The sequence below is a fragment of the Canis lupus genome, chromosome 1 (genome assembly GCF_003254725.2).
Source record: "Canis lupus dingo isolate Sandy chromosome 1, ASM325472v2, whole genome shotgun sequence".
Classification (NCBI taxonomy): Eukaryota; Metazoa; Chordata; class Mammalia; order Carnivora; family Canidae; genus Canis; species Canis lupus.
This window is the reverse complement of record NC_064243.1, coordinates 59,977,169-60,121,347: the sequence shown is the minus strand read 5'-3', so window position 1 is coordinate 60,121,347 and position 144,179 is coordinate 59,977,169.

Genomic DNA, 144,179 nt, shown 5'->3' with positions numbered 1-144,179 from the left:
TAAAAGACTTTATTTATTCATGAGAGACAGAGAGAGAAAGAGAGAGAGAGAGGCAGAGAGAGAAGCAGGCTCCATGCAGGGAGCCTGACGTGGGACGCAATCCCGGGTCTCCAGGATCAGGCCCTGGGCTGAAGGCTGCGCTAAACCGCTGAGCCACCTGGGCTGCCCATAAGGCAGCACTGAGCATTATTTCATATTTGGCTTTTTCACTGTATTAACACTTGTACTGAAGGTGCAAAATCACTGATAGTGTGAGTAAAATTACAGGTGCCTTAGCAGGAATTAGGGCAATAGCACTAAACTGTACTAGCAGTGATCACATTCTTAGATAGATGATAGATGGCATCTATTAAAACCTACATCTAACATCATCCTGAAGCATTGAATGATCTCCCCTAAGATTCACAACAATAGAGGAATGTCTGCTCTCACCTCTCTTATTCATAGTAATGGAAAATCTAGACACTATAATAAGACAAGAAAAAGAAATTGAGACAATGTGGCATTGCTGGAGACACATAGACTAGTGGAAGAGAACACAGAAGCCGGAAATAGACTAGCATAAATATATCTGATTGATTTTTGGCAAGGGTGCAAAGCAATGAAATAGAGGGAAAAAAGTGTTTTCAACAAATGATGCTGGACCATTTAGAGTTAGACATCCAAAGGAGGAGAGAAATAACTTTCACCTAACCTCACAACTTTTGTATAAAATAACTCAAAATGTAAGAGCTAAACCTATAAATCTTGAAGAAAGGATAGGAGAGGGTATTTCTGGGCTTTATTTTTTTATTTATTTAGAATTTCTGGAATTTCTGGATAGGCAAATAGTTCTTAGATTTGACACTAAGAGGACAATGTGTAAAAGGAAAAAATATTAATTGGCTATCATCAAAATTAAAGTCTTTTGATTTGCATATCTCTCCATATGAAGTGGATGAAAAGATAACCTACAAAGTAGGAGAAAGTATTTGCAAACCACATATCCAACAAAGAACTATTACATAGAATATATAAAATTTTCTAATGCTGAATAGTACAAAACATGAAATCTAATTAGAAAATTGAGAAAAGGCTTTAGCAAACATTTCACCATGAAGGATATACAGATGGCAGATAGCATATAAAAAGATGTCCAACATAACTGGTTATGAAAGAAATGTGAATAAAAATTAAAATCAGATACCACTACATGCCTATCTGGCTAAAATAAAATGAAATAGTGATAGCATCAAATTCTGACAAGAATGTGGAGAAACTGGATCATTCATATCTTGAAGGTGGGAATATAAAATGATGTAACCTCACTGGGAAAACTGCTTAATAGTTCTGATTAAAATTAATCATGCAGCAATGATATGACCCAGCAATTGAACCTTTGGACATTTTCCAGAGTAATGAAATCTGATGTTCATACAAAAATTTCTTTTGTTTTCTATGCAAAATTTCTATGCAAATATCCATAAAAGCTTTATTTGTAATAGCCAAAACTGGAAGGAACCCAGCTGTCCTCCAACAGGTGAATAGTTAAACAGTGTTACATATCATGGAATACTGTTCTGCAGTCAAAACTAATGAACTATTAACTCATTCAACAGCTTTGTAGAATCTCTGGGGATTTATGTTGAGCTAAAAGAGATTTCCTAAAGGTGACATACTGTATTCTTTCATTCATATAACATTTTTTAAAGTTATTTTTTTTAATTTACTTAAGTAATCTCTACATCAACATGGGGCTTGAACTCACTACCCCCAAATCAAGAGTCGCATACTCTTCTGACTGAACCAGCCAGGCACCCCTCATTCATATAACATTTTAAAAAGGAGAATAGATTGATGGTTACCAGTGCCAAGGTTATGGGTCTTTGTGGTGATAGAACTGTTCAGATTCTTGACTATATTAGTGCATACAAAAACCTATATATGTAATGAAATTATATAGCATTAAACAAAAGTATACATAACAAAATACAAGTCAAAATGAGAAGTCTTAATAAAATCAGTGGATCGAATCAATGCTGATATCTTAGTTGTGGTGTTATACTATAGTTTTACAAAATGTTGCCTGGGGAAAAAGTGGATAAAATATACAAGGGAACTCTCTGTATCGTTTCTTACAACTATGTATCAATCTACAGTTATTTCAATAAAAATTTCAGTTTTAAAAAGGAATGAAATACTGTGCAACATAGATGAACCTTAAAAACTTTATTCTAAGTGGAAGAAGTCACTAATAAAAAGAGATAGTAGATATATATTTGCCTAATGCTAGGGGAGAGGAAGAAGGAAAAGTGACTGCTAAAGACAGTGTTTTGTTTTCTGGGATGATTAAAATGTTCTAAAGCCAGATTGTAGTAAAAATACTAAAAACCACTGAATTATATACTTTAAGAGAATTTTGTGATAATTATAAATCTCAATAAACCTGTTTTTTTTAAAGATTCAGCGAAAATTATGGTATTTAATTTGGATCAATATTTTTTTTCTCCTCCCAAATGTGTAGAAGTTTTCCAAATCCAGCTGAGATTTTTGCCTACATTTTAACTGACTTTTCACAGTTAAGCATGTGTCTGAACAATCTTTACTGAATGAGCAAACTGAACTGAATAAATCTCTTGGAGTGAATTGTGAAGCCAGTTGCTCAATGTATGAGCAAGTGAAATGGCTTACATATTAACACACTTCAATTCATACCTGTAAGACTGTGCATGTTTTCATCAGTCTGTGGTGGAAGGGATGTTGAGGCTATACTGTTTATTCCTGTCAGCTTTCTTTTAAGGTAGGTTCTTATTGATCTGCTCTTTTGTCAGTCTGACCTTGTTTGTTTCATAGCTCCAGAAATTTCTAAACATTTGTATTTGGTTAGGATCCTTTCCTCTGTTTTCCAAAATATATGTGTTTTCTTATTTCTTAGACATCCAAATGGAAATACTGAGTAGGAAGGTAGATATTGAAGTCTAATCTTGATTTGAGAGTTCTCATGGTATCAGTGGTATTTAGTTGTCCAAAGACTCCTCTCTGGTGTACTCCATTTGTTAAAAGGCCTGGAAGAATGGAGGAAACACTTAAAAGAAGATTGACGACTCACCAGTGAATTAAAGGAAAAACAAACACACTTGGTGTCTTTGAATCAAACTGAAGTTGTTTTCTTCAGAAGTAAGGTGATGATTGTGTCAAATGCCGATGATAGTTTAAAATGAAGATTAGTACACAAATGACCTTCATGTGGGAATTATGGTTAAGAATATGATCGCTGCTAGTACAGTTTAGTGCTATTGCCCTAATTCCTGCTAAGGCACCTGTAATTTTACTCACTATCAGTTATTTTGCACCTTCAGTACAAGCGTTAATACAGTGAAAAAGCCAAATATGAAATAATGCCTGGCACTCTTTAGAAAACCATTTTGACCTCACAATCACCTAAAGGGTATAGACAACTCTGAGGGGTCCTGTAAGTCACAATTTAGAAGCCATTCCCCTGATAATACAGTATTGTATTTACATAGTTTGATAAATGTAACATAAATATTTTCTAAAAGCAAATAACTGTTGACTTTTATGCAGTGAGATTGCTTTTATACCAGTAAAAATGAAGTATAATACATTAGTATTCCTAAACTAAATTGTAAGGACAAGTTTATTTTTTCAACATAAAGTATATCATTCTTTTTAAGGAGGTCAAGTTAATATGGGGAGCAATATCTTAACATTCACTTCTTTATATGCTTTTTGATTCATAGCAACTGCTTATTTTTATATCATTCTTATTTTATTGAAAATTAATGATGGTTTATTCTATTATAAATGAAATAATGTGTAGTAATAATTGCTATTTTAAATTTACCTACTAAATTTTTAAAAACACTATATGACATGTGCCTGAAGAATTTTGAGCAATGACAATTTAGTATAATTTAAATTTAAGCTCAATGTTTCAGATTTTCAGAATTCAATATTATCAATAAGAAATATAAAATTAAAAATAATTTCAGTTTTCAGCTTAACTTTAATTTTGCTTTACATTGGATAATAGACACTTAGTAGCATTTACATAATAATGAGTATCTTAAAGCCCTAATCATCTTAAACTCTAGCTATGGATAATTGATGTATAGATACATCTAATAGATTTATGTGTATTTAAGAAATTTCTAATAAATTAAATAATAATTATATGTTTGAAATCTTATTAAGAATAATTTGTTCGGTTGCTGTGCTCCCGAACTGATTATTTCAAGCAGAGGCAGCTTCTGTTTAGAGGCACAATGAAGCAATCTCCAGCTAGAAAAAGAGCTGTCGCTTATTGGGTTCATGAAGTAGATAGGGAGCCAAAGGATGCTTTCAGGTGGAGATGAAAGTCATAAAGTGTGTGAATTAAAAAGAACAGATTCATTTATCTTTGTCTCTTACACCTGGACAGAATGCTAAGAGCCATCTGTCAAAATCGCATTCAATGCAATAAAAGGCATTTTGTTTAACTGTGAATAAATTAAATGGACCTGGATGGGATTTTAATGGAAATATGTACAGTTGAGATTTCCAAACAATCAAGCTTGGCATTTCCTTCAACAAGCTTTTGATGGGACTCTTTAGAGGGCAATTCTCAAGGAGAATTCCCTCTTCCTCTTTTTTTTTTTTTCTGGCAATAGGGCTATAATTTTTTTCTTTTTAATATTTGATACTTTTTGGATCAGTAGAATATTAGAGAAAGAGTTCCAAACAGTCTAGGAAATTTTGCCTTGGGATGGATAAATAAGTGAAGTGAAAAAATATGATTTTACTTAGAATGCTAAGTGGGTTGTCCCAAAAATCGATGAAAATATTGTAGCTTTTATAGACTAACACATTAAGTAAATAATTCATTCACAGAAGAATATTACTATACAATTTTTAAATTCTTTTTTATTTATTTTTCCTTCCAAAGAATAAGGCACCAAGTTGGGAATTAGGGGAAGAATCATATTTTTTCATATTTTTTAGTCTCTCTTTGTTTTTATTTTTATTTTTTTAATTATTAAGAATGAAATAGATGTATATAGAGTGACAAACATTATAATAACAGAAAGATCTTAAGGAAAACTAAAATACAATTTGTAAATATTATTGGTCTTTGGAAATAGCAATATAATATCTTAAAAGTTAGTTTGTGAAAATCAAAATTGATGTTAAAATGTCCAGTTTCATGTAAGTAGCTGTGACAATCTTCTTGGCAAAGTTGAAAGTATTTCACATAAATAAAACATTTTGGTTAAGTATTTCTTTGAAATACATCAATATTTATAATTTATGTACATTTGGATTCTTCAAAAGAGCTGCTCCCATAATAATGTAATTTGTACCAAAGAAAAACACACAAAGTAGGCAAGTTCAATGTTCAGGATAGTACTGTACTCTGAGATAATTTTTTAAAAATCAATAGAAAAATATAAAATTTATAGAATTAACACCTCTTGTCTCCCTAAGATATCTTCAAACATTAAAAACACATATGTGAGGATTGGGAATCTCCTGAATGTCACAGTAAGGACCTCAATTTTAAAGTGCCAAAATTAAAATCATGCATCACCACACACACAGAATCCCTTGGCAAATAGGTATTTTGGTGCCAGGCATTTAAAGAAACCTCTGCCCAATCATTAACTGATTACTAAACTAATCATGCAGAGACCTTAGTGGCTATTCAGTGTAAGGAATACAGACTTAGCCCAGGAAACTCATAACATTAAAAAAAAAAAAAATGAAACTTGTAAAAAACAGAGAAACATGGCCCATGCATGGGGGTGGCATTGGGGGATGCAGTCAATAGAAACCATTCTTTAGGAGCTCAATTTTAGACCAGTAGACAAAGACTTTGCATCAGCATTACAAATACAGTTTTTAAAAAAAGTCAAAGGAAGTCATGTTTAAAATATTAAGAAAGATATGAGAATGATCTATTATGAAATAGAATGAATTAGTAGATAGTGATAAAAAAGTAATAATGAATGGAAATTCTGTGGTTGGTAAGTAAAATTATTGGAATGAAAATTTCTCTAGAGGGGATCAACAGATATGAATTGGCAGGAGAAAGAATCAATCAGCTTGAAGATAGTTCAATTGAAAATATCCAGCCTGAGAAACAGGAAGAAAAATAATGAAGAAAAATAAAGTGAGACAGCATCATTATACCAACAAATGCATAATAGTAATCTCATAAGGATAAGGAGGAGAGAGAAAAAAGGAAAAAAAAATCTCTTTGCAGAAATAAGTGGCAAAAAATTTTCCAGATTTTATCAAAACAAGAAAACAAGTAACATTAATCTACATTACCCAGCAACTAAATATAAACCAAATATGACCAAATCAAGGAGTACCACATCTAGATACAATATAATCAACCTATTTAAAGAAAAAGAGAACTTTGAAAGGGTAAAGATACAACTAAAATGGCCTAATATTTTATAAATAATATTAGTATATTTTGTAGCACCCTATTTTGATACAGTGGTCTAAATAACTGTCTGAAAAACACTAGTTTAATGACCATGCACACTATAATTTCCCCACTGTATTTTTCTAGCCAGTTTTTCTTTTTGAATTGATAAATTTTTTTGTCTCTCATCTGATCTTTGTGATAATAGAATGAAATTGTTAAAGTGCCTTTGAACTCAACCTATAATAATAATTAGATTTTTTTTCCAACTGAACTTGAACCCTGGGAAGGATATTGTTGTTGTTTTTTTTTTTAAAGACTTTATTTATTTATTCATGAGACACACACACACACACACAGAGGCAGAGACACAGGCAGAGAGAGAAGCAGGCTCCATGCAGGGAGCCCGATGTGGGACTTGATCCCTGGTCTCCAGGATCATGCCCTGGGCCAAAGGCAGACGCTCAACCGCTGAGCCACCCAGGTGTCCCTGGGAAGGATATTGTTTACTAAATTGCTACATTTACTTCTGTGACCCTGTATTTCATTGTCTTCTAATGTGGCAAGTCTTAGTTTTCAATCCTTTGGAGGAATCAAGTGCTTTGAAATAAATTGTTTACTAAGGAAAATCAAAATTCAATTTTAGACATAAAACATAGAAGATTACATAGAGAAAAAAAATCCAAACTTTTAGGTGAACTAGAATATGATAATAAATTAGACAAAAAATTATTAGGAAGTTAGGACAATTTAGAAACAAATTTTAAATTGGTTAAACATAACCATCTCAAATATTTTTTAAGTTTTTATTTAAATTTGTTAGTTAATAACAGTGTAATATTAGTTTCAGGTGCACAATAGTGATTCAACTCTTTTATACAACTCAGTGGTCATCACAACAAATGCAGTCTTTCATCCCTAACATCCATTAAACCCATTTTCCCCCCTCACCTCCCTTCTGGAAACCAACAGTTTGTTCTCTATAGTCAAGAGTCTGTTTCTTGGAACGCCTCTCTTTCTCTTTTTCCCCCCATATCATTTATTTTGTTTCTTAAATTCCACTTACGAGTGAAATTACATGGTATTTTTCTTTTTCTGACTGACTTATTTCACTTAGTGTAATACACTCTAGCTCCATCCACATCATTATAAATGGCAAGATTTCATTTTTTTTTTACAGCTGAGTAATATCCCATTATTTATCTATATCTATCTATCTATCTACCTATAGATATATAGGTATATATATAGATATATACCCCACCTCTTCTTATCCACTCATCAGTCAATGGGCACTTTGGCTTTTTCCATAATTTGGTTATTATAGGTAATGCTGCTATAAACGTCAAGGTGCAATACTTTGAATTAGTATTTTGAATGTATAATTGTCTTAAAGGACTAAACTAAGAACTCTGCTAATAAATTTTCTTGGGGATTCAGGTTTAAATAAAAATCTATTGGGACTCCTGGGTGGCTCAGTGATTGAGCATCTGCCTCCGGCTCACGCTGTGGTCCCAGGGTCCTGGGATGGAGTTGGGCATCAGGCTCCCTCCAGGGAGCCTGCTTCTCCTTCTGCCTATGTTTCTGCCTCTCTTTCTATGTCTCTCATGAATGAATAAATAAAATCTTTTAAAAAATGTATTTCCATTCTAAGATAATTTTCTTTTGTTTTCCTGCGATTGGGATATTTTTGTTTGTCCACAGATATGTCCGGATTGCCATCACAATAATGGTACAGACATTAATAATCATTTTATTTCAGACTAATTCTTCCTGCTATCAATGTTGCCTGTACTATCAAAGTGAAGGTATTTTAACGGAAAAAGAAGCAATGTGACTAAATCTATTTTCAGCCAGTTAACATTAAATTTCTGCTATGGAAATAATTAGTTTTTAGTCATACAGCTTTAAAATTAGAATGAATTAAGAGTCTTAAAGTTAGAATTGGAAAAGTACTATTAAAATACTTTTAAGGAAGTCACTTGTGATGAACATTGGATGCTATATATGTGACGAATCTCTAAATTCTACTCCTGATACCAATGTCACCTTATATGTTAGCTAACTAGAATTTAAATAAAAACTTGAAACAAAAACAAAAATACTTTTAGATCTGTGATCAATTTATATGTCGTGAGAATCCAAAATTCTGTATAAAAAAGTATAAATGCTTCTCTCATTGTTCATTTACTTAGTAGAATGATGTACTCTCTGTTATTAAACAAAAACTGTTTCCGTTATTCTTATTTTTCCTTAGAGAATGTAAACTAGTTTTAATCCCTAAATATCCCTTTATCTCCCTGGTGACTCTTTTATATATGGCTTTGATAGTGGGCTATAGTCATTCTACCCCTGGTATATCACAGGTATTTGCAGATCACTAAAAAGAGCAAGCAGCTCTGACTTCACCAACATCATATCTATAAATGTTACAGAAGATCAGAATTTTATCCAAAAATTTCATTATTGTTTAATTGTAATGTGCTAGAGAGGATGTGGGAGGACAGCTATTTCTTCTCTTTCGTCTACTGGAGGCTTTGTAAAACCTATAAAAGTAAGTGAGATAATTCTAACAATCTAAGAATTTTGCATGACCACATTGGTCTAAGCAATTTAGCTACATACAGTGACAGGGGTAAGAAGACAAGATGCTGCATAAAAGTGCCATGAATTGCTTTCCCTCAATGGCAGAGAGCTGGACCATGAGTGAGAGTGGAAGTTCAAAAGAGTTGTAGGTTTGGGAAGTTAGACATATCAGACGAGAATACAAAAATTCTGAATATATGGGAGGGTGCTGAGGAAAAGAAATATATTTTTTAACTATTTTTTAATTTATTTGAGAGGCAAAGAGAGTCTTAAGCAGACTTTGTGTTGAGCGTGGAGCCTGACACAGGGCTCGATCCCACAACCCTGACATCACAACCTGAGCTGAAACCAAAAGTTAGATGCTTAACCATCTGTGCCAACGAGATTCCCCATATATATTTATATATATATAAATCATATATATAAATTTATTTTTATATATAAATCATACATATACATATGATTTATTTATTTATTTAAGAGAGAGAGAGGATGGGGGCAGGGCAGAATGAGAAGGAGAAAGCAGACTCTTCACTGAGTGCGGAGCCTGATGTAGGGCTCCATTTCAGGACCCTGAGATCATGACCTGAGCTGAAATCAAGAGTAGAATGCTTAACTGACTGAGCCACCCAAGCACCCCAATATATTTTTAATCTTTAGAAAAAGAGACTGTAGGAAATTCTTCATGATCTGCCCAAGAGCCTATTAGTTCTCCTTATGAGAAAAGTGCTAACATTTCAGATATGAATTACACATATACTTAAAATAACATTTCCTGACATGTTTAAGCTAAATAAGAAATTAGCAAAACTATTATAAAATTTCTTTCTGTTAAATTTATTAACAAAGGCCTTTCTCCTGGTAGAGGGGGTATGTGTGAGTCTACCTGAAGCAAGGGTATAAACTAAATTATCCACCTTATCACTCTAGAAAAAAAAATAAGACTATCTAAGCAGAACTGCAAGAGGTTTATTTTTATTTTTATTTTTTAAGAGAGAGGGAAATAGGGAGAGGGGATGTGAGGGAGGGGCAGAGGGAGAGGAGAGAGAGAATCTCAAGCAGGCTCCATGCCCAGTGCAGTGGCCCATTTGGGGCTGGATCTCATGACCCTGAGATCATGACATGAGCAGAAATCAAGAGTTAGACACTTAACCTACTGAGCTACTCAGGAGCCCCAGAACTGTAAGAGGTTTAGAGTAGGGGTTTCAAATTTCTAAATTTGAAATATGTCAGGCATAATTGCCATTCCTATGCTCAAAGCCTTTATTACAAGGTTCATTTGAAAAAATGAATGACTATGGGTGTTTTCATGCAGACTGAGGTATAATTACACCATTTTGATTCTATTTATTCATTGAATGTAAAAAAATGGGGTTATAGAATATGGAAAATAAGAAGAAATGGACATTCCTATTATGCCTGCTTTCACCTGATGGCAAACTGATGAGAAGCAGGATGTATTCATAACTTTTTCACTTTCTGATTTATTTTCAAGGTCACTGTGTCAAAAATGATCTGTTTTATGACTTTTGGGCCTTAAGGATTGGAAATCTTTTTCTATTGTACTACACTCCTATTTTCACACGCTAACGAGGGGCCATTTCACTTCATCTTTTGGATTTACAAAAATTGGAGCATCCCCACCTACACCCAGTGGGATAGTGGTTTCTAAGGAATTAAAAAGGTAAATCATTCCAAGGGTGCCTGAGTAGCTCAGTTGGTTAAGCGACTGATTCCTGATTTTGACTCAAGTCATGATCCTATGGTTGTGAGATCAAGTCGGGCTCCATGCTAGGGAGTCTCCTTGAGATTCTTTCCTTCTCCCTCTGCCCCTCCCCCTTGCACTCTCTCTTTCTCTCTCTCTAAAATAGTAAATAAATAAATCTTTAAAAAATAAAATAAATCTTTAAATATAAATAAATAAATAAATAAATAAATCTATGTAGCTCCAGAAACTTCTCTGTTACCTTGTGATTGTGAAATAGAACAGAAAATTTGAAGCATAGTATTTCTTTCTTCGTGTTATAGGGAAGGAAAAATTCCTCCTCTATCCTTCAAAGTCTTCTAGCTGCACTAAGCAATTTCTATGAAACAGGTGAATAGGAGGAAAAAATAATCAATGCATGCACATGGAGGTCCAATAATGAAATTGTGATCTAAAGAAATGACCAAAGCAGGCTGTTTTTATATTTTTTAGACAGACACAATAAATTTGTGAGAAATTGCCAGGATGAAGAAAACAGATGTTTGGGAGCTATAATTAGTAAGGAGTTCTAAATGAAATTTGGGCAGAGGTAGTGATTAGAAAAAAGTGACCGGGTTTGTTTCCTTAGCTTTCTCAGCTTTAAAGTTCCTGTCTCCAGTGATGAGGATGTCTTTTTACTTCTTAGTACAAGGGAGAGTACATTCCAAATGGGATATTTATTTCCTGATTTCAGAGGGACAGAGGAGGGTCTGAGTGTCCTTTCTCTGGTTGTTTCTTAAGTAATTTCTATTTTAAATAATCAATGTGCCAAAGTGGCACATTTTGGGGTGGTCTGCCCTTGGTTCCTATACTAAACTTTCTTCTCTAAAGAATAAGTTCAGGACCAATGTCATTGTCCTAAAAGGCATGGATTGAGCAGTTTAGGCCAACGTCACTCTAAACAATGGCCAGTGCTTTCTCCCTTGTCTTGCTTCCTGACTTTTATTTCCATTTGTACTAATGTTCCAATGTGGGGTTTTTCCTCCCTCTTTTGAACTATTATTTTTTTAATTTATAATTTGTGCTATGCACAGACAAGAAGGTGCTTTAAATTTCCAATGGATTTACGGCTACCACACTTGGCCCAGGTAAGGATAGAGGCTACTGAAAATATCATCAGGACTGGACTTTTTCTTTTATTTTTAAGATTTTATTCATCTATTCATAAGAGACAGAGAGAGAGAGAGAGAGAGAGGCAGAGACAGAGGAAGGGGGAGAAGCAGGCTCTTTGCAGGGAGCCTGATGTGGGACTCGATCCCAGGACCGTGGGGTCAGGACCTGGGCCAGAGGCAGATGCCCAACCACCAGCCCCCCAGGTGCCCAGGACAGGACTCTCTAGGGACACTGTAGTGTAGTGTGTTAACTATACAAAAAAGACAATGTACAATTTAAAAACAAATCCTACACAGCCTTACATTTCATGTTTTTTTCTCTCTTTAAAAGGAGTTGTTTTTGTTGTACAACAACTCCTTTTAAACATAAACTTAAACATCTGGCTTGTGTTTGCAGATTTATAAATCTATAAATGATTTATAGATCAGAAAAAAAACTGTGCTAGATCCAACTTCTATCATCGGCTCCTTCACCTTCTTCCTCCTTCTCTTTACCTTCGTCGTCTTCCTCCTCTTCCTTCTTTTTCTTGCTTTTTTCAGCCTTGACGACTCTCTTGTTTTCCACATCAGGCTTTGCTTTAGCCTGGGACGCCTAATAACCATTTTGTGTTCTGGCTATAGCCTAGCAACCCTCTCCTCCCGAGGCTGGGCCCCCCAGGCCCGTGTTACTGTACCCCTCTCCCAGTTTCTCCACCGCACTGCCCACAAACACCATCTGCAAAAAGCATCTGCAACAAGCCAGGATGCTCTCCTTTGATTTGGGGGCGATCCTCAGAACAAACCGGGAGAATGGCCACAGGAGGCCCCTTGGGTACATTGCTATCCTTGACCTTTTTTTTTTCCTTTAGTGGGATAGCCGTGTTCATGGGCCTTGTCCTCCTGTGCTCCTTAGCAGGCTTGGTCTTGCACCTCCCTGAGCACTTCTTGGAAAACTCTGAGCGGTTGACCAAAGAGTCTGGGTGCTTGTTCTTAGGCTCCTGCCTGCAACTCTGCAAATGATGACATTTTGTCTCTCAGCTTCTTAGGATCTCCTTTGCCCAGGTTTATTCATTCTCCTCAGAGAGGGGCAGAGTCGCCTAATGCCCCTCTTGCTCTAACTTGCCCCCCGGGCTCCCTCTGTGGAGCTCAATGCATTGCAATGTTCTCTGCCTTCCTCCCTGTTCTACCAAGGCACACGGGAGTCTCTCTCCCCGTAAACATCAGACACAACTTCAGAGAAGAGCAAATGTTGAAGTAACAGTAACAGTAACGTTGAGCACTTATCTCAAAGAAAAATCATTATGTAAAGGGACTGTGGGACTTGGCAGGGGGACTAAGTTTTAATTTTTTTCTTCCTCCCAGCAGGTAGGTTCTCTTGCTGAAGATAAGTAAATTACATAAAGAAATTATATTTCTTCTCCATATATGACTTACTGAGAAAGTAAATTTGTGACTCCCAACACATTTATAATTGTTGTTTACTTCTCTAAAGCTTCAAAATGGTCCTGTTTGTGTATGCATGTATAAGAGCTATTTTTTTTGTCTAAGTGTCAGACTCCGAAAGGAATTACAAACATTAATTTTTAGCATCGAGACAAGCACAGACAATGCTCACTATTAGCTATTGGTTAATTCTATTACAACACCTGTAAAAAAAAAAAAAAAGTAATAACCAAATTAGAACTGCTATAAAAAAAGAAGATTTTATAGCATCAGGGTGAATTTTATGTTAAATGACATTTAACATGGAAAATTATCCCCTGGAGTGAACCAGCTGTTTACTCTCACCGATATCAGATTGAAAAAAATAATTCAACTTGTAGATATATGCCACCATGGGTAAGAATTGGTTCATAGCTCTCCCAATGCTCAAAGCGACAATTTACAAGGTAAATTTCCTTCCAGCTCTGAAAAATCATGTTTATTGAAACAAATAAGTTTCCAGTTATGAATATTTCAGTGAGATACACAGATTAACTTGTTTAAAAATATAATTTTCCTTAGAAAAATAAACCCCAAAATAAGTCCACATGATGTAATCCATTAGCAAATTAATTTTTTCCTCTAATAGATGACCATAAAGTCACAGAATATAGAAACCTGTCTCAATATGGAATCTCTGTGGAGACTCTTGTACCAAGTGCCCAGTTGCTCAATAAACGCTAATTGGCAAAGATGATGATATGTTAACTCATTTCCCAAAGGGTCTTATTCTCTGTTGGTTTCCATATCTCTCTACTTTAAACATTGAAAGAGAAGAAAAAAGTCAGGACTCATAAGAAGTATAAAACTTCCTATAATTTGTGAAATTGAGAAATCTCTCATTATACATTTTAATTGCACAAACACACATGCACACACATCGTTCAATGCAGTTAGTTTCTAATTATTAATTTTGGAAACCTCACCTCTCTTTGAATTATAACAGACACTTCAGAACTTACTTGGCTGAAAAAATAATGAGGAAGGGGTCTGATCTTCTGTTCACTAGCTTTGTCACGGTTATTCCTTTTTTTGCACAATAAACATCTATATACATGGTATATATACATTTAGAGCTGGCCTTATCTGGTCCATGGGATACTATTGCTTTGGCTGGCAACTGTAATAAAAAGGAAGTCACATGAACATTATTGATACTACTAGAGACTAATGCTCCATCATCAGCCACATTCACTTTACTTTCAGAGCTATTGTCTCTCTGATTTAAGTGTGAAGAATGTTTTCCTTGTCTCCTTGTTCCTTCAGAGAATCGCAGCATGGCAGTGTCCCTATGTTAGGTGGCAATATGAGAAAGAGGAAGCAAGGGCATGTTTATATCATCTTCCTGCTTTATATCCACCAGTACAGGTGGGCATCTTCTCTCCTTTTAATGTGTTCTCTGTTGTTGTTTTGGTTACCTGGGGTAAAAGAAAAAGCAGGTATTGTTTTTATTTAATCATTTACATAATCTTATCTTCTCATTTCCCTCAGGCTTCTCCCCCTGTACATATACAAACAGGAAAGCAAATTAAAAGGCTTTTCTTTGGCTGTTAGGATATTGGTTTCCTTTCATCCAGAGAGATGATTCTTGTGTTTGTGGTTATGGGTTCTGGAAAAATTTTCACACATGGTTCCTGAAAACAACTACATGGCAAAATGGCTCCAGGTTACTCACAAGTTAACACATATTCATAAATGTGTTTTTGTGTCCTTTGGGTAAATATCTAGTAGTGCAATTGCTGGGTCATAGGGTGGTTCTTTTTTTAACTTAAAAAAAAAAAGAGATTTTATTTATTTGAGAGAGAGAGCATGAGTAAGGGGTTAGGGAGAGGGAGAAGCACACTCCCCAATGAGCAGGGAGCCCAACAAGGGGCTCTATCCCCAGGATCCTGGGATCAGGACTTGAGCTGAAGGCAGATGCTTAACCGACTGAGCCACCCAGGTGCCCCTATTTTTAACTTTTTGAGGAATCTCCATACTATTCTCTCCAGAATGGCTGCATCAGTTTGCATTCCTACCAACAGTGTAGGAAGCTTCCCCTTTCTCCACATCCTCACCAATATCTGTTGTGTCCTGCTGAGTTAATTTTTGGGAGATACAGCAACTTTTGTGGAAAAGGCAACATTAAATTGTTTCTGCATTTTTGTCAAAATCAGGCAAGTTTGTATGAATCCATTACCAAGCTCTCTATTCTGTTTCAGCAATCCATGTGTCTAACCCTCAGCAATTTGCAGTCTTGAATACTGAAGCTATATAAAAAACTTTGAAATCAGATAGACTCATTCCTCCCACTTCATTCTTTTTTTTCTGTCAACATTGTTTTAGTTATTATGAGGTCTATATATTGCCATATAAATTTTGGAATAATCTTACCTATATTTACAAAAAAAATATTGTTGAGAATATGACAGGAATTGATTAAATCTGTGTATCAATTTGTTGAAACTTGACATCTTTACTCTGTGAAGTCTTTCAATTCATAATCACAAAATGTTTCCCCATTTACTTAAATCTTTAAAAACTTCCTTTATCATCATTTTGTAGATTGCAGCAGGCAAATATTTCACGTTTTGTTAGATTTATACCTATGTATTCCACTATTTTTGAGCTAGTATATATGGTATTATATTTTTAGTTTTAGTGATCATGTATTCATTGCTAGCACATAGAAATACAATTTATTTTTGTATGTTTATCTTGTATTTTACAAATTTGGGGAACGCACTTGTTAGTTCAATGGGTTTTTATTTTTATATTTGTATATTTGTTGTGATTTTTAACTAGACATGTTATATACAAATAAGGATGGTTTTATTTCTTCCTTTCTAATATGTGTGTATTTTACTTCCTTTACTTGTATCATCATTGCAGTGGAGAAAGTCAGCCACTCTATTTTATGAGCTGTGAAGAGACTAGTATATCAAAAGTCAAATGTTATACATCATCTTCTTACTCAATTCGGGATCAGTTTCCCCACACATTTTACAAAATTGATAGAATTTTGATAAAGATTTTTTTCTTATGACCACGCATAAACATATTTGCAAACAAAAGTCTTAACAATGTGAATTATTCAAAGATTGCTTCAATTTTCCTCCCAGGCACTCTATTAAGCATATCATATATGTCAATATAAAGTAATAGCATTCTTTCCCTTTGAAAACAAACAGTGTATGTTCTCATTCACTTGGGGAATATAAATAATAGTGAAAGGGAATATAAGGGAAGGGAGAAGAAATGTGTGGGAAATATCAGAAAGGGAGACAGAACATAAAGACTCCTAACTCTGGGAAATGAACTAGGGGTGGTGGGAGGAGAGGAGGGTGGGAGGTGGGGGTGAATGGGTGACGGGCACTGAGGGGGACGCTTGACGGGATGAGCCCTGGGTGTTATTCTGTATGTTGGTAAATTGAACACCAATAAAAAATTAATTAAAAAAAAAAGAAAACCTCTTGTTTATGGCCCTGGTTTACAGGTCATCTATATTGATCATTATTCAGTTTTCCTTCTAAAATAAAAATTCTGTGATATTATGTGATCAACTATGTGGTCATTTTCTCATATCTTTGCTGCACAAAGAAATAATATGAATCCTCTACAATTTTTTATATTTTTATTTTTTTGCCTTGGCCTTTATCACCCTCTTTCATGAAGCTCAGAAATGTCCATTTACCTATTTTGGCCAAATTCTAAAACTTTATTTATAATTTGATGTATATTTGGATTGCACAAATTGTCCTAGGAGCAGTCTTGTGTCAAAACCAGTGCTGTGAGAAGAGTATGTGTATATTCATGTATTGACTCCTAAGTGGCAAGTGGCAAAATCAGTTCTCTAACCACTCATATGCTCTCTAGTTGATTTTGGGACACTTAGAGAAGGCAGATGTATTTCCTCAGGCAACAGCTTCCTTTTTCTGCAATTGTCCAGTCTGGGATAACAGTGCTGGCATGTTATACTTACATACATGCTCTAAGAGGTGAAAGTTTCATAGCTAGTTTAGTTTAGTTTAGTTTAGTTTAGTTTCATAGCTACTTTAGTGCTGTCTGCATATACTTACATAATTATTTCAGGGCCACAGCTTATATTTTTCATACCTCTAATAATGTAGTTGTCTAAAAATAATGCTATACTATTTTGCCTGTGTAGCAACTGAGGTAAAAATGGGAAAAAATCCTATATAAAATAGCTATTTTAAAAAGTTACAAATTATTTCAAAATTTTCCAGGTGTATTAATTTTACTTTATAGGTATAGAGGAAGGAAATATGGATGAAATGCACTTTCAAGAACATAAATTCATGATTTTTCAACAGCAACTAGACTGCAGTTATCTTTTGAGGGCTTTGAAATGTCTCTGAGACCAAGAAAAACAATGTAACATTTGGGCAGATTTTAAAGCTAGAAGTTTAGTGAAGGTCCTGTTGAACTAAACACTCAGCGTGCTCCATTTAAAATCACTTCCACATTCCCACTTAAATCTTGAGTAATAATAAATTGATCATGAAAAAATTTACCTTTAGCAAAAAAAAAAAAAAAAAAAGAAAGAAAACTGAAAAAAGTATAAATGATTTCAGGGTTTTAAAAGAAAGAATGAGCTATTGCAGAATCAACAACTCAAAACCCTCAAACATTTAGAAAAATGTCAGCAGGCAGATAATTGCTGAAAAGAAAAGGCAATGTCCTGCAGTTCTCAAAGAAGACTTGTTAGTCAATGAAGCCAAGCTTGATGTTAATATGGTAGTTTCGGTAAAGTAGATATAATGGACCACCAAGATCGTCACACGTATGCATAATAATCATCAGAACAAAAGAAAAAGGCAAACAATCCTATTAGCTGAACTCAGAGGAAACAAAACAGTTCTTAAAAAGCTTTAATTAATAAACTTAGAGAAATTTAAGGTGATATTGCCCATGGGTGATATTGCCCATATAAAAAATAAACAGCTTGATATAAATCAAAACATGCAGAAGAAATAGCTATTGAAAGGTTTTGAAAATAAAGCTAATGCTAATTATCTCTTTATGTGTAAATATAAAAATAAGATAGATGGATAACCCAGAGCAACTTCTCCTAAATTTTGTTTCTTCAAAGTGCTGATATAGACCAAAAGCCCTAAGAGACTATTGACTAAAGGAAAAGTTAAGTCATTCTAGACACTGAAACAGTGTTTCTCAAAATGTGATGCATGGACTACTTGTATCAGAATCAATGGAGGTGTTTAGTAAATGAATAGAATTTCCTAGACCCAGAAAACACCCACTAAATCAGAATTTCTGTAAGTACAGCTGAGACAGATGCATTTAATAAGGCTTCCTATGCAATTTTAAGGTTACTACAGTGATTACTATGTTAAAAACACTTAAAAGGTTCAAAAATCTTAAATAACTTTCGAATATTTTTATTTTTTATTTTATTTTATTTATTTATTTATTTATTTATTTATTTATTTATTTATTCATGATAGTCACAGAGAGAGAGAGAGAGAGGCAGAGACATAGGCAGAGGGAGAAGCAGGCTCCATGCACCGGGAGCCCTACGTGGGATTCGATCCTGGGTCTCCAGGATCGCGCCCTGGGCCAAAGGCAGGCGCCAAACCGCTGCGCCACCCAGGGATCCCTCGAATATTTTTATTTTTTAAAAGATTTTATTTATTTGAGAGAAAGAGAGTTAAAGAGTGGGGGAAGGGAAAAGGGAAAAATCTTCAAGTAGACTCCTTGCTGAGCATGGAACTTGACACTGGTCTTGATCCCTGGACTATGAGAACATGATCTGAGTCAAAACCAAGGTCAGACGCTTAATCCGCTGAGTCATCCAGGTGCCCTCAGGTATTTTTAACATTTCTTTTTAAGCTTTTTCCTGTATTTGAGGAACACTTTCAAAAGCTATATCTATGTATCTTGCCCCTGTAAAGGAAAGCTTCTTTTGGCTCTATATCTCCATATTACATTTAATCTCTATGAAAATGTTTGCCTTAATTTGGAAACCTCTCATCACCAAATTCTAAAATTCAGAAAGCTTGTTTAATTAGGAATGTAATGTATGGCTCATAGTGTGTTCACTAAATGCTTTTGAATTGAGAATCTAGACATTCATTGTCCAACTTAGCATTGACTTAGCCACATGTGGTTACTACACTTGAAATGTACCTAGTCAGAATTTCTATGACTTAGAAAAAAGAAAGCAAAATGTCTCACTAATTTTTTAATAATAATTACATATTGAAATGAATTGCTTAAAACTGCAAATAATAAGAACAGCAAAAATCATTTTTAGGTGCTGGTTCTTCTAAGTATTATTAGTGAATTTATCCCATTCTCTCTAGACAATTGAGTCTATTCCAAAAGTCACAGATTATATGTCTTTGTTTCCTAATAAGAAAAACATTCTCATTAAGCATGAAGTCCCTTGAGTTTTAAGTAACAGATTGCCACGATGCACATGTGAAATGATTAGGTAATGAGGAGCATCTAAAAATTTACCTTTTGATTCACTCTTTCTTGTCTGAAAAGTACAAATAACAAATGAGGAATCTATTAAGGTTTTAATTAATTCTTTTTTTCTAACCAAGAAAACTGTGACAATTTTCCCTGCCTAATAGTTTTTTGTTTGTTTATTTTTATAACCAGGTAAAATTAGGAAGCATTGGGCCAACATTCTCACATGAAATCATTATCTTGAAAACTATTTCAAGTAAAAGAGGAAGGGAGAGACGATTTGCTCAGGGGAAGAACATACTAGAAAAAAAACATGTATGGTATTGACTTTTTTCACTACACATTTCTTTGTATTTCATACATAGATATTGATTTTTTATTTTTTCCAATGAAATACCAAGTTTCACAAATTATAGGTGGAAAACACTTTTCAATTATAATGATGTAATATCAACTAATTACTATTACTCTATTTTTCATCTCTTTAGGTTTACCAATTCCATTTTATTCATTTTACTATATAATTGTGATCGGCAAACATTGTGAACACATATTAAATCTTACCATGTTTTAAAACCATGTATGCGGGGCACCTGGGTGGCTCAGTCAGTTAAGCAGTTGCCTTTGGCTTGGGTCATGATCCCAGGATCTCGGGATGGAGCCCCTGCATTGGGCTCCCTGCTCAGTGGGGAGTCTGCTTCTCCCTCTCCCGTTCCCCCTCCCCCTACTTATGCTTTCGTGCAAACAAATAAAATCTTTAAAAACAACAAAATCATGATTTTGCAATATCCAAGATTCAGATTGGTATCGACAGACTTCCTATAACATCAACTGTCATCATGAATCAGAATAGGAAAAGTGAGTCTAAAGACAGTCATGATCTGTTAATATTTAGACATCAATATTGAATCTCATTTATTCATCATATTTTTAATGGAAAGCAATATATCACTAGGTAACTGAATGAAATTTACTGTTTCTGTAGAGCCATTTTCAACTCAATACTAGAAAATAATTGTATTGTATATTATATCATCTCTGTCTCTGTCTCTGTTTCTCTCTCTGTTTGGGTGTTTGCTTATTTTTAAGCAATAAGTGTGATGGACAATTAATTTCTTCTTTATTTGTATTCTTCATGATATTTCAGCATTGCCCTTTCCCCATTTCAGTACTTTTGGAAAAAAAGGTTATTTTAATCATAAACAAAAGACTTATAGGAAAAAAAAGATAATGTCACTGTTATAACTAGACCACAATTTAGAGATAATATGGTTGAAGAAACAGAGATGATGTATGCAGTCCATACATAACCATAGTATTTTTGTGATGCTAGATTTTGTGTAGAATGTGTATAGAATAAAAATGTGTGTAGAATGGAAATATGAAAGTATAATAATGCCATAGTATTTGAAAAAATTGTTCAAAAAATAATTGCAGCGTTATCATTGCACATTTACAAGAGTATAGTTGGGCCTTATTTCTATAGGGAATGTCTTGCATGATTTATAATTTTTACTTTATTGTGTTTTAATGCTTAAAGGAAAACTGTCAAGTCTTTGTAACTTTCTAGATTTCATTTTTTTAAACTAATGCATGAAATTTGGTGTGATTCACTTTATATTAAATGTCAACAATTGTCACTAAACAATTGGATGCCCAATAGTTATTTGATGAAAGGAAAGTTGTTAAAAATGGAAAGAATTTCATCATTGAGGGTGCCTGGATGTCTCAGTCTGTTAAGCAGTTAAATGTCTGACTTCCACTCAAGTCATGATCTCGGGGACCTGGGATTAAGTGCCCAGTTAGGCTCCTTGCTCAGTGAGGATCTACTTTCCCTCTCCTCCTGCCTGCCCCCGCCCCCCCCCCGACTCATGCTTTCCTCTCTCTCACTCTCTTTCTCTCTCTCTCAAATAAATAGAATCTTTTTAAAAAATAAAAAATAAATAAAATGGAAGGAATTTAAAGAACACCTTAATTACTCAGGTAATAATCAAAATAGACCAATTAGTGTTTCAAAATTAATGTCTGACCTGTGTTTATGTTTTTGATAAAAATAAAAACAAAAGCAAAACTTGATTTTGCTTCTTAATAGGACAGTCTCATGACTTTTATTCCCAATTTTTAAAAAAGATTTTATTTATTTATTTGAGAGAGAATACAAGCAGGGGGAAGGGAGAAGCAGGCTCCTCACCCAACTTGAGGCCAAATCCCAGGATCCTGGGATATGGCCTGAGCCTAAGGCAGATACTTAACTGACTGAGCCACCCAGGCACCCCCTTTCATTTCCAATTTTAACTACAAAAGAAAACTAGACTATAATATCATATTATTCCCTCATTAGAGAGTTGAATATTGTAATAAACTTGAATTAATTAAAATACAGAGAATGCCAAGACATTCCTAAAGAAAGAAAAAAATCTGAAAAAGAAGCATAAGGAAGAGGGACCAGCAGTAAATATTGATAAGAAAAAAGTCAAATTTTTAATAAACTTTAACATCTATATGCAAGCTAGTGTAATAGATGGAAATTACCAAGAGCTCCAGTTGCAGAGAGTTTGTACCCACTATCCTCTTTTTTTCCTAAAGATCATCTCTAACTGTTTAGGAATAGTATCCCAAAGTCTGGGTTCCAAAGTGAACTAAGATTAGAGCAGGGCTAGATAGTTAAAAAATTTCTTCCACATATTTCTGTATTTTACTGAGAGAAAGTGAATGGTTGTTGGCTGCTGGCTCTTTTTGAAGGCTGGGTGCACAAGAGGACAACTGAAGGAAATCATTTAGAAGTTCTCTGAATCTTCGATGAGTGTCCTTCAGATGTCCTTCACATGTTGGAGATTTGGCAGCAGGGCAGTGAGATTCAAAACCAGGATTGAATTACAGTGTGTAAAAGCTCCACAAGAGCACTTGTATTAGGAGACTGGCCTGGGCCTGATACTAAAATTGATGAAACATTATAAGAAAAAAAAATGACAGAATAATGTCATAAATATAGATGAAAAAATATTTTACAAAATATTAACAAATTGAACCCTACCTACAATAAGTAAAAAGGATAATATTTTATATCAAATTAAATTAAAAAGCCAATTGGACTTTTGAGAATCAGTCAGTATAATGCAACATGTTAACTGAACAATTGAAGAAAATTATATTATTATCTAGATAGTTGCAGGTTAAAAAATGATTTGGGAAAAACTCTCATTATCTCAGTAAATTATGAATAAAAAGAAAATCGACAATCTGGTGATGGGGTACCTATAAAAATCTTACAGATTACATCACATGTAATAATGAAACATTGAATATTTTAACCCTAAGATTGAAAACAAGACACAGATATTCTTTTCCCAAATGCCAACTAATTCATTTGTAATTTATTAAGATTATTTACATTTAGATATTTAATTCCTGATGACTACATAGATTCTTTGCTAATATCTAAGTAGGTGTAAGAAGATATATTTGTTCTTCATATCAGAAGTATAATGAATTTAATTTTCTTACACAAAATTTTCTGGTTAAATGCACACTTTTATTTTCTTTTCTGTATAAGAGGACTGAATATTTTTTCCACATTCTAAAATGTAGACAAACAATATCAGTTTATCACTTGTTGAAGTAGAAGTAAATAAACTTAATTTGGAACAAATTGGAGACTAACAAAAAAATACTGACAAAAGTTTCATGTTTGTTCTAAAGCCAAAATTCTTGGCTCCACATCTCACTTTCACTTTTCTAACTTCTAAGTCTCATACCACAACATAGGCTACATATATTTTTCTAAACAGCTATGTAAGTACAGCTTATGTTCAATATGTTGGATTAACCCAACCCCCAGTCAAATCCTTGTAACTCGTCAGCATAACTCATATACATTACACATGTCTGAATGATTAATTAGGGGATTTTTTGACCCTTATAGTATGTACATGTTTCCACTGTGTGCCTGGGAAAATTATTCAGCATTGTTAAATAAGTTATTCCTATTTCCAACAGTAGGGAATGGTAAAAAGAGCACTCCACATTGGCATTTGTGAGGTGTAAAGTGTGAAGGAGAGAATACACAGATTTTCTACAACCAAAACTCAGCATGACATTTAGCAGAAAAAGTGTATCAGGCAATACAGAATAAAATGTAAAATGAGAATCACTAGAGTGGTTCAGATCACACCATATCAAATAGATTTTGAAAGTCCATCTAGCAAATTTGGTATACAATAACAAAAAGATAGAAATTTAATATTATTCATTTACATAAGTAATAAATAACACTACACAAACTTATAAAATTGAATATTTGAAGCTGGAGAATAATTTTATTTGTAGAAAATGTGACATGACTATTTTTCATAAAGCTGGTTTTAAGTTATTATTTTCCAGACTATTACTTTATCCAAAAAAGTTTTTCTTAATAGAATGTTCTTGTTTTTGACTTTCTTGTGACTCTAGATCTAGGGGTCAGCAAAGATATTTCATTATAACAGTCATGCATATTCAAAATGTTCATGCATATTCATGTACTACAGATCTTTTTTGCTTACACTAAAGAAGTTCCAAAATGATAAAGATTGATCTTTCTTTTGTCACCCTTCTTTGAATGTCACTTGGTTTAGGTTATGTTTACATAAACTCTATCAGTTATACAATAAACTTGCAAAGCATGTTAATCACAGGTCAATGACAGATTTTATGACTAAAAATACACAACTAAATTTTCTTTTCATAATGATGAGAAATATTGTTATCAGAGAAAATATAATTGCAGGGCTTTGGTTTTGCATTATGATTTGTAATCAATTTTAAAGATACTTTACTTTAGGGGTGCCTAAGTGGAAGTAGATTAAAAAGCGTAGTAACACAGGTCAATACTAACTTAAAGATATCTGATGCTGGTAACTAAGAAAAAGAGGTACCTTTCATCAGGATGGAACATGGATGGATGAACATATTTGAGTTGTGAGATTTAAGATAAATTCAAATTTAGATGTGTGGCTCTTTCTTTTTTCTTCTTTCTTTCTTTCTTTCTTTCTTTCTTTCTTTCTTTCTTTCTTTCTTTCTTCTTTCTTTCTTCTTTTCTTTCCTTCTTTCTTTCTTCTTTCTTTCTTCTTTCATCTCTCAAGGAGCATGAATTACAGAGAAGTGAATATATCCAGTTGACCATAAGTTATCTAGACCCAAACAAAAAATCTTTACCTTGAGAATCAATAACAAACAAGAGCAGTGATGGATCCCATTTTATAGATGAGGCATGTGAGAAATGGTTGTGAGGTTTATGGTTATAAATAGAGGAACAGAACAGGTAGAAACAGTAGCAGAAGTCCAGTTTTACAGAGATAGCCAAGATAATGTTATAGAAAACCAGGAAAAAGGTATAGAGATACCACTATTTGGAACAGCAGAAATGTCCAAAATTATGTCAATGGTAACAGTTCTCAATCTTGTAAATAAGAGGAAAACAGTGGAAATAGAATTATTATTCTTAGGCTGATGGGGTCAATAGAAGAGTGGGCAGTTTATTCTGTATCGCTTCTGAAACACCATTCTTCTTTGCCCTTCTCTGTGCTTTATGGGCTAATCTTTATTTTTTAATTTTTTTTTTTAGATTATTTAGAAGTCCTTCCTTCTTGGCTTCTTACTCGGGTTCAGATGATGCAAATTCATGGCAGGATTGGTGAGTTGGAGAAAAAGCTGGGGAATTATTTTCTTGGTTATTTCCCACCAATCTGTGGTGGTATAGTGGTATATATTTTCTACCTGTAGCCATAGGTACTTTGTGGCTACCCTCTATCAAATTCAAATTCTCCCCAGGCTCCATTTACCCTCTTCCTATTCCCTTTAAGTCTAAGAATAATAAATAATTCACATTTTTGCTAGTTACTGGGTATATGAACTTCCTTTATTAGTTTCCTATCCATATCTTTGTATATGATCTCTTTATTAAGCTCCCTTAAATTTTCACCCTGATTAAGCTATCCTTCTGGGTCCTAGACTGTGAGAGTAATTAGTACTATGAGTGAGTTTGGGTAAAGGAGCCTCAAAATAGGATTTTAGAATTTGGTAGCTCTTATATTTGATTAATTCTTGCTTGAGTGAAAAAAATGGAACAGTTATAACCCATGACAGACAGTGATATTATGATTGCTTAAATTATTAAAAGTAGTGGCATAAGGTAAAACAAAGTTAGAGGATTGAGTATTGCTAGGAAAAAGTGGTTGTACCAACTAGTGGTTGGTAGAAAAAGTGGTGTAACACACATGGCATTAATGGTGATTACAAATGTATTGGGTAGTCTGGAAGTTTCTGTCACCCTAGAGAGTACATACAGTAAAGAACAAGTGTAATCCTTTAAATTAGTAAATTCAATAAACCTGATTAAAAATTAGAAAGCCTGTTTGACAATTTTAAGGTAATCCTTATCTGATGTAAGTAAAGGCTAAATTTAAGCCTAGAACATAAATGCAAAGCTTGTAGAAAAGAAGCACTAAATAGTACACAGCTCTGTTAGGTATCTTATATTAAAGAAAGGACCATGATAAGGAATGAGTTGAAAACTAAATGGAATACAAAATGGGATTTTTGAATAGACACAGATAAATTTGATAATGTTGAAAGTCCTAATATTTCAGAAAGTTTATTAAGGGTATCCCCAAACCAAGTATCTGAAGGAATCTTTTTTGTCTTAAGGACTCTGCGTGGGTCATTGTTTCACGGAGGATGCTTATTTTCCTTGAGATGGTTCATCACCCCTCATTGCCTCCAGACTCACAAGGAGAGCTAAATCCCTGTGTAAGAATTTATCTGGGAAGAGGATTTGCAGGATTTGCTTTCAGGAGCAGTAACCTGAGGAGCATGCATGTGAATGGAATCTAAGGGTAAAAGGCAAAGAATAACTGAGGATAAGATGGTTGTTAACATAATTATATTCCCCTAGGATTCAGAATTTATTATATTGGATTAGTTATGTGGTTATAAAAGTCTTTGGGACTCTTCAAAAGATAGATGATGAACAAGATGAAAACCAATACTGAAAGAAAAGAGTTTCTTCATGCTTAATGAGTTTACAATCACCTTCAAATAAAGAATGTGATCACAGACCAAAGTTAAATTGCTATGCTATTATGTATGGAACATGTACACATACATTATTCAAATAAACCCAAAGGATCATCAAGCCTTCCAAATTTTATTCTAATATCTTAATATACATTGACATCAATCAGATATCTAAATTCAATGTTCTAATTGAATTAATGTGATGAATTGAAAGGGAGAAAAAGCGATGTGTTCTTTAAATACCCTGATTCCTCAGGCAGAAATGTGTCAAATTTCCTTTTTAATTGTAAATGTTGGGTTACAATAAATACTTATGAAATACAAGAATGACTAACTCCCTTCTTAAAGCTTAAAGTAATATTTAATTAATTAAAGAGCTGGAAAATGGAGGATACCAGAAACCTGTTGAGTTTATTATTCTATTTCACTATCCAGTAATTTTAAACAATGAAAACAATTAATGATAAAACATTCAGAATATTCTAGCATTATCACAGCATCTTTGACCTTTGTTTATGGGATGAACAGTTTTTCATTTGTGTAGATCTGAAATCCCTACATTTTTGAGTTGAATACAAACATTTTGACTCTAAGGGATAGACCTTGGGGGTGGGGGTCTTTTTATGATTTTTTAATACACATAATTAGTATTGATACAATTAGTATTGATAATAACCAATAACGACTCCATTTACCTGATTTAAGGGGAGTGTGATGGATACATCTTTCTTCATGCAATATTAGCATGTATTATTAGCAATATTAATAAGCACTCTGGGAAAATTCTGGACCAATTTTTCTCAATTGGAGCTTTGCAAGCATAACGTTTTCAATTCATTCCAATAATGTATAACACCGTTCTGGTTAAGGTGAATACATTTTTGTTGCAATTTCCCTGAACAAAATAATTAACACTAAAATCTTATTTCCAGATCTCTCTCCCCAAATAAAATTGATAATAGATACAATGTTGTAATAAATCTGTTGTTGGTAATAAATGCATAATAAATTACAAATAAATAATTACAAATAAATTACAAATAAATAGTAAATTACATAACAATAATTTGGATTCCTTTAAAAGTATTTTATATGAGCTGCAAATTTTAAAAATATGTTTGCACCAAAGCACTGTTTTATGAATTCGAACAAAAGAAAAACTGTTACTCATACATAGCTAATTATTCTCTGAACTCTAGAGACTATTCTCTGCCATAGTAGAAGTAATAAAGGGAGTTAAGTTACATGTAGAATTAATATAAGTTATTACAAATTGGGTAAAACATGTTTATATGCATCAGGATAACTTCAGATTATATGGCTATTTTTGTTGAAAATAATATTTTCCCACATGACAATTAGTACTACAAATTCCACCTGCATTTCTGAATTTCATAAGTTTTATGAACATGTCCAGATTTTTTTCTCAATAACAATTAAGATATAAACTACTTGTGTCACGTAATTTTTCCCTTCTGAGCTTTGTAAACATTACTTATTAGCAGCAAACTCATGTTGCTGAGTGGAACCCTTCACTGGTTATATTTCATATGTCTTCTACCTATACTCTTGTAAGATTTCTTCTCTAGCCTTGAATTTCAGTCACTGCTCCAGTATGAGTCTTGGCATTGATTGTTATTGACCAGTTTCCTTGGGTAAAATGAACTATTTTTATTTTTCATAAGATCTTGAAAAAATGAATCCTTCCTTTATACCTACAATCCACTCTCTTAAAACACTATATATGCAACTTTTCTGTTGCATCTCTCTCTAGTGATGAAATCATACCTTAAAAAAGGAAGTGAGGAGGTAGGAGTTCAAAACTGGGGAGAGAGACACCAAGGCTTCTAAGATATTGGTAAAATTCTATTTTTTTAGTATAGTGAGAATATTTTGTTATTATTATTATTTAAATACACATCATACATACATTCTTATCTATGCTATATTGGTGCTAAAGAATGCAAAAATGTAAGAAAATATAAAAAGAGAGGTGTATATACCCTTCAGTGTGTTCCTTGGAAAAATTTAAACCTCGAGTTATTTTTTCTTTCTATGTATATTTGAGAGTTAGAAGAATATGATTTCCAGTGTACCAACTCTGACCTTTACTGTGTGACTAAGATAAATCACTTTTATATCTGAGTTTCATGTTCTTTCTATATATAATTAAAAGATTAGCGTATATGATGTTAAAAATCCCTTATAGCCGTTATAACCTTGACTTCAGATGTAAGTTGCTGACAGCCAGTGTTGCTGTGTCACAACCAACATGTAGGATTTCTAATTGCATTAGTGGTGAAGTAGTTTTGGTTCTCTAATAATAACGGTAATGGAATTACAGATTAAGATTATAAAATCTCTTGATTTTCTGCATAAAATTACATTAGTGCAATAATATTGAACAGAAAGAAGTAAGAAGTGTTGAAAAGCATTCAAATATATCTTTGGATATAGAACCAATGGCGATGTAAAATTTTTTGTGATTGGACTCAGGTAGCATAAATGGATAGAGCCTTCATTTTTAAACTATAATTTATTCAAATATACAAATAATAGGTCTTTTCCAACATGATATATCTCTACTCTTATGGTAAGTATTTCTGATTTTTTAAGGACTCAATTCTTTAGAAAAATATAATTATAAATTTAACCTGTATTTCATTCAATCCTAGTGTTTTGCATTATTGGCGTTGTTTAGATTGATAGCTAATTCTGTTTCTGTTCCGGGTTCTTTTTTTCTTTCTTTCTTTCTTTTTTTTTTTTTTTTTTAAGATTTTATTTATTTGAGGGATAGCCAGAGAGAGACCAGCATGGGGGCAGGGAGAGCTGGGGAAGCAGACTCCCCACTGAGCATAGGTCCCATCTCTTGGCTTGACCCCAGGCTCCAGGGATCATGACCTGAGCTAAAGACAGACTTAGCCACTTAACCAACTGAGCCACTCAGTCACCCCTGCTCCAGATACTTTCCTAAGTCCTGGAAATATACATCTGAATACAAAAGTTTTAGGTAATATCTCTTGCTTAAATAAAAAAAAATAAAAAGAAGTAGAAGTAATATTCTGGGATTGAATGTTTAAAATTTTACTAATTATTTTGGAAGAAATCTAAATAGAGGGACACCCGGGTGGCTCAGTGGTTGAGTACCTCCCTTCAGCCTAGGGTGTGATCCTGGAGTCCCAGGATTGAGTCCCACATCAGGCTCCCTTCTTGGAGCCTTTTTCTCCAATTGCCTGTGTCTCTGCCTCTCTCATGAATAAATAAATAAAATCTTAAAAAAAAAAGAAATCTAAATAGAGTAAAAATAATATAATATTGAATTTGCACATAGGTGGCACCTACATTCCATACATAGATCATGAAACAGGAGAGCAGTGACTAAATAAAACATGGCAATAACAATAACAATAAAATAAAATCTTTAGGAGGGAAATATTCCTGTAAGAATCATAATAAGCAAATAATTAACATAGAAAGTCATTAAAAGTTATAGTAAAAATTTAAAAGAAGGACATAAATAATCACAGAAGAGGAAACACCAAAATAGCTTAATTGGAGAACAGTTCATGATCAGAGATAACAGACATTAGATGTCCTACATGAATCAGCTCCTGTATCTGAAACAAGTAATAGGGAAAAAATAGAACAGAGAAATCTATATATACAGTTCATATGAGAAGAGTCCAACAATATCCTTGTAAAATTCTGTAATGTCTTTTCACTGCAGGCTGGAAATGCTAATAAAAGACACTTACAGCCATTAGACCCCCGTTTTCATTGGAAACAGCAGAATCCAGACAGAGGTGACTGTGAGTATTAAACCCTGGTGCACAAAGTGAGGGTGATTGACATCATAAGTTACAGAGGTCTGTGAAGATGGTGAACTCATCTCAGAATCCCAGGGAATTAAACAGATGGTCGTTTATTAAGGGCTACATGAATCATGTAAAGAGAAGAATTCTAGTTCTACTGCGCCTAAAACTTGAGTTGCTATAAGAGAAATTCCTATTAGTGTACCTAGTTCCCAGATGCCAGCCAGTTAACACCCCGAGACTCTTTTTTGAAAGACTTCATCAGGAAAACAAAGTGTAAAATATTTTGAAAAGAGTCAGAAGATAAACGGTGTACTTTGCCAGGTATTATCCAGATCTACAGGCAACTCCCAGGTTTATCGGATATTATATGCATTTGAATGTTTCATTGTGTCTGAATATTTTTGCATTTTTGTAGAGAAGGAAAACACTTGTAGAGGGCTGATGACAGTGCAAATAATTTTGTCAGAAATAATGCAAATGTATGTTTCCCAGTGAAGATGCAGTTAACTAAGAGGTTAGTTTTGCATTTTACTGCAAATTTATTTCAGGATTTCTGATTACCTGTACATGTGTATAGTCTTTGAATTCTCCTTTGAACTGGTATTTACATCTTACTGGTTCCTTCTTAATGGGAAAAATAAAATTGTTGACACATGTTCAATTTATATTTGTATTAGAGTTACCTTAAAAAAGTATTTCAACAGTTTTGGAGTTTATCCACTGAGATGCCCAAAGATTCATCTGACAGAGAGAGGTCAACTATAGAAGAGTTACTTATAATAACTTAAACTGATAAATCTACATGTACATTTATATATTTCCAGAGACAATACCAAGAATCAATAGAGGTTTAGCTTTTATAATAGTTTCTTTAGAAATTTTTCTTTACTGATTTTATGTTGTGATGTGTTTTGTTTTCTGATTCATGGATGGGTGATAAATTAATCCCCTTGGGGGCAGCAGTGATTGGGATTTTGGTTTTATAGTCTGAGTATTTGATGCTCTATAGATGGATGATAGAGATATATTATCTGTTAGATGAGAGATAACAGAGAAATAGTTTGTTAGGCCTTTGTATTATTTTGTCTCTTTGTCTGTTTTAAACTGAAATCGGTGAAGAAGGAGAAAGGCTCCTTGAAGTCTGAAATGAATACTTGTGTTTCTGTTTGTATTCTTGACCTGTTGCTGAAATTGTAAAACTGAAACTTTAAACAATCTTCGTGTTTATGTGCCTGTATTTGCAATTCAGAGAGGTCTTTACCTCTCCTGTGATGATGAAATATTTCCCGTCTCCACAGAGCATTAACAAATTGGATTCTAATATCTCTTAAATTAAAAGAGATTTATTCTGATTGGTTTATAAAAGTAATTAAGCACTTATTTCAATAGAATTTTCCTAAAACTACCAGGAGGTAAGGATATTAACTTCCTAATATTTTAAATGCTGTGGAATAAAAACAATTCCTTCTTTCAGCAACTTTAAGCTCTCAAAGACATTTTAAATAACAAGTTACATAGGGAAAGTAAATCTGGTGAATGAGACTAGTGTGTGTTCAAGCGCTTTGATGGTTCACGAAAATGCTTATATTGTAGACAGTTCTCAATCATCCATGTCTTTGTTTTCTTTGTGAAATAGAAATCTGTTATTCTAGGTAAAAGTTATAATTACTATGAGTGGTTGAGATGGAACTAGTACAATAGTGACACAACAGTGAAACCCTATGTTTGTGTGTGTGTTTTAAGACCATTTTTTAAGAGTAGTTTTAAGTTCTGAGCAAAATCCAGGGGAAGGTACAGAGAGTTCCCAAATACCACCATCCCCCGCCCATGCATAGTCTCCCTCATTATCAACATCTTCCCAACCAGAGTGGTACATTTATTGCAGTCAATGAACCTACACTTACACATCTTAATTATCTCAGGTTTATAGTTTATATTATGATTTCCTCTTGTTCTATTCATTCTATGGGTTTGGACAAATGTCTAGTGACATGTATCCATCATGATGGTATCATGCAGATTCATTGCCCTAAAAATCCCCTGTGCACCACTTGTTCATCTCACTGAAATGGTAACCCCTGGAAATCACTGATATTTTTACTGTCTCCAAAGCTTTGCCTTTTCCAGAATGACATATATTTGGAATCACATAATATGTAGCCTTTTCAACTTTTTTTTTTGCCGCAATATGCATTTACTGTTCATGTCTTTTCATGGCTTGATAGATTATTTCTTTTTAGTGCTAAATAATAATCTGTTGTAAATGTACCACAATTTATTTATCCATTCACCTACTGAAGGACACCTAGGTTGCTTCCAAGTTTTGGCAATTATAAATAAAACCGCTATAAACATCCATGTGTAGGTTGTCGTGTGGCCATGATTTTTCAGCTCCTTTGGGTAAATGCCAAGGAACACAGTAGTTTAACTTTATAATAAGAGTATGTTCAATCCTTTAAGAAGCTGCCAAACTGTCTTCCAAAATGTGTGCACTATTCTGGATCACCACTAGCTGTGAATGAGAGCTCCTGCTACTCCATATTCTCACTACCATATAAGGCTGTATTTTGGATATTGGTCATTCCTATAAGTGTATAGTAGTATCTTATTGTCACTTTCATTTCCATTTCCTTGATGACATATGATTTGGAACATTTTTTTATACAGTTATTTTCCATCTCCATGTCTTCTTTGGTGAAAGGTCTTTTAAGGCATTTGGTAGATTTTTTATTTGGGTTGTTTATTTTATTATTGTTAAGTTTTAAGAGTTTTTGCATATTTAGATTACATGTGTGTATGTGTGTGTGTGTGTGTGTGTGTGTTTATGGCCAAAGAGTAATTACGTCCTAAAGTGGATGGCCTCACATATTTTTTTTTAAACCTCAGGAGTTCTTTATATTATTTAAATCACTAAAGACATAAATTTTTAAAAATATTTTACTATATTAAAAGCATAAACTAAAACATGTTTAAAGTGTTATTGATTTATTTAAACAAACAATGAAAGCTTTTAAAAAAATCACTACCCTAACGTAATGTATCAGTATGTTCCAGAATATAAAAGAATATGATGAGGGACGCCTGGATGGCTCAGTGGTTGAGCATCTGCCTTTGGCTCAGGTTGTGATCCAGGGGTCCTGGGATCAAGTTCCTCATCAGGCTCCCTGCAGAGAGCCTGCTTCTCCCTCTGTCTATGATTCTGCCTCTCTGTGTCTCTCATGAATAAATATATAAAATCTTAAAAAAGACCAAACATGATGAAAGGTGAAGTTTGGAAAGTGAATTTTATTTTTCTTGATTTATGATACCTTAACCTGTGAAGAAGCTATAAACATAGTAGAGCTTTAGTAAAATTTGCTCAGTTTTGCTGGACTTCCTTGGTTTACTGATTAGTGACTTCATCAATATTAGGAAAGATTGTATGTAATACTCTGTGTAATCTGCTTTGATATCAGAATTTCAGTGATTTGGTGGAATATTTTCTATGCTTTCAGTAAATGTTATTATGTTTTGAATTGTTTAAGGAATAGGAAAAATGTTTCACACTAATAAAAATAGCTAAGGGTTAGGCAGTCACAATATCTTCTTTTTATTTTGAATGGTTTATTAATGATTTTAATAAATAATCAATTGGTCTTTCTCAGGTACTAACAATTATGTATTTTTTCTCCAGCTTTTTTTTGAAATATAACATTGTGTAAGTTTAAGATATACAACGATTTGACATACATATATATTGTGAAATGCTTTCCAATAGGCTAGTTAACACATTCATCACCTCACATAAATGCTTATGTGCACGATGACAACATTTCAGATCTACTCTCTTAGCACCTTTAGGTCTACAATACAGCATTATTAACTGTAGTCATGGTACTCTGAACTACATCTCCAGAATTTATTCATCTTATAATTGAAAGTTTTTATTCTTTGACAAGCATCTCATTTTCCAGCCCACCTCCCCTCTCTTCCCGCTGCCCCATTACTGGCAATCACAAATATCTGTTTCTGTGAGTTTGACATTTTTAAACTTCACATATAAGTGAGATCATACTTATTTGTATGATGTATTTGTTTTTCTCTGTCTGACTTATTTAACTTACCATAATGTCTTCAAGATTCATCCATATTGTTTCAAATGGCAGAATTTCCTTTATTTTTATGGTTGATAATATCATATATATATATACACACACACACACACACACACACAATGAGGGAGAGACAGAGAGAGAGAGAGAGAGAAGAGCAAGTGCACAATTCCTTGTTCATATATCAATTGTTGGTCGCTCAACTTGTTTCCATATCTTGGGTATTGTGAATAATGCTGTAATGAGCATGAAGATGCAAGTACCTCTTCAAGATTGCGATGACACTTTCTTCATATATATGCCCAGAAGTGGAATTGCTCAATCACATGGTATTTCCATTTTTAGTTTTTTGAGGAACCTCCATACTGTTTTCCACAGGGGCTACACCAAGTTACATTCCCACCAGCAGTGCATGAGAGTTCCCTTTTCTCTACATCCTTACCAACACTTGTTATCTCTTGTCTTTTCCTAATAGCCATTCTAAAAGATGTGAGATGATATCTTATTATGGTTTTGATTTATATTTTTCTGATGATTAGTGATATTGAGCACATTTTTCTGTACCTGTTGGCCATTTGTAGGTCTACTTAGGAAAAATGCATGTTCAATTTCTTTGCCCATTTTTAATCGGATCATTTACTTGTTCTGTTTTTTTCCGCCACTGAGTTGTATTAGTTCCTTACATTTTTTTATATTAACTCATTATCACATAGGTGGTTTATAAATAATATTTTCCATAATGCAAGTTGCCTTTTAATTTTGTTGACTGTTTCTTCTGTTATGCAGAAAATTTTTGTTTGATGTAGTACCACTGTTTATTTTTGCTTTTGTTGCTTGTGTTATTGGTGTCATATGCAAAAATCCATCTAGGCAGCACCTTAGATGGGGTTCGAGACTGTGCAGAGTTCCTGTTCAAGCTTCTTGGTCAGGCAGGGCTGGAGGTTAAGCTCAAAAGTTGGGTATGGATGCTGGCTTGGCTCTGCCTAAGCAGAGTAGCAGGATGGGCTCTGTAGCTGCCCAGGGTCTCTGGCTGAACCAGTTGGTCAAATGGGGCTGAAGGCTATGCTTCACCATAGCATAGTCAGTGGACTGTTGGCTTGGTTTGTGGCTTGGGTGTGGCTGTAGGCTAGTCTTTGAGGCTGTCCCAGAGTTGCCAATCAGATTTCTTAGTCAGTAGGTCAGGAGGCTCTGCTCAGCATTTGAGTGGAGACGTTGACTTGCTTCCCTGTGTGAGTGGAGATGTAAAATGAGCTCTGCTGCACTAGGGTACTTTGAAGACTGAAACTACATAGAACTGCCCCTGGGCTCCCTGGCCAAATGAGACCACTTGCTCTGCTTTGCAAATGGTCAGAGCTGCTAGCTGGTACTTCTGCTTGGGTACTGCCATCAGCTGGAATGTAGTTCACCATGATCCTTATGCTGGTTGCTGTGAACCCCCACCTATTTCCTGTACCCCTAGCTGATCTCTGATGATCTTGTTCCATTTGTTTTCCCAGTGATGTTCATGAAGTGAGACCTAAGTAGGTCTCCAAGGAAGCATCCCTTAACACTAAGAAAGCTGGATGCCCACCTTAGGTTTTCTTTTTCCAACTGGAGAAACTGTGGGCTCCACGGGACCTTCTTAGTGTGACACTGTGCCAGTCTTGGGGAAGGTTAATGTAGTTAAAGTATAATTGCTTCTCTTACTCTTCACATGTAGTTTTTCTTGTTTCTGTTTTGTTTTGCTTTGTATTTTTTGTGATTTTTTTTTTTTTTCATCAAGGAAAATGTTTCAGCCTTGCTTCTGGGTTCTGGAATTTCACAAAATCATCTTATCTATGCATAGTTGCTAGTTGGTCTTTCTGTAACGGGAATTAAAGTTGAGAACAAAACTATCTGCCAATCTTGCTGACATCACTTCCCACGAGTCTATCTTAAATAAGTATTTACTCAGGATTCAATTCTAAATTTAGAAGAAAATAAAATGAAATATTCAGGCTATCTTTTCATCTAAAATAATCTTTGAGATTTCCCAGAGGAACAATAGTTAATAGTTAATTACTATGAGAATAAGAGGAAGGCAAAGTAGATTAATGAAACCTGTTAGTCTTCTTGGATTAGTTTCTTTAAAGCTACCCTTATGCCATTTATCATCTATCATCTATTAATCTATATCTATCTATCTATCTATCTATCTATCATCTATCTATCATCTATCTATCTTTATCAATCTATCAATCTATTTATTTTTAGAGAGAGAGTGTGTGTGAGTGGTTGGGGGGAAAGGGACAGAGGGAAAGAGAGCCAGAGAATCTTAAGCAGGATCCACACCTAGCATGGAGCCTACAGGCTCCATCTCAGGACTCTGAGATTATGACCTTAGTGGAAATCAAGAGTCACTGGCTTAACCAACTGAGCCACCGGGCCACCCCTACTCTCATGCCATTTAAAACATAAATGTATTCATGTACTCAGCATATATTTATTTAGCTCCTACTCTGTTCTAGGAATTTTCTAGGAGCAGGATGTGTATTTTTTCAAAAAAATAATTGAAAAAAAATCCTTTCTACCCTGAGATAAATGGCTCATATTTTGGTCTGGTGTTTGGTGTTCAAAACAAGATGTTACAACAATAAACAAATGTAAACTAAAAATAAAAAATCATTTCTTCATGAAATTTTCATATTGGAGGGAGGAAGATAGAAAAAAATTAAGAAATGGATGCAAGAGGAAATATGTGTGGGGTGCTAAATAAAGTGAGAAAAGTTCTATTGAGGGATTGAAATTTGAGCAGACTTAAAGGAAGTAGAGGAGCAAGTCATACAGTTTCATGAATGAAGAAGCTTCAAGCAGAGACAAGGGCTACTGTAAAGATGCTGAAGAGTTAAGATGCTTGTTGAGATATAACAATTCAGTCAGTGTGGTAGGAATGGAGTAGGTGAAGAGAGCATGAAAGCAATGAGTGAATGACTATGTGGGACCTATTTTAGCCATTATAAGGTGTTCCCTCACACTGAATGAAGTGAAGCCCACTGGTGAGTTTGTGAAGAGGAATTACATCATCTGTCTTTCAAGGAGCCAGTCTTTCAAGTTGCGATGGTAGCTAGGAGCCAATCAGGAAGTTTGGTTAGGAAGATAATTACAGAAGAATGGAGAGAGGATAGTGTGGAACGGGGTATTTGTGATGTGGCAGGGAGAAACAACAGGTCTGGGATATATTTTGAAGACAGCATTAACAGAATTTTTTGGTAAATTAGATGCAAAATGTGAGAGAAAGAACCTGTGGACTTGGAAGAACAAAATGCCATTTATTGAGATATAAGCTATGTGGAAGAAACAGGTTTTTTTTGTTTTTTAAGAAGTTTGGGTATAGAGTTAGTTCTGTTTTGGATATATTAATTTTATGATGCCCATTCAAATTTAGAGACAGGGAGAGCAAGGAGCTGTATATATGATTCCAGTGGTCAGAGAAACTACCAGGGTTTATGATATAAATGTTTAATTCCTTAGGTCAGAATATAGGTGTTATTTCACATACGGCAGTCTCATTTTTTAATTTTTACTGACACTGCCATGGAATTTATTCTAAAATCCATATTACTTCCATAGTTGAAACTTGCACCTCTAGTAACCTCTCTTTCAAAGTTAATTTATTGATATGTTAAATTTACATATATTTTGAGTTACTAAAGAAGTATTCAAGTTAAATTACATTTCTGTATAAGAGGAGAGATATTAATGGTGGGATGAAGGAAAAAGTAGAAAATAGGCAGAAGAAGATAGATGACAATTATACCTGAAGTTACCAATCTCTTTTGTTCAAACAGGATTTATTTATTCAATAGCATTTGCTGAGAACAAAAATTCTTAATTAAAAGAAAAAAAAGTATTGTGAGCTACTGCTAAATAAAAAGAGAGCTTTTCTAGCTCACAATTATATTCACAGCTGTAATTCTGGTTAAATTTACAATTCTATTTTTCCCCCAATAAACACATTCATTTGCTTCTATAAATGCATTTGGGGTCATTATGACTGTTCATCTGTCTGAACAGATTCCAAGTCTTAGCCAGGGATAGATATGGGAAGGAGAGGAAATAGAAATAACTGAAAGGTTGCTATGAAAAAGAATGAAAATAACATATGAATTATTTATTTATAGGTAAATAACTAGTACAATATTTAAACTATTATTAATGATTTCATTTATCATTTTTCCAATAAATCCTTGATCCAATATTTCAATAATTCTAGAGAAATTATGGTTATGATATGTAAATGAATAATGTTTACACTCTCTGAGGGTTAACATGTGTTGAAAATAGCATTGCTATCTTAAATGAACTATTTGTAGTTATCACATTGAATTGAAAATCCAAATTTTAACATTGAAGGTATAAAATGAAACTTCCATAACTTCAATTTTGTTCTCTTACAAAATTAAATAAAAAATAAACTTCCACAAGTTAAATTCTGTACTCTTTATATATGTGTGTATATACTTATTAGGAATTTCCTTAGGATGTCTCACATTCACAAAAAATAATTCAAAATGGTATGAATTAATTTGTCAAAAAGTAAACATAATAAAATCCACAATTAGAGTAAACATAACAGTATCTTGAAATACATTGATAACATTAATCATATTAATATTTTAAATGTTCGCATAAAAAGTTAAACCCATTCTAACCCTAAAGAATATAACACATAGAGGGACAGCTGCGTAGCTCTCAGTGGTTAAGCATCTGCCTTCAGGTCAGATCATGAGCCCATGGCCCTGGCTGGGATCAAGCCCAGCGTTGGACTCCCTGCTCAACAAGGAGTCTGCTTCTTTTTCTCCCTCTCCCTCTGTTTGTGCGTGCTCTCTTTCTCTCAAATAAATAAAATATTTTTTTAAAAAGAATGTACTACATACATTTATGAAAATATTTCTTCTATGATTGTTAAAGAAAAGCAACATATTGCTCATAAGATAAATTCAGTTTATAAGCATATCTAAAATGGTGGAGATTTTAAAAAGAACAATTTAGTATGAAGGCACAAAGTATCTGATAGAATCTATCTGTTCAAGAGGCAAGTTTTAATTTTATCACTATTATTTCAGATTGTAATTTTATATTTAATTGGATAATAATTAACCTCTGTCTCTTCCACTAGATAATAAGCTAGTAAATGCATGAAGAACACATGAAAAAACTATTTTTCTCTCCTAAGAATATATTCTCAAGGGATACATTCAGTTGAATGTTTGATTTCTGCCATAGAATTTTCAATTTGAATGTCATTATATACGTTGATCAAGACATTTTATCAGTTTTATCTCAAAACAACTTATTGCGACTAAGGATGATTTTTAGCTTGATTTCCACAATACATTTGGAATATACTTTTAATTTTAAATGAAAACTAAGGGACAACGTGACCAATTACACCCAAATTACCTTTATTTAAGTTATTTAAGTCTTTTTAAGATGAATCTTTTATTTTGAAAAGGCTGAAAGGTACATTGGTATACCTAAGGTATACTTTTAGTTTATTAGCAATGTACATGAAACTAGCTTTAGCAAGGGCAAGACTTAAGCAAAAATGAGGAAAAGCTATCCAGAGGGGAGAGTTGTTGATGTGGAGTGGGGTTGATGGAGAGAAAAGAACAAAAAAACCCTGCCAACTTAATGTCTCATTTGAGACCTGTAATAAAAATAATTTAGCAAAGACAGCATCAGGTTGATTAGATTATTGCTGAACATATTTTTAATAATGAAAGTATTCAATCTTCTAAAGACAGGAAAGTTATTAGCCACATCTAAAAATATTTTAAAGATTAACTTAAGAAAACATTGTTTTTAAAAGTATTTCAATGAATATAGGGACTTAAAATTTATATTAAAATTTTCTGCTTGTGGCTTTATTTTTAGTCTGTAATAATTGCACTATTTAACACCTGATTGATTTTGTATGTAGTTCTTTGATCATGTTCTAAAGTGTGATTTCATGCTCTGTTTGTTGATTCTATATTAGGATCATATTTCCTTAAACCCAGAAAAACTCCACTACATATTGTTTCTTAATGGAAAGTATGTATAAACAAAGTTTGATCACATATCGTAATAAGTTCTACATGTTCCAGAAGACTTGTTAATTTATATTCTAGTCAAAAAAGTTTTCAGGTCTAAAAATATAATTATTTCTTTTGGTTCTCTCTCTCTTCACTTATTACCTCCTCATCACTGACATGATAGCTTTTCTTTTTGAGTATACGAATTATCACTGAAGCAGCTGGTGTGACCGTTGCTAGATCACTATAAAAGTTCATGGGCACTTTTGAAAGTATCAGTTGTGCCCCCCCCATTTGTTCACAAATGTTGATGCATTATGCTATTTGCCTGCCCACTTACCTGAATTTAAATAGCCTAGTATAGAACTCAAAGCAGAGTCTCAGCAAATGCAAATCACCTAGAATATGCAAATTACAAGTTTGTTTAAAAATGTGGATGTTTGGTTAAGGATGCTAAATCATCTTTCCATCCAAAGCTATTCTGCTTAATTACAAACTTGAAATGCACATAGAAAACAATCCTATTCCCAAATCACTCAGATCCAACATTATTTTGTTGGCATCCTCTTAATTAAATCTGGCTTCTGAACATCAATTATGAACTCTATGGAGATAGACTGATTGAGAAAATATAAAATATATGCATTTGTGCTGACCATTTAATGTGAAAGTTGTTTTTGCAGAAATCTGAAGCCCTACGTAACTATCTCAGGAAAATCACACAAATTTGCTATTATGTGATGCAAGGACTTAAAGTGAAAAATGAGCTGATATGATTATGTAATATATCCAGGAGGCAACTAGCTTCAACCTGGATTTGTTATAAAAAAAATCATCTTAATGTAATATATTACTAACTTAAGAAAATGCTTTTATATAGATATTATATATAACATGTTTATATATCTTTACCTACTTTGAGCATACTCATGTATCACATTAAAAAAACTAACTAGATAATATTAATATCACTGTCAGATCTGACTTTAAAGAGCCTCCATCAAATATGTCAAGTCAACATTTCACTCCATTTGAAGAAATAAATAATGAGGTATGTCTGCCAACAGGGCCACTACTAGCCTCTGTGGTGCTTTTACAATAATTATCAAGAAAAGATTATTCCTCAAAATACAGTAGTCCCATATGTCAGAAATCTGTCAAAATATATTAATGTTGTAAAATGAAGATATTTTACTGCTTTCTATTAAAAATTGACTTTGTCTATGATGCAAATGGTGCATCACAAAGCAGCAAAATGTGTTAGACGTTTTTGGTTTGTTTCCTTGAGAAATATGCTCTAAAACACTCCATTTAAGGTGTATGTATGAATGGACTATCTTAGTATGTCATCTACAGGTTATGGAAATGCATATACTGCCAACTGATCTTTAACAGGAGTGACAAGAATACACATATGAAAGGATAGTCTCTAATAGACGGTGTTGGGAAATCTGGATAGCCACCCTCAAAAGAATGAAATTGGACCTTTATCTTACATCATACAACAAAAAACAACCCAAAATGAATTAAAGACTTAAATGTAAAACTTGAAACTATGAAACTTGGAAACATAAGAGAAAAGCTTCATGGCATTGGTTTTGGCATGACACAAAAAGCACAGGCAACAAAAGCAAAATTAGACAAATAGGACTACATCAAATTAAACATTTTCTGCAGAGCAAGGGAAACAATTGACAGAGTAAAATAGTAACCCATAGAAGGGGGGAAATATTTGCAAAAGTAAAAAAAAAAAAAAAAAAAGAAATTAAGTTTCACTGCAGTGTCAAATCACAATGACTTATTTTTCTAACATAGATCCATTTTATCTATTCTCTTAAGTGTTCAGCCTAAAATTCATCTGTAATATTCTCTCCTAAGTATATAATTTCCTCTAGTACCTGTTGCCTATTCTCATAGTTAATATTCTCCATGCTTCCTCATCCATCAACTGTTCTTGATAAGACTTGTCAGAATTTATTTTTCTTTACAAATAACCAGCATTTTTTGCTTTAAGTATTTCATATATTTCATATTTTTATTTTATCATTATCTTTTTAAATTTTATTTATTTTTAATTTCTTAAGGAAATTTCTAACATGTACTTTTAATGCCATAAAATGTTCTTCTGCATATACTTTTCTTTCCTATACATTTTGGCAGGTAGTGTATAGTTTGGTTATCATTGTTTTCTTACAGTTGCTGAATTTAGGTTTGATTTCTTTATTAATTTAAATTATTTAGATGGATTCTTATAAATTTTCATTCCAATTGATTTGCTTTTACGCATCTTTTATTTACTCTACAAAAAAATACCAGTTTTCGACAACAAATGATACAAATAGTAAATATTAAATTACAAATACAAATGGAAAAATTAGAGAGGGAGACAAACCATGAGAGACTTTTAACTCTGAGAAACGAACAAAGAGTTGGGCAGGGGAGGTGGGTGGGAGGTTGGGGTAGTTCAGTGATGGGCACTGAGGAGGACACTTGATGTGATGAGCACTGGGTGTTATACTATATGTTGGCAAATCTAACTTCAATTAAAAAAAACAGCAAATAGAAAATCTATACTAAGGAAAACAAAACAAAACAAAACACAAAAAAAACTTATAATTCTAAAGTTCAACAAAATACTATTGATTGAGTTTCAAATTTACCTTAGTTTCCTGGCAACCATGACAGGGAGGAAAATACTGTCAATTATACATCAAAGCATATCAGGAAGTAAACCTTATGGTAAAAAAATAACAAAAATGAAACTTGCTTTGATATTATAATATGAAATAAATCTTCATGTGTGTCTTATATAAAAGACTGACTTTTATAAAGATAATCTTAGTAATATATGAATAATAAGTGTGGTAAAAAAGACCGTGTGCTACATACATTTTTAATATTTGTTTTAAGGTATTTATAAATGCGGTGGCTATATATTCTACTTCTTGGTACTTCTTGGATATTTCCAATTCTCATTCTTCTAGGCAAAGGTGCACTCCTTTGCTCACTGTGATTGCCTGAACAGTTCAGTTAGTGGTTGTTAAGTGTAAGTATTCTTCAGGCAGGTTTTCCACAGCACTCTTTTCCTTCTGTCATTGTAAAATAATGTTCAAAATGGTAGGTGTTCCTTAGCCTGTGTTCCAGGCTGAGAATAATTTAGAGCAGGACTGGGCAGCCTGGGTGGCTCAGTGGTTTAGCCCCGCTTGGGCCCAGGTTGTGATCTTGGAGACGCGGGATCGAGTCCCACGTTGCGCTCCCTGCATGGAGCCTGCTTCTCCCTCTGCCTGTGTCTTTGCCTCTCTCTCTGTCTCTCATGAATAAATAAATAAATCTTTAAAAAAAAATTTAGAGCAGGACCTGTGAGACTCATAATGGACATAAAGCATGAACAAGAAATAAAACCCATGTAGTTCAAACTCTCTGAAATTGGGCAGTTGTTTATTACTCAGCATGACCTTGTTTCACATAGTGGATTTCAAAATTGAATTCATTCAAAGTAGTTTTATGTTGTATTAAAATGTTTAGAACAAGTCATACTTCATATAGTATCTTTTGATCCAAAGATATATTTGAATAGCCTGAAGTACATACACAATTTTTTTTTCCAGATATCACTTCAGCTTTTCCAGGACCTGTATAGTAGACAGCTGCAATTTGCTCTTTTAAATAGAAGACAAAAGTGTAGGCTACCATAAAAGAAGGGTAATTCAAATGTTCTGAAACCTAGAATGAATCTGTCAGAATTATATGCCCATTATGATTATTAAACGTTTTATCAAATCTTCTTAAAAAATATATATAACTTCTTCACTTGTGCACAAAAATCACTGAAATAAAAGGTAGAAATGTTTGTCAAGTCTTGCCTCCTAAAGTAATATGAATTATCAGTTGACCCTTGTATATTAAAATATATCCTATGACATTTACCCCCTAATTTTAAGAGGGAAAATTTAGATCTGCAATTTTTTAAAAAGATTTATTTATTTATTTATTTATTTATTTATTTATTTGACAGAGAAAGAGAGATCATGTGTATAATTGGGGGGAGTGGCAGATGGAGAAGGAAAGAATCTCAAGCAGACTCCGCACTAAGTGTGGAGCCTGATGTGGGGCTCCACCTCACAACCCTGAGATCTTGATCTGAAGAGAAATCAAGAGTGATGCTTAAAATAATTTGTTCCAACTCTCTGAAGAAAGTCCATGGTATTTTGATGGGGATTGCATTAAACCTGTAAATTGCCCTGGATAACATTGACATTTTCACAATATTAATTCTTGCAATCCATGAGCATGGAATATTTTTCCATCTCTTTGTGTCTTCCTCAATTTCTTTCAGAAGTGTTCGGTAGTTTTGAGGGTATAGATCCTTTATCTCTTTGGTTAAGTTTATTCCTAGGTATCTTATGCTTTTGGGTGCAATTGTAAATTGGATTGACTCCTTAATTTCTCTTTCTTCAGTCTCATTGTTAGTGTATAGAAATGCCACTGATTTCTGGGCATTGATTTTGTATCCTGCCACACTGCCAAATTGCTGTATGAGTTCTAGCAATCTTGATTTGTGTGAAATCAGAAAAGACCCCGAATAGCCAGGGGAATATTAAAAAAGAAAACCATAGCTGGGGGCATCACAATGCCAGATTTCAGGTTGTACTACAAAGCTGTTATCATCAAGACAGTGTGGTACTGGCACAAAAACAGACACATAGATCAATGGAACAGAATAGAGAATCCAGAAGTGGACCCTCACTTTATGGTCAACTAATATTCGACAAAGGAGGAAAGACTGGTCCACTGGAAAAAAGACAGTCTCTTCAATAAATGGTGCTGGGAAAATTGGACATCCACATGCAGAAGAATGAAACTAGACCACTCTCTTGCACCATACACAAAGATAAACTTAAAATGGATGAAAGATCTAAATGTGAGACAAGATTCCATCAAAATCCTAGAGGAGAACACAGGCAACATCCTTTTTAAACTCGGCCACAGTAACTTCTTGCAAGATATATCCGTGAAGGCAAGAGAAACAAAAGCAAAAATGAACTATTGGTACTTCATCAAGATAAGAAGCTTTTGCACAGCAAAAGAAACAGTCAACAAAACTAAAAGACAACCTACAGAGTGCGAGAAGATATTTGCAAGTGACGTATCAGATACAGGGCCAGTATCCAAGATCTATAAAGAACTTATGAAACTCAACAGCAAAGAAACAAACAATCCAATCATGAAATGGGAAAAAGACATGAACAGAAATCTCACAAAGGAAGACATAGACATGGCCAACAAGCACGTGAGAAAATGCTCCACATCACTGGCCATCAGAGAAATACACATCAAAACCACAACGAGATACCACCTCACACTAGTGAGAATGGGGAAAATTAACAAGGCAGGAAACAAGAAATGTTGGAGAGGATGTGGAGAAAGGGGAACCCTCCTGCACTGTTGGTGGGAATGTGAATTGGTGTAGCCACTCTGGAAAACCCTGTGGAAGTTCCTCAAAGAGTTAAAAATAGATCTGCCCTATGACCCAGCAATTGCACTGCTAGGGACTTACCCCAAAGATAAAGATGCAGTGAAACGGCAGGACACCTGCACCCCAATATTTATAGCCACATTAGCCAAACTGTGGAAGGAGCCTTGGTGTCCATTGAAAGATGATGGATAAAGAAGATGTGGTCTGTGTGTACAATGGAATATCACTCAGCCATTAGAAAGGATGAATACCCACTATTTGCTTCGACGTGGATGGAACTGGAGGATATTATGCTGAGTGAAATAAGTCAGTCAGAGAAGGACAAACATTATATGGTCTCATTCATTTGGGGAATATGAAAAATAGTGAAAGGGAATAAAGGGGAAGGAGAAAAAATGAGTGGGAAATATCAGAAAGTGAGACAGAACATGAGAGACTCCTAATTTTGGGAAATGAACTAGGGGTGGTAGAAAGGGAGGTGGTCGGGGTGGGGGTGCCTGGGTGATGGGCACTGAGGGGGGCACTTGATGGGATGAGCACTGAGTGTTATTCTATATGTTGGCAAATTGAACAATAAAATTTATAAAATAAATTTATAAAAAAACAGAGTGATGCTTAAATGACTGAGCCACCGAGGCACCCCAAGATCTACAATTTTTTAATGAAAATTGCTATGAAGCTTTAATTATCAGCACTCTAAAGTCAGGAACACTGTCCTCACATCTCCCATCTATGTCCTTTTTCAATTCTCTTTTACATTTATTTCTCTTCTCATACTCTCCTCTCGCTTTGCAAAATCCAACTTGATGTGCCAATAGAGGTGGGTCAGCCTCCCTCAGAATTTCCCTGGCATTTAACTCTTTTTCAAATATTTCTTTTCTATCCCTATACTACAAATTGCAGATTAGTTAAAACCTCTAATTCAACCTACTGAATTGCTTTGGACCACCAAGTCATTTAGAGGTAGAGCTAAGAGCAGAACCCAAGTATCTTAACACCACACCAATCTGCTTTTACTTCTGCCTCAGATAAAACATGAACAAAACAAAATAGAAGTATAATATAAATGATAAGATTTATTGTTGATCAAACATCTGTTCAGTACAGTTTTCGATAAGAGACACAATTCAAACTGTCAGCCACTTCTGTTCCTAAATTGCACACTACTGTTGTATCATGAAAATTGCATACCTAACATACCTAAGTTTGGATTAATCAATCAATGAAACTGTTCTTTTATAACCCACTTAGCTTTCTAGGGAATTTATTGTCGCCTTACACATTCTATTGCTACAGATGTATTCTGACTTAGCATTTTCAGTCTAATATTATTTTGTTTGAATTTATGAGTGAATTGGGATTGCTAGAGTATGTAATTAGATTAAATAACCTATTTTTTAGGAACATAAAGTATTATTTTACATTAAGTATGTGGATTAGTATCAATAATATATACTTCTACTCTTAAATTAGTAATATCTCTTAAGTTTTGGTTGAAATGCAGTGACTCCCTAATTTCCTCACTGTTTTTAAAAATAAATTATTATACAGACATAAAAGTTTTCAAATAATTGGAGCTAACCCACTTGGATCACTAATGCTTATTTCTATTTTATCCATCTTTAATGAAGTTATTTTAGAACCTCTTCCACATGCCATTGACTCTTCAAATAAATGGTAACCATATCTGAAATGTTTCCTGAGGAATCCCGCTTATAATCATTTACGTTATAGATCTTTAGAGATGAAATAAATGTAGTCTGGGTTCACCCCTTCAGTTTGAAAAAGAATGAAGTAAATAACAGAATCACCTTCAGTGGGTACTGGAAGACCTAGGGCTTTAACCCAGATAGAGAGCTCCTTCTACTCATATCACTTGCCTGATTCCTTTCTGAACTCTACAGTTGTGAAGGAGAACAGAATCTTTTGTCCCTCTACACCCACTATAGTGTTGAATTCTTTCATACATTGCGGCCATTGTGGCTGTATTTTGCTTTGGTATCATTTCCTATGTTTGATTGCATTTAAAACTTTGTAGCTTGGAAGCCTCCTTTTGATGCTAATAATATGTTAGGATGAAAAGCTCATTAAGTAAGCATCTTATGATGAGTATAACCTAAATGCAAGAAAATAGGACTTGAATGAGTACAATAAAAAATGTTTTCTTCTCTGTTTACTCTGGATCATATATATACTAGCAGATTCAAATGTTAGGTCATGTTTAATTTCTCAATTCTAACATGGACATTTTTGTGATTTGTGAAGTTTTATCATGATATTTTATTTTATTTTTTATCATGATATTTTAAATAAAATATTAGAATAGACTTTCTATAATTCCTAATGCCTTGCCTGAATGCAAATACAAATTTATTCTGGAAATTATTAGTCATTGAAAATAAATATAGACATACATATATTCAAAATGTAATCATCTAGAAATTGTGTTAAAATGGAGTTAAAAATAGATATACACACATTTGTAATGTAGGGGTGTGTGTGTGTGTGTGTGTGTGTGTCTGTGTTTATATATACAAAATATCTAAGGGGCAGAGCCACAAGGACATACCACACCCACTCAATTTCTTAAGTTTTAAAGATATTCTTTAAAAGAAAACTGAAAGAAATCAACAAGTATTCATCGTATTCATCTTTATTTGTGTTCTAAATGATTGAATACTAGGACTGATTGTATTGAATTGTATAAAAGGCTATGGACATATTTCATTTCACCAAGAGGTTAATGAGCTGTCCATTTTAATGGTCTTTGTATAATGCATACTATTCAAACCTATCATATCTCAAAAACTTTGTAACAATTGTTCCTTTCATGTTCAGGAGAGAAAAAACACATATTTTCACCTCTTGTGGATCACAGAGGGCTCATCTTTTCCAGTAACTCTTTTCTTCAGTCTTCAGTTTTGCTCCAGGCTTGCTTTCTAGAGGACCCTGATGTGGAAGGACTAATGTGGTTTCCTCTTTGGAAAGCAAATGTCATTTGGTTGCTTTGTTTCAGGGTTATTTGAAAGTTGAATACCTTTCTGAAGAATTGTTTCTACAATGATTGCCAATTTTCTGCTTGAGAGGTTTATGATCAAATCATCTTTGGTAGGAATTTTTAGTTGGGATTCTTTCTACTGCTGATGTTCGAGGACATTTGCTAGCTCATGTTAAATTTTCTTTTTCTACTGTAGTTAACATGTACAATTTTTAGCATCCACTAAAATGAATTATACAAAGCATATGGCTTAGAAACTGGTAGATTTAATTTCAAGGAGGAGTAAATGCATATAGGACTTTAAAATAGAAGGTAGGGAAAACATTAAAAAGGAACAATGTTTTCAAAATAATTCTAAAGATGTAAAGATTTTGCCAAAGGATAAATAATGTCTCTTGGAATCTAGCAAACACATAGGGAAAGGTTTAACATAAGTTGATATAACAACCACAATTAAACACTTCAATGAACAAAGTAACTTAGATATTTTTTTTAAAAAAAGCTTATTTTCTTTTGGTTTCTACCTTTTAAATACCACCTAGATAAAAACTTTCTTAGAGTAGTGTTATTATTGGTCCATAGACATCACCTTAATGGCAGTATTCATCATGGTCTTTAGTATTCTCAGAGAGTGAGCATTAAGTGAAATAATGAGTGACATTATTTACGAAGATAATGTAAAGATAGTATGCAATCTGCATGGAAGAGCAGATCTAATGTGACACACATTGCCTAAGAATAAACACAAATTGAAAGTGCTCCATGTAACAGAATTGTGTATAACAACAGAAAAATGTTTACATCTTTTTTTCAGAAACAGCAATCACTAATTTCATTATATCTGATTCCCAATTGTTTTAGACCGTAGTAAATTAGATGAGGAATAACTTATATTTAAAAATATGTGTCATTTTAACCTTTGGCTCAATATGCTCCATGCCAGAAATGCCTGCTCCTACTTTATTGTACAGTCTAAAAGAGAAATACATGTGGGGTATGTGCATAAATGTAAATATAAATCCATTCCTGAGAATTATCTCAATCAACCAGTCTAATATTTAAAAATTGCTAAGAGTATTAGTGAAATGATTTAATATTATAATTTATGAATCATTCCCATTACATTAAAAATATGATGATAAAATGACGCTAAGTTTCAAGATAACTTGAAAATTTTAAAAATACCTCTCAATTACTTATGTTACACAAAAATTACTACAATTTTGTATTGTTCTATATATTGAGTAGTTTACAGTGTTATGTTGTGTACCAAAATAGTAGTTTTCTTGAAGCCATATATAAAAGGAGAGACAAGAGAAACCTCAGATTCTGTGAGTTATGATTTTAGAAAGCCATAGATTCCCTTTTCTAAATCTAGGCTCAACATCTGACTCCTTTGTATTTCTAACCTTGTATTAAATTTCAGAAATGTGTTCACCACATGATAGTGAAATATTGAAATTTGAGTTTGTTAACTTTTCTATTACAGCCAAAAACACCAAGTAGAAACTAAATTAAAGCATTGTGACAGTCTTCTCCAGCTTTCTCAAAACAATTAATTTCATGAAACACAGTTTATTAGCTTACATATGACTTATAGGTAAAGTTAAGGGCAGGAGTATGAACATTTTCAGAGAAAAAGAGGTCATTTAATGAATGACCACAGCATACAAAAAAATAGAACATGACCAGTCTAGAAAAGTTTTCTAAATTCCTTTAAATTACTTTGCATCCAGAGAAAGCAAATACACATATGGAAAAAAATAATGAACATTAAATGATAGGAACTACAGACATGAATGTACTCTGTAAATATTGAAAGATTGGACTATACCTCCTGGAAGGGAAATCTTGATGGGACTCAGGTTCTGGTTTCATTCACTTATTAATAAAGGAATTGTATTATGTCAAGAGCTGTGCTGCACAAATGGTAAGTCATTCTTACCTTCAAGTGGTTTCAACATAACTGGGTACTGGAAAGGGTAGAGGAAAAAAGAGAGACCGTTATGAAACAGTGTAATAATTTCTATAGTAGAACTACAAGAGATGATACCAAAATATATAAAGAGTTTCCCAAAACTGCATTTTGGAGGCAGGACAACCTTACAGGAAGCTTTTTGGAGGAGGTGATGGTTCAGTTTTTGACTGGGAGTTGACTAAACTGAAGAAGGAAGCACATACAACCATTTGAGAGGAGATTTTCCTAGTGTACTTCGGGGGACTTGGAATAGTGCCCATACGTGGTACTATGGCAAAGAAGAAATTAGTGGTGAACTGAGACTGATGGGGGAATATTATTAATTAGGTAGGAGTTTGAGGACTGTGTTAAGTGGTTTGTCCCTTTTAGTACACATAATGGGAAACAGCAAAATGATTTTAAACTGGGGATGGCATCATATATTTTTAGACATATTTACTTTAGCAGTTCAGGGGAGTAAGGACTAGGACTAGAAGTATGGGATTGTTAAAAAAAATAGAGGTATGAGATTATTTAGGAGACTTTTTATGAACTCAGTGAGAATTAAGAATGATAGTCCTTGAAGTTGTGGAGGAGATAAAAAGAATCAATAGGATTTGGTAACTAATTATATGAGCAAAAAGGAGGGTTGAACGATAGTTTCTGATTTTATACTATTGAACGCTGGGTGAAAAACTGGGCCATTTACTGATCTGGGCACTATAAAATTAAAACAGATTTAAAGTAGAGAAAGAGGTGATTAGCAGATAAAAAATCTGGTTTTATCCGTATTGAATTTAAACAACTTTGCTTTATCTGGTTGGAGATATATAGTGGGGATTTGGATATACAGTTTTGGAAAATCATATTAGGTTGAAGATTGAGATTCATCAACATGTAGATGAGGGTTGAATCTTTGGCATACTTTTGGTGAGATTAAACAAGAAGAGATTGGAAGTGGATCTCTGTAGAATGTCAGTGGTTTGCAGGTTCAGAGAATGGGAAGGGAGATAGAGGATTACTGAAAAATTGGGAAAGGAAAATCAATGTATCATTATATGAATCAAAGAAGTGGACATTTCAAGACAGGCATCCTCAGAACAATTCCAAACTACTAAAATAAGTTCAAATAAATTAGAGCCTTAAAAATTTCTGTAGTAATTAGAAAAATGACCATTGCAAGAGTAGTTTTAAAGGCATTATGAGCAAGAAACATACCACTAGGTTACAGAGTAAATGAGAGGAAATAAACAAAATAAATTCTGTGACTAATAATGAATTACTGCTATAGGTAATGCCCTGTGTGAGACGTTTGAGGTAAAATTATGAAGACAACAGACATGGTCTCTATCCCATAAGAATTTCTAATAGGTGAGGTAAGGCTTAGGTATATTTACTCTGATAAATCCTGTGACTGAAGAATTGCTTCTTCAGTTTACTTTTATGAAGTTTGGTCTTTGAGAAAAAAGTAAGGGTAAAGGAGAAGCTGGGAAGAGAACTGGTACATAATTAAAACTCATTTTTCAATGTAAATGATCTTAGATGAGAGAGGTTTATATATATACATACTATGTATGTGTTAATATTATATCTATAATATACACAATGTTAGTAATACAAATCTTGCAGTAATATTGTTCTGTAGGGAATTAAAAACAGCACTAAAACTTAATACCCTGTCAGTTGATATTGAAGGACAAGAGATGAGGAAAGCTCAGAATTTTAATTTAAAATTGTGTGTCTGGAGGCTTATAAGGTAGAGATAAAATAGGGAGATGAAGGAGCTTTTAACTAACACTAACTACTACTATTAAGTGTAAATAATACCCAAGCCTAGCTTTTTATTCAAAGTGGTATTGTGAACAGGAGCTGTGATTTTAATTTTGCATTAGTAATAGTTAATCCTATTCCTAACATGTAAGAGAATTGGTAGCACAATGCATTCTCCTTTCGTGTCATTAATTACAAATAAAGCAAGCATCAGAACAAAATCCAAATTATGAGCTATCGTTAGAAATAATATGAACCAAAAAGTTCCTTAGAAATAGTGTTTTAATAGTATTAGGATATTTATAGATATTGTCAATGGCAAGTAAAATATAGCTGATTCAACATGAGATCTTATAATTGAATATGACTAATTAATGCCCAGTTGACTCAATCTAAGCTGCGAGGTCTCCTGCACTTTAGCTTGGAGGATGGGGCTTGCTTTGATACAATTCAATTCTCAAGATAACCAGTTAGCTTGACTCTATTCCCATGGTTAGTTAGGACTGCTCTAACGAGCATCAACAAGAATTTTGGTGCAAACTTTTCACTACTTTGAGATCATATAATATGTGAGTCCTACTTAATGAGAATCTATTGTGTGACTTCATTTTCACACAGAATTCAGATAAAAACTAAGAATTTCTAGGGGATCCCTGGGTGGCTCAGTGGTTTAGCACCTGCCTTTCACCCCAGGATATGATCCTGGAGTCCTGGGATCAAGTCCCACATGAGGCTTCCAGCATGGAGCCTGCTTCTCCCTCTGCCTTTGTCTCTGCCTCTCTCTCTCTCTCTCTCTCTCTCTCTCTGGGTCTCTCATGAATAAATAAATGAAATCCTTAAAAAAATTAACAAAAACTAAGAATTTCTTAATCCCAGTCCAGGGATTTAAAGGATAAATACTAAAAAATTAAAGAATCTATTAGTGAAAAGTGACTTTTAGAATGAGTGGAGACATTATTTCATATCCTAAGACTGTCAGGATAGTCTAAAATTCATTCATAAATGAGTGGCCATCTTTGTAAATGCTTGCAATGTTTGAGTTTCTGGAAATAGATAAGTGAGATATTACAGAGAAAATAAATGCTTTCTTAAATCTATTCCAGTTTTCATTAATAAATCAATGAAATAAGATAAAAACTATACATAACCAAAAAAAAAACACTAAAAAAATAATTAGAAAGACAAGCATCCCAATAAACCTTAAAAAATACATTAAATTTAGATAGTTAGACATGTCAGTTCTTGAGAAATTAAACTCAGCCTTTAATTACCTTTGAAACATAATAATTTTATGACTTAAAGCTTCTACATACACAAATTTGTCAAAAGCTTAGGTTATTTTATATTATATATATATATATATATATATATATATATTTTATTTATGATAGTCACACAGAGAGAGAGAGGCAGAGACACAGGCAGAGGGAGAAGCAGGCTCCATGCACTGGGAGCCCAATGTGGGATTTGATCCCGGGTCTCCAGGATCGCGCCCTGGGCCAAAGGCAGGCGCTAAACCGCTGCACCACCCAGGGATCCCAGCTTAGGTTATTTTAATTCTAGAAGTTTATTTTTTACTTATTAAAATTATTGTAATACTGCAGATCTCTATTAAAAATTTAAAGAGAGCATAAACTAGAAAAATCCCGATCTTCATAAAATCTTAGCAGAAATGACCATAAAAATATAAGGTTAAAAATGAAGAAAATGTCAACATTTTTTGTTCATACTAAATAATATCTTCTGGTAACCACTAGATTAATCTTCTCATTATAAAATAGTTTTTCCCGTAAGGAATATATCAATTACTAAACACAATTAGAAAAGTAGTAGGAGAAAAATTCCATTTATTCCCTACTGTGAAGATTTTGCAAGTGGAAAATTATATATATACATTTGGGTGAAGTTTTCTTTAAAGAAATATTTGCAGCAGAAAATCTGACCCCTGGAAAGGTGGAAAAGAAAAAAAAAATGAGACCTACTCTATCTGATCATAAGATGAAAACTTCAATACTATTAATAGGCTTTCAAATGTTGAATCAGGAGAGATTAGTAGAGATTATTTATTTCACCTTGCTTGTTAATTGTCTCCCTGACTGAGAGTTGGCTGAACAACAACAAATCAACCACCAGTCTACTTCCTGCCAATTTGATTTCCCAGGGTGTGTATTGTATGTGTGTGCATTTGTCTGTACCCATACATAAACATTACACACACAAAGGACAGTTCGGGCCAATAGAATTTCTATTTTAAGTGAAGTCTTTGACTCATTTTTCTTAGGCATTTTCTTATCCCAGATCATCAGTTTTGACATTCAAACCAAATCTTAGGTTGATTATATCAAAACGTATTTTTAGTAGTATGTTTGAATAGTTTGGGATGTCAACATAAACCCTCTAAATTTTACCTTCGACATCTTAAAAACAGATGTGGAAACAAAATAGCAAAGAGAACTCTGGAGCACAACCAGCCTTTCCACTGACTCCTTATCTCCTTTCCTCAGACTCTGTTTTGTAGACCAGTAGTTCTCAAACTAGGTACTGCAGGATCACTTGGAGATTTATTAAAACAGAACACTGAGTCCCCCAACCTCTAAATCTCTGATCAAGTAGGCCTGTTAAAATTGAATTTCTAACAAGCTCCCAGGTGGTGCTGATACTGCTGGACCACACCTGGAAAACCACCCTGCAATGCCTTCCATTGATGGGGTTGGATGTGTGATGGAGAAGACAGCAGAGGAGACGTCTAATAAAGAACCACCCTAAATCTTCCTGAATCCAAAGAATGAAAGGAAAGGGGAAATAAGGAGTAGAGTAAATCAGTGTGAAAAGCAACAAGACTCCCTTTCCAACAAAGCATACTTTATGGAAATGATATCTCTATCTTCTTGAGATTAGTGACAAGAACTAAGATGGATTCTCTGCTCAAAATCCCATTTGCATATTGAGACTGATGATACCATACACATAACCCAGAGGGCACGAAAAGATTTATTGGTCACAAAAATGAGATCACACAATGAGGGAGACCAAGGCTGCTTCTAAGTTGATCCAAAAATGGCTTGAGAAAAGATCGAGAAAGGGCACTCGCTTACAATTTTATGGTGGTAAGGGGGTGGGCTGGGATGAAGGTCTCTACATGTGCAAACTTGCGTTCATATGGTTTGAACTTTCCACTGATGCCAAAAGAGGGAATACTCAGGCTTTCTTTTCAGCTTTCTCAGATGTGGTGCGGAAAGGTTAAATGTCAAAAAGGTAGTCAGATATTTTTTACTACAATTCACTCCTGAAGATTTATTGATAACTGAAACACAACCTATTTCATTTAATTGCATTTGGGTTTGTTGACATAAGCCATTATGGCACTCTGTGAGGCCTGTAGCCTGAGGCTAATTAATTCCTTTTTCAAGAGTCCTACCCTATCTATTTTAACTAGTGAAATGAGTGCGTTGGCCACTGGCAAGAATATTTGGATCTTCTCAAAGGAGATAAAGAGTGTTTAAAGACTTTAGTATATGCAGTGAATTCTGTGACATTGATTTATAGTGTTGGTATTAAAAGACAAGAAATTTCCAGCATCCCTTACCCCAAAGAGAATGGCATTGAATAAGGAAATGTTGCTATCATTGACCAAACCAGGTAGCCAGGCTATTGGTAATGGTGATAAGAATGTGTAAGAATATGCAGAGGGGGCTGATTGTTGGCCAGTGCATCCAGTGCTAAAATGACTGACTGCATTTTGCCAAATGTGCTGACCCATGAGAACTGTCCTTTTTCAGGGATTTTCTGGTTAAAGGATAAAAATCAGAGGCTCTCCAGAGAGCTCCATCACACAGGACAGGATCCCACCGTACATAACGTATATGAATTCCCTTAGTGGTTCACTCAGTTGGCCCAAGTAGCTGCCCACATAGCCAAGAATTCTGGGAGAGGGATGGCTTCCTTTGCCACCCTGTCTTCTGGCAAGAGCTAAGGACAGGGGAGGCCAACTCTCCCTAAATGGGGTATTCCAGAAGGACTGTAGATGTCCTGGAAGTACAATTTCTTTTATAGCAGAGAAGACTTGGTGGCCGTGCTGTGCTTATGGAATGCTATTTCCACGGCCAAGGCACAATGGGTAGTGGTACAGAGAAACTCAGACTCAGGATCTCTGTATCCAGGAAAGTCCAGCAATCTCTACCCTAATGATATATAGCATGGGACTGAGGAGGGAAGTTTCTTTCATGAGGAGACTTGTGGTAATCATGAAGAGTCCATAGATGCCAGGAGGCATGGCAGAAAGTAACTAAAACCTTTTCAGTGCAAGAGTTGGGGGAATAGGGAGGTGGCGACATTGAAGGATTAGGGGAGGAGGGTGGAGGGATTGGCAATGTCCTTTAGAAATTTAGATAAATTCTAGAATGGTTTGTTGAAGGTGTTCACATTCAAGGTGGGCCAATTTGTAGCAGTATAAATAGGCTTAAGTAAAATGTGTAAATGAGGAATGAATTATCTTCAGAAAGTCTAAAAAAGATGTTGAGCTTATTTTAACATTGTACATGCTGATGAGGTCAATAGCTATTTCCTGACCCAAGAGGGATAGAACAGTACTCAGTTGACCGAATAATTTTCAGAAATTCAACTGAGACTTTGGGGCCATGCACTATGTATGAGGAAATGGGCCATCCCCTTTCTGTGTGACCTCGAGTTTAAGGTCAAGTTTGAAATAAACCTTTGGCTATCCCATGAGTTGGGGAAAGGGCATGGGTTTCTTCCTCTAACTCTGAGGCTTTTTTGCAACAAAGGTATGGGTAGCAGCATCAGCAAAGGCCAGTAGAGGGTCCTAGTGAGCCATTTACTTTTAGAAATGTGGCCTCAGTGTGCCACAGGATGAATGCTCTGCCTCTACACAAGTGACCACCAGTCACTTGTGTCCAGTGGTTCCACATATTGTCCACTGGGTCCACATATTGCACAGGGTACTAGTCTTTCTCCTGAGAAATATATAGATTAAGGCCAATGTTTGGTTGATACACAGAGCCAGCAGTTACAAGGTAAGAGCTATTCCCTAAGCCTCATGTGAATCACACCTGATGCTGGATTGGACATTCACAATTTAGTCTAAAATTTATACATGAGTCTGAACTGAGATATACAACCCAATGCCATTTAAAAGAGGGCTTTAATCTCATATTCTTGCCCCTGAATATTTGAAAATTTTGTCTTCAGTTGGTTACATCTCTAACAGAAATTTCAAAAGACTCAGCAAATGCAACAGAAAGAAGCATAGCAAAAAGCACAAGCTCCTCAGTAGGCAACATCCCAAAGTGCATTCTAGACCACAGGCAGCAGAGCCATATTAGCAAGCCAATGAAAGAGAAGAAAGACCCCTAGTGGTGGTGGTCATCACATACACACACTGCTCATAGTGTCCGTTGTTGCGGCCTTTCATAGACATGCAATGGGCACCTCAGTCCAAAATTTGGTTTGGATATGGAAACTAATGAAGCCACTTGTATACCAAGAGGGTAAAAAACAAACAAAACAAAACAAAACAAAAACTTGTTATTTATAGGAGGCTTTAAGATCATAGTATGTTCCAAGGCTGGCATAAAAATGTCTCGAGAGAATAAGGAGGAGCAACCAGCTTAGAGTTTTATGGTAGTTAGGGAGTGAGGCTGGGGTAAAAATTCCCCATAAGCATGGGCAGGGCTTATGTGGTATGAACCTCTTCATGGTGTCAAAGGAGAGAACAACTAGGCTTTCTTCACTACTTTGTCCAGAGGTAGACAGAAGGAAGAGGAAGGTGAGGCTTAATAGTTTTGTGTAATTAAATATCAAAATAGACTCTATTACAACTCTTTTTATTATCTTTTCAATCGTCTTATCATGTTTTCATTATTTTGTTGGGTGGGACAGGATAAAGAGAACTTTAGCCCATTCATATTATTGATTAAAAGAGAAAAGCCCCAGGGGCACCTGGGTAGCTCAGTAGGTTAGGCATCTGCCTTTGGCTCAGGTCATAATCCCAAGGTTCTGGGATTGAGCTTCAGGTCAGGTTCTCTGCTCATGTCTGCCTGCTTCTCCCTGTCTCCCTGCCTGCCACTCCCCCTGCTTGTGCTCTGTCTCCTTCTCTCTTTTTCTGTCAAATAAATAAATAAAATCATTAAAAAAAAAAAAACACCCAAAACTAGAAAAGAGGAAAGAGGACTTGTTATTCATTATGAGTCTTCTTTATGGGATTCTTTATGATAAATATGAATGCTCTGCCTCTACACAAGTGACCACCAGTCACTTGTGTCCAGTGGTTCCACATATTGTCCACTGGGTCCACATATTGCACAGGGTACTAGTCTTTCTCCTGAGAAATATATAGATTAAGGCAAATGTTTGGTTGATACACAGAGCCAGCAGTTACAAGGTAAGAGCTATTCCCTAAGCCTCACGTGAATCACAGCTGATGCTGGATTGGACATTCACAATTTCCTATTTCCTTTATTTTTCTCAAAATTAAACTGAGAGTGTGTGTTTGAAAGTCTTTTTGCCATGGTCATACAGTTGTAAAAAGAACAAATAAATTTGAGAGAGGCTGGGAGCATTTTTAACCACAAATCACTTTCTTCCCCATTACTTCTGGATATTTCTCCATTCAGGTATTTTTGTTTTGTTTTGTTTGTTTGTTTTGTCTTTCTCCATCCTTAAATGGATACAAGAAAAGCAAAAGTTTCAAAAATCAAATGGATGAAATAATCCAATACAGATTGCAAGTCAGAGCTATTTTTGTGTAGTCTAACTACATATCTAGGTACCTAGGTATCTGTATTTTCTAAGAATCTTAATAATTATCATTTTTTGACTCAGTTTTCAGCTTGTGGTATTATATTTGTGCCTTAAGGAATGAGAAACTGGCATTTCATTAAGTAAACTTTTATCACTTGAACATTATCTATATATACTCTCATTAGATTTTTCTTTCCTTGGAGATTGAATAACTTACTTTGTTATATTGTATATCTTTTTTGGTATAATCACACTAAAATGGATTTTCTGTCACCGTGGAGGGAGAAATTGAAGGTAAATGTATTTGTTACTCTATCTACTTTTCTAATTTCATTGGTAAGAATTCTGCATGTTGAGACTGTAAATATATTATAGGGTTTTTATAATTATTTCTTGTATTCTAGTTATTCGAGTAGTCAAACTAAGAGATAAATTTGCAGAAATTCAATTTGGTTTAGAATAACAAGAGTTATCAGTCCCTATTTCTTTAAATATCACAATTTCTATTTTTTTCTCACATAAATAAGCTTAAAGAGACAAAATCAAATGCACACCTGAATAAGTATAGTAATGGCTTGGTATATAATTCAGTAATGATGAATAGATACTACAAGTGAAAAATAGAAAAAAATAAATATGTCCAGTTTCCGTATGAGTCTTTGATATTATTTAAGAGGATGGGACCCTGGAAGAATAAAGTCATGACCTTAGGAATGTCTCCATGATATTCATATTCAGAGAGATGGGAGAGGACAGAGTTAGGAAAATGTTTTTGCTAAGTGCTCAAATTATTCACTTAGTTATTTCAGACATCAAGGTGAGGCAGGATACTTGTAAACCATTCTATAACATGATCTAATGGAATTTGGCTACCTGCTACATGGCCAGCCTTCGTATCTTATGATTATCTCCCACATTTTGAATTGAGCAATTACTTTTACTTTTTTCTTTGACTATTGTATGTGTGTTTGTTCTGAAATTCACTTATTCTTTTTTTTTTTAAAGATTTTATTTATTGAAGAGAAAGAGAGAGTGCACACACAAAAATGACTGGGGGCGGGGGGTGGCCAGAGGTAGAAGGAGAAGCACACCCACCCTGAGCAGGGAGCCTGACTCTCTCCATCCCAAGACCCTGGGATCATGACCTGAACTGAAAACAAACGTTTAACTGACCAACCCACTCAGGCACCCCTGAAATTCATTTATTCTTTGATTCATGTTTTTGTTCACTGACATTTTAATTACCACGGGCATGCTAGAGATTGTCTTGGGAGCTAGAATGAGAGCTATCACAAAGATGAGTAAGAGCTATGTACAGCAATGCTGCTTCTAATTAGTTTATAGTCAAGTGGGATGTCAAGTTAATAGAAAAACAGGCTAAAAACCAATATATATAAACAACATGATATGTTCTATAGTAGAGAGGCATGGATTGAGGGCTGCAGGAGCTTGGTAGACAATGACTGAGGGAAATGGAAAAAGCTCTTTCTAAGGTATAATGGCATTTATCCCATCTGAAATTCATTAGACATTTCTAAAGTTCTTACCTTTCCTACTATATTCTAAGGTTCTTTAGTATAGGGATTCCTATACCATTTTGCAGCCTTCATGATCCTAGAACTGTGCGTGTGTGTATTTATGTGCAACTATGTGAGTGTTAGGTTTACTGTTCAATGCGATAAAAAAAAATATATATATATATATCTTTCGCTGTATAGATATAGATATATATGGAAGATAGATACAGATATATAGAGAAAGATAGATGAGAGGCAGAATAATATTCAGTTAAATTAAGTGTGGGTCTGTTTCTCTGTAGAGGAACTATTTCTTGACTCCTCTCAACGAACTTCACAACATGGAAATGAAAAACAAAACAAAACTTTGTGTATTGACCTCATAGTCCTTAGAGTTCTTAGACAATGACTAATTAATTCATCCCTATAGAATACTACACTGTATTTGCATATTATATATATATATATATATATATATATAATATGCCTTCATCTAACCTGATCACATTTTCAAACCTTCACATCTCCACACATTCTATGCAGTCTTCATGTTATGATTTGTATTGGGGAACTAGGAAAATCACAGCATTAACTATTCAGCTCAAATATTCAGCTCTTTGAGGTTACTTTGCTTTTTTGTCTCATATAGTTTAACGTCTCATGGTTATTTGGGCATCACTCCTCCCAGGTTCCAGATATCTCCTCTTTCATACTCTGCATCTAAATGGCATCACCTCATTAGCTGGAGTCTGTATTATTCATGGTTCTCCAGAGGAATTATTATATTATCTATATTTCTATATAATCTATATGTATATCTGTATCTGTATCATCTGTATCTGTATTATCTATCTATCTATCTATCATCATCATCATCATCATCATCATCATCTATCATCTATCATCTATCATCTATCTATCATCAATCATCTGTCGGGAGAGTATATAGGGAGAAGGTCAGGATTTTAAGGAGTTAGTTTATGGCTATGGGATCGTGGAGGCTGGAAAATTGGAAATCTGTAAGAAAGGGAAGTCTAGCAGGAAAATTGGAAATCTGTAAGAAAGGGAAGTCTAGCAGGCTGGAAATTCAGGCAAGAGTGATATGACAGTCTTCAGACAGAATTACTTCTAGGTAATCTCAGATTTTATCTTAGACCTTCAACTGCTTGGTTGAGGTCCACCAATTTATAGATAATAATCTGCTTTACTCAAAGTCTGTCGATTGTAAATGTTAACCAAATATTTTTAAATGTTTCACAGCAACATCTAGACTGGTATTTGACCACTGTAATAAAATAAAAATATCTGCAGGGCAGCTCCGGTGGCTCAGCAGTTTAGTGCCGCCAGCAGCCCGGGGTGTGATCCTGGACACCCGGGATCAAGTCTCACGTCCGGCTCCCTGCATGGGGCCTGCTTCTCTCTCTGCCTGTGTCTGTGCCTCTCTCTCTCTCTGTCTCTATGAATAAATAAATAAAATCTTTAAAAAATGATATCTGCAAAAAGTAAAGGTAATATATCTCTTATCAATGAAGTCTGTTCACAAAAGTAAATTTACTTACCTTTCGAAAGGCATCCGCATTTTGTTAATGGGATGGAACCAAAAATATTAGAAACATGGTGTCAGGAACATAGATCCTGGACACATTTCTGGAGCCTTAGAAGACTGAAATCAAGTTGTTGGTAGAGCCACGCTCCCTTTAAAACCTATGGGGGGGAATCCTTCTTCCTTTCCTCTTTCTAGCTTTTGGTGTTTGCCAGCAGTCTTTGATATGCCTTAGTTTGCAGATATAGTGCTTTAACTTCTGTCTCTTTACCACATAGCATTCTCCCCTTATATGTCAGTGTCCTCTCATTTCTTAAGAATACCAGGCATATTGGATTAAGAGCCCATCCTATTCCAGTATATCTTCCTCTTAAATTAATTGTATCTGCAATGATATTATTTCCAAATAAAGTCATATCTTGAGGTACCAGGGGTTAAGATGTCAACATATCTTCCTGGAGGACACAAATCAAATATAATTCATCTTCACGGTTATCTCTCTGGGACTCAATTTTATCATCCATAAATGAAAGATATAAAGAAAATAACTTCTCAGGTCACTTGAAGCAATTGCATCCTGTAATTTTAATTGCTGTTTATAACATCTTTATTCAACAGATATTCATGAAAATTATAATACATCTAGAGTACTGGAAATATAGAAATAAATAACAGTCCTGACACTCAATATCTTCCACTTCAATGAGTAAGATGGAAAGTATAATGTAATGGAATTGTAATGTATATTAGAAACACTGTGAATAGCTGGGTGGAGTGAGAACAATGAAATGCTTCTTAGAAAAGAGCCTTTCTGAATTACGAAAGATGAGTGGAAGTCTGTGATTTAAGAAGGTAAGGATATGTTCTTAGGCAGAGGGAAGAACTGAATGTGTATTTGCAGAAGCATGGGGGTTTAAGAGAATTTATGCTTTTCAACGAACATCTGGTAGCTTGACCTTCATAGTAGCCTCAGCTTTAGGAAAGGAATTGGGAAAAAAAAAAAAAAGAAAGAAAGAAATTGGTAGGAAATGAGACTGAAGAGAGAAATAGTAAAATTATAAGAGTCATAAATATAATTCTAAGGAATTTGAACTGTATTCTATGGCTATGGTGAACTTAATGACTAGTATCTAATAGGAGAGTGTATTCCTATGCTTTATATTATTTAAATTCAGTCTGGAATCAGGGTGGAATATAAGGGATATATTACATCTTTGTGGAAATAGAAAGACCAATTAAAAAATGATATCATTCATACAAAAATATTAAGAGTTTAAAATATAGCACTAGCTGAGAGAACATAGCCAAGAGAGTAGACAAGGATAACAAGGAAATAACAAGGATATAGAGTTGCCATAGTTTGGCAATGAATTAAATTTGGAAGACAGAGGATGATGAAAAAGGAGTCTAGGATTTGTCAAGATTTCTGGTTAATCCTAAAATGAGGTCTTTCACCCAAAGGGAAAATCTGAATAAAAGGAAGCTTAAGAGCAAAATTGAGAAGTATTGTTTTGTAAATGATTAGCTGGAAGTGACTAAGGACTAGGGACAGCTAAACAGAAATGCTCCATGTGGTTGTGTAAATAGGGCATTCTGACTGAGCTCAAACTCAAATGGAGTTGGAACAAGTTCCTTGATGTATCCAGGGGAGTTGGTGGGCACATACTATGTGGTTGAGTTGGACAAAGCACTCCTTCCCACTGTTTAGGAATTTCTAGTCCTGATTTGCACAGGAGAGAAAGGTTTTCCTAATGAAAAGGAATTGGAAACTACTTCTTATTTGTGTTTCAAGTTAGTAAACCAGGACTGATGAGTCCAAGAGCAGAACTGGGCAATGAGATTTCTGCAGAAACTTTGTCATGTATATAGGGAGTGATAGAACCACTGGAATGAATAAGGATTGGTTCTAATACTATCAGATCGTTGATATGAATCATAAGTCTATACACGGGACCTGAATCTATACATGAAATAAGTTACTATATACATGGAATAGAATTGCATTAATTATGTATAAATACACACACAGATTTTAAAAAAGATTTTATTTATTTATTCATGAGAGACAGAGAGAGAGAAAGAGAGAGAGAGGCAGAGACACAGGCAGCCTCCATGGAGGGAGCCCAACGTGGGATTGGATCCCAGGTTTCCAGGATCAGGCCCTGGGCCAAAGGCGGCACTAAACCGCTGAGCCACCGGGGTTGCCCAAACACAGATTTTAAAATGTTGAAAACTAGAGCCTAGTTAATAGAAATGTACCAATGTCAGTTTCTTGGTTTTGATGTTGTACTACATATGTGTAAGGTGCCATAATTGGGGGAAATTGAGTGAAGGGTACATGGGAATTTTTGTATTATTTTTGTAATTTTTTGACCATATAATTATTTCAAGTAAGAAAATTCAAAGGAAAAAAATGAGCCAGAGGCCAGTGCTGCTTCTGTACCCCTCCCTTATCTATCACTAACTTGATTTGATTGCTGAACAGAACAGGATATCCTTATTGCAGATGTATGGGTTTTGAGATGGTCATTATTAATGCCAGTCATTTCCAGTCACATTTGAAGAATAGAGTTACTAGGAAGGAAATGTTCCTGAGAATAAGATTGCTTCCATTTCTTCATATAATTTTAGTACATCTGTTGTATAAACTTGAGAAAGTCACTTAATCTCTCTATTCCATAGCTTTCCCCATTTGTATTGGAGATAATGGCTGCTAATGGTTGTAAAGAAGATTAAATGAGTCAGCATATGAAAACACTTGAATCATGTTTTTAGAAGGTATTATCTTTGTGATCAAGTGTTTACTGGTAGTTTCTAGCAAAATGCCTTGCATATATTAAAAGAATATTTGCAATTACATTTATGGCAACTATTTAAAAAATCACATCATTTGAATGCTTATTTCAATATGTAGTACTACTCAGCAAAAATGGTTTAGTTATTTCTGCTGACATTAGAGCTTTTAATGTTTCTGAATTAATAGACATTCTTATAATCACAGACTTCAACTGTCAGTCACAAATAGCAATTTAATGAAGATAGTATACTGCGGCAATCCCTTAAGTATTTATTAGATAGTGATTCATCTACATTTTGTGCGGGAAGTCTGATTTACCAAGAAGACACTGACCTTGCTAGAATCTATAAATTTGACCAGCACACACTGTTTTTAACTAACTCGCCTTCTCCTAAAGTCTATGTATAGCAAAATGAATGGTGTTTCATGTTATTATGACATAAAGCAGTCAGTAAGTTAAAAAGGTACATGAAAAATATAAAGTTTGAATTAAAGAAGAAAGAAAAAGAGGAGAAGGAGGTGTTGAAGGAGAAGAAGGAGAAAGAAGAGAAGAATGTCATTCTTGATTGACTTACCAGAAATAAACATATTCTAAAGCACAATTGGCAAATCTGACCAACATTCATAAAATTTAAGAACAAAATAATTTTGGATTTTCTTTTGAAAAAATTTGTATTTAATTCAAAACTGAGATGACACATGATTATTTTACTTGTCAATTCATCAATTTCTACATTGACAACTTTAGTGAAAAGAAAAGCCCTTACCTCTGCTCACACTGATTTTAAAGTTCTATATATTAAATTCTTAAATGGACTAGGAAAATAACCCTGGTCATCTGTAATATTTTCTACCTACTGTATTTTTGGTACCTCCTGAAGAAATGTCAAGTCATTAATTGTGTAGTTTCTAACAATTACAATACCACACTATCTTGTTTACTATAAACATTCTAATAAAATTTGAAAATGGATAATGTTCTAGCCACATTGTTCTTATTATATAACATAAGTCCTATGGATTTTCATATGAATTTTAGAATCATATTCAGAATTTTTATATAAAAAAAATCTGCTACAGTTCTTATTTAGATTGCATTATTCTAGAGTTCAATTTGGAGATAATTGACAACAATACTGTGTCCCAGCCCATTAACAAAGTATCTCTCTCCATTGTTTAAGTCTATTTAAAAATTTTTAAAACATTTTATTTATTTATTCATAAGAGACACACACACAAAGAGAGGTAGAGACACAGGCAGAGGGAGAAGCAGGCTCCATGCAGGGAACCTGATGTGAACTCGATCCGGGGACCCTGGGATCACGCCCTTAGCCGAAGGCAGGGCCACCCAGGTGCCCCTGATCTATTTTAAATTCCAAACATAGTTTATAGTTTTCAGTGCACAGATCTTTTGTGAGATTTATCCTAATAATTTCAGATTTGATAATCAATGTGACATTTTAAAAAATTGCAGTTTTCAGCTGTTTGTTCTTGCTATGTAGAAATATAATTTATAAACCCATTAGCAATTGCCCTTCCTTCTCCACTAATCTACTCTCTTGTTTCTGTCATTTGCCTTTTCTGAACATTTCATATAGAGTATTCTGATGTATGGCCTTTGTATATGGCTTCTTTCACTTAGTGTAATGCTTTTCAAGGTTCATCCATGTGGTACCATACTTCAATATTTTCATTCATTTTTGTGATTTTTGTGGCTGATATTCTATTATTTGGACGTACTGCATTTTTAAAAGTTTTTATTTATTTGGCTGAGAGAAAGGGAGAGAGAGTACAAGCAGAGAGAGAGAGAGAAAAGTAGAGTCCCTACTAGGCAGGAATTCCAACGTGGAGCTCAATCCCAGCATACCGTGATCATGACCTGAGCCAAAGGCTTACCTGACTGAAATACCCAGGCACCCCCATACCACATTTGTTTATTAGTTCATCCATTCAAGAATATTTTGGTTGTTTTTCACATTTTGGCTATTATAAAAAAATGTTGTTATGAACATTCATGTACATATATCTTTTAAGATTTTATTTATCCATGAAAGACACACAGAAAGAGAGGCAGAGACACAGGCAGAGGGAGAAGCAGGCTCCTCGCAGGGAGCCCGATATGGGACTTAATCCCAGGACTCCGGGGTCATGCCCTGAGCTGAAGGCAGACGCTCAACCACTGAGCCACCCAGGGATCCCTCTTGCGCATATTTTTGTGTGAACATGTTTTCAAGTCTCTCAGCTATATACCAAAGGGGAATTGCTAGGTCATATGATCACTATGTTTAACTTTTTGAGTAACTGCTGAACTGACTGCATCATTTTACATTCTGACCAGTAATATAAGAGGGTTCTATTTTCTCCACAATCTCACCAATACTTGTTACCTTCTTGTTATTTCTTTTTAAATTATAGTCATCCTGAGGGTGTGAAGTAGTGTATCATTGTGGTTTTTATTTACATTTCCCTAATGACTAACAATTTTCATGTGTTTATTGGTCATTTGTATATTTTCTTTGGAGAAATGTCTATTCAAATCCTTCACTCATTTACTGTCTTTTTGTTGCCTTATGAATTCTTTATACATTTGGATAATAAATCTTTATCAGATATATGGTTTGAAAGTATTTCCTCCAATTCTCTGAATTATCTTTGCATTTTCTTGATAGTAACCTTTGAGGCACATATATTTTTAATTTTGATAAAGCCCAATTTATCTATTTTTCCTTTGGTTGCATTTGCTTTAAATGTCATATCTAAGAAATCATTGCTTAATCTAAGTTCACAAAGATTCACAGCTATATTTTCTTCAAAAAGTTTTATACTTTTAGGTCTTACATTTAGGTCTAAAGACCTAAAGGCCATTTTCAGTTAGTTTTTGCATATGGTATGAGATAAAGCGTCAACTTCATTTTTGTACATGGATATCCAGTTCTACTTGTTGAAAAGAATATTCTCTCCCCATTGAAATGATCTTGGCATCCCTAACAAAAACCAGTTGACAATAAGCACATTAGTTTATTCAGGAGTTTCCATGTGATTCTATTTATCTATGTATTCATTGTTAAGTCATTATTACTCTATCTTGATTAGTGCAGCTTTGTAGTAAGTTTTGAATTCTAGAATTACGAGTTTTCTGAATTTATTCTTCTTTTTAAAGACTGTTTCAGCTATTCTGTGTCCCTTGTACAGAAAAAAGCTAAATGGGATTTTGACAGAAATTAGGTGAAATTTGCAGAACAATTTGAAGATTTATCCCATTTACCAATAGTAAGTCTCCCTATCCAAGAACATAAGATTTCATTCCATTTATTTAGGTCTTCATTAATTATTTTCATAGATATTTGGTAGTTTTCAATTGTACAAATCTTGACTATATCTTCCTAAATGTACTCTTAAATATTTTTTGATGCTATCGAATATGGAATTTATTTATTTCATTTTTAGACTGTTGCCAGTGTATAAAGCTGATTTTTATGCATTGATTTTTGTATCCTGCAATCTTATTGAATTTGTTTATTAGTACTAATAGTTTAGTTGTGTGTGCATGTGTGTGTCCCCTAGGCTGTTATATACATAAGGAGCATGTCATCTCAAATAGAGACAGTTTTATTCTTTCTTTTCTATCTAAATGCCTTTTATTTCTTTTTATAATCTACTTGCCTTGGCTAAGATACTAGAACGAAGTGTTGTATAGAAGTGGTGAGAGAATATCTTTGACTTTTTCTTCTTCTTCGTTTAAAAATTTATTTATGTATTTTAGAGAGAGACTATGCAGGCTGAGGGGAGGAGAGAGAGAGAGGGGAGAGAGAATCTTAAGCAAACTCCACACCTAGTGTAGAGCCAATGTGGGGCTGGTTGTACGCTTAACTGACTTTGCCACCCAGGCGCCCCATAACTTATTCTTGATCTTAGAGGGCAGTTTTATTCTTTTATCATTCAGTATATTATCAGTTGTGGGGTTTTGTAGATGTTCTTCACCAGATTGAAGAAGTTGCTTTCTATCCCTATTATGTTATCAAGAAAGGGTGTTGAAAAAAAAAAAAAAAAGAAAGGGTGTTGGATTTTGTCAAATGCTTTTTCTGCATCTTAGAAATGATTCCATGGTTTGGCTTTATTCTATTGTTATGCTTTATTACATTGATTTTAATATATTGAACGTATCTTACTCTTGAATCCTGCAACATTGCTAGACACACTTGTTAATTTTAGTAACTATTTTTTCAATATTTTCTATGAAGAGAATGATGTCATATATGAACAAAAGTATAGGTATGCTTTATCTCCTCCAATCTAGAAGGTTTTATTTGCTTTATTGCATAGGCTTTTATCTGTAACATATTTTTGAATAATTAAATGAGTCATCTGAAATGCAGGATTAGGGCAAGAATATTCACTGTAACACAGTCTGTTGACATTAAGCCTGTTGTGAGTTTTAGGTATAGATAACCCTTATCAAGTTGAATGAGTTATTTTTATTTATTGCTTGTAACGTGGGTTCTTTAAAAATCAGGAATGAATGTTGAATTGTATCAAATGGTATCTTCTATAACTATGGAGACGATCATACGACTCTTAGTTTTAGTTTGTTAACATGGTGAATTAAATTCATTGATCTGTAAATATTTATGTTCCTGATACACACCTCACTTAGCAATGATGTGTTACCATTTTTATATAATAATTCATTTGATTTGTTAAATTTTGGGGGGAAATTTTGTGTCTACACACATGATAGATATTCATTTGTAGTTTGCTTTTCTGTAATGTCTTTGTCTGGTTTTGCTATCAGGATAATGCCAACTCCGTAGAATAATTTATAAAGTAGTCCTTCCTTTTTAATTTTCTGGAAGAGCTCATGTACTATAATGGTATTATTTCTCCCCTAAATATTTGTTAGAAATCACCAGTGAAGCCACATGGGTCTAGAGGCTTCTTTAGGGGAAGATTTTTAATTATAAATTTAATTTTAAAAAATCAATATAGAACTAGTGAAGCTATCTTGTTTTATTTTAGTAAGCTTTGGTTGTTCATCTCTTTCAAGAAATTTGTCCATTTAACCTAAGTTATTAACTTTATTGGCATAAAGCTTTTTAATTCATTATTGTTCTTTTAATATCTGTAGATCTGTACTGATGCCAGACTTCTGATTCCTGATATTGGAAATGTTTGTCTTTTCTCTTTTTTTTCCCCTGACCGGTCTAACTAAAGATCAATCAATTTTACTAATCCAAAGATGAGCTTTTGGTTTTATTGATTTTCTCTATTTTTTTTTCTGTTTTCTGTTTCACTATTTTTACTCTGGTCTTTATCATTTCTGTGCTTTTGTTTATGTTGGATTTAATAAGCTTTTTCTAGGTGTTTTGTTTTTTGTGTGTGTATTTTCTGATTGAACCTGACATCATTTATTTGAAGACTTTCTTCTTTTTAAACATGTTGTGGGGGCAGCCCGGGTGGCTCAGCGGTTTAGCACCTGCCTTCAGCCCAGGGCATGATCCTGGAGACCTGGGATCGAGTCCCACGTTGGGCTCCCTGCATGGAGCCTGCTTCTCCCACTGCCTGTGTCTCTGCCTCTCTCTCTCGCTGTGTCTCCATGAATGAATAAATAAAATCTTTAAAAAAAAAATGTTGTGGTTTCAATTTCATTCAGTTAAAAATATCTAGTTTCCCTTTTTACATCTTACCCAATCTATGGGTATTTAAAAGTGCATTAGTGTTCAAAAATGTGAAAATTTATGATATTTTTTGTTGTTTTTAACAATTTAATTATGATTAGAGAAAATACTGTTTATTACTTTAATCTTTTAAAACTACTAAAACTTGTATTGTGGCTCAGAATATTATTTATCCATATAAAATATTTAAGCAAACTTGAAAAGAATGTGTATTCTGAAAAAAATAAAAAAAAATAAAAAATAAAAAAAGAATGTGTATTCTTATATTGGGAAATTGTTATTAAAATTACCATTTAAAAAATTTAAAAAATTAAAAAAATTATCATTTTTTAGGTCAAGTTAATTGACAGTTGGTTTTTAAGTCTTCAGTATCCTATTTTTTTCAATACTTTATCAGTTTTTGAGAGTAGACATTGAAATCTTACTTTATTTGTGGGTTCCTTTATTTCTCCTTGCAGTAAACTCTACTCCCAATGTGGGGTCAAACTCATGATCTTGAGATCAAAAGTCACATGCTCTGTGACTGAGCCAGCCACATACCCCCAGAGCTTTTCATTTTAGTTAAATTCAACTTATTAATTTTTCTCTCATGGATTGTATCTCTGGTGTTTTATCCAAAAAGTCATGACCAACCCCAAAGTCATCTAGATTTTTTCCTATGTTATCTTTTTATAGGAGTTTTATAGTTTTTGCATTTTAAAATTCAAATCTATGGTCCATTCTCAGTTATTTTTTTGTGAAATGTATAAGGTCTGTGTCTACATTCTTTTTCTTTTTCACTTGGGTTTTCAAGTGCAATAATTTTAGCATTAATATTTCACTTAATATCTCCAGTGTTTCTTTTAGTTTGTTTAACAGTAAGTTTTAAAAACCATATCATCACAAGATAAATTTTTCCCTTTTCTTATTCTTTTTTTATTGTTGTGTCTATATAAGAGGATGGATGTTGGCTGAACCTATTGTAGTATACATTTTACAATATATATAAATCAAACCAGTGTGCTGAATGACTTAAGATATATAGTAACGTATGTCAATTAGTTCTCACAAAACTGGAAAGAAAGGAATCTAAGAAGTAACAAAAGAGTTTTAAAATTTATATTATATTAATATACTTGTTTGCTAATTCTGAAATTTATTTCAGTTCTACACACGTCCTGATTAATTGTGTTTGCTCCTCATTATGGGATATACTTCCCTTTTTCTTTGCACACCTGATTTTTTTTTTTCCCTTGGATAGTAGACATTTTGAACATTACTTCATTGAGTGTTATTTGGTTTTTCTATAAATATTGAGTTTTTGAGCTTTCTTCTTGGATGCATTTTATTTACTTGCAAATGGCTTCATCCTTTCAGGTCTTGGTTTTAAGAGTTTAGTGGGATTTACTAGTTGAGTCAGCAAATGAAAAACAACCATTGGACTTTTTGTTTTGTTTTGTTTTAATTGCTAAGGTAGGGACGCCTGGGTGGCTCAGGGGTTGAGCGTCTGCCTTGGGCTCAGGGTGTGATCTCGGGGTCCTGGGATCGAGTCCCACATCCAGCTCCCTGTAGGGAGCCTGCTTCTCCCTCTGCCTCTCTCTCTCTCTCTTTCTCTTTCTGTGTCTCTCATGAATAAATAAATAAAATCTTGAAAAAAATTGTGAAGGTACAATTCTTCAGTGTGGCCTCCTTAATGGCCAACAGATTATGAGTTTCCCCAATCTGTCTTGTGGCAACAGGAATTATTATAAGTCTGTCTAATCTTTGGGCACTTTCTTCTTTGACCAGTAGAAGTTATTCCATGATTCCAGCTCTAGTCTTGGACATTTTCCTCACATGTGTGCACTACTCAGCACTCTGCTGAAGATTCAAGGGAGAGATCTTGAGCAGATCTCTGGAATTCTCTGTGCAGTTTAATCTTCTCATGAACTCTGTTTTATGAACTGAAGGTGCCTGGGCTCCTCAGACTTTTTAGCTCTGTCTCCTGAACCTCGGGAGTCTTGCAGACCTACCTGGATGCTCTCTCCCTGTTTTATAGCTTAGAAACTCACTCTAGGAAATAATCAGGGCAACTGTAGATCATATCTCTGGTTTCTCATCTCCCAAAGATCACTGTCTCTTGTTGCCCAATATTCAGTGACATAAAAACCATTATTTCACACATTCTTTGTGTTTCCTATTGCTGTTTTTGTTTCAGTTGTGGGAGTAAATCCAGTCTTTGTTAATCCACCTTGGCCAGAAGCAGAAGTTTATATTTGATGGTTTTATTCCTTATAATGTACCACATCCAGTTATAAATTGTCATGCTTAGAGATTCTGCAATCTCCTTTAATTTACCACTTGAATCATTGAAGACAATTCTTAGGAAAAATTGAAGAAATGGATCTATCTCAAGTCATTTCATATCTAAGTTTCTCTTTTAGAGATAGTATAATTTAAGGATTAATGGACTGAAAATTATTTTTAAAGAAAGCTTCCATTTATATTCAAATAAAAAAGCTCTTTAAGAACTCAAAATATAAGTTTCTGTCTTTCAAAGATGGATATTAGACAATTTAGTGCCACTTTTAGTAGCAGAAAGACACCTCACTACTCTTCCATTGTTTATGTCAGGAGTGCTCATTGGCAAAGCAATCATTTGAAAATAGTATGAAACCAAGCTACTAGATTTTTGTTCATGGAAAATATCTATAAAGAGCCATAATATCTTTAAGACACAAGAGAATATTTAAATTCAGAATGATGAACGGCAGAAAAAAATAGAATAAAGCAAACCAACCAAGTAGTGGACCCATAAAAAAGAAAGACTGAGTTGAACTTAAATATTAAAAACAGGGATATATGGTAAAGATTGAGTACTAAACAAGATCTATTTCTTGCATATATACAATTTCAAACAGGAAAGAAGGTAATAACAAATTGCTCTCTAGAGCCAATTTCTAAATGACAGCAAATTACAATTCTACAGGACAGTCTCATAAGTTTTGTAGATATTGCACTCAATTAACAAAATGAGTGGCTAGAGAACAGGAATCTTCTGCTACTTAATATAGAGAATAGGGTGCTGCTGACATCACAGTGACAAATGCCTGTCAGGGACAATTTCAAGTTATTCAGAAAGAGTAAACAGTGTTTTAAGATTACTTTCTTAGGGAGATTATTTACCCCCATATAAAGTAGACATCATACTTCTGATACTGAATCAACTCTGAAAGAGCACACAGGGTTTAAAACGATTTGTCCAGATCAGTCTTCTATGATTCTTTTTCAGTTCAGGGGCACATGCAAGCTAAACATGAGATGAGAAACTTGTCCTTGACATCATCCCTGACTCTTGTCTGAATACTCCTCTTTCTGTTTACGCTTAATCTCATACTTGCCTAAAAAAAAAAAAAAAAGAAGAAGAAGAAGAAGAAGAAGAAGAAGAAGAAGAAGAAGAAGAAAGGAAGGAAGGAAGGAAGGAAGGAAGGAAGGAAGGAAGGAAGGAAGGAAGGAACTGGACTAATTAATGACTATATATCTCGTTATACACTTCCTTGCTCTTTATATAAACATTATGAGGCCTCTAAAAAGGGCTCTCAAGTTATTTAAAAGAAAAGTTTCTTTTCCAGAAAATCTTTCAGACTCTTACATTTAGCAAAAACCTAAGATCTCATCAATTCTCAATAGAGATTCTATATTTGTACTACTTTGAAAATATAGCTTGAGAAAATGGACAGAAAACAACATGCCTTTGAAGCTGGCATATTATAAGATCAATTTTCATATTTTGAAAAATACCCTTTAAAAAAACAGCACAGTGAGGCTATTCACTGTGTCGTTTTAAAATGACTGAAAACCTGAAGTATCAGTATTGCAGATGAATATAAAACACATTGAAAAGCATGACAATGAACTGTTATAATTGATTTGTTACAAAATACTATCAGTGTGACATTAAGACTTAAAGTGAACTAATGTGTAATAAATGTTATTCAGCCTATATATGTATATATACTTATGTAATGTTTGTTTGACTGTTTACACAGCTCAATAGCATGCTATTATATATTTCAGAAGGGATTTTCCTATGGAGTCAGATTTAAAATGTACAGCTTTCAGATACTACTTTCTACAGCATTCCTATATCAACTATATTTCATGTTTAAGTGATTAACTTTGAGATTCTCCTGAATCAGTTTCTCTCATTCTTCATAGCTTTTTGCTATGAAATATGAAATATAGCTTTTTGCTTTTCACTATGCTAATTCTCACTTAAATATTCTTACTTTCCTTTTAGCCTAGAGAATTTAGTGAGCACTTCTAAAGAATCTTGCCTGTTTTTCTCCCAACTTCCACATCAATTTATCAACAATGTCTCTCCTGTATAACTTCACAGCCCCTTGGGCATTCATTACTCATAAAACTTAGTATAGTATATTGTGGCCATTTATTCATATATCTGTTTCTCTTACTAGAGAGCAAACTTTTTGAGATCTAGGACTGTTGCTCCATATTATATGACTTATGGAATATTCCCTTTTATAGACAAAGCTTGCTTATTTTATGGTAATTGTTATGAGTCAAGATCAATCAAATAAATAATATACTTTGAAAACAATGTATATGGTAGATGTGAATAAATAGATGTGTGTAAATGTGTGCTTTCAATCACAACTAAAACTGTAGAGAAAATACAAATATATGGAAAATCTTACATACATCAGCACAAGGAGGAAAAAAGAGCATGTACTCATGATTCCAGAATTGCTAAGAAACTTTTATATTTTGTTGCAAAATTAATCACATTAAGAAGGCTAACAAAGCCCAGCTCAAAACTTGACAAATACATATAACCTTGAGAGAAATATGTAGAAGTAAGCCAACATGTAGCCTATTACCCCAATGGGTGAAAATGTAGGCTCTGAATAAGGGTGGATTCTGGAAAATGGGGAAAATTGTACTTAAATTCATTTTTTTTTTCTCCTGGAGGTAAACAAGTGAAATCTGCTGGCACTTTAGAAAAGTTGTTCTAGTAAAAAAGTCATAATAAAGCCACAGCATGGGAGATCAAGTAACATGTCTGGAAGTGATGTTCGCTTATTATATTTAGCTGCTGTAAATTCAGCATCAAACAGGAGGAATTTGTAATATATTGGCCCAGGCAAAAACAATGAAATACCATTAGGCATTTTTTAAAATGAAATAATAGTACAAAAGAAATATAGATGATTCTTTTTCATAATCATTATGCTGAGTAAAAGTAGATATATAAAAAAGAATATATATTGAATGATCACACATATGATATTCTAGATCAGATAAAATAATGATACAAATGATACAAATCAGATCCACACTAAACTGGAATGCGAGGTAAGGTGATTAACTTCAGAAAGGCCCAAAGATCTCTCTGGGAAAATAGAAAAATTTTATATCTTGAGTGCAGTGTGGCTACATGGGTATATATTTCTTTTCACAAGTAACTAAATTACAAGTAACTTAAAATCACAAGTAACTTAAAATATATGCATTTTGCTATAGGTAAATTTTGTCTAAACAAAGTTGATTTTTAAAATACCATTTGCAGGGACAGCAGGGTGGCTCAGCCATTGAGGGTCTGCCTTCAGCTCACGGAGTGATCCAGGATCTGGGAATTGAGTCTCACATCAGGCTCCCTGCAAGGAGACTGCTTCTCCCTCTGCTTGTCTCTGCCTCTCTCTCTGTGTCTCCCATGAGTAAATTTTTTTAAATCTAAGAAAAAAGATACCATTTGCAATAGAATTAAAAAATAAACACAATTTGACAAAAATATATGAATTCTGTACAATGAAAAATAAAAAATGTTGTGGGGAGAAATGAAGAAAACTTAATATATAGATATACCACCTTCATGGAATGGCTTTTTGAAAGGAAACTGACAGTTAGGCTAACAGTTTTATGGCAATTAAAAGACGTAGCTCTGACTTATTTTCTCAGCATAATCTCTACCTCCATCCACGTCTTGCAAATGCCAAGATTTCATTCTGTTTTATGGCTGAGTAATATTCCATTAAATATGGAATATTATATATATTATATATATATATAATATCGCCTCTTTACCCATTCATCAGTCAATGGACTGATGTGGGCTATTTCCATAATTTGGCTGTTGTAGATAATGCTGCTATAAACATCAGGGGGGCATGGATCCCTTTGAATTAGTATTTTTTTAAAGATTGTATGTATTTATTTTAGAGAAAGAGAGGATGAGTGGAGAGGGGCAGTAGGCGAGGGAGAGGGAGAAAGAATCTGAAGCAGACTCCACACTGAACATGGAGCTAACTTGGGGCTGGATCCCATGATCCTGAGATCATGATCTGAGCTGAAACCAAGAGCCAGACATTTAAATGACTGAGCCACCCAGGTGCCCCCAGTATTGTTGCATTCTTTGGGTAAATACCTAGTGGGGCAATTGCTGGATGATAGGGCAGTTCTATTTTTAATTTTTGAGGAAACTACACTGTTTTCCAGAGTGGCTGTACCAGTTTGCAGTCCCACCAACAGTGCAAGACTTTTCTTTCTTCACATCCTTGCTAACAACCTCTTCTTTGTGTTGTTGATTTTAGCCATTCTGACAGGTGTGAGGTGATATCTCATTATAGTTTTTTTTTTTTTAAAGATTTTATTTATTCATGAGAGACACACAAAGAGAGGCAGAAACACAGGCAGAGGGAGAAGCAGGCTCCATGCAGGGAACCCGACGTGGGACTCGATCCCGGGATCCCGGGGTCATGCGCTGAGCCAAAGGCAGATGCTCAACCGCTGAGCCACCCAGGCGTCCCTCTCATTATAGTTTTGATTTGTATTTCCCTGATGGTGAGTGATGTTGAGCATCTTTTCACATGTCTGTTGGCTATCCGGATGTCTTCTTTGGGAAAATGTCTATTCATGCCTTCTGCTCATTTTTTAACTGGATTATTTTGGGGTCTTGAGTTAGATACTGTATGGTTTCACTCATATGTGGAATTTAAGAAACAAAACAAAAAACAAAAGGGGGAAAAAGAGAGAGAGAGGCAAACCAAGGAACAGATTCTTAAATATAGAGAACTGATTGTTACCAGTGGGGAGGTAGATGGGAAAATGGGTTAAATAGGTAATGGGTTTTGAGTGAACTTGTGATGAGCACCGGGTGTTGTATGGAAGTGTTGAATCACTATATTGTATACCTGAAATTAATATTATATTGCATTTTAACTGATGGGAATTAAAAAAAAACTTTTAAAAAAGATATAAGTAGGCCAGAAATCTTAAAAGATAAAAACAAATTTGTAGAGCTAACACTACTTGATCTGAAAACTTACTGTAAGATTACCTTAATCGGAGAGAGTGATATTTATGTGACAGTAGGTAAATAGACTAATAGAACAAAGAAGAGAATTCAGAAAGAGAATAACACACACAATGCGCTGACTTTTGATAAAAGTTCCAAAATAATTCAATGGGAAAAAGAAAGTGTTTTCATCAAATGACGCAGAGCATCTCTATGAGCATTTCAAACAATAAACAAATTTAATTCCTACCTCAAGCCAGACACAGTTAATAAAGGTGGATCATAGACCTCTATGTAAGGAGTGAATCTGTTAAAAACCCAGAAGACATGGGAAAGTATTTTCTTATGGTATAGATTGATAATAGGACAAAACTTACTTATTTGACTTCATTCAGATAAAAAAAGGACAGTTCATCAAGTAAATCATTAGCTAAACGAAAAAGAAAGCCAAAAGCAAATACATCACAAAAAACTACAAACCAATATCTCTCATGAACATAAATGCAAAGATCTTCAACAAAATATTAGCAGACTGAATTCAACAATGTCTAAAGATAATCACATAGCACAACCAACTGGGGTTTATCCCAGGGGAGCAAAACTGGTTTAACATTAATCAGAGTATATCACATCAAAAGGCTAAAAACGAAAAATCACATGATCATAGGAATAGACTATAACAATGGCACTAGAATTAATAATTTTTAAAAGACATTCTGACTAGAAATTTAAAGCATGCCATTTAATTTTTTGGCCAAAGAGAAAATATTTATGTAAATTTCCAAATTTTTGGAATAGAATGATGCTGAGAACACAGCAGTATCTATGAATATATGGTGTACAAGTAAAACCATTATCAAAGAAGAGGTTACACCATTAGATGTTTTATTATTAAATATTTAGGGCAGCCTGGGTAGCTCAGCGGTTTACCGCTGCCTTCAGCCCAGGGTGTGATCCTGGAGACCTGGAATGAGTCCCACATCAGGCTCCCTGCATGGAGCCTGCTTCTCCCTCTGCCTGTGTCTCTGCCTCTCTCTGTGTCTCTATGAATAAATAAATAAAATCTTAAAAAAATAGATATTTTATCATTAAATATTTTTAATTGAAAGATGCCCAAAAATTTTTAAGAACTTTAAAAATACACATGAAGATATTAATGAATAAAAATAAAATATTATTTTATTGTTATAAAACAAAAAAATACACAGAAAAAAACATGGGGAGGAATTAATAAAGATTAGAAAGATTAAAAATGATTAGAGTGGCTGCACCAGTTCACATTCCCACCAACAGTGTAAGAGGGTTCCCTTTTCTCGCAGCCACTCTGGAAAACTGTGTGGAGGTTCCTCAAAGAGTTAAAAATAGACCTGCCCTACGACCCAGCAATTGCACTGTTGGGGATTTACCCCAAAGATACAAATGCATTGAAACGCCGGACACCTGCACCCCGATGTTTCTAGCAGCAATGTCCACAATAGCCAAACTGTGGAAGGAGCCTCGGTGTCCATCGAAAGATGAGTGGATAAAGAAGATGTGGTTTATGTATACAATGGAATATTCCTCAGCCATTAGAAATGACAAATACCCACCATTTGCTTCAACGTGGATGGAACTGGAGGGTATTATGCTGAGTGAAGTAAGTCAGTGGGTGAAGGACAAACATTATATGTTCTCATTCATTTGGGGAATATAAATAATAGTGAAAGGGAATATAAGGGAAGGGAGAAGAAATGTGTGGGAAATATCAGTAAGGGAGACAGAACGTAAAGACTGCAAACTCTGGGAAACAAACTAGCGGTGGTAGAAGGGGAGGAGGGCGGGAGGTGGGGGTGACTGGGTGATGGGCACTGGGGGTTATTCTGTATGTTAGTAAATTGAACACCAATAAAAATAAATTAAAAATAAATAAATAAAAATGATTAGAAAGATAAATACAAAAATTAAGACTCTAAAAGCAGGATATTTTTAAAACAACAGAATAAACTACCATGTAATATAATAAAGACAAAAAAATAGAAAAATAAAGAACAAAAACACTAATTAGAACTGGAAAAAAGGAAATAACTGTAAAACTAGAGAGAATGTGGATGTGTCTGTGTGTGTACTTCTACTATTTTCCCAACTCTCTATAAATACAATTTTCTTTTTTTTATAAATACAATTTTCAATAAACTTTTGGCTTATATATTTCAAAATGCACAAATCATTGATATACTACTTGATGAAGTAAGCATAGCATTTAACAAACATCACTTAGATCAAGAAGCAGACTATTGGCAACATGGCAATAGTCCTTTTCATGGCCCATTTTCAGTACTACCCTTCATTTCCTAAAGGTAAGTACTATTCTGACTTCTAACATTATAGATCAATTTGCCTGTTTGATTTTATGTAAATGAAATTATGTATTTTTGTATGCATGACTTCTTTTATTCAAAATTGTGAAATGATTCATGTCATTATATATAACCATAGTTTAACTCATTTCATTATTTAAACACCACTATTTATGCATCATACTTTTAATGGTCATGTAGACTTTTTAAAACCTATTGTATGTAGTACAACTATAAATATCCTTTTTTTTTTTTTTTTTAAAGGTAGGAAGGGGCAGAGGGAGAGGGAGAAAGAGAACCTCCACACCCAGCATGGAGCCTTACATGGGGCTCAGTCTTATGACTTGAGATCAAGACCTGAGCTGAAATCAAAAGTAGGACTCTTAACCAACTGAGCCACCCAGGTACCCCAGCTATAAACATTCTTTTACTGAACACAAAACAAGTACCTACTCCAATTTCCTGAGCCTTGTGGATTCCTCCTGCAACATATCATCCAGGCTCAAGTAGTTTTCAGTCCTGAGATTTTTTTTTTACTTCTCCAGCTAATCTGTACTTAAACAAAATAATACACAGCAGATTTGGGATCTGACATCCTGAATGTCATCCATAAAAAGGATCAAAAGACAAAATATTAGACCTAGAATGAATTTAATCCCTATAGGTGAGGAATTGCCAACAAAAGAACAGGTGGTTAGAGGAAACTGGTCATAGAAACATGCTTTCTTAGTTCCCTGTACTACCTACCCTGAGAGAAAGTTTTTCTTTGAAGTTTAGTCACAATATTCCTACCTGCAAAGTGGAAGAATTTGTCCAGGGAATTCTTTCCAAATGATCATGAAGAAGTAGTTGGCATGGTAAATCGTTATCTTATAATGCTTTATATTATCTCTGTTTTATTTTCCATTTTTGCACTCTTGCATTTTGGTGTTTACACCTCTGAAAGCACTACATGTTAATCATTATCTTATGTTCTATAGCATACAGGCTGAACAATGAATATACACAAACTTTCTTGGCACATATAAGCATGCATTTCTGTTGGATATATAGGTAGGATAGAACTTGGATTCATTAGCACATATACATTTTAAATTTTAGGGATTAATGCCAAATTGTTTCTCAAAGCACTTGTGCTACTTAAAAAAGAAAAAAATTATTTGAGAGAGAGCGAGCAGAGGGAATAGGAGAATGAAACCTAAGCAGCCTCCTTACTGAGCATAGAGCCTGGTGAGGGGGTTGATCTCACAACCTTGAGATCATGACCCTGAAATCACAACCTGAGCTGAAAACAAGAGCCAGACACTTAATTGGCTGTGCCACCCAGGTGCCTAGCAGTTGTACTACTTTTTAAAGTGTATTCCATTCCCAGCAGTAGTCATTAAAGATTATGCAAATAAATTTAAATATTTAAAATACTTATTTTTCTAGAAAAATAAAAGTTTATTAAAATTGATCCCAGTAGAGATAGAAAAGTTAAATAGACCAAAATATAAATAAGAAATTAGGAAAGAAATTGAGGTAATTACCAAAGGAAAGGCATGAAAACAATATGGTTGCAGAAGGGATTTCTGAAAAAATGACAAAGAGCAAGTAAATTCAATGCTAGCCAAAATGATTCAGAAACTAGGAAAAAAAAAAAAAACAACTTTTACATTACTTTGTGATGTTATTTCACAGTCATGACAACTCAGATTAATGTCATTTATGAATATTGATGTAAGATCCTGAGGTAAAATTGAAGCAGTAGGATCCAACAGCATGACCAAGTGCAATTTGCTCCAGAAATGCACCAATTAGGAAACCTATTAGTACAATTTACTATTAGATATTTTATAGAAGGCTGTTTTAATCCCCTTGCAGTTTCTTTTACTATATTTTGTTTAAAAATTAATTTTAGTTGTTGCCTTTAGGATTACAATTACCATCTTAATTTATAATAATCTAATTCAGATTAATAAAAATTGAACTTCAATTTTATACAACAGAGCCCCTTTCCCTCTCCACTCCTTTGTGCTAATTATCACACAAATTACATTTTTATAAATTGTGTGCTTGTCCACACAGATTTGTAATTATTGTTTTTGCAGTTGTCTTTTAAATCAAATAGGAGAAAAAAAAGAATTACAAACAAAATATACATTTACACAAACCTTTTTATTTCCCTATTTTGTTACTTATCTTGGTGCTTTTTACTTCTTTCTGTAAATTCAGATTACTGTGTAGTGTCTTTTTAATTCAGCTTTTAGAGCTCCTTTAAGTATTCCTTGTATGACAAATTTGCCAGCAATTAATTCTTTCAGTTTTTATTTTAGAATGATTAATTTCTCCTTCATTTTTGAAATATAGTTTTGCTGGATTTAGAATTCTTGGTTGATAGTCTCTTTCTTACTGTTTCTGCCCTCTATGGTCTGAGGAGAAATCAGCCATTAATCTTATTGAGAATACCTTGTATGCAATGATTTACTCATCTCAAGGATTTCAAGGTTTTCTTTGTCTTTATGTTTAGACAGTGTTATTATAGTGTGTCTAGGAATGGATCTCAGTAAATTCATACTACTTGGGCTTCATTGAGCTTCTGGGATGTGTAGACTTTTTTTTTTTTGAATTGTGAAGTTTCATGCCATTTCTTCAAATACTCTTTTTGTCTCTTTTTCTCTTTTCTTTTTGGAACTAATATTATCCATACATTGGTATGCTACATGATAACCCAAAGGTCTCTGAGGTTCTGCTCCTTTTCATTTATTCTTTTTTTTTCCTGTTCATTAAACTAGATAATATCAATTGCCGTATCTTCAAGTTCTATGGACTGCTTAAATTTGCTGTTGAGACCATCTAGTTAATTTTCAAGTACTGTACTTTTCAGCCACAGAATTTCTGTATGGTTCTTTTAAAAATATTTTTATTGATATTCTCTATTTGATGAGACATTATCCTCATAATTTTATTTTTTAAATCTTTTTTAAAGGTTTTATTTATTTATTCATGAGAAACACATACACACAGAGAGGCAGAGACATAGGCAGAGAGAAGCAGGCTCCATGAAGGGAGCCCGATGTGGGACTCAATCCTGGGACTCCAGGATCATACTGTGGGCCCAAGGCAGGTGGTCAACCACTGAGCCACCCAGGCATCCCTGTCCTCATAATTTTATTTAGTTCATTAGACATTAGCATTTGTATATTTTAAAATAGCTGAATTAAAATCTTTTTCTAGTAAGTCGAATGTTTGGACTTCCTCAGGCATAATATCTAGCAATTATTTTTCCTAAGGATCATACTTTATTGTTTTTTGAACATTTCATATTTTCTTTGTAGAAAAACAGGCATTTTATTTTAATTTTTAAAAAGATTTTATTTATTTATTTATTTGAGATAGAGAGGGGACACACCTGTATATAAGCAGGGGGAGGGGTAGGCAGTGGGAGAGAGAGAGAGAGAGAGGGAGAAGCAAGCTCCCCACTGAATAGAGAGCCCAATGTGGAGCTCTATCCCAGGACCCTGGGATCATGACCTGAGCTGAAGGCAGATGCTTAATGGACTGGACCACTCAGGTGCCCCTGAAAATCAGGCATTTTAAATAATATGCTCTGGTAGCTCTGGATATCAGATTCTTCCCCTTCCCCAAGGCTTTTTGTCCATGATATTCTTTATTATTGTTGTTTGTTTGCTTCATGACTTTTCTAAACTAATTCTATGAAGTCAGTGTTCTTTGTCATCAATGGCTTCCAAAGTCTCTTCTTAGTTACCTTAATGATTAGCTAGTGATTAGAGGTTTCCACAAAATTCCTGAAAAACATACATCTACTACTCTTTGATAAGGGGCTGTGGTGTGTGCATACTGAAGCACACAACACTCAGGCAGTCAGAGCTTTGACAACTCTGCTTAGGTTTCCCTTTCTACTTGAACATAGCCTCAAGAGTTAGCCTGAGGTAAAAATTCAGGGGTTTCTCACATCTTTCCAGAGTATGTGTGCAGTGTTGTGTATCCACATAGTCCTACCTATGTGTGTCTTCCTGGATTCCTAGGAATATGTCAGAATTTTTCAAAGCCCCTGAACATTTTCTATAGCTTTTTCCTTTAAGCTTTTGTTTAACTTTTCATTTGCCCAACTATTATCCAACACCTTAGGCAGCCATAGAGTTAATCAATTGACTCTAATTGTTTTCAACCAAAGCCCCCAGGAAAAAGGCTTTTCATTCCAGGTGACTTTCATAAAGAAGGCTTGCAAGGGAACTTCCAGACAGTCCAAATAATGGTATTTCTCTGGAAATGAGACTTCAAAGGAGGTCCAAACCCCTTCTGGCCCATCTGTTGTCTACTAGACTGTTGTTTTTCACCATAATTGCAGGCCGTTGAATTTCAAATTTACTGTAGAGCTGGAATGGGGGATGGGAAAAGGCAAGTTAAGTCATAAAGTTTATTGTTTTCATTGAGATTCAGCCAATTTTCTTGAAAGAATGTTCTCCATATTGTTATAATCTTTTGATTAATTTCTGGAGTTCTAAAAAAGTTGATTCTATCAATTTTTGTCAGCTTTCTCTTTGCTTCTATGGACAAGAGAATTTTTAGAGGTCCTTTCTTCTTCATTTTTGCTAACATCCTTACCATCTGTATTAGTTTGCTAGGTGGCCATAAAAAAGTATTACCAACTGAGTGGCTTAGTTGGACTTCAATATATAAATTTTAGTGGGGATATAATTCAATGTAAAATGCTATATTAATTAATCTATATAGAAAAGTCATAGAACCATAGATGCAGAAAACTCATGCTATAAATTACAAAACATTTACATTAAAAGCACTCAATGAATTAGAATTTGGTGAGTAATTCTTTAACATGGTATCCTTATTTATACATGTGCGTATATGTATGTATTCCTCACTCTTTTTAAATTTATACCATATTTGATGGGGAGATAATAGAGGCTTTCCTACTATTTTCAGAAAAAAAAGAAGTTGGATGATTGTTGCCATCACTGCTATTTTATACGAGACTAGGAGTTTTAGCCAATTCAATTAGACAATAGAAAGGATTAGATACATAATAGTTTAAAAATGTTTGATTATTAGTTATTATATATTTAGATAATTTTGAAGAATCTATGTGAAGAAAAAGTTTCTATAAACATCATGAGAACCTTGTAGGCTGTAAAATTGATGCAAAAATCCATGGTTTCAAGAGTTCAGCTTCCAAGTATGATAGAGTAGCTTGCAGAAAATCAATGCTACTGCCAAAACTAGTGGAAAATCCAGATAAAAGTACTGAAAATACATTTGCTACTGAGGCAGTCAATAATGAGCGTGCCTAATCCTTAAGAATTTGGGAAGTGTCTGGAGGGCAGAGTCAACAGGTTGATGTACTTATTTCTCTGCTACTCTTTTCACATCAGAATAGAGTTTATATGCCAGTCTCTCTTCCCCACAACTCTGTCAAACTCCTGCTACTTTCTCTGCATCTTGATACTTGCCTCCTGCATGGCCATGAACTGATTGTTTTATAACTTGCTCATTATCATAATTGTCAAATTCCCTGAAGAATAAAATCAATTGAAGAAGTTTGTTTAATTTTTCTGATATTTTTGTTTTTAAAAGAACACCCCAGAAGGCACTAGAGAAGATCAATATCAGTCTTCTATTAGCAGCAATAGACATTAGAAGACAGTGTTACAATGTTATTAAAAGCCAGAAAGAAAATCGTTTAAATAAGGAATGCTTCTACTGGACAACAACCGTTCATCTGGAACCATTTCAGAAAGTGTATTACATAAAACCCCTTCCCGAATCATTTATTGAATATATCCAGACCATGGTATACATTTACTAAAAAGTATTTGCTTTAACTCAGTTACTCTGTCAAATGAGAATAGTGTATTAGTCTGTCATTGCTAAGATTAAAGAGAAATATGCATGAGAACACCAAGAAAAAGCCAAAACCCCATTAGTCTCCTCTTGAAGAAGGAAAAATAATGGTTATTGAGGCAAGGTCCATACAAACCTTTTTAGCTTGAATTGTGATATTTTTCTAAAATGGAACCACACTACATTTAGAATATTAAAACTAGAGATGTTAACTTTGTTATCTTTCAGATGAAGAAACAAAAACAAAAACTTGAGACTTCAAGTAGAGTTAGTCACAATTAGAAGCCAAATCTAAAGACTTTTCACCTTTATTTTTTCTGACTGTAACTATTCTGACATGACCGGCACACTTCCAATGACATTTTGCTGGAGTTCTGGTTTCTTAAAACTTTCACCCACTGCTCCTGGTAGGCCTTCTGAAGTAATGCTTAGCATTTTGGAGGGCTTTTTAATAAGACCTCCTCTGTCTTTGAAAATGCAGATATCTCTGGGAAGGATAACTACTTAAGATTAGATTTGTCAGAGGTGATTTCCTAACTTAGTGGGTTTTGGAAACCAGAGAAAAGAAATTTCTTTGGTAATGTGATTTCTATGCTTAATGCATTGCAGAGTTGAAAAGTTCTGTTACAGGAAACAGAAAGGAGCTAAAGACAAGAGTCATCTACTTAACAATTTTTCTTAGTTGTTGAGAAGTAACCCTCAAATGCAATCCATCTTAAAGCAGGACAGCATCCTCATACACTGCTTGATTATTTTTCATTATAAATATTCTTTCTGAAGTATTTTTCCTAAAATGTACTTCTACTCTCTCTATTTTTTTTATATAAAACACAAATGTCTGACGATTAATTCAACATATTTTTGAGGTATAGACTCCTCCAGATCCATGTTATTCCTGTGAATGAAATTATGAAACATTTTATATTGTCATATAGGAAGCTTTCATTTTATTTGTTTAATTTTGCAGTTGATTAATTAGAGAGGAAGACAAACCATAAGAGACTCCTAACTCTGGGAAACAAACAAAGGGTTGCAGAAGGGGAAGAGGGTAAGGTGATGGGGTGACTGGGTGATGGGCACTAAGGAGGGCACTTCATGGGATGAGTACTGGTGTTATACTATATGGTGGCAAACTGAACTTAAAATGAAAAAAGAATATAAGGTGAACATAACAAATAAAGGTAAGAAACTAGAAAATATTCTGTTATATTTTATGGTTTCTATAACTTGATATAATAAATAACTGTCTTTTATTGTTAAGCTACCAAAAAAAGTTATCAATTTATTCCTCTGTTTGAAAATATATAATAATTTGACACTAAGGGGTATCACTGGCCTTACTTCAGTGATAGTTTCTGTAGTAAAGTTTTTTGGGAGCTTAAAAATATGCATGCTTTGTAATAGCAATGCCTTATGAAAAGTAATTTTTCTTAGGTATATTCTTTGTTCATAAAGTTCTTGGTCTCCTTGGTAATCCTGTTATGGCTACTCACTTAAGATGTTTCCTGGGCACTTTGATATGTTTTTTTATGACATAAAAATCACAATAAAAATATATATTGCCATAATAGCGTGTGGCAAGACATTTTTGCTAGACAGTGTGAACAATTTCTAAATGCCATTATGTGATTAAGCAGTGAGGCACAACAGGTTATATTACATTGTGAAGTTCCATAATAGGTGTTGAAATTGCCTCTCAACATCACACTCGGGAGTATCTCTGAGATTTTTACATGACAATTTCACAGGGTTATTAAAAAAAGAATAAATGAAGTCATTAAAAAACATTTTTCTTAGGTAAATTTAAATGCTTTCTATCACCCAGTGTGCAGTCATTAAAGTCTAATGCCTTTTCCTGGGAAAATATTTCATACAGATTTTTTAGCCTTTTTTTTTTTACTGGTAACTCAAAATTTGTTAAATTTGACTTATTTAAATTTGGTTCCTATCATGAAAAATAATGGAGACAATTACCTTCAACTCAATTTCCAAGGTGACAGTTTATCAATCATAGTAATAAGTGCTTGGGTTTCTTCATAATATATTTGACTCTCTGACTTTTCCATCTTTCTCCAACTCTCAGCTCTCCTCCAATACTTTGTGGAGTCTTCTTTCTTTCTCAGATGAAAATGAATTTGCCCTCTCCAGTGAATAACTGTGGAAGTTCAGGAAATGGAAAAACATTCAAAGGATAAGAGCCCAAGGGTATGTAAATAGAGGACATCAGCCACTCCTGTAAATTATATATAAGCGTACCAGAATCAAATATTTTAACTCACTCTTTGGTTACACAAAGTGACTTATAAGGTTATTTCTTATTTATTAAATGGCAAGAGGCCATGCTCATATTTATAAGGGGTTTTCTAAATCAACCAAAATAAGAGCAACAAAGGCTTTTGACCTCTCAGGTAAACTAAAATTTGAGTGCCCTGTTTTAGCATATGTTCCTACAGAACATGGTCCTGGGACAAGTGTATTCAAGGGCAGATAGATTATTTAAATGTGTGAGGGACACTGGCAGGAGAGAGAGATGTAAAGCAGACAAGGAAATACAGCTAATAAAGTATACACTATGAAGCCAGCTACCATGGTCATTGAATGGAGTTTAACTTGTTGGTAAAACTCTGGGAAACACTTCAAACTATATGACTTAGAATTATTCCTACCCAGGGTAAGAAAGCCTGAGATTAATACAGTAACCTGGAGAGTCACTAGGTGATGCTACTGGGATAAACATGTAGATACTAATTCTATAGCACTTCCAGACTCTTAGAGCAACATGAGCAGAGTCACCTTCCATAGTTTGAGATGCAAGCATTGAGGCACAAAGAAGCAGACAGTTGCATTTGGAAGTTGGGTGGAGTGCATGGGTAAGTCCAAAGAACTGGGGGGGTGGGGGTGGGGGAGGATGGATGCTGCAAGTATGTATTATATCTGCAAAACACTGCAACATTTTTGCTAACTGATGTAATATAACATCCCACGTTTTGTATTGTTTACAATTTTATAATAATATTTTCCACAGTTTCAACTAAAAAACTGAAAAATGTTTATCAAAAAGGATTGTAAGCATTTAGATCTTCACATAGAGAAAATAGATATACTTATTAATCTTCCTTATTTACTGTCAGTTATCACCTATGCACTTTCCAATAGATCCTTGGATGATTTCATACAAATTATGGGGTCAAACCCATTTATGTGATAGGAACCCCTAAATTCAAACATATGCTGGATGTCTTTCTTGAAACTGAGTCATTTGTCCAGCTATCTTTTGTAGATCTCATTCTAAGTAATAATGGCTTAATAAAAATAGCAGGTATTGTGGATACTGTTGTGCTAAGCACTGTATTATCCAAAAAGCATTGAGTCTTCACAACAAGCTTAGAAGTGGATAATGTTACTATTGCAATTTAACATACCAGGAAATAGACTTGGAGAGTTTAATTAGCTTGTTCAAAATTGGGTAATATGTGGTGAAGTATGGAGTTGAATCAGGCATTCTGACTCTACTGTACCTGTTTTAGTTAAAGTATAACAAGGGAAATAGAACCAGTAGATGATGTGTAAGAAATTTATTTCAAGCAATTGGTTTTATGCATTTGTGGGGACTGGCGAGGCAAGTATGAAATCTGTAGGGCAGGCTATCAAGGAGAGATGGCTATAATTCTTGAACATGAGCTTAAACTCCTATCCACCATTGGGGTCTATATATACTGACTTTCTGTTTAGTATCAAGGGCAAGATGATAGATTTAAATGAGAACATGTTGATAAAATTAATTCAATATTCTAAGGCCTTCCATTGAATCATTTATCTATTTATCCATTTATTCATTGTCCATTTTTTTTTTAATTTTTTAATATTCATTGTCCATTGATTGCACATTGTAAAAAGGTGCAAGAGGTATAGAAGTGAATATGAGATGAATTTTGCCACAAAAAAATGTCAGTGTTTTATATCATCTAAGGAATCTAGTAACATTATTGCATGACAATTTTAAAATTTAGTATATTTATTAAAAATGTGATAAGTTAGAAAAGAAAATTTAAAATGATGGCTAGAAACATGTATTTATACAGTTATTTATATGGAAGGATGACTGGACAGATCAAATTGGACAGACGTGATAAGAATTTTTATTTTATAAAAATAATAAGCTAAAAAGTTTTATTTTATAAAAAATAATTAGCTAAAAAGTTTTAAGTGTGGATGTTATAACATGATACTATTATAATTTTACACACACAAAAATCCCAGAGCATTTTAAACTACAAAGAAATTTGTCAGTTCATGTTTAAAACAAAAATTCTGGGACTCCTGGGTGGCTCAGAGGTGGAGTGCTGCCTTTGGCTCAGGGTGTGATACTGTAGTCCCAGGATGGAGTCCCACATCAGTCTCTCTGCAGGGAGCCTCCTTCTTCCTCTGTCTATGTCTCTGCCTTCCCTTTCTGTGTCTCTCATGAATAAATAAATAAAATCTTAAAAAAAATACAAATAGAAGAAAAATCCTATCAAAGTCAACTTATATTTAAATCAAAATCCTATCAAAGTAAGTTTGAGAATTGCCAAATTATTCCTTCATGGATGGTTTGATAGTTTCAATTATGAAATTCAAGGTGATCAAATGGTTAATGTCTATAAATTGTGTATTTTCAGCACAATCATTTCACTTTATTGGATAGGACTACAAACAGAATTTATAGGTAGATATTGTGGCAGAATGAACCAAAGAATTGATTTGTTCCCAGTTTGATATGTTAAATGAAAAGCGACTGAACCCCCCCAAAAAAGATCAGGGATTTAATGGTACTCAATATTATACTTATTAAGCATTTTGCTATTTTGAACTAAGTAAAAAGAAGACAATAGTTGAAATTGTTGTATTCACGCAAAAGAAAATGTTCTCTTCCCACGTTTCACGTCCAGAATGAAAGAATAAACTTTAAAAATTAGAAATAAAGAAGTTGCTGGGATAAGGACTGCCTATAAATAAGACCTATAATCGACTACATATTTTTCTTTTAAAAATCTTAGTAGCATAAAAAAGCCAAACATCCTTTGCACTTTTTATTTTTCATTTAAAAATTGTTTTTTAATTTTTCATTTAAAAACATTGTTCTATGGGAACTCAGAAGATACACATAGGAATACGATATACACGGGATACACATAGGAATCTACTGCCCTCAGTAATTAATTTGCCTCTCTACTCCCTCCAGTAAAGAAAGATTTACCAAATTTTTTCAAGATTTAGTTGTTTTTCAGTGGGAAGATATATTAGAAAATCTAATCTTCCATACAATTGGTGCAGAATATATATTCAGGTTTTGAACTCTGTAAATATTTTACCTATATAAAAATGTTTAATTAATTAAAAGTTATTAGACTGAAACAGAACCAGCCTATCATGAATATTCAGTATGACTGATGAAAAACTACCAACTATTTGAGAAATCACAAACTAAATTGCTTGGAAGACTGGGCACATTTTTCGGGCCCTCAGAAACACACAAAAAGGAACTTAATGTATAAAAGTTAATACAAGTGACACCATGACTACAGTATGAGAAGTGGAATAGAAATAAGGAAATGACCTTTTGGTTAATATGAAATTTGTGATATATAAAAGTGGGGGGTGGGAGTGAATGGGTGACGGGCACTGGGGGTTATTCTGTATGTTAGTAAATTGAACACCAATAAAAAATAAATAAAAAAAAATAAAATAAAACTTACAGGACTTCAAAGATTTAAAAAATGATAGTATGCATTTTTATTTGACTCTTTTATGAATGACATTGTTTTAAATACTTGAAATAAGACTTTAATTGTTGTAATTAAAATTAGGTTTTAAAAAACCATGAAGTGGTATTTTTATTTTATGTATGGACTTTTCAGTTGCTTTGTTGTCACTTCTCAGAAAATTCTTCATGTGATTGGTTGAACTGCCCTGCATTCTCTGTGAAGCCATAAAACTTTTAGATGAAAACAGGTGATATCACCATAATTCACTCAGTTGCTTAAAGCAGTCATTGCAAACTATGAAGTTTTACAGAAGGAGTTTTGGGACCCCTGGCTTAAATAAAATTCTGATTTGCTCTTTCATTCATCGTTTATCTTTAGTCAATCCATTAAAATTTCCAGTTTATAACTCACACATTGTATCAAATTTGTTTTTCCTCTACCCCTACTGCCATTACTGTTTCATAATTTCTCTCTTTGATTGCTGTAAGTTTCCTTAATGGTCTTTTGGCTTCCTTCCATTCTCTCCAGTTTTTGATACCAGCTGCTGCACTGGTATTTCTAAATGCAAGCAAGATTATGACTGTTGAGAATCCTTCATTGCCTTTCCTCTGCTAAACTATTTATTTTCCATTGTTAAATTATATGGGCCTTAGTATGACACCTAAGAACTTTCACAAACTGGCCTCTGACAGTCTCTTCAGCTTCCTACTTCACTAATTCCCACCTAACCTCTGTCACATTCCATCCTTATTGAATTGTTTTGTCGGCCAAATGTTCTGTGACAAGTAATTTTCCTGACTTTTCACATGATGCTTTTTTTTTGCCTGTGATATGGAAGATGGCAGAGAAGTAAAACAAGAAAGATGAAGCTAAAAATAGAAATGAATTTACCACAAGACTGGATTAGTAAAATAATAGGAAAAATATTGGATTTTCCTATTATTTTGGATTTTCCTATCCTACTGGATAGGAAAAATATTATTTTAATACATAAAGTTATATTAATCACAAGACAAAATTAAAAAGATGACACTAGACAAAAGATGAGTATAGTAATATGCTGTTACTAGCTGATTTTTAAAATTAGTGGGATCTGGTTAAGATCCTCCATCTCAAGAAAAAATTCACTTTCTAAAGAGAATCAAGGAGGAAAAAAAGTAATTATTGACTATTTGCATACTGCTTATATGTTTAATGTATTTTTTGAATTTAGGCTTTCTCATATTTCACAAAGAATAGAAGATAGAAGATTAGCCCAGGTCGCTCAGTGGTTTAGCACCACCTTCAGCCCAGGGCATGATCGTGAAGTCCCGGGATCCAGTCTCACATCGGGCTCTCTGCATGGAGCCTGCTTCTCCCTCTGCCTGTGTCTCTGCATCTCTCTGTCTCATGAATAAATAAATAAAATCTTTTTATTTTATTTTAATTTATTATTTATTTTTAAAGATTCTATTTATTCATGAGAGACACAAAGGGGGGGGGGGAGAGAGAGAGAATGGCAGAAGCACAGGCAGAGGGAGAGGCAGGCTCCATGCAGGAAGCCTGATGTGGGATTCGATCCTGGGGTTCCAGGATCACACCCTGGGCCGAAGGCAGGTGCACTAAACTGCTGAGCCACCCAGGGATCCCCATAAATAAATAAAATCTTAAAAAAATAGAAGATAGAAGAAAATAGTGTATATTTGTTTTCTCTTTATTATCTCCTTCCTATCCTTTTCTCAGTCCTTTTCTAAAGGTCAGCTAAGAGCAGGTGCTTATTAATTATTCCTGAAATTAACGGCTTTTTTTGTGGGGAAGGCAGTGTTTATGATTCTCATCTCTCTAGAATTTAGATGTTTCCACAGAACAGCCTCTTTGTTTATATTTGTATCTACTACCTGAAGAGGGTACTCCCCAAAATATCTACCATGAGAACTGTTTCAGTATTTCTTGACAATTCTCAATGTTTCTTCTCAGCTACATATAAATCTTTACTAATCATTTTCCCTTTCAGAATAATTCCACATATTAATAGCAATTGCAGCAGAAAAAAAAAGCCAACTGTTATTACTTTCAATGAACCTTTTATTTCTTGTTAAATATAGAAAAGCTGCCTTAATGTCATCACTTTGCAGTTTGTTTTCAGTGTAAATGAATAGGACAGGGACAAAAGGCTTCAGATAATTTTCCCTGCCATCTTTTACAGAGCTCAGTTCAAGGAGTAGCTTCTGGAATTAATGTATTACTAAGGACTTTTATGATAAAGCCTAAAAGTGTTTATGCTGATTTGTGCTCTAGCTTACAATTGTATTACATAGGCAACACTGCATTCTCTGGAAACTGTCTATTGCGAGGGCTATAAAAACACTAATGGGAGAAACAAAATATCGATGTTGTGGGATATTTGTTACTAATAGGCAAAATTATGTGCTGGAGGAATAAGTTGTTTCATTTTATTATTTCTTTGTTATACTTTTTCTTTTTAGTGATAGCATTCAGTTAAAAAAAAAAAGCTAGTATAGTAGTCTCTCTTTTTTTTTTTTTTGCTAGTAGTCTCTATTGTGAATTTATGTGGCAATTTAGAAACAAACTTCCACAATGCCCAGCTTTGTAGGAGTAGGTGTAGCTAAATGCAGTTAAGTAATATGTTAGAGCCTTTGTTTTAGAAGGATTGATGGAGAAAATAATAAACATATCCTAATATAAATATTGAAATGTCTTTAAGATGAATACAATGACATGAGATTGGATTTAACGTCTTGGAGGCAAGGAGCATCGGGACTCAAAAAGGAGCAGCTATTTCCAGTGAACAAGAAGTCAGGATATAAAATATAAATTGCAAGTTAAATGTTATGAAAACAATGAGGGAATTAACAATAATAGAAACAGGAAAACTAGAATTTGAACTTATCATAGATGCATAGAACTTTGAAGTTGTTTGTTCTCAAGGGGGAAAAGGAATGATGTAGTCACATTCAGTATCATTTAGTGACATTCATCCTTTATTTATTATAAGTTTATTTTTACTGTCCAAATACTAAAACAAGGTGCAAACTTTGGAAAAAGAATGAATATAATTAACAATATATCTTAAATGTTTTATCTTTTTGCTAAGGAAAACAAGCACATTTTTAAGTAGTTTGTGAAGGTATATATCCTGAAGAATTTATTTATATTTAAAATTGAGAACATCTGGAAATATAAAGTGATGAGTTGGATATAATGTCTGAATGTTTTATATAATTTAAAGCATTCAAGTTCCTTGTTATATAATGTTGGAAATTCAATATAAGGAACTATGGGTCCCCAGACTGTACATTCCAATGAAACAAGGCTTACATTTTTGCCACCTGGTACATTTGAATGAGAGACAAAATGATTACTCAGAGTCCAGTATCTTGGAACAAAGAGAGGCCCGAAGAGGCTACACTGGCAGGCATTGCCAAGTGCAGGTGCCCAGGTGAAGTCCTGAGTCCGGGCTGGCTTTTGGTTTTATTATTAGAATGTAAAGGATGTGGAAACAAGGGAGGAAAAACTCAAGAAACCAATCATGAGAGGGGCTGCAGGGAACTGCTTCCCTAACTGTACCGGTCTCAGGGGAGCACTAACTCGGGGGCTGCAGAGGATAGCAGAATTGACCTCAGCTACCTAGCTAGCTACTCACCATCATTGCTGTTTTCCACATGTACTGTTTTCAGTAGGGACTGATGGCAGGAATAATTGGCTTTTTGCCACACACATAAAGCTGTTGCCATTTATGGGGGTTCCTATTCTTATGGTTTCTTTTACCTGCTGAGGTCTTGCTCTCTCACACTTTTTAATTTTGCCTCATTTTATCATTGAATCACTAAGGTGGAGATATTAATGTTCCAATTCTTCATTTTCTCTTTCTTCCAAGTCAGCAAAATGGCACTTCTCCTTGTCCTTGGGTGTTAGGTGTGGCCTAGCTTTCTTGAGTGTTATGGAAAACATACATAGATGGAGAGATATGACATGGCTTAGAAGATTCAGTATCATAAATATATCAGCTTCACAAGTTATGTACAGATTTGAAGCAATGTCAATCAAAATCCCAATAATTTTTTCATGAAGATTTTGTGAGAAACTTCATACTAATGAAAAGTGAGCAATATGATTTAAACCTTTTCCTGGATTGGGTCTTAAGAAGGAGTTCCTCTAAATCTACTTTCCTCTTTCTACTGTCTGCATCTGGGCACTGTGGTTCCATTTCAGTCGTGCAAATGATGACAGTACTCAGAAAACCAAGAGAGAATCAACCTAAAACCCTAATTAACCATGGGTTACAGAGCCATCCCTAATATATGGATTGCTTAACTTGGAACCCTTCTGTAAGAAAATCTTATTTCCATAAGTTATTTCTGTTTTCAGTTACTATGTTACATTTGTTTGGATTACGGTTCCATGGTCCAATGAAGTCAATGTGACTTGCTTCAGCCAATGAAATGTATGTGGGGATGAAACGCTTTCAGGAAGGGTGGCTTAATAGCCAGTTTATTGTCCATTGTGTTATTTTTCCTGTGTCATAAGAACGTCAATATTCCAAGCGGAGATTTCTCTGTCAAATTAGGTTTTGGACTACAGATCACATGAAGCAGTGGCTATGCCAATCCATTATGGATACGGATTGTGTAAGCAAGAAATAAACCTGTATGATAAGCCACTGAGATTTAGAGGTTGTTTGTTGCTATAGCATATTGTACCCTATCTTGGCTAATTTGAGAAGCTTACTCTGAACCTTGATTGATACAGACCCACACAACCATTTCATGGTTTAATCTGGCTATATTAAGGGAGTGTTGGGGTAAAATAAGCAAGTACAATATTAAATGCAAAACATCTTTCAATATCTTTACAAGGATATTTTCTACAGGCTTAATGGAGGAAAGGAAATAAGTAGGTCAATCTAAAGGTTCATTAACAAAATAAGGGAGGAGATGTGGTGAGAAGAATTGATATTTTAAGGACAGCATTCCCAGAGCTTCCCATTTAATAAGAAAGTAAAGAGGAAGAATTGTTAAAGCAAAACGAAAAATATGTCAGAAAGGACAGTGAGTAAATATTGATCCTAGGGAGAAAGACTAAAAGTTGGGAAGAATGACTCACCATGCTGTTTGTAGCACAAACATTAAGGCAGTTTAGAAGAGAGCATTAAGGCAGTTTTATAGAGGTCACTGGACATGTTACATGTATGGTTTCAGACCAAAGCAATTTATAGTGAGCTCAGGAAAAACTAAGGGAAGTGGCAGGAAAAGAATATACACTCTAAGTATTTCAAATTGAAAAGAAAAGGAAATGAGAACAGTAAGTGGAAAGGGTAAATAAGTCAAACAAAAGCATTCAAAGATCACTGAAATGTTTGAAAGCAGAAAGAAAAAGGCAGAGGTTGATTAGAAAGAGGAAAGTGACAAAGTAAGAAATAGCCACTCTACAGGTGAAAAAGATGGGAGGCCAGACAATGAGTGAGATGGGAGGCCAAACACTGAGCGAGGTGGGGCAAGCCAGGATTTCTGGATAAAAAGTGCCAACGGAGAAAAAACAGCGAAGGATGATACAGAATCAAGGAGCAGTTACAAATTTAGAAAATAGAAATAGAATCGATTCCAAAGAAAATATCTCTTGTTATCCTTTAAGTCTCCTACATCAATTACTATTACCTACACGTTCTGCTTTCTCTTCAGGAATTATATTACGAACACTTTCATATTAGTATAGTTTGATTACAAGTCAGCTAATTTTACAAACTTATTTTTCTGCTTTATTTTTAACAACTTTATTGTGAAATGTAACATACCCAGAAAACATACATGTGGTTAAAATATCTATGCATAGCATAATAAATGGTTATAAAGTGATCTTCCATGTAACCCCAACTGGTCAAAAATAAAACTTTGGAAGCTACTCCCAAAACTCCCTTTGTGTTCTTTCCTGTTTACAACCTCTTCCCTCCCTTCTCTATAAGTAACCGCTTTCCTGCACTATATAGTAATAATTACTAAAATTTTAAGATCGTTTTACCGTGATAACTGCATTCTTAAACTGTATAGGTAAGTTTTGCCAGCTTTTAAATCGTGTAAATGGAATTATTCAGTATATATTCTTTTGTGACACATTTCTTTAACTCCATATTATATTTGTAAAATGGAAAGATGTTAATGCATATAACTGCAGTTTATTCATTTCCTACTGTATGAAGTCCTGTTGTGTACTTGTTACACAATATGTCCATTTAATATTGAGGGAACTTGGGATTCCTGCCATCGGTTGAGCATCTGCCTTTGGCTGAGGGCATGATCCCGGTCTGGGTATCAAGTCCTGCATTAGGCACCCTGAGAGGAGCCTGCTTCTCCCTCTGCCGAAGTCTCTGCTCTCTCTCTGTGTCTCATTAATAAATAAATAAAATCTTTAAAAATATTGATGGAACTTCGGGATATATCTAATTTATAGTTCTTGCAAGTAATGTAGTTCTGCACATTTTCCCCATGTATCTAGGAGAACTTACACATGCCCACTTAGGAGTAGAATTGCTAAATCATAGGGTGGCTACTTTCTTTACTAGATAATGCCAAATTGTTTTTCAATATAGTTAAACAATTTAGATCCTGAATAACTAAGATATAAGAGTTTTTGTTCCTCCACATTCTTGCCAGTAGTTTGTTTTCCCAGAATTTTAAATTTTCTTTGTTATTGAAATTTTTTCATAAGATTTATTGGGATACTCTCTGGTAAGTATTAATGTTTGCAATTTTGTAGATTTGTTTGCCTTATATCTATTTGTATGAGTTTATTTTCTTTTATTCTGTACGATATCTAATTGTCCCAGACCATGCACTAAAAAGAATACCCTTTCCCCAGGCTTCTGCAATACAAAGTTTGTCATATAGTAAGTGTTCAAAATGTGTAGCTCTGTTTTGAGATATTTGCTTTGTTTAATTGATCTAATTGTCAATCCACGAAGAAAACATTAATGTCTTGTTTACGATAGAAAATGGAATTTATTGTTAACTAGTTGAACAAGTCTATTTTTCTTACTCTTTTCTAAAAGTGGCCTTATTATTTCTGACCTTTGCATTTACATACAAAATTTAGAATCAGCTTGACAATTTTCACAAAAAGAAATCGGATTTTGATTAAGACTGCCCTGAATCTGTACATCAATTGTGGTATAGAAAATAGCAACACACACACACACACACACACACACACACACACACACACTAAAGAAAATAGGAACACATATGTATAAATACAAAATGATTTATGTATATATTTTTGAGCAAGAGAACTTGTAAATCTGGTTTTAGATTTATCTTTAGTTATATGGTAGCTTTTATACCAACAAAGTTTCAAGTTTTGGTCACTGAGACGAATTACAAATAAATTCTATATTGATTAGTAAGTTCTTGTTAATTTTAACATTTTATTAGCTATTTTCTATAAACACAAACACAAACAAATACTCTCCAAATAATAAAGGATTGTACAATTTTCTCTCTTATCCATGTACATTATATTTATTTTTCTGGTCTTATATACTGGCTGTGACATTTAGTAAAATGGCAATAATGATCAAGAGGAACTGTCTTGTTTCATACCTCAAAGAGAACATTTTCAAAGATCAATTAATAAAATAATGTTTGCTGCAGGTATAATTTAGATAAGTTTTATCAAAATAAAGAGGTCCTTTTATATTCTTACTTTACTATGACTTGTTTGATTCTGTATGTATTTGAATTTTATTAAATGCTTTTTTGTATATACAAAGACAATCATATAATGTTTTTCTTTTTAATACTTATGGCAAGTTCCTCTTGTTGAATATCTCATTTGACAATAATTTTTTTGTTCCTGGGATATTTTAGGAATTTTGCATACACATTCAGGAGTGAGATTAAACTTTAAATTTCTCTTTCAGTACTGTCTTTGGGAGGTGTTGGTGTAAGATTATGGAAACTTCATAAATTTGTGAGTACTCCTGGTTTTCTATTTTAAAGGCCTTTGGATAAGCCTAGATATTTTTAAAGCTGAAATGTTTAAAATAATTCACCAGTGAAGTCATATGGGCCAGCACTTTCTTTATAGGGTTATTTCTGACTACTGATTCAATTTCTTAAATAAATATAAAATTATAGAAATATCCTAATTCATTTGGAGAAAGTTTTACTTTTTTTTCTTTAGTAATTTGTCAATTTTAATATAAATTTCAAAAATTCGATATAAAGATGTTTTGGAACCGTGGAGTAAGGACCTTTGGAATATAATCTGGTACAGCCACTATGGAAAACAGTATGGTTTCCTCAAAAAATTAAAAATAGATATGCCATATGATCCAATAATTCCACTATTGGATATTTACCCAGGGAAAATGAAAACATTAATTTGAGGAGATATATGAACCTCTATGTTTATTACATTATTTACAATAGCCAAGTTGTGAAAGCAACCAGGTGTCCATCAATAGACCATTGATAAAGAAAATGTGGTATATATATATATGCAATATAATATTACACAGTCATAGAAAACTATGAGCTCATGCCATTTGCGAATTTGAGACAAATTGAGATGGACCTATGTGGTATTATACTAAGTTAAATGAGTCAAATTGAGAAAGATAAATACCATGTAATTCCACTTTTAATGGAATCTAAAAAAGTGAATTAAAAAAAGCAGAATCAGAACTATAAATACAGAGAACAAACTGATGGTTGCCAGAGTGGAGATGGGTAGGGGGTTGGGGAAAATGGGTGAAGGGGAGAAGAAGATACAGGCCTTTAGGTACGGAATGAGTAAGTCAAGTTATGGGAATAAAAAGCAGAGCATAAGGAATATAGTCAATGATATCGTATAACAATGAATTGGGACATATAGTAGCTTATACTTGTGATGAACATAGCATAATGTATAAACGTGTCAAATCTCGAAGTTTACATCTGAAACTAATGTAGCATTGTGTGTCAACTAAAAAAAATATATGAAAATTCACTTCTTCATAAATACAACCAAAATATGAAAAACAGGACAAAATTATTTTTTTTTAAAGTGTGGAAATAAAGAAATAATCAAAGGAGCATTAGTAAGGAGAAGCTACTGAGTCTCAGTAAATACATTTAGCTTTGTGGTGTTTAACTTGCCCTATTCTCATCTTTCATTCCTCATTTCCACAGTTGCCTTGAAAGCAGCACCCTTGCGACCACAGGAGATGTGAAAACTAGCAGCCTAGAAATCACCAAAAGAGGCAGACCGGGTTTAGAGTTCCTCAAAACCTTAATGCACAGGAAATGAGGGGGGCTGTTTTTCAGTTCACTGGAAACATGTTAATCACAGGGCTTGTAGTTTGACCTGACTCAGAGCTCATTTAGGGGTAAAGCCCTCCACTCAGGGTGTTTGGCGATTGTTTAACATCACACCTGCTTGAAGTGATGCCAGTTAAGGGAAACAAGAAGGTGACCAGAAAACATTAAAGGAAGATCTGGGGAATAAGATCTCCATGGGGGGCTTTGAAAACACTATGACATACTATTTGGAATATAGATCATGTTATACAGACATATGTAAGACTATGCATACACTAAACAGTCTGAAAAGGTCCCAGTTTCTCACCTCTAGCTAGCTCTAAGTTCCTTAACAAGCAGGAAGTAAAGTATAAGGAATAGTTTTAAACAGCTGGAGGTAGGAAATGTGCTAAAGTCATACACAGTCCATCTGCCAAAGGTGGAAGACTTACTTGTTCAAGGCATTTAAAGAAATAACCTGTTTAATCAGATGATTAGATGTAAACCAGAGACTTGGGCTGCACGTGACAAGGAATACAGACATTCTGTAATGAGGCCAAACTAACGAAAATATATGAAGAAAACAAACGGACAGAGCTGAAAGGATAAATAGTTCTATAATAATTGATGGAGACTTCAATATTATACTTTTAGTAATGAAGAGAATAGGAAGAAGATCAAAAAGGAGAGAGAAAAATCGAACACTACAAAGCAACTAGACCTACACTGGACTTACTTCCATAAAGTCTTATTCTTCTGTTTTGGTGTAAGAAACCTAACCGTACATGTAATACAAACATATTCAGATCACTTGATTAGTTGGCAATGGCAAAGAAAATGCAATTAAAATAAATACAGAGACTTCTAACTCTGGCTATGATGAAATATCTGGTATTACTCTGTCCCTTCTGCTGTAAAGAGCAATAATCAGGCATTGAATAATAGGCTGTGAAAGATTATGATCACTGAGAGGAGGCAAAATGGCAAAGGATCCCATTATTGCCTCAGGTGTTTGTCTGGAGACACTTTCCAGACATGCTGCAGAGTGCTCTTCAAGCAGAACAAAGTGGTGGAGTTAAGCTGAGGACAATATGTATCAATATACAAGTCAGCCAAAGCGACTAGAATCCATGTGGCAGAGCAATGAAGAGACAGCTGTGCAGAAAATAGGCTCAAAAGTCTATACAGGAGTTCTCTAAGACTTCTTCACTGAGGGATGACTGCACCACACAAGACAAATCTACATGAAGCTTTCTAGAATATGGTGGCTAAGAATTTGTATGCAGAAAACCAGGATCAATCTGTTAAGAAACTCAGTACCCTGAACACCAAATGAGACACCAGCTGTTATTTATAATTAAGGACCATGTGATCCTTAAGCAGTTGGCAAAATAGTCAAGCTCTGCCATAAAAAAGCCCAAGACCAACTCAAACAAGATTCATAAGGGAGGCAGATTTGGGATGTTCAATTTCAACAAACTAGAGAGGCTTAGGAAATACCTTGTGTTTTTCACAGATCTGTCCCCAATAAAATGTAATCGTAAGCCTACACTGAAGTCAGCCTTTGCAGTTATTGAAATAATAATCAGAAAAATACACACACGCACCCTATTGAGAAAGAGAACAGAATCTAGCATCTCTATGACATATAATCACTATGTTCCATATAAAATACAAATTTAAAGACATAGACTTCCAGTTTCTGCTTCGAATATAAAGAACTAGAAAGAACAATATTTCTAGTCTTACAACAAAATAGCTGTATAAACTGCTATCTCATGAATTTCCTTGAACCTCTAAAGTCAGAGGAATTTTCTTGAACCTATGAGAAAGCGAAGGTTATAGGGCAACCAATTGGCCCAAAATCTATAGGGATAGACCTGCAGGGAGTGAGGAAACCTGAGCATTTGTTCAACTTGAGCAGACACAGACAGACATTAGTTAGAAGAATTCAGCTAGAGTTTTGAGATAATTCAGTCTAAGTATGCACTAGCCAGAGTTCTTGAGGCCTCGAAAGCCATGGATTTAGAGAGAGAATGAAGCCATTTGAAAATTTTTCCCTGTATACCCCCCTGGGCCCTAACGTGCACTCACACAAAAGACGGCTAAGAGTCCAGAAAAAGTACTCTTTGTGGTACAGACCTAAGAGAGGAAAACAACAGTCTCTGAAAGAGGGCCACATATTTACTCAGTCATGGTCATTCTATTTTCTTTATTTTGGGGCTCATTTTCTGAACCTCCTTTGTAATCATCAATGGATATGAAATAAGTTCTGGTCAATATGATGGAAGACATGAGCATCCTGGAAGCTCTCTAGGAAAATTTTCTCCTCCAATAAAAGGAGATAGACTTCTGAAGAAATTTTTGCTCCCTTGCTCTCAAACTTCTTATAAGATGAGATAATCAAATATCTTCATCATAAGACCAATATAAGTCTATGAATTTGAAAGTATTTATAAATGATACAATGACCACCTTCCTAACCCTTCTGAAAATATACTATGGTAAAAGAGCATCAATAACAATAATAATTCATTTAGTCATTGGAAACTACTAATTAAACGACTACTTCAGGTGAAGAATTGTCCTAAAGGAAAGGACACATTGGAGAAGAGACTCACTTCATAACCTAAGGCTGGTGATGATCATGCATTATGATGATGGAAAAGTGGGTGATCATGAGGACCCCATCAAAGGGAAAACCCACTTAGGCAATTACAAAATAGTTAAGACTGCTCTTGATATATCATTCAGACTATAAAAAATGAGATATTTACTTCTTAAACATGTAGTTAGCAAAAAACAAACAAACAAAACCAAACACACACACACACACACTTCTAATTTTCTAAAGAAAAAAAAAAGCACATTTGCCAAGCAAACACAGGGCTTATCTTTTGTTTTGCTTTGTTTTAAATTTTAACTATTCTTTCTTTTATGATTTTGGAACATAATGAAGTCAGAAAAACATAATGTAGAATTAAAATGAAATTAGTGCCTAATTATCCTACATTCATGAAGTCTAATTAAAAAAAGCAAAGTAAGGAACTCAGTTCCACTCCTCCTTTGTATTCAACCTGTACCCACCCATGTCTTCATTTTAAGAATGTAGTTAGCCTTATTGCACTCTAATTAAAAATGAAACTTAAATGGATAAAACAATTGTGCATATGTGCCTTTAAAATTAGATGTGAGACAAATTAAAGGCCCATAGCCTATGTTTCAGGTATATGCAAAATTTCCAAAATAACTGCAGTGAGTATTCTTTTTTTTTTAAAGATTTTATTTATTCATTTGACACAGAGACAGGGAGAGCATAAGCAGGGGGAGTGGCAGACAGAGGGAGAGGAAGAAGCAGGCTTCCCACTGAGCAGGGAGACCTAGGATCATGACCGGAGCTGAAGGCAGACACTTAACTGACTGAGCGACCTAGGCACCCCACAAATGAGTATTCTTTGCTCAATTTTAAACAAAGTAATGTGCTGCCAATTACAAAATCGTGTCCATTTCATAAGCCAGAGACACTTTTATTTGATTTTCCATCTTTTAAATGAAAACCAGTGATTAATCACATGAATTTTCTGCTACTGTACAAATTAAATACAAGATGTCTTAGAAGATTCTCTTTTCTTTCACTGCCAGATTAATATCTGTTATTGAATTGATTCAATTCATCAGGATCAGTACCATCAAGCCCAGTCCTACCTGTCTAATTTGGCTGGAGTTTCCCTTTTTGGTTCCATTGAATTCTGATAAAAATCGTGTTCTATGGGGATATCTAAAGGGATCTAATGAATACTGAAATATTGCTTTTTCTTCTAAGGGCTAAATCAGTTAAGAAATAAAAATAAAGAATAAGTAGTTATGGGCCAAAATGTCACCTTTATTATTGATAAGGCTTATTTGGAGGGTATAAATTGCTGAGCAACTCTTTAACTATTTTTCCATTTCGAAGTAGTTAGCAGATAGAGTTACATTTTATACCTTAGGGATAAGTGGCTCAGAGTACAGAGATAAATCAGGAACTGGGTTCCATTCATAGTATATAATAATCAAATGGTTCTTCTTCAAGGGATGGACATTTAGTTTAACATCAAAAATTAATGTAATTTACATCATTAAAAATGATTATATCACCAAATACAGAAGAAAGCCTTTAACAAAATCCAGCAAACATTTATGATAAAAAATTCATTTCAGCAATAATAAAAATAAAGCAAAATAGGGGGATCCCTGGGTGGCTCAGTGGTTTAGTGCCTGCCTTTGACCCAGGGCGTGATCCTGGAGTCCTGGGATCGAGACCCACATCGGGCTCCCTGCATGGAGCCTGCTTCTCCCTCTGCCTGTGTCTCTGCCTCTCTCTCTCTCTCTCTCTCATGAATAAATAAATAAAATCTTTAAAAAAATAAAGCAAAATAAAAAGAAAGTCCATCAATTTGAAATAGAGATTTGACAAAACTGCAGCTAATATCATAAATAATGATGAATGTATTCTCCTTAATATTGGGTACAAGACTGGAATATTCACTCTCATTGTTTATATTCAGCATTGTGCTAGAGGTTTTAGCCAGCTCAATATGGCAACAAAAAGGGGTTAAAGCACACCTGGGTTGAGAAATAAAATTAAAATACTCTGTTTTCACAGATGCCGTGATTATATCCTCAGAAGATCTTGATGAAACTATAAAAATATATATAAATCAAAATATATATAAATCTCAATATAAATTGAGATTTTATTGGTCAATTGTATTTCTACATTCTAAAAACAATCAAATGGTCAAAATATTAGAATGTCATTTATGCAAATTTGAAAAATAAAAATATATAGGAATAAATTTAACAAAACCCACAAAATACGTTTACTCTCCTATATGTCTACCTCTACACAAATAAACTTCAAAATATTGCCATGGGAAGTTAAAGAAAGACAAAACACATAGACCATATAGAACTTTTCATGAATTGGAACAGGAATACTGTTAATATATCAGTTCTACAAAAACTAGTGTATATAGACTCAAGATAATAACAAATTCTCAAAGTGCTTTTGGCAGAACTATAACAAATGTAATTATCACACTCATGTGATCTTGCTTGATTTCAAAACTTTCTATAAAGCTATAGAAATCAAAACAGTGTGTTGACATAAGTTGAAATAAGCACTGACAAAGGGTCAATACAACCAAAGAAATAGTCTTAAATAGACCTATACACGCACAGCCTATTGATTTTCAACAAATATGCCAAGACAATGCAAAGGGAGAAAGTATAGTCTTTTCAATAATAGTTCATTAGCAAATGAATAAATATTTGAAAAATAATAACCTTGATAACTAAGACTTGAATATAAAAGTTAAAACTATAAAGTAAAAGCAAATATTTGACAATATTTTCTTTTCTTTTTTTTTTTTTTGACAATATTTTCATGACCATGTGACAAGCAAAGATTTCCTGGCTAGGACAAAAACATAAAATCACAGAAGATAATTAATATATTAATTGTACTGCATCAAAATTAAAAACTACTTTCACAAAAGACACTATCAAAACAATGAAATGTAAGCCATGAAGTACAAAAATATAGTTGCAATATACATATTTGAAAAAAGATATTTTCTATAAATCAGTGACAAAACATCAGCAACTTAATAAAAAATGTTTAAGATATATAAAGAGACACTCAAAGAAGATATCTAATGCCAAGTAAGCATATAAAAAGTCAATATCAATAGTTATTGGACATAAATTAAAATCTCAATTAGGTAGAAGTTTACTTTTACTAGACTGGCTAAAATTTTAAAAGCAAAACAAAACCTGGATAATAAAAATTTGGTGAGGATGTGGAACAATCTTTATTCATAACCAACAAAAAAAAGAGAGAAAAACCAAATTGCCTATTGGCAAGAGAATTGGGTAAATTATTTTGTTACAGTAAACAATGAAGAGAAAACATGCAATAGTATGCATCAGTCTCACAGCAACGAAAAGAGTACCTAGTTTATGATTCTATCTATATAGAGTTTTAAAATAGGCAAAACTAACGTATTATGGTAGAAATTAGACATTTGTCAAGAGGTGAGGGTTTTCTGGAAATGCAAAAAAGTAATTTCTGACATGATAAAACTTCTATATAATGCTTGGAATGAGGAGTACTGGGGTGGTTCAGTTGGTGTAGCATCTGACTCTTGGTTTTAGCTCAGGTCATAGACTCAAGGTCATGGGATCAAGCCCCACATAGGTTATGTGCTCAATGGGGAGTCTGCCTGAGATTCTTTCTCTCCTTCTGCCCCTCCTCCTGCTCTGTCACTCTCAAATAAATCTTTTTAAAAAATGCTTTGAATGGGGGTTTATGTATTTATTAGAACTCATTAATTAATGTGTGCATTTAATTGTATGTAAAAGTTAATGAGGAACTAATTTAAAAATTTAGAAGTTCTTTTTATAAAGTTATTTTAAAATAAGTATCTCTTCTTACATAAAAAAGCATTTCTAATGTTATATTACAATTATTCACATCATTTTTATTTTACAAAAATCTTAGTTCTCCCTGGCAGTTCCTGGATAGTAAAAATCTTCTCCTTGGATTTCTTATATTATCTTATTGTTATCTGAGGAATACCTTTGATTAATATTGTTGTGAAAGATTTATTTTTTCTGATTTCTGACTACTAAAATATCTGAGGACATCTTTCTCTTGCTTTTATAAATAGAAATTTATGTATAAACAAATTTCTTGTATCTGAAACTTTTCCTCTATATAAAGTTGCATCATTTTCTTCTAATATTTATTCTACAGATGGAAAATCTGAAAGTTGGTTATCATAATCATTTTTTTCCAATATGAAAGCTTGTAGGATAATTTTTGTAGAATTTTAATTTCAAAATTTTGTCCACGTGTATAGATAGAACTAGGGTTTCCTTTAATTCACTCCATGGATAATTATGCTCCCCCTTCTCAGTTCAGTTTTAAACACATCTAAGTTATTATCTTTTCTATTATCTTCCATCTCATACTTCCAAATCCATAGCCTTGTTCCTCTGAATCCTGGATAAGTGTTTCACATGTGTTCTCCACATCAGTGGTTTACCTTTGTGCAGTCAGTTCTGGGTTTTACTACCTAATGTTGATATTAATTACCTTAGTAAACTTTAAGTGGCAAAGAATGGAGATAAAAAGAGGTTTATAGGGATCCCTGGGTGGCGCAGCGGTTTGGCGCCTGCCTTTGGCCCAGGGCGCGATCCTGGAGACCCGGGATCGAATCCCACGTCGGGCTCCCGGTGCATGGAGCCTGCTTCTCCCTCTGCCTTTGTCTCTGCCTCTCTCTCTCTCTTTGTGACTATCATAAATAAATAAAAAAATTAAAAAAAAAAAAAAAAGAGGTTTATATTATTTTAGTCTGGATTTTTGCTATTTTCCTATATGTGGGCAACTGATTTTATTCCTCAGAACATTTCTAATACAATTTTGATTTATGTTCATTTCTCTCAATGTCTGATTATAAGCTGTTTAGTAGATACAAAAAAAATAACAAGCACAATAATAAATGCCATGGTTGTGATTGTTGTTAAGTTTTTAAGATGTTTCTGAGCATAGAGTGGGGGATTGCTGCTGAGAGTATCGGGATAGTGGAATAAATCTGTATGGTCTGTCTCTGTCTCCTCATTCTCTTACACTGAGCAGCTATTCTAATTTCACTGGGGAGAGTCTGATGTCCTCTGAGGTATATTTCCCATATGATCTTACATGAGTGTAAAGCTGATTTCTGGTCATTTTGTTCTTGTACTCTCTGTAGTGCTGGCACCTAGATTTCTGAGGGGCACAATGTACATGTGAACACAAAAGCTCCTTTTCATTCTGCCTACTGCAAAACCACCAGACTACTTAAGCACTACTGTGCTGAACACAGATGTTTATTCCCTCATATAATAAAGGATTCAGATCACCTAAAAATTCAAAAGTGAAAATTTATGTTTTGTAATCAGAGACATATGTATTATGAACTATTTTATCTTGATATTACTAAAAGCCCATAGACTGAGGTTAAGATTCTCCTGGCTTAGATTGCATTGATAGTCTGAAATTTTATAGCATGTCTCATACTTGAGTAATTGCAAAAAAGCCCTGAAAATAGAAATATATCCTAATGATACCTTAGGCCTACCAAAATCTAATTTTAGATCTTTGTCTAGTTGATGTTTCATCCAGAACATTATTTAACTTCCAGTTACTTCAACTGCAAAAAGAGGATTGGTCATATTATATAACCAAGAATAATTGTGATAGATGGTGAGTAGCTGTACATTAAAAGACTAAGTAGTCAGCACTTGTGGGAAATTTATAGAATAGCATTTGCATATTGGGTAAGGATCTCCCTTCCAAACAGGAACCTTCCTTCTCTGTAAAACATTTAGCTCAGGAAATGCTAAGTGAGGATAATTGGGCTATGATTTTCTCTGCTATGCCAATATCATATTACTTTCAAAAGGAGTTAAGAAGGTTATTAAGATTTCTTAATTAAAATATTTCCAGGAACAATAAAGTTCCTTTAATATAAAATCCACCCACAGAAAGAAAATGGCATATTTTTACTTTGACCTGTTATGTCAAATCTGCATAAGGTCTTTTATGTGTGTAATGCATCGTAGGAAACCTTTATCCCTCTGCCTTCAGAAGATGAAAGAACCCTTGAGTTGCCATTCAAATAAGGAGCTTAATTTGTGACTCTTTTTTTTGAAGACAGGGCAAATGTAGAGTGAAGTAGATTCTAATAATATTCTTTTAACAATATAATTTTAAAAGTATAACTCAAAGGTTTTCCTGAATAGCATAGGAAACCCTCACAGGAAATCCAGCTTCTTGCTGCTTGCTTATAGAAATGTTCTTTGTTTTTGTCCAAAAATAGTTACATTCTATAGAAAGACATATAAGAGAAATATTTGAAAGTAGACTAAATATGATATTCTTTATAACATTTCATTTAGATCCTTAAATTTATAGGTTTATAGAATTTGAAGAAAAAATGTCATGCCATTTAAAAAGTGACCTTAACATATGTTCTATGGGTTTTTGCTGGAAAAGGGAGGAATTTATAGTATGAATAAATAAAAAGAAATTTAGTAATAAGAAAATAAGAAACACATATATGTTAATATATTCAGAAACTATTTCTTGAATCATATAGATTATATATAAAACTCAACTTTCTAAGCAAAATATGACTGTATGTATAGGAAAGATATTGCTGGCAATAATGAATATTCATACCTAAAAGATAGAACCTTATTTTTCTCCTGCATTATTCTGAGGTCATAGTTTGCAAAGGAGAGATATTCTAGATATTTCATTATAAAATAGGTTTTATTCATCTTTGTGGCCTCAAGGTCTGTTGTAGAGATTTTCCCAAAAAACTGAGTCAGTATTATTTAATAATTTTAAAATTAAATCTGAAAAAAAAAAGTTTATAGAACAAGGATCTAGTGGATTAAGTCCCAACATGATCATTCTTGCCTATATCTATCTTCCACTTTGGTCAGGCCATATAAAACTTGCTAGAAGTTTTAATATGAAAGCTAAAAATCAAGATGAGTTGAACCAATTCCCTTCTTAAATTGACAGAACTACATGTATGAATGTGAGACAAAGGAGTTTTGTTTTTCCAATGCTTGAGTATATAGGAATTTCTACAGTTTCATATTAACTTGAAGAAGAAAGCTACAGTGTTATGAGATTAACAGAAACATAATACAGGGGATATTGTGACAGACTGCATATCACTAGTCAGCTCATTCTTTTTTTGTCTCACATTTGTTCATCCATTTTTACTCTTGCTTTTGAAAGTAATGTGCTTTTGAAAGCATTAGAAATGCCAACTAAAAAAAAAAAAAGAAAGAAAAAAAGAAAGAAATCCCAACTAAATTGGCTTAAAATAAGAATAGCCATTGTAATGGTTAATTTCATGTGTCAGTTTGGATGAGCTATGGTACCCAGTTAATCAAACATTAGTCTAGATGTTTCAGGAAAGGTAGTCTTTAAAATGTGATTAACATTCAAATAAATAGACTGAGTAAAGATTACCTCCAATAATGTGGATGTGCCTCATCCAATCAGTTGTAGGCTTTCTCTCTCCTAGGAGAATAAGAAATTCTGCTTCCACACTGCCTTTGACTTCAAGACCACAGCATCAACTTATCCCTGGGTCTCCAGTTGATCTACATAGCAGATTTAGAAATTTCCAGTCCTTATTAATTGTATATGCCAATTCTTTAAAACAATTCTCACCTAAGAGCTACAAGAAAAAAATAATAACTTTGGAAGACGGTCTTCTCAATCTCCTAGCAATAGAGTGGTTTACCTCCGGTAATTGAAAAGATGACTTACATCCTAGAATAAATCTCAAATATTAATGTTAGGAGTTCCACTTTCTCAAATATTAATGTTAGGAGTTCCACTTCTACAAACAAGTTTATCAGTTAGTATCTTGTTTTTTCTTTTGAATAATTGTAAATGTCTACTCCCCTTCCTACTACTTCTTACAAGAAAGAAAAGAACAAGTAAAGAATCATTAAACATTAAAATTAAGTGGGTTCACTTCAAATTTTATCAAGAAGAACACCAGACAAAGTCATTAGGGTCTTATCTAATGATATTTTTTCAGGACTGAAGCAGCTTTATAAAAGCAATCTATTTTTGTTGACAATCTCTTAATTTTTCTTTCAAATATGTTATTTAACTTTAATAGCCAATTTTTCTACCTGGTATCAGAGAAGAGCCAGTGGTGAAGAGCTACATTTTCTTTTGGAGTCAAGTATTTTTCCTTCCAATAAAAGAGATATCGCAATCAAAAAATATGCTGGGGGGGGGAAGGGATCAAAATTAAAAAAAATTATTGCACAGTAAGCATAGACTGCATATGTTACTACCCTCAAGGTTTAGCTGCTGAACCTTGAAAGTTTCAAATTTTTATCCAGTGTAAAGCAACACGGTTTTCTAAATTGCACAGATTCATAAAATGCCTTAGAAGATTTAAATTTTAAGTTCTAATTCTATTATTAATACTTGTTTCATTTTATTTGGGATAAAGTTTAAGATCTTTTCTATTTTGGCAAAGGTAACTATTATCTAGTGCTCCAGTAACTGTCTAGGTAATTGTAACACAAATTTAAAGAAAATACTAAAGCATTCTTAAAAGCATATCATCTCTGATTAAAAATAAAATACAATTATCGATATATTCATACAGAAAAAAAGACATTGAGCTAGAAATGTCATGCAGACTTACATTGAAATAATTGAGTTTTTAAAAGAAAGTTTTTGTATAAAATATCTATTTTTACCTACTACGTATGAAATAATGAAAAAAATGCTCAAATAAGAATTCTTTCCAAATAATTTCATGTGCAAAGTCATGAGCTAGTCACTGTGAAATAGAAGTATAGTAATAAAACAGAATAGTGATGAATAATCAATGTTCTAAATGAAATTACATATTTAGTTATAAAATTTAGGTATAGGGGATCCCTGGGTGGCTCAGCGGTTTGGCGCCTGCCTTTGGCCCAGGGCAACATTCTGGAGACCCGGGATCGAGTCCCAGATTGGGCTCCCTGCATGGAGCCTGCTTCTCCCTCCTCCTGTGTCTCTGCCTCTCTCTCCCTCTCTGTGTGTATCTCATGAATAAATAAATAAAAAATCTTTAAAACAATTAAATTAAATTAAGGTATAAATATAAAATGGAAAGGTAAATAATACATAAAATACAAAATTTTAAAAGGCAGATAAAACTGAAGTACAAAGTTCATAATAAGTTCAATCAAATATTGAGAGGTCATTGTGAACCAACGTATCCAGGAAGGATTTTGAGGCACAGAAAACTTTTTGAGCAGAAAATAGTGTAAATGAAATTAATATATTTAAATATGCAAACATAGTTGCACTGAAAATAATATAAACATTTTGAGACAAATCAAAGACTTGGAAAATATTAATAAATATAAAAATCAATTTCCCTAATATATAAATGTTTGTAAATACAAAAATATAAGAACAAGACTCAAGTGAAAATGACAAAAAAGTGCATTAAGGATTCACAGAAACAAGTATAAGATTTCTAACAACACTTGAAAGCATTCACAATGTTACTAGTAATTGATATAATATTTGTTGAACAGATCAGCGAAATATTCTTAAGCTATCAAATTATATATTTATGTTATAATAATAAATTTGTTGAAAATGTGGTTAGGTAATAATTCCCAAACATTAATCTTGGGAATATGAATTGATTTTTTAAATATAAATAATCTGCCATTATGTTTCAAGAACTTCAAAAGGGTTGAAAGCATCTAACAGTCTTCATCATACATGTGAATGAAGAATCACAATGTTAACATTTCAAAATTCTCACAATTCTATAAGGTAACTGCGGCAGTATTATCATATATATTTTGCAGCTAAGGAAATTTTGAGGCCTTTATAAAATTTTCCATTCTTTCCACCTTCTCTTCACATAATACCATCTCAATTGGGAAATTAGACTTGATCAACATAAGGAACATAAGGAACATATCACTGTCATGACCATAAAGTCATCTTGTCAGGTAATTAATCCAGCTATGGCTTTGCATTCCTATTTTGCTGCATTTCCCTGTGTATGAATTTCTGCCTCAACAATCTGTCTTGGACAAAAGGAACAAAATCTTAGAACCTGGTCTCTGTTTTTCCAGCCCCCCAAAATACATGAAATATTTCCTCTGAATTCCAACCCAGAATGAGCTTTGCTATCTACTAAGACTACCATTAAAAAACCTGTTCATCTGCTTTGATAGTCTAGTGTTTCATCCTTCATGATTTGACATTGCAGGAATCTGTCAGCTTGTTGCTTATGAATATTCCACCCTCAACGATTGACAGATTTATCAATATCAACAGTCAACTTCCATCCTGGCAACATTCAGACACTGTGGCACCTGACTTCCCTCTAGCACTAAAGCTGAGTCTACCTTCTCACTGCCTTCATTACCTTAAGGCATGAATCTGTTTCTAGATCCCTGAACCACTTCCTCTTGTCTGGGCCCCTTTGGTAAGTCTTCCTTGTGTCAAAAGTCAAGGCAGAAATTGAATTTACCCACATACATCAACAGAGAGTCTAATTTAAATCCAGAACACCCATGCACACATATATAGTTACATGAACCTTGACAAGTGTGCCAAAAAGACATAATGAGAAAAGGTAGTCTTTATAAATGGTGCTGGGAAAACTGGATATTCACATGCACAAAAAAAGAGAAAGACAGAGAGGGAGAGAGAGAGAGAGAAAAGAGAAAAGAAATTGAACCCCTGATTTATACCATATACAAAAATCAATTCAAAATGGATTAAAAGCAAACAAGATCAGAAATGTAAAAGTCCTAGAAGAAAATATGGGGGGGGGGAACATAGGGGAAAGCTTCTTGAGATTGGATGACAAGTCAATGATTTCTTGGATATGATATCAAGAGCGCAGACAACAAAAACAAAATTAAAGATGTAGGACAATATCAAACTGAAAAGCTTCTGTACATCAAAGGAAATAATCAACAATAAAGCAACCTACAAATCAGATCTCTGATAATAGGTTAATAGCCACTACATTTAAGAAACTCCTACAACAATGTGGGGGCGAAAAGCCATTTGGAACTGGGCAAGGGACTTGAACAGACATTTTTCCTAAGAAGACATACTAATGACCAACGAGTATATGAAAGATACTCACATTTAATTATCAGGGAAATGCAAATTAAAATTACAACGAGGTATCAACTCACATTTGTTAGGAAGATTATTTTTAAAAGGACAAGTGTTGGCAAGACTCAAATCATTGTTCCTTGTACAGTCTTGATGGGGATGTAAAATGGCAGAGCAGTTATAGAAAGCAGTATGGAGTTTCCTCAAAAAATTAAAAATAGAACTAACATATGACCCAGAAATCCTACTTCTGAGTATTTTTTGAAAGGAAATAAAATCAATATGTCGAAGAGAGGTCTGTACTCTCATATCCAGTGAAGCATTTTTCACAATAGCCAAGACATAGAAATAACTTGTGTCATCTCCACATGAATAAGTAAGAAAGATGCAATTTATATATATATAAATTATATATATATATATATATATATATATATATATATATAATTGGGTGATGCTGGATATGTCCATTATCTGATTGTGGTGATGGTTTCATGGGTGTTTGTATTTGCTCAAACTCATCAAATTGTATACATTAAATATGTACAGTTCATTATATATCAGTTATACATTATAACAACAGTAGATAGATAAACAGATAGATAGAATCCAGAATACATTTACCAGACTATAATAACTTCAAATGAATAGCAGTGGAAAGGGCATAATCATAGATGAAAATCATCTGATTTTCAGTTCTCCTTTATAATATAATATGACTTCTGAGAGACAAGAAAATGAGTTACTAATTTCTGGCTTGTCATTTAAATCTAAATTTAAATCGTCTGTTTTAAAATTTTTATTCCACTGTAATTTTTAAATCTTAATAGATGTATGTAGAGTATATCAAAATTCTTGAGTCTTGAGCTTTAAACTAAGTTGAATATAACTTATCATAGACTATCTAGATACATTCAAATGGTCCTTGATTATTTTCATATCCTTGAATTGCATGACACAGACTTAGTTTTAAATGGATTCCTACAGGGTTTTGAAAAATACGTACACCAAATATGATGCAACTCCTTGGCCACTTCTCAGCTTATACGTTTCTTGCTAATATAGAACCAAAGGAAGTGATAACATAGGTGTACAGCTATTTAACTCATGATTATCATACAGGTTAAAAGTGCTCATGAGATTGACATCCAGTGCTACCCAACATGTTGCTAAGTAACTTTCCAAACCATAGGCAACTCTATGGTGGTATACTTCAACAAATATAGAGAACTAGCTGACCTCAAATTGGCAAGAAATATTTGCAAGGTATTTCCAGGGTGGCACTGACCTATGCAATGGTGTGAGAAATACTACCTCATGTTCAGTATATTCCATCCCAAATATACTTATCTAAGAATTTAGCAAGGATGTTTCCACAATATGTGGAACATGTTTTTAATGGCTGATTAAAATTAAAAATCTCATCAAAATTTAGATAGCAGTTCGTGTTCAGAGAGAATTTCTCTGTGCATCCTCTGAAATATCAGAAACCGTCTAGACTATTTTTGATGCAGATGTGCCTACTGTGTGAGACACATCTTTTTTACTGTCAGCTTTCCTACTGAAGACTCATGGATCCCCACTTGTCCTGCTAGTTGCTACTTATACTTACTACTTACTAAACACTAAGAGATAGGAATGTTACAAATGTGACATTGTGGTATAGCTACAAAAGCTAAAGTTTTGGATATAATGTCTTCAGAAGGATTGGGACATCACACCTATTTATGCTATAGGAAGAAGATAATCTTCACCAAAGATTAGAGCATTCTGTGAAAAATTGAAAACAATAATGCAAAAAGAATGTGTGGTCTAGTCTTCAGTCATGACGTTTAAAGTTAAAAATATATAATCATGGAAAAAACAAATCATGTACAAAATAAATATGTTTAGGATATAAAAATAGTACATATAATTTATGATTCTGTTAAATGGTATGAGAAGGGCAGAATTTATGTTGTGTTCTGAGAGGGTGGGAACTAATAAAAAGGTCAGATACTTAAGAGCATAAATTTAAAATTTCTTAAGCTATTCAGAAAAATCTACAAAGTAAATAAAAAGTACAATTTTATTAATATCACAGTCCCAACACCAGTTATACATTATAAGTCCAGTTTGTAATACATTAATTTATTTAACTTTTATTAATTAGATATCCCATTCCTTTTTCATGTCCCTGATCATCTAAGCACACATAGTCTTCAGATAAGTTCATCTTAGTAAGGATGTTGACAAGAGAAATGATGAGGTCCTAACTGTCTCTGACAGTGAATCCAATTGACAAACAGATTGAATAATGTGATTGTTTTTGGTGTGACTTTTAAGATTTAAGTGACTAGAATACCTTACCAAGTGTACTGCGGAGATTAAGTATAATATTGTAGAATTGAATGGACTGCTTGATATGGAAAAGGCTCTTTAACATAAATCTATAAACACAATGCAAAGCTGTGATAAAGAATGCACTAGAAATAATGGATTTTTAATTTCATATGAACATTTTGCCTTATACAAAGTATCCAAAGTGAAAAGTTTTAAAAATACAGAGTCAAGGCATTAGAGTTAAAAGTAAATAAGGCCAGCAACCATCAATAACTGTAATGTTTCAGGAAATAGGCTAGAGTTTGGGAATATTCTGAGTGACAAATAACCATGAACATGACTTATGGCACAATTCCAAAAGTATGGCATTGACTAAGAAAAAATACAGTAAATGTATGAGTGAGACAGGAAGAAGTAAAGAAGGAAAAAACACATGGTAGTTATTGGGTTCTTCCTATGCCTGCCTATTTTATGAAACAATTTGATGTCAATAAAAATAAATGGAATAAGTCTTTCTTAGCCTACCAACTATCTAAAAGCAAGAGAAAATATTTTACTGTTGTCTTCATGTCTTCTTATAAACAGCCTATTTTGAAAACTGTTTATGTGATCTTAACCAATAAACACTGAAGAAAATATTTTATGGTTTTCATTAGGCGTTGTTTCTTATCACCTGCAAAATAAAGTTAACATAGTAGAAAGAAAAATTTCAAAATATTCATTTTCATAGTTTAAAAATGTGTACAGCTCGAATAGCATGGAAAAGAGCATAATGTGCATGCTTTCAGATGTTGTCAATTAGAGGTTTCATTAATAGTTCCCTGAATCACTTAGCATATAATACTGGGAGTGCCTTGCCGTACCACTTTGGCAGCTTTGATCAGCTTTGTCATTTTAGACAACTAATAGTTTTTATGTTGATTGATGCATTAATCAAAGCCATTTTAATTTTGGAATTAGTATACCAAACTGTTCTGAGTTATAGTGCTAATATGCCTTAGCAAAGACTAAATTAACATTTTATTGCTGTTAACCAGAGGTGATACCTCATAAGAAATTATAGGTGATCTTGTCCAAACTTCACATCCCAAGCTGTTTAAATTTCAAGATGTCTAATCTACACCTATAGATGAAAGGAGGAAGCATGCCTTCTTTTACTGCTGACAAAATTAAATGCCACATTCGAAATGTTTAATGAAAGTTTTGGTTTTCCATCAATATAACTATGTGTGTAGTAGCAAAGAAAATCTAACATGACCATTTAGCTTCCTTAGTAAAAATTTATATAGTTAATGGTCATAAATTTACTTCTAGATAAGAAAACATAAAGAACTGAATACTAATACGATATCCCTAATCCTCATCCAGTATTACTGATTATTTTACGTTACAGGTAAAGTTCATTTCAAATATTTTCCCATTTCATCACTGAATGATAATTGGCTGAAAGGAAAGGAGAACATTTATTCAACTCTGTGATTATAATTTGGTAAACTTTTTCTTAGCAACTTTCCTCAGGCAACAGTTATTCATTAATGTTCATCCCAGAGAAATTCTGGTTCCCATCCCTTAGGGGTTTACACAGCAAATGTCACATTTTCCATGTGCAGATAAATTCATAAATCAATGTGTACAGCTCATATTGCCTGAATCTTTATAGCAAATTTTAATCAGCTAAACACATACACATTTTGCCACACTTCATCCACTGCTATGATAGATCAGAATGTAGCAGATGTAGCTGCATGACAAAGAAACGTTGCAATTAATGTCAGCGGACCCTGGATAAAATATCTTCTGAAGATGTGACTAACATTTTCTCTCAACGATTCAATCATATCTTCACTCTGTAAAATAGAGCGAGAAGATAATTTTGCTATTCATATGAGAACAGTTTCAGATACAATAGGTTCTGTCATTTTCACAAAGTCCACTTCCTTTAGAAACCCGAGAAGAGATAGATAGGCCGTAAGGATGGAAGAAAAGAAGGAAGGGAAAGATTAGAGCATGCTTCATCTCGTCTTGTGACTTGCTGCATCCTTTGGGTGGAAGGAAGAGTTGAGACAATATTTTACCTTGATCCAGATGTTAAAAACAATAAAATAAGATTGCCGACAAGGTAGCCTAGGAGAGAGATAAGTCGTTGAACATCCAGGATGGGCACAGAGTGTAAAGATGATCTGTGTCCCTACAAGGCGCCAACACTGAGCCTGTATGACCCTCTTCACCACTGTCCCTTGGTGACAGTGGAGGTTGGCAGGCTGATTTTACAAAATGGTTTCCATCTTGGAGGAAGCTGAGGTTGTGTTCAGTGAAATATATAGTGAAGGCATAAATTTGCTTTTTCTGCCTCCGTGCATTTGCTGACATCACAATTTGTGGGTTACAGAATGCCTGAGCCTTCACCCCACAATATTATCACTGACTAAAGGACATATTTTATATGAAGAAAGAACATCTATAGGCTCAAAATCAAGGTATTCAATTGTCTTACCACGTGCGCTTTACTCTAAAGCATGCAGCTGGACAAAATGATGAGGGGGAAGGGTGAAGACTCAATCACAGAATACGCTGGGAAAAAAAAAAAACATCTTACAGGCTTGGAGTGTTGTGCTATAGGATACATTTTATGCCTTAAACCAAAGGTCAATATATGATGCCATTTCCCACATAGCCCAATGGCCCAGATCCAGAGGCTGAAAGACAGAAATAAGAATGACCCTCCCACAATTATAGCTAATAAAAATAATCCTAAGAGTAATAAATGTAAAGGTTTTTTCCCTCATAATCCAAGGGTGCCTAAGGGATAAATGCTTCTAGCAGAGCAAAGAGTTGGATTCTAATGAACTGAAAATTAAGAGAGCCATCTTCAGTTTTTCAGATCCTCATAGCGCTGAACCAGAGTGAGTGAGTGATCCTAACTACTAGTCATGGTACTAAATGGGGGCCAGGAAGAACAATGTCTAGAATCGGAATACTGACTACATATCCACTCAGTATTCTCATGCCTGATAATACTATTAGTGGAAACTGTGGAAACCCCATGAAGACATGACTAGTATGGCCCTGTGTTTCCCTATCCCAAGAGATTAGTTTTCTTTAACCAAACAAAGACTGGAGCAGATACTAAGGGGGTACAGTTTGTGTGTCGTACTTCATCATCTGTTTGCACCTCTAGATCTCTCCATCCTTCTCTGCCTTTCTCTATGCACAAGATGGCTTGATCTCCAGGGCTTCCTTTTGAAATCAGTTAATAATAGTCTCTGGCAGGATAGAGAGGAGGTATGTTTTTTCATCTGTTTCCTACCATTCAGTCTGCAGTCTGACAGTTGCTGACTTCTTCCCACACTGTAACTTCTGTCTAGGCCTCATTCTTGAGAACAAAGCTGTCACAAATTGTATCAGTTGTCCCTTCCCTTGCCCTCTCAAGCCTGGAAGTGGTGATCGCTCCCCACTGTTGCTGGATCCCATCTTTTCACTTTTGTTGCTTAAACTGCTATAAATTCTATTGGTTAAAACTGTCTTCAAAATATCTCATCTGTTCCAGTCAGATTTCTGACCAATATGTCATCATATTAAATGTCCCAAGGAAAATGCTGCATTGTAGATAGCCAAAAGTTGTTCAGGAAAATCACAGGAAGAAAAAATGGGAGAGAGAAAGGAGACCAAGAATTAAATAATGAAGAGTCTAATAACCAATAAGGATCTGGAAAAGCTAAAGCACATTTCAAAAGTTGATCACAGACCTAAAAATAAGATGCAAAATGATAAAACTCCTGGAAGATTACATAGGAAAAAACCTAGAAGACCTTGGGTATGGTGATGACTTTTGAGATACAATACCAAAAGCATAATCCATGAAAAAATAATTGATAAGTTAGATTTTATTAAGATGTATTAAAATTAAAACCTTCTGCTCAGCAAAAGAAATGTCTTTTTGGGACAGCAAAATTTTCATATGATATTATAATAATGGATATATGTCATTATACATTCGTCTAAACATGTAAAATATATAATACCAAGAGTGAACCCTAAAGTAAATAATGGACTTTCAGCAATTATGATGTGTCAATGCAGGCTCATCTTTTTTTACTAAAGATGTACTACTCTGGAGAATAATGTTGTTAAAGTGTGAGGCTATGCATGTGTAGGAGCAGAGCATATTTGGGAAATCTCTGTACATTCCTCTAAATTCTATTGTAAACCTAAAGCTACTCTTAAGAAAAGATGGGAATTCTACATTCTCATGGAGTGATGAAGATGAAATAAGATGCTATATTTTGTGAATAAGGACAATACTAGTCCATAGTAAACTAGCATTCATAAATGGTAATTCTTTTCCTTAGCTATTTTCTCTAAACAGGATGAGTAAGTCTTAGCTTAAACTAGTTCTCTTTTCCAGTTTACTGATTCTCTATTCAGGGTATAATGAAATGTGTAATATATATATATTTCACATACTTGAAAAATAAGTGCAATTTTTAATAATTAGCAGGTTATGAAAAAGATTAATGGAAGGATACTATATGTAATAGAGCTTCCTCTAATTTCACTAACTATAAAAAAAGGACAAGGTCAAGAGAGTGAGAAGACAAGCGATAGACTAGGGAAAAATATGTGCAAAAGATATATCTGATAAAGATTAGTTATCCAAAATATACAAAGAACCCTTAAAACTCAACAATAAGGAAACAATTCAATTGAAAAGTGGACTAACGACCTTAACAGACACCTCAACATGGAAGATATACAAATGGCAAATATGTTTATTAAAAGATGTTCCACATCATATATCATTAGGGAGATGCAAATTAAAACAATGAGATGCCACTACACACCTCTTCAAATGGCCAAAATCAGGAACAGTGACAGTACCTAATGCTGACAAGGATGTGGAACAACAGGGATTCTTATTCATTGTTGGTGGGCATGCACAATGGCACAGCCACTTTGAAAGACAGTCTGGTGGTTTCTAACATAATATAAACATACTCTTACCTAAGATCTCTCAGTCAGGTGCCTTAGTATTTGCCCAAAGGAGTTGAAATCTTATGTTCAATCAAAAATCTGCATAGAGATGTTTATAGCAGCTTTATTCATAATTTTCAAAACTTGAAAGCAACCAAGATGTCCTTTGGTAGGTGAATGGATAAATAAACTGTGGGGGATGCCTGGGTGGCTCATTTGGTTAAGAGTCAGACTCTTCATTTCAGCTCAGGTCATGATCTCAAGGTCGTAAGATAGAGCCCTGCATCCTGCTCTGTGTTGGGTGCAGAGGCTGATTAGGAGTCTCCCTCTCTCTCTGCTCCTCCCCACCCCTCATTCATGTTCTCTCTCTAAAAAAATAAAAACAAACAAAAATAAAAAAAAAAAAAACCTGTGGAATATTATTCAGCACTGAAAAGAAATGAGCCACCCAGCCAAGAAAAGACAGGGAGGGGACTTAACTGCATATTACTAAGTGAAAGAAGCCAATCTAGGAAAGGCTATACATTGCATGGTTCCAACCATATGACATCCTGCAAAAGGCAAAACTATGAAGATAGCAAAAGGATCAGTTTTTGCCAAGTGTTGGGGTGAGAAAGAATGCAAAGGCAGAGCACAGATGACCTTTAAGACAGTGAAACTGTTCTGTATAACACTATAGTGGTAGATGCATCTCATTTTACACTGGTTCAAATCCACAATATGTAGACCACTAAGGGTGAAACTGTAGGTTACCTATGAACTTTGGAGATTATGATGTGTTAATGGAGGTTCATCAGTTGTAACAAATGTATTATTCTGGAGGGGGACATCAATAATAATAGAGGCTATGCATTTGTGAGACAAGGAGATATATGAGAAACCTCTATACCTTCCCTCAGTTTTGCTGTAAACCTAAAACTGCTTTAAAAACATAGTCTTAATTTTAAAAAGAAAAGAAAAAATGGAGGAAAAGCTTATACATTTTAAAATCCTGTTTTTAAGCATCAAATACATTATCAGAGACAAAGCACTATGCTTCAAATCAAATAATGATATTTTAGAAACATTGCTCTGCTTGTACAATGAATTCATCATCTTCCTAAGATGAATCTGCTATTGTATTTTAGTCTGTCTATCTTGAAGACAATTTGTTCTGTTTAACTACCAAACTGGTAGAGGTCAAATCAATAAGTGCATCAATAAATGCACTTCTACTGAGCTCAGTTCTAAACTTCAGACTATCAGCACTTTGGAGTAGCATTGTTCTTGGAGGGATGACTAAAGATGGAATATTTGACTAGAATATCATACTTTGAAAAAAGTGTTCACACCAAAAATACATAAACTGCCTTATTCTTCATACCAAATTGTGCCTTAAGGCAACTATTCCAGCTCTCTCAGAACATACTTTATTTTTTTCTCAGAACACACTTTTTATTTGTTTCCCTTTTCCAAATCTCTAGCACTTGTCAATTTTGCAAATAACGGAAAGACGTAAGCACGGAGGCTAGAATTTGTGTCATTTTGGAGATGTGGATGAGATCTGGTATTCCCAAAAGATCAGTAACATAATAACAAAACAATTTCCTTAAATTTAAGTTCAAACAATACATTTGAAATATTAATTACAAGAATTTTTTATTTACAACTTTAAGGTTACAGCATAAATTAAAATATGTCTAGATACATTGGTCTACGTCATTATTTTCATTGTTTTACATTTTTAATGGAGATATAACTTATATTCAGTAAAGTTCACTCACTACAGTGATACAGTTCCAGAATTTTGAAAGACAACTGAAGTCATCATCATGACAATAAGGTTATATACAATTTCTATCACATTGAAGAAGTTCCTTTATTTCTTAATTTACTATGAATTTTAAAATCAGGAATGTTGTTGAATATTTTCAAATGATTTTGCAGCATCTGTTGAGAAGATTACATACTTTTTTAAAAGTTTTATTGGTTAATTGGTGAATAACATGCATTGATTTTCAATTATTGGGCTAAAATTGCACTCATACATAAATCCCAGCTGATCTTTATATACTATTCTTTTTAAATATTGCTGGATTTGGTTTCCAAATATATTAAAGATTTTGTATCTATGTTTATGAGGGATATTGGTTTCTAGTGTTTTTTAAATAGTACTATGGCTGTGGCCTCAGAAAAAAGCTTAGATTAGTCGTTTGAGAAGTTTCTTTTAATAAAGCTATCTATATTAATATATTCAACGTGAGATTCTAGTAGACAGCTGTAGTTGTTTTGTTTTCTCATTCCGACATGTGTTTATTATTTCTACATTGTCAGTTTACCTCTTTAAAAACTTTAAAGTTATCATGTTGCTTCCTTCTATCTTCCACAGTTTCTGATGAGAAATCTACTGTCATTCAAATCATTGTACCCTTATTTTTCTTGGGTATTTTGAAGATTTCATCTTGAAAATTTCTCATGAGTTTGATTATGATGTGTCTGAGCATGGATTTCCTTCAGTCTTTCTTGTTTGGAGTTCAGTTATATTCTTTAATCTGTAAGCTTATGTTTAATTTATGAACATTATTTCCTCAAAATATTTTTTTGATACTATAGTCCATGTTTATTATTTAGGGTATAGTAGCTACTTAAAAATAATGTAAGATTGTAGAAAAGAATTTGACACTAATGCCAAGAATATTAAAATAATTCATGGATTTAGATTCAGTCAATTATCCTTCTAAAAATCAATCCTAACTGAATAATTAGAAGAAGAATCAAGTACTTATAAATGAAGTAACGCTTTCTAATATTATGCATGAGGACAGAACTTTCAACCACATATAAACAATCAGTACTAGTACTTTTAGTAACAATTAGCAAATCTGCTGTACTCAGTTAAACATTTATTGCATATTCAGAAGATACATGTGGTTTATGCTAAATATCACTAAAATACACAAATATAAGACTTTTTCTCTAATTTTATTAGAAAGATAGTACATAAAGAAATTGTCTCTTGCCAATACGTGGTCCAGAGATATATAACTTCCAGGATCTCATGATTTTTTAAATGTATTGTTGGATTCAGTTTGCTAGTATTTTATTGAGAATTTTTGCATCCAGGTTCACAAGGGATATTGGCCTGTAGTTCTCTTTTTTAGTGGAGTCTTTATCTGGTTTTTGTTATCATGGTAAGGCTGGCTTTATAGAATAAATTTGGAACTTTTCTCTCCTTTTCTATTTTTTGGAATAGTTTGAGAAGAAGACATAGTAATTTTTAAAAATGTTTGGTAGAATTTATCTGTGAAGCCTTCTGACACTGGGACTTTTATTTTTTGGGAGTTTTTTCTATTTCTGATTCAATTTCTTTGCGGGTTATCAGTCTGTTCTAGTTTTCTATTTCTTTCTGCTTCAGTTTTGGTAGTTTACACTTATAGGAATTTATCCATTTCTTCCAGCTTGTTCCACTTGGTGGCGTATAGTTTTTCATGATATTCTTCTATAATTGTCTGTATTTCTGTGGTGTTGGTTGTTATTTCTCCTCTCTCATTTGTGATAGTTTTTATTTGGGTGTTTTCTCTCTTCTCAAACTATTCCAAAAAATAGAAAAAGAAGGAAAATTTCCAAAAAGTCATTTTTTGTGATCAAGTGGGATTTATTCCTGGGTTGCAAGGGTGTTTCAATATTCATAAATCAATTAAATGTGATATGCCAGATTCATAAAAGAAAGGATAAGAACTACATGGTAATTTCAATAGGTGCAGAAAAAGCATTTGACAAAGTACAACATCCATTCATGATAAAAGCCCTCAAAAAAGTAGAGTTAGAGGAGACCATAGCTCAGCATGATAAAGGCCATCTATGAAAAACCCACAGCTAATATCATCTCAGTGAGTAAAAAAAAAAGAGAGAGAACTTTTCATCTATGGTCAGGAACAAGACAGGAATGTTTACTCTCATCATTGATATTTAATATAGTCCTGGAAGTCCTAGCCATAGCAATCAGACATCAAAAAGAAATAAAAGAAAAAAAAAGGAAAAAAAAAGAAATAAAAGGCATCCAAAATATCAAGGAAGAAGTAAAACTTTCAGTATTTGCAGATAACATGATATTCTATATAGAGAACCTGAAATATTCCATCAAAAAACAACTGGAAGTAATACACAAATTCAATAAGCTTGCAGGATACGACATCAATGTACAGAAATCTGTTGCCTTTCTATGCACCAATAATGAAGCAGCAGAAAGTGAAATTAAGGAATCAATTCCATTTACAATTTCACCAAAAACCATAGATATCTTGAAAAAACATAACCAAAGTATTGAAAAATCTGTACTCTGAAAAGTATAAAACACTGATGAAAGAAATTGAAGATAACAAAAAGAAATGGAAAGACATTCCATGCTCAATGGATTGTAAGAACAAATATTGCTAAAATGTCTATACTACCCAAAGCAATCTACACATTTAATACAATCCCTATCAAAAAATCAACAGCATTTTTCACAGAACTGGAACAAATAATCCTAAAATTTTTATGGAACCAAAAAGACCCTGAATAGCCAGAGCAACCTTGAAAAAGAAAAGCAAAGCTGGAGGCCTCACAATTCTGTACTTCAAGTTATATTACAAAACTGTAGTGATCAAGACAGTATGTCACTGACACCAAAATAGAAACACAGATCAATAGAATAAAACAGAAAACCCAGAAATGAACCCACATCTATATGGTCAATTAATCTTCAACAAAGCAGGAAAGAATATTCGATGTGCAAAAGACAGTCTTTTCAACAAATGGTACTGGGAAAACTGTACAGCACCATAAAAAAGAATAAAACTGGATCACTTTCTTATATCCTACATAAAAAAACAAACTCAAATGGATTAAAGACCTAAATAGGAAACCATTAAAACCCTAGAAGAGAACATAAGCAGTAACTTCTTTGGCATCAGCTGTAGCTGCTTCTTACTAGATATGTCTCCTGGGGCAAGGGGAAAAAAAGCAAAAATAAGCTATTGGGGTTTTATCAAAATGAAAAGCTTCTGTACAGTAAAGGAAATAGTCAGCAAAACTAAAAGGCAACCTATGGAATGGGAGAAGATATTTGCAAATAACATATCTGATAAAGGGCTAGTATCCGAAATATATAGAGAAGTTATACAACTCAACACCAAAAAGCCATCTAACTAAAAAATGGGCAGAAGACATGAATGGACATTTTTCCAAAGACATCCAGATAGCCAACAGACATGAAAAGATGCTCAACATCCCCCAAATCAGGGAAATACAAATCAAAACTACAATGTGATATCACCTCACACCTGTCAAAATGGCTAAAATCAATAACACAAGAAACAACAGATGTTGGCAAGGATGTGTAGAAAGGGAAGCCCTCTCACACTGCTGGTGGGAATGCAAACTGGTGCACCGCTCTGGAAAATAGCATGGAGATTTCCCAAAAAGTTAAAAATAGAACTACCCTCTAGTCCAGCAATTGCTCTATGAGGCGTTTACCCAAAGAATTAAAAAACTAAAATCATAAACTGAATCAAAGGGATACATGAACCCTTGTGTTTATAGCAGCATTATTTACAATAGCCAAGATATGGAAGCAGTCCAAGTCACCATGGATTCATGAATGGATAAAAAAGTGGTGATTAAAAAAAAAGTGGTGATTATATATAGTGGAATATTACTCAGCCATAAAAAGAATGAAATCTTGCAATTTGCAACAACATGGATGGAGCTACAGAGTATTATGCTAAGTGAAATAAGTCAGAAAAAAACAAATATATGATTTCATTCCTATATGGAATTTAAGAAACAAAACAAGCAAAGGAAAAAGAAAAGAGAGAGAAAGAGAGAGAGGCAAACCAAGAAACAGACTCAACTATAGAGAACAAACAGATGGTTACCAGAAGAGAGATGGATGAGGGGAAGGGTGAAATAAGAGATGAGGATTAAGGGGTGCACTTGTGATGGGCGCTGGATGATGTATGGAAGTGTTGAATCACTATATTGCACATCTGAAACTAATATTAAACTATATGCTGACTACACTGGAATTTAAATAAAAACTTAAAAAATTAACATTTTGAATGTTAATTGAAGTTAAAATAAATAAATTTAATTTAGAAAATAAATATTTTAAAATAAGAGAAATTTAAGCCACAGTCGCATTGAAATAATTTTCATGTAAATTTCTGAATACACTTTAGAAATTGGCAGAGTGAAATTCGGAATAATTAGAATTTTTTTTAGAATTAAAAAAACGATTAAGCCACTGAATGCTGGACTTTCTATTAAAACAGTTGAAAATGCACAATCTGTTGTGGATTATCTCTTATTCACAGGCCATTGGGCTTTAGTTTTAAGTGATTTATCCTCCAGGATTACAAATATCCAGACAATGATTTAGCACTCAGCTAAGAAAGGATTTCTATTGCCTTTCTTCTCTCAAAATCATCATACCTATTTCTGGAAACTTAAAGAAGAACCATGGTTAGGTTTCCTTAAAGGTTGTGTCTGTTTTTTCAAGTTTCAACCATGTTAGGCACAGAAAACATAGCATAAAGTTTGCTCTGGAAATTACACAGTAAACCATCTGACTCTCCCAACAACTGGTTAGAGAGTCTGGTGCAGACAACTACCTGTACCAGAAGAACTGTTTTTCTAACCAATATTATAAAGAGATACAAAGTAAAAAAAAATGTTTATTTTTAGTCTATAGCATAAAAAATCTGTTATGATTTCAAAAACGTTCTGAAAATTTCTGCAGGACCCTACTTTAATTGATTCTAATTTTGAAATCAACATTTTAAATTTAATACTTAAGTGATAACAAGTGACTTACTGAGTTTTCATCTTGCTTAACAGTAGATTTTTGGGTCACACTAGATAGCTTTAACCACATGATATACCTGAGAAAAATTAAATTAATTTTATTTATTATTTTTCTACCAATTTAGCAAAGATTGATCACTTTACATTTCACTAAACAAGTAATATATTTTTAAAAATTTACAAATACATCAGTAATGTGAAATGTAAAATTTAGATATATGAATCACAGAAATATTATTTCATTCAACATCTCATAGTTACTCAAAATTATCCTTATGTTACTTGTCTCAGGATTTTTGTTGCCACTGTAAAGGTCAATCACACTTAGATCAAGACATTTGTTCTTTCATTCATAATGTATAGAATTTTTCTAGGTAACATTTTGTAAATACTTTACAAATAGACCTTTATTAATTCCTTGAGCCACCCAGGCACCCCTTCATTTTACTTTTGTATTTCTTCCCAGGATAAACTGACTTATTTCAGAGGAAAACCAAATCAAACCAAACCACTTTTCTTTGTTATTTCTTCTAATATTAGCATTCTAGGTATAAAAAACTCTCAAATTTTATTTGTTTGAAATTACTTTCATTTCATCTTCACTTTTGAAGAACATTACCGTTTGGTATGCCATCCTAGTTTGGCAGTTCTTTTTATTTAGCACCTTATCCTATTATATTTTTTAGTATCTATATTATCTTCTATAAAAGCAATTATCTTCTGCTTTTATATTTTGTTGTTGTTGGGAAGTCAGCTGTCTTACTGTTGCTCCCCAGTCAATCTTTATATTTTCCCTTTGTCTTTTATTTTTAGAAATTTTCTATGAAATGTGCCTGCTTGGGGTTTCCTTACACTTATTTTCCCAGAGGTCATAGTATTTTTTGTATCTATGGATTTTTGTCTCACATCAGTTTTCACAAACTTAATCATCATCTCTATAAATATTGCTTCTGCTTCCTTATCTTCTTCTAGAGCTTTAATTAGACAGACTGTAGACATTTTTATGTGTCTCCTTGCTTTATCCTGTATTAGTTTTCTGTTGTCTGCTAAGTCCAAAATCATCTTTTATCATCTATTCAGCGATTATTTCTGTTACTGGTTTACACCAATTCTAAGCCATGTGGCTCACCAAGCGTCCCAACTAAGAGTCTAGGGTTTTTACCAGGACCCTTTTGGCTGGGCGGTCCCTTATATTTAATTGTGCACCGCAGTGGTACATAAAGTTAGCTCAGCCTTCCAGCTGTTTTCTGCTGATTTCATCGGTTGCCATGTGTAGTAGCATAAAGGTGGTCAAATGTGTAAAAGAGAAACAGATTATAACATTAATAGCATTAATGTCTCTACACTTCCCTTCTCTCTGGGATTTTCCCTTTTCTACAAGTCTTGGCTGCTTTCATGGAGTCAGACTCCAACGTTTGCGTCTTTTCCCCCATGAGGTTGCCAAAACTCTGGTGGCTTCTCTGCTTCTTAACCACTGCCTTCTGATTATCCTCTCAGCTTGATGCTCAGCTTCCATTAAAAATCATTTAATGATCCAAGGGGCAAAGACAATGCCAGTGTGTCATGCTTAACAAACACACACACAAAATGCTCCATTTTTTTCAAGGATCTTTGTTCCTCAAGCCCTGACTGCCTCAGCAGCTCTTAATGTAACTTCCAAGAGGTTTTTCTAAAATCCATTTTTCTGTTTGTGAGAGAAGCATCAATCTTCTACATGACATTTTGTCATATCCAGAAGGAAATTCCTGTAGTTTTAATTTGCATTTACTGATTTCAGATCAGGAAAAGTGTCATTTCATGTGCTATTGCCCATTCATATTTCTACCTTGTGAATTTTCAGTTCATAACTTTCCACTACATTATTGCAAATTTTCTTATGATTGGCAGAACTTGTTTATATATTTGGGAAAATAACATATTCCAAACTTTATGTGATACGCATATTTCTCCAAAATATGGGCAATATTTTTCACCTTTTATATGTGTCTTTAGTTGAGTAGTTATTTTAAGACGTCAAATTTATCAGTCTTGGCAGTTAATGACTTATTCATATCTTATCATAATTTATTAAGTAGGAGGCTGAATTATTTAAGTTTTAGTCTTTCTTTTCTCTAAAATAAGTATTAAGAGCTATAAATTTTCCTCAAATCATGACCTAGATGCATCAAAAGTTTTGAAGTGCTTTAGGTTTAGCCATATAAAATTACCATTTTTGTAGATCAAAATGGTTGAATAATGACAATATCATATATTTAAACCTAAATACTCTGGACCCTATCAGACACTTTTTCATTTGTTTTATTCATATATAATTTAAGCACTGTGAAATTCATCCCTTTGTGAACAGTTTGTGAGCTTACCAAAGGCACAATTGTGTAGCCATCAACTTAGAGTATCCATCATTACTGTAAAATTTGTATTCTACTCTTGCTTGTAGTTTAAACTTTCCTGGGCAGCCCTGGTGGCACAGCGGTTTAGCGCCACCTGCAGCCCAGGGCATGATGCTGGAGACCCAGGATCGAGTCCCAGTCCGGCTTCCTGCATGGAGCCTGCTCCTCCCTCTGTCTGTGTCTCTGCCTCTCTCTCTCTCTCTCTCTCTCTCTTTCTCTGTGTCTCTCATGTATAAATAAATAAAATCTTTAAAAAAACCCAAAACTTTCCCAACCCTTCAACCTCTGATAACCATTGACCTGTTTTCTGTCCATTTCATTCTGTATTTTAAAAATGTCATATAAAAAAAAATAAATAAATAAATAAATAAAATAAAAATAAAAATGTCATATAAATGTAACCCTATATTATGTAGCCGTTTGCATCTGGCTTCCTTAAATTAGCATAACGCATGGAAGCATCCATGTTGTGCTGTACCAATAATTGCATCAGTTTTTATTATTTATTATATAATATTCTATTATGTAAATATATCACAGTGTGTTTATCATTCACTAGTTTAAAGACATTTAGATAGTTTCCAGTTTGGGGCCATTATGGAAAACTGCTAAAAACATTCACATTAGGATTTGTTTAAATATATTTTTTCTTTTCACTTGGATCAATACCCACAAGCTGTATTTCTGTGTCACATGGTAAGTGTATGATTAACTTTTAAAGAAAAGGCCAAATTGTTTTGTAAATGGTTGTAAAATTTTGCAATTTAGTCACCAATGTATGAGACTTTCTATTGTTCCAAATCTTTTTCCACCACTGATATGTCAGCTTGCTTTTTTTTCTTTGTCATTCTCATAGGTGTAAAGTGGTATCTTGTTGTGTCAATTTACACCTTTTCATGTGTTTATTTATAATCTATAGGTTTTATCTGTTGGACTGTCTTTTCAATTTTTTTGCCTTTTTATATGGTTGTGGGTTTTCTTATGTTTGAGTTTGGAAAGTTCTATTTTATTTTTTAAAAATCCTCGATATATTCTACATACAAGTATTTTATCAGGTATGTAATTTGCAAATACTTATCTCAGTCTGTGTCTTATTACAATCTGTTAGGTGATTCTTGAAGAACAAAGACTCTTAATTTCTGATAAAGTATGATTTACTATTTTTTCTTTAGTAGATTGTATTTGTTCTTGTAGCTAAGAAATTTTTACTAACCCAAGGTAATGGAGATTTTATTCTACATATTTTGCTGGAGGTTTTATAATTGTAGGATTTAAGTTTGACTCTATGATCCTTTTCGAGTTAATTTTTGTGTATTGTGTGAGGTATGATTTCTTAGCATATGGATTCCTAATTGTTCCAGTTCCAGTTGTTGCACAGACTATTCTTTGTTCATTGACTAACAATATACTTTTTTGAAAATGAAAAATCCATACATGTTAATTTACTTCTTTTATTCTTTTCCATTGATGTATTATCTATCTTTTTATCAACATCACACTTGTATTGATTACTGTTGCTTTATAATAAGATATTTGTATTTTTTTATTGGAGTTCAATTTGCACTAGGTTTGTGTGAATCCTCCATCTTTGTTCTTCTTTTTAAATATTTTTGAAGGGCATAGATCACACCATATCATTTTCCTTCCACATGTGTGAATCTGCCCTTTGTAGTGTCTACCTCATTGTCTCTCTAAACTGGCTTAACAGTAATTTCTTCAGTTATTTTCCAATTCACAAGTTTTCTCTTCATGTGTATTCTGCTGTTAACCTATTCTTTGTGTTTTTAATATATTCTTTGTATTTATGTATCTACTATTCTTAGAAATTCTACTTGTTCTTTCTAAAATCTTGGTAGTCTGGGTGCCTGAGTGGCTCAGTTGGCTAATTGTCTGCCTTTGATTCAGGTCATGATCCCTGGGTCCTGAGATTGAGCTCCATTTTGGGCTCTCCACTCTGAGGAGGAGCCTGCTTCTCCCTCTTCCTCTGCCTGCCCCTCCCTCAACTCGTGTTCTCTCTATATATCAAATAAATAAATCTTTTAAAAAATCTTGGTGGTCATTTTGGAAATTCAGTTGTTTTTCTGTTCTTTTTTTCTTATTTCCTCCTTTATTTCTTTATTACATTACATATCTGAAACTTCAACACATTGGGTCAGTATAAATCTGAATCTGCTGTACTCAAGTATCTTACTGATGACTCCCATTGTGTATTGGTTTTCATGCTCTTTATACTAAGCATAGGATTTTCCCATGCTTCCAGAAAATAACTTCTCTGATTTCTTTTTCATGTCTTTCATTCATCTTCCAAAATGCCTGTTCCAAATGAGACACTCTCCCCAAACATTATCACAGTTGCCTTTGTTCTTCACAAATACTTCACCTATATTTTTCCTCCCTCCTCTATACATTATAAAGGCAGAAGACATAGAGAAGAGAACCTCCTGCCAGCACACCTGCTCTTATATCCATCCTAGTTATTCCATTTTAAAGTTTGAATTATTATCCCTCATCTTGCTCTATGTGCTAATTCTGTCCATCTCAACAGATGTCCTTTTTCAATGAGTATCCTCTCTAATTAACCTCTTATTTTTGTATTCTCTTTCTATCAGCATTTAAATATACTCAAGTCTGTCCTGTGTGAAAGAATAATTGAAAAGAATGACACTATTTGTACCTATGTTTCCTTCTATTTTTTTTTTTTTACTTTTTCCTCACCCAGGCAAAATTGTTTTAAAAATTTATCTGAAATCACTTTCTCCATCTCTTAAAATAATTTGTTCTAACTCTCTGAAGAAAGTCCATGGTATTTTGATAGGGATTGCATTAAACGTGTAAATTGCCCTGGGTATCATTGACATTTTCACAATATTAATTCTGCCAATCCATGAGCATGGAATATTTTTCCATCTCTTCAACCATTGAGGGTTCCTCAAGTCTTCAGCCCTCACCACTTCAAGGAAATTGCCCTCATCAGGCTCACCAAGGACCTTCTTGTTATTAATATGGATGGCTCTTAGTTTCATCTTCCTTTAACTACTAGTTTATTTCACATTGCTAATTCTTCCTCTTTATTTAAATTCTATTTCCTTGGTTTCTATGACAACATATTCTGACTTCCACTTCTCAAACTACTTTGCGAGTTTCTCATATCAATCTATCTCTCAAATGAGGATATTTCCGATTCCATTTTTAACAATGTTCCTGGGAGGTCTTATTTATTACCATGGCCTGAATTATCATTTCTAAGATGATTTATCCCAAATATAATTCTGGGGTTTGGGATCTCAACTGGAATTTCATATCTATTATCATAATTTCTTTGATACCACCATTTGGATGCCCAAACTTCATTCATCAAAAAAAAAAAAAAATCATCATTATTGCAAATTTCCTAAATCCTGGCCAATCTTCTGTATTTAAAACAAATCAGCCCTTTGCTTCACTATTAAAATTATCTTCATTTCTGTTCATTTTTCCTTGAATTTAAGGTCAGAACAATATTTTCTTTGTTATTTGGATCTATGCAAGGTAAACTAGCAAATAGTCAAACATAGTAAACATGCTTCCTGCTAATTCAGAAAGTTGTCATGGGAACACATGAGTAGGAAATTTTACAAAGATTTCTTAAAAGACTGAATAAAAGGCATATTTCGGCCCTCATAATCCTTGAACCTTGTTATTTATCCATTTAAAACTTGTCTTCAATCATATGCACTACTTCGAAAGGCATTTCCCATTTTTCTGTGGTTGGGTCTTTGAGAAATATTTCCTCTTAATGTTAAACATGATGAGTTCCCAACTCAAACAGTTTTAATAATGGCAGGAATGAAGTCCTGCACATCTCTCACTAAACAGTCTGGGTTAATAAAACATGCATTGAATGCCACATCAAATTGAGACTCGTGTAAATCAAATAGCCCTTACCTATTTATTATATAAAGGAATAATTTATTTGACTCTCACTCACTCAAATGCTGGAGTCAAGAGAGAAATGATTCTCCAGCTGTTTGTTTATGTAGCACTTTTTCTTCTCTTTGGGAGTAATTTCGTAGTCCATTGTCTCTGTAGCTTAGGTTTTGTCCTTTGGGGAAACTGTTCCTCCTACTATATTCCTTGACTAATCTGTAGGGGGCACTGGAGAGCAAAGCATCTGTGAGTCCTTTCTCAATCCGTTTACCTCCCATAGAAGAATGGAATAGCTTTAATATATTATTAATGTGGTACTACTAATATATTGTATAAACACATGATATTTAATAGACTAAATTTAATAAATAATACAGTAAGCCGCACAAAAGGACAATAAAACTTTTACCTTTTTTATTTTCAGTTTCCCCCTCCTCAATTTAGGAGTTACTAAAAGTATCCTCTTCCTACATCCTTGATGGGTTTTTGTCTCTTGTCATTTGTCTATAACTCTAGACTATCTCAACATATACATCTCAAACAGTCACCACAATATCATCTGTTTTGTCTTCATTATTCCTGTTCACTCCCCAAGGAAAAAGGCTAAAATGATTTTGGTATTTTTGTATAAATCCCTTTTATTGATGAAAATGATTGTGAGAAATGTAAATAGTAGAGAAGGACTAAAAGAAAATCTAGGCCCAGAAACTGTTTAAGTCAAATATGTTTGTTTATTTAAGGACACTGAAGAAGAAAGCACATTTGAAATGAACTGCACAGAGGTCAGCAATATTCTCAGAGAGGTGCAAGTGTCAAGGAGTTTATAGCTAGTTAGTAGGTATACAGTATAGGGAATAACAGCTATAAAAATGAGGGTTATAATTGAATTTTTAGATATATATCTACTTCTTTAGGCCAAGCCTTGTTTTCAGACACAAAGCTAGCTGAACTCTCTATGCATAGACTATTTGAATACATGCTAGAGACCAATTTACTGGGGCAAGTATACTCTACAAATTGCATTTATACAATGCAAAATATGTATATCAGTGTACAGTTCAGAGAATACTCAGACATAAATTCGATTTTGCTATCTGTCTGCCTCACTCCCAGACACACTCAGACTTATCCAAGAACATTTATGAGCTTAATGCAGAGTATTTGAGGCTAACCAGATGCTTCTAGAAATCAGGTTAACATTTCCTCAGGTAGCTATGGTGCTCATTTAGCAGAGGGTTATTTGCAAGTAATTGCTTGGTCATGGAATAACCACATTGGACTTTCTTTTTTTGTTCATGGACAAATTTCCATCCTCCACCCCCAACAAAGATTGTATAAAATCAGAATGTGTAAGCTCTCATTTCCTACTGACTAAGAAGAGTAGTAAGAAATAAGTAATAAGGTCCAACTGGTGTCAAGAGCCAGAAAATGTGAGGATATTAGGTCATGGTTGAGACAATGACATTTACTGAATGAAACTGAGAACCAATTACATGAGTTTTACAGAAGGGTGGCATGATATGAATTATTTTTTTAAAAATAGCACATTGGTCACTGTGTTGAGACTAGATGTTGAATTGATCTTACTTTGCTTCTTACTTGAAAAAGGTACACTAGTTAGCTAAGTAAATAAGACAATGGCTTGGACCAAGGTGGTAGTACTGGACATAGTGAAAGGTGATAAGATTTGAACATATTTTGATAGTAGAATCAATAGCATCTGTTGATTGATTAGATCTATGTTGTGAAGAAAACCGAAGAGTCAGTAAAGATTCTAAGTGTTTCATCTTAAGGAACTAGAATGATGAATTTCTGAAGGAAGTTGTAAAAGAAGAATTGGAAAGGATAAGAATTTTGGATTTAGTCCTTTTGACTTTGAGGTATCTCAGCCACTAAAGGGACACTGTTAAATCAAAAGTTATACATATTGGTTTGGATGTCAGGAGTGAAGTCTGGTCTTGAAATTTGGGAATTTGGGGTATTTAAAGCCATGCTATCAGATGAAATTGTCAAGATAGTATGTGTATAGAGAGAAGATCAGAGATCTAAGGAAGAAGAGCAGAAACTTGAGAGGAGATGAAGAAAGCATAGAATGAGTGTTAGGAAAGAAGTTTTAGTGTCTTAAAAGCCAACTAAAAAATGTCCAGAAGAGTGACAAATTGTTTAAAATGTTGTTTTTTGATCAAATAAAATGTAAATTGATATTCAAACATCATATTTGGTAATGTTGAGTCATTGCTGATTGTGACAAAAGCAGTTTCAATGGAATGACATGGTGAAAATCTTACTAAAGTATATTCATGAGAAAATGAGAAGTGTAATTAGACATAGTTAAAATAAACCTTTTCAATATATTTCATTTTATGAATAGCGACAACACCTACATCTTTCACTTACATCTATTTTAAATAGTAGTGGCTTCTGTTGAAGCAATATGATGAAGACCATTTTCAAAGAGGTTAAGGGAATAGGAATGCAGCTTTTAATGGACCACACATTCCATAGAACAGTGCAATGTTCTACGTGTTGGAGGGAAGTAGAAAATGGAACAAAACAAGGGATGTGTGAGCCATATGTGTATTAGTATGATGTGGTCACAGATAAAGGACAATATAGGCTTTCAGAATTTCTTCTGTTTCATTTCGTTTCTTGACAAATAGAGAAGAAACATCTGATGACATTAATACACAAGGGAAAAGGCAAAAAAATGAAATATGTTTCCTTTGATATACAGCTAGTAAGTGGAGGATTCAGATTTTGATCCAAATATTTTATTTGAAAAGTTATACTCTTAACGGCTGCACAATACTACCGGTATTTAAATGTCTCTCTCTCTACTTTTTTTTTTTTTTTAAGATTTTATTTATTTATGAGAGACACAGAGAGGCAGAGACATAGGCAGAGGGAGAAGCAGGCTCCCTGGAGGGAGCCCCATACAGGACTCAATCCCAGGACCTCGGAATCACAACCCAAGCCAAAGACGCTAAACTACTGAGCCACCCAGATGCCCCCCTCTCTCTGCTTTTAACACCCCTTTTTTGTGGCTAATCTGGATAGGTGTTTGATATAAACTTATCTCAGAAATTGAGTTTTATAGAAATTCCCATATAATCTGGAGGGAAATAGACCCAGCGATTTCTCTGTTTTTATCTCTTCTGTGTTTTATACAGGTGCTGCAGGGGAGGACTGCCCGTCAACAAGGGAGAAGTCTCATTGGTCCAAGTTTTCTGTTACAGTAGTTGCTGCAGAAATCCAAGGTCCTCCGATGAAACTTCCGTCTTTCAATGAGAAAGGGATTCCAGGTATAGGGCTCATGTCAGCCTCATGATTCACATTTCTTTGCAACCCTATGACCTTCACCTGAGGGCTGTAAGGTTTTGCCATAGCCTGTCTACTACTCTTTTACTCACTTCTTGGGATGCTATTTGTCTCAGATTAGGGATTTTTTAAATTTTGTAAAAAAATTATTTATGTATTTGAGAGTGAGAGGCAGAGATAGCAAGAGAGAGCATGAGTGGGGAGGAGAAGCAGGCTCCCCACTGAGCAGGAAGCCCAGCACTGGGATAGATTCTAGGACCCTGGGATCATGACCTGACTCGAAGGCAGATGCTTAACTGACTGAGCCACCCAGGCGCCCCATGGATTAAGGACTTTTTTAGTTAGGCCTCTGCGCTTCCTTATTCAGATCACTGTCATTAGGGACAGGAATTTTTGGAACTTTATGGCTTTGAAAAACTCTGTTCCTGAATTTTCAGGAGCACTTGAACATTTTGGCAAGTGCATTTTGCGTATATTATGGGAAGAGAGGGGAATAGGTGATAGTAAAGGAGGTTGTCTTATTTTTCTGTGCTGCATGTTTATTGTGAGTGCTATTGAAAGGAGAACATAATTTGGTTAACGAATCAAAACAAAAGAAAAATCAAAGATGCAGTAGACTAATACTAATTTTAAGTCAGGAGCACTTTGGAAGAGGTCTGTTTTATAGATATTTAGTTCTTTGACGTTTTACCATTTGTTTTGGGTGAGTTGCAGCCAATACGATGTCACTTGTCTACGATATTGCAAGCTTCATCATATATATCTGATAAGTTCTCTTCAATTTCACTCAGTTATTACTGACAAATTTATCACCATCTAAATTAGAAGAGGCAATCTCAAGGTAAACAACAATATACTCTTTGTAGAGTAACTTTGATAAAATAATGATATCTCTTGTCATAACAAATTAGTGTTTATCTCATCCATCTCATTGTAGACCAGGGGACTTCAGATCTCTTCTACTTACGGAAAATATCTTCTGTCAATATGATATTGCATAAGTTATGATGCATTACAGAATAAGTGAATTTTATGGCTACCAGTTTCAAGTGACAAGTTCAATTAAGAATGTTTCTTCTTGTATGTCATATTTGCCAGTTAGTCTGTCTTCTTTCAAACTAATTTTCCTTGTAAAATTTTATCAATGGGAGGAAATTCATCTGAACCCTGCATAAGGCTATTACAAAGATAAACTTTTTTTGCATTCTTTGTTTTACTAGACTAATAACAGAAAACATTTAACAAATTTATTATGATTATATAATTACAGACAGAAATCATGATAAAAAATAGATTAAATATATTCTAATAACACTTTGGATGCCATTCAGATAAAAATGTTTACCCATAGAAAGAATTAAAGTATTTTTAAAATATTAACTTATAGAATAAAATAGTGGTAAATCTGACTTTTTATGCAATTTTGTTTCTAAATTAATTTTCTATCTCATCTACTGAAGAAATGATACTTGAAAATAGTTCTAATTTCTGTCTGACCATATAAGCAGAAAGTGCATTTTCAGAGCTGGCTTCGCTGATAATATTGTTCCAAGGTTACGTTTATCTGCATCCCAGGAAGATGAAAGAAAAAAATGTAGCATAAATGATAGTTTTCACTTTTCTTTGAATAAAGGAGTCCCTAATCCAGTGAACTATAATTAAACATTTTAATACTCTTCACCTTGTTCTCTTCTATATTTCCAGCCCAGAAGCGATTCTTGCTAGAAACACCTATGAAAATTACATCAATTATAACCTTCTTTGAATTTGAATTAAGATTGTTATCTTGCTTTCTTTTTTCCCTCTAGAAAATTATACCAAGATGTATTCTAATTTTCCTTGTATTTCTAGATAAAATTTATTTTTTAGCTAGCTATTTACCAGCAAGAACAATAAACCTGGGATGATAACACTAAAATTGAGTCATTTCACTACTTGCACTTCTACAAACTAACAAACCTTGATAAATTATTGTGAACATTCTTAGAATCAATAATTTTTATACTTTAATTTTATATCATATTTGCTTTTCATTCACTGAAAATGCCTTATTGTCAGGGTACAATATTGTCCTGTTTATTTGGATACAGTGAACCCAAACCCAAATGAATAATAAAATAACTTGAATACAAAAGCAATTTTTATCACTTCTTGAGACTTAAACTCTGCCAATTAAAGTTTCCTTGTATTACAAGAGGAAATGCAAATCTAAGTTACTTTAATTTTTTTTTCTAAGTTACTTTCAAAGTAAATTATGTTTAATGTCTTTTTGGCATATATTTATTAATTTTTTAAATAATTCCACCAAATCTCTGTGTTTTTAAAGTTTTTTTGTTTCAGGTGACCATCTCTACAATTTCTTTTTCTAGGTTCTGTCATATAGGAAGGCAGACACTAGTATTTCATAATAGGAAAAAAATCACTAAACACGTTAAATCCAAGGGTACACTAAAGAGAACTGATTGAAATAAATGGAAAAGTTCTGGAGCCCTACAAATAGAAAAACACAGAGGAAACTGACCAGCCAGGAAAAAGTATTCTAATCACCTTAAACTTTTCCTGAGACCCTATTAGTGTACAAGTTAGCAGCACTTTATTATATTTTACCAAAAATTCTCAGCAAGTTCATATGTGCTCAATAAAAAAATCTGTAAACTTTGTCATAGTGGCATGATATACTGGAGCTCCTTATATGTAAACAATGTGAATTCTGTTATCAGGAAACATCAAATGCACCCCCAAGTAGCATACTATTAATTTTCAGAAAAGCAAGAATGCATAGACCTTGGCCAATTCATATTGTTTGTTAATTCCTCCCTATTTATAAAGAGTTTCCAGAAAACATTAGAGAAACAGTACAGTACCTGTGCAAAAAGGTTTTACAAATGCCCAGCCCTGGCTGACGAAGATTTTTCAAGAGGAAGCTGGATAAGTAGCTGAGTAGCCAGGGACAGAGTGTAACTCCAGTCACCATGATATTATCAAAGTGTGACCCCCACCACACAGCAGTAAAAATACTCTCTCTGCACATAACCCTTTTCCTTGACTCTTCTTTTCCTTGCCTTGTCACCTGTGTGGTAGTCCAGGCTTCTGCATGTGCTTGGGACTGCTTAGCATATTTTACTATCACAGCCTGCTTAGGTCTGCCATGGACGAGGCTGAGTGGCTCCTTTCTAGGGTCAAGCCCAGGTAATTAATAGACTTTATGAGATTATGACCTGAGCAGAAATCAAGAGTCAGACACTGAGGCACCCAGGCTTTCAAAATATCAAATCCTTAGTTTTTCTGGTTGTCAAATATATATATATATATATATATATATATATATATATATATATATATATATTTGAATTTATATAAAATTATATTTATATAAAATAAATAATCAATCAAAAAATAAACAAACTTCCCTAAATGATAAGGACAGGCTGTGGAATGAGTGAACAAAGTCAGGGATGCTAGGTCTTAACCAAATACCATTCTTTCAAAAATAGCCTATAGGAACTTAGGCACTCTCCTAGCTTGCTTGGGCTGCCCTAACAAAATAACCCAGACCGAGAGTCTTAAACAACAGAAATTCATTTTCTTACAGTTCTGAAGGCTGAACATCTGAGATCAGGGTGCCAGCATGGTTGGTTTCTGGTGAGACCTCTCTTCCTAGTTACCTTTTAGCTGTGTGTTCTCATGGTCTTTCCTCTCCTCTGGGGAAAAAAAGAGAGTAAGACCTCCCTGGTTTCTGTTATAAGAGCAGTAACCCTATCAGATCAGAGTCCTACCCTTTTGACATCATTTAACCTTAGTTACTTTCTTAGATGATCCATTTATAAATGTTGCCACAATAGAAGTTAGGGCAGTGTATGAATTTGGGGGGAACACAAATATCCAGTCCATAATAGGCACTAATTCATTTATGACAGAATGAGAAAGTATTTTTAAAAAAATACCTTTTAAAATCCTAACACTCCTTAAGAGATGAAGCAGAAATACATCACGAGGTAGTATAAGCACACGTTTTCAGCCCACATTCTGTTGAATAAAGATGAGAAAGGGCTAAAGAGAGAGAACATCACTCCCAACTAATTAGAATATTGCCTTTAAAACTAAATATATGCTTAAAGACAAAATAAAATCAGAGCTGAAAGTTTATAAGTGACTTAATCGTTCTGTCTTATGTGAACAAGTCTTAATGAAGGATTTTTTTTTTTTTTTTAGCAAATGACTGAACTTCAGATTGAACTGCAAATTACTGCTTCCACTTTCCCCATGCTGCTCAAAGTTTGAATTTCTGTCAGAGCTGCCAAAGAAAGCAAGAGCCTGAACAGATCACATCAGCACTGTCAGCTCATTGTGGACACATTATGAGGAATTGTCCAAATCAAGAGTGATTTTGTGAAGGGGCCCACCCAGATGGATGAGGAGACAGCTCCTGAGTACTCACCCTGAAAGGAAGCATCATGCTGAGCTGTGTATAAAATAGGATTTTTAAAAGTTGAAGTGTAAGAGTGCAGAAGGTCCTTGACATTTAGTGACAGAAGATTGCATTTAATTTAAATGATAACAATTTGTCATTGATGGATTTTCAGAAAGAAAAATAATTGGGTCCAAACAGTGAGCATACAAAATACTTGTGAAGAAAGTTAAGAACAAACTTTAGACAGAAATGACTGGATAAGGGGAATCTTGAGACCTAATTATGTGAAGGTAAGAATATAATGAGTGCTTTCCTAATGATAAGAAAAAAAAAAAGGAGAAAGTTATGTGAAATTAAAACAATAGGATTTAGAAAGTAACAGGTGGTATAAGTTGAAATTAGTAAAATGGAAACTAATGACAATACTGATGGTAAGGATAAAATCAGGCAATGAAGAGGTTTCAAGAAGAAAGATTTGGTGATATATGCATTTTTCCATTGAATTTTAAATACTTGAGGAAAGGTTTAGAAAACACATTTCACCAGCAAAGGAAAAATGTCTTATTTGGGAGTTATTTGTACAAAAATCC